Consider the following 106,664-nt stretch of genomic DNA (forward strand, 5'->3'; position numbering starts at 1 on the left):
CACGCAGGAGACCCGGTGTATACAGACCACCCAGAAGCAATTTATCTCTGCTACTGCAGAAAGCCCGGTGCGCGCTATTAGGTCTGGAGAGAGGGAGAGAGGCATGCCACGGCGTATGAGAATTGATGCCAAGGTCTACAGAGCGGCTCCCCGAAGAAATATAACCGGGATGCAGAAGTACATCGGTGAACTCGCTCCAGTGGAAGCCTGGTCCCGAAACCCTTTTGATTCCCAGCCAAGCCACCGACCGGGTGTCGGGGTGAGCAAACAGCAAAAAAACAAAAAAGATGTGCGGATTTGGGAGCAAGTGACAAGTCCACTCGTGCTTGTGACAAGCAGGTTTAGGAGTGCGGCCTCAGCTCAAGGTTGCCAACTGCCAGGCAGAGCCTGGAGGTCTCCTGGCATCGTAGCTGGTCTGCGGACTACGGAGATCGGACTAAGGTTGCCGATCCCTGCCCCCCAAATAAAAATGCCACCCCAGTTGCTTCTCTCAAGGTTTAACGGGTGTCATGTCTAAGTGGGCCCATCGTGCAGCCCACAAGCCTCTTATTGTCTTCATGGCAGCCTCTAGGAGGGACCTGGGGATCCGTCAGAATTACAGCAACTAAAGAGATCAGTTTCCCCCGGAGGAAGTGGCTGCTTCGGAAGATGGACTCCATAGCACAGGGATTCCCAACCTGGTCTCCCTGTAGTCCTGGGGCTACTCTTGCCTCAAACTGCTCCTTTGTCTCCCCCCTCAGGCCTCCTTTGGTATGGCAGATGACATCACTTCCAGCCCAGTTCCGGGGCTCTTCTACGCCTGAAAAATATTTCAGGGGCTTCTCCACGGTCCAAATGTTGAAAAAGGCCGCCATAACATTAAACTCCCTCCCTGCCCCAATTCCCAGCCCCCTCCTAGCTCCACCCCAAAAGATATTTCCCTATCTCAAGCTGGCAATGCTAACATGCCTTCCTGCAGGAGTCGCCGGGAATGACAGATTCCCCAGCCTTCCCAAACCAGGAGAACTACAATCCCCATCATGCTTTGCCGTCACCTCGGCTTCTGAGCATGCCCTGCCAGCTGTTGCCAGCCAGCTGCCTCTGTGATAATGAAGGTGGCCAGCTGTGCAGACGCAAACAGGCTGCAAATGCGGCTTGTTTAATCCGCCAACAAAATCACCAGTGGGAGCAGATGGGCCTCTTGGGTGGGGAGGAGAGAATGGTAGAGATGACCGGATTAGTTTGGTTGTTGAATGACTTGTTGGTGAGAACCACTGGGGATGGGATGGGGATGCCAGGCTCCAGGTGAGACCCAGGGATCCCCTGGAATGACAGCTCCTCTCCAGGCTGTATAGGTCACCACCCCCTTCTGCCACTCTGTCAGTTCCCCAGAAAGGTCCCAAAAGGCAGCTTCTGTTCTTTCCCCCTTCAATGTTATGTAATGTTCCATGTAAGTTATAATGTTCTGTGTAAACCGCCCAGAGCTGCGAAGAAATGGGCGGTATAGAAATCTAAATAAATAAATAACAAATAAATGTTTAACATAAACAATTTCAGCTTCTTCCTTTGGCCTTGAGAATAGGCCAGTTTGACATATCAGCATCGGCAATATTTCAAGAACTAGCCAAGTACAAGCTGGGCCTTCTGATTAAGAAAACTGTTCTCCTTGCTGAGCAAACGTGAAAGAGATTTATCACCCCTCACCCCATCAGAGCCGGGAGTGGGCTGGATTTTGGGTGTGTCTCAAGGGAGTGCAATGCTACGGGGTCCACCCTTCCAAAGCATCAATTTCTCCAGGGGAACTGATCTCTGCTTGCTGCAGATGAGCTACAGTTCCAGGCCATCCCCAGGCCCTACCTGGGGATTGGCATCCTAGGCCCCAGCCTGATACAGGGGAGATTCCCCGCAGAGAGAGAAATTAACCCTCCGGTGCAAAAATGGCTGCGAACTCCGATTCATTGCGTCTCGCTTTGATCTTGACTTCATTAGTCGGCTGCCTTCACTTTGTAGCATAATTAATACTTTCCCGATCAAAGACCCGTCATAAGCAAAGAGTGAGCTGATCTTGGGGGTGTTTTTCAGACGTGTGTGTCTAGTTGGGAATGAGCTGTAGGGCTTGGCCTGCGTGAGTAGCAGGAAGGCCTTGCATCTCTTTAGGGTAACCAGACATGTCAGCCCCATAAGGCCCGAAGGGAAAGGCCGTGAGTCCGTGGAAGAGCCTCTGCTTGACATGCAGAAGGTCTCCGGTTCAATCCCCAGCATCTCCAACTAAAATGACCAGGTCATAGGCGATGGGAAATACCTTGCCTTGAGTCCCTAGATAGATTACTATTCTGATCCAGTAGGTTCTTCTGAGCTTCTTAGGAAGGTCTCAGCTTCTGTGCCCTGTTTTGGCCCTCCAGAAGAATTAGTTGTCCTCTGTGTGAGCCAAGCTGCTGGACTAGGTGGACCACTGATCTGATACAGCAGGGCTCTCCTGGTGTTCTTAGGAAGGCCTCATATGAGGGCCATGTTGTTGGGCTCTTCTTGTGTTCTGACATACATAATCAACATTTGGTTGGTGTCATTTGTAAGGTTGCCCTCTCCAGGTTGGGAAATAACATGGAGATTTTGGGAGTGGACCCTCAAGACTGCAATGGGATATAATGTCATAGTGTCCACCTTCCAAAGTGGCCATTTTCTCCCAGTGAACTAATCTCTGTTGCCTACACATTAGCTGTAATTCCAGGAGATCTCCAGCTGCCACCTGGAGGTTGTAGACCAAACAACAAATGGAACACGGACCGTGTATTAAGCAAACCACTTCAGAACGGGCCATGTAAAATAAATGAAGTAACTATATATGCATGTTCAATACCATATTTATGGTATTGCACTGTAGCCATTAACAACAGACAGTAAATATAATAACCAATGTAACTCCCCCAAGACAAAGTGAAAGTCACTACCAGATAACAATTTCCATGAAAACGAAAAGGAGAGAGACACACAACAAAAGGGAGAGACACAACAAAGAGCACAACACATTAACAATACATATATATCACATGAAAACACTATAAAGACTATATTCCTTTTCTCTTCTAAGACTTAGCAGGGGGAAGAAATATATTCACCACCTGGAAGTTTGGCAACAGAAGTCATTTTTCTTTTCCAAAAATAATCCTTTGCCTCCCAACCAGAAAGCCTGTTCTTTCCTATAGATGAACAAATCTTCCTAAATGCTGTTTCTTTTAATGTTTGTTTTATATTCCTAGCGCTAGTTCCGCTCTCTGAGTTTTGTTCTGGAGGATCTGTGTGGACACATTCCAAGGAGTGCCCTGTGCAATTTGGTATGTCATATATATGGATAAAATAGGTATAACGTATCATCCTGACAAACATACAAACCACATTGAAAAAAGCATATGTTTTAGGGGGGAAGGGAAATACGGAATCACAATTTTTTTGGGGGGGGGATAGAGCGTCACGGTTTTTATGGGGAAGGGAATATAGAGAATCACAGTTTGGGGAAATACAGAATCACTCGTTTCATGGGGGGAGGGAAAAACAGAGAATCTCAGGATTGGGGGGAATATTTGTTGTTAGCCGCCACGAACTGTCAGGCCGGGAGTGGCAGCCTATAATTAATTAATCAACTGGTTAATTGATTAACCCATTAACGAATTAAATAAATATAGAACGACAGGTTTTCTGGGGAAGGGAAAATAGATCATCGCATGTTTGATTCGCACTGGGGGAGAAGGTAATTCAAAAGGAGGACTTCCCAAGCAAAAGCAGCCGGGATGAGAAATTGAAAATTACCCCCGTTTCTTGCAGACTTTCTCCTGTTTTTCCTTCTCTTCCTTTTTTTCCCCTCCCTTCCCGGGATGTTCCTGCCAAGATCCCAGCTGCTGTGGCAAATCTAAGGCCTTAGTGACAAGCTGCAAACATATATCTTCCCCTGCTGGGGTATTTGTGCTTTCCTCAGACATTCAAACAGCTCCCCGGTCACAATCACAGTTTGATCTACGTTATAATTGCGGGGATCGATCAGGTTCAGGGGTGGGGGGAGAAGGCGGGGAAGGCTTCCTCCAGGCTTACGAGGCCCTTGAAGTGACAGAGAGGGAGGGGTAGCTGTGGAGGAGGAGAGGCAGGAGCAAAATGAGTCTCTGTGATTCTCAGAAGCTGCGGAGATCGCCGGGAGCCGGGGTCCCCAAGGACTAATGCTTCTTCAAGGCTAGGAATGCGTAAAAAGAGGAGCACAGAAGGGGAGGCAGCTCTGGAATTTGGGTCCCTGGGGGAAACTGAGCCACACTGGATTTCGGTCCAAAGCCACATTTGAAAAAAACAAAAAAAAACACTTCTCTCTGCAGCAAAATTTTCTATGTGGGTCAGCCTGAAAGAGTGTTTTCGCATCTTGCCAAGCTGCTATTTGGAATCGCCACACGCACACGCTCCCCCCCTCCCTTTCCCGCTAGTCTTTTCCTGAGGATACGAGCAGCATCTGTGCAGGAGAAACAGGCTGGGGCCTACATTGGTGAAATCTCCCCCAAAAGCCCGGGCTATGCTGTCTGCATCCCAATGTTCGTCAGACGAAAACAGGTGTATGTACGTGTGCGGGGTTTGACAGCCTGGAGTCCCAGGCGGTGTGGGGAAGAGCGCATAGGGTTTTAAAAAAAAAAATTAAGAAAAACACAACCATTTCTGTGAAGTCTGAGCAACGGCAGGCCCAAAGCCGAGGCCTTTTAGAGCCTTCCAGAAGCCACGTCGCTTGTAAATTTAGATGTCCCCGTCACGTCTCTTTCCTAAGGTGTCACGTGAAGACAATTCCCTGGCATTTCCCGCAGACATCTAACATGACTGACTTTTAGAAAAATACCTCTCTTGTTGTCTCTCTTTCTCCCGCTCTCTTTGTTCACCCATCTCCTGCTTTTTTATGACAGATTTTCCTCCTTCTGTTTTCGATATTGATTTTTTTTTTCTTTTTAAACTTCACAAGCCACCTTGATTTCAAGTCTGAGGAGAGGGACGGTGGCAGCTCCATCAAAAGTAAATCAATCCCCCCCCCTGCACACACGCATAAATGCACCACCCAGCAGAATTGATTTCTCTAGCCCAGAGATCAGTTGTGATTTCGGGAAATCCCCAGGGATGCTGCCGACCCATCCGGGAGCTCCGCAGCCCGATCCTCTGGATTCTACAAATTAGTTGTTATTTATGAACAAGATTCCCTGTTTGCCTTTCTGCCCAAGGAGAGCCCCCAAGGCTGCTTAACATTTTAAAAATATCATAAAAACAGAGCATAAAAAAGCATGAAAACCAAAACTAAAACACCAATTAAAAGGAAATACAAATAATAACAAAAAGGAGCAAACAATGTTTTTTTTTTTTAAAGGAGTTCATCAAGGGAACTCTAGATAAGGGGTAGTCAACCTGTGGTTTTCCAGATGTCCATGGACTACAATTCCCATGAGCCCCTGCCAGCAAACGCTGGCAGGGCTCATGGGAATTGTAGTCTATGGACATCTGGAGGACCACAGGTTGACTATCCCTGCTCTAGATGATACAAAGATCTTTACTTACTGGCTGCAGACTGTCTCACTGGGAGAGAAGACGCCATACTTCAGGTGCCACCAACAAGAAGGCCTGTCTCTTTCAGGTTAACACCCGCCTAATGAGACAAACCAAAAATGCTTCAGCATCATAAACCTCAAGGAAGTGGGGATGACTCCTTGAAAGAACAGGTAGGCGAGCCATCGATTCTTATTCCCAGCCGTCCTACAGGGCTTTGGCTCAAAACATTTGATCATCACAACAACCCTGTGGGGCAGGTCAGGCTTCATTGAGACCGTGATCTCCAACGTGGCGCCCACACGTGCGCTTCCACACGCCCACTTGTTTTCTCCTCCAAAATACCTCTTCTTCAACTGAACCAATCAGCGCATAGGAGGAGACTACATGAAAAATATCAGGACCTAACTATGCTAAATAGATATCTCCTCCGATGCCCCCTGCAGGACATTCCACACATTTTGTTCCATCAGGCATGCTGTAGATGTTGCGTATTCTAACTTGGGGATTCCAGCTTAGAGAAAATGGATATTTTGGAGGGAGAATTCTAACCCACTGAGATCTCTGTCCTCCCCAAGCTCCATCCCCAAATCAAAGTTTCCCAACCTGGATCTAGCAGCCAGGCCTCCGTTATCACCCACCAGCGGTCAGAGGGGACCTAGCAACATTAGCTACAGTAGTCATGCTGCTAAAGTGGGGCCGTTCCTTGTCGGCCCTCTTCCAAAACCGTCCCCATTGCTCTTCCCCTTGGCTGACCTCAAGCTGACCCAGGTAAGCGGTGGCCATTTTTAATTAAGGATATATGGAGGCGCTAGGGCGCCTTTTCGGAAATGGCACTCAGCCGGGGCCATTGCATGCTGAGTACTGCAGGCTGCAAGAGCACCAGCTGGCCACACACGAAAGATCGCTCAGACTTTCCTGCTTCTCAGCTGCGGAAGAAATCGGACGGAGCCATTGCAAAGGACTCTCTGTGTCGCCCAGCAGCAGATGAAAGGGGCAGATGAAGGAAGGAAGGAAGGAAGGAAGGAAGGAAGGAAGGAAGGAAGGAAGGAAGGAAGGAAGGAAGGAAGGGAGGGAGGGAGGAAGGAAGGAAGGAAGGAAGGGAGGGAGGGAGGGAGGGAGGGAGGGAGGAAGGAAGGAAGGAAGGAAGGAAGGAAGGAAGGAAGGAAGGAAGGAAGGAAGGAAGGAAGGAAGGAAGGAAGGAGAATAGGACTCAGGGCTAATGGAAGGAAGGAAGGAAGGAAGGAAGGAAGGAAGGAAGGAAGGAAGGAAGGAAGGGAGGGAGGGAGGAAGGATAATAAGGCTCAGGGTTAAGGAAGGAAGGAAGGAAGGAAGGAAGGAAGGAAGGAAGGAAGGAAGGAAGGAAGGAAGGAAGGAAGGAAGGAAGGAAGGAGACTCAGGTTTAAGGGAGGAAGGATAATAAGGCTCAGGGTTAAGGAAGGAAGGAAGGAAGGAAGGATTGGACAGACAGACAAATGATAAAAGACCAACAGAAATAAAGATGATGGGTGAATGGATAGACAGGCAAAAATATAGAAGATAAACAGACTGACAGATTCCCCCTGGATCCACCAGCAGAATATACACCATGTGGATTATTCAGTAAAAGTGGGTTTTGAAATGACCTAAATCATTTACTGGATTTGGGAGCTCCAGATTACTTTGAATCTCATTTCCGGTAGGTTTCGGAATGCCCTGCGGGTCCATTCCCAGAGCTGCACCTTGGCCCACATGACGTCACGGTCTTTCTCATCCCCTACTATTTGATCCTTTGAACAGAAAATGTGAAGGATTGAACGGAGACCTGCTGTGCCCTTCCACTGAAACCATACCCCCTTTCCCAAGGAGACAGCTTCCAAAAACGGGCCACCCGCTCTCTCCCAGCTATCGTGGTCCGTTCCGAAATAATGTCAAATGCTACAAAACAAAATACTGTCAAACGCTTGCTCCTGTTGCCCTCTGATCTCTCTGCAGAAGCAAGAGGTCAAGCCCCCCCTCCTGGAAGGGGGCAGCTCTTGACGGCGTGACACCGGTGTCCTTCCCCTCCTCCCCCCTAGTCCCAGTGCTCAACTGGCCTAGATCAAACCATCCGCACCAATCCGAGGCCTGGAAAATCACCGTTTTCATTTCAGACCAGAGAACTCTCATCCATCTGGCTGCGGTATTTATAGCTTCCCCCGGCATCGTTGCACAGTTCCAAAATAAAATCACAGAAAGGGGGAGGGCGCGGGAGCCAATTTCAGATGGCTGGGGCAGAGCTGCCCACCCACCCCGTTGAACGTTTTAGCCCTTTTCTTTCTCCCCCCCCCCACAGTTTGCTTTCATGGGGGACTCTGCTCACAATCTCAGCAGCCAGACTCCCGGAAGGGCCTGGAGATCCCCCGTTATGATGACTGGTTAGTTCCCCTGGACAAAAAGGCCAACTTGGAAGGTGGACTCTATTGGTTTTATACCCTATTGCAGTCCCTCTCCTCCCCCAAACCTGCCCACCCCACAAAATCTCCAGATATTTCCCCACCCAAAGGTGGCAAGCCTAATCCATATTTCTCAAGACCCCTGCAGGACGTACTGTGGACTGGGGTCACCTAAAAAGGCCATCGGTCAGAGTCGAAATAAGAGAAATAGAGGAGGAAAACTAGTTGACTCTGTAGAGCTTCCACCTTAGCTAACAGCGGATTCCCTCCCAAGGGACAGGGAGGAATTCGGTTTGACCAGCCACAGGGCAAACAGGGACCACCTGAATTGCAAGATTGTTGTGTGAAATACTTGAAATTCCATGGAGTGTTAAGACTGCCATTGCACCAGGGTTTGCGTGTGTGGAAGCAATCCTGGAGATTTCAGATGGGGGAGGAGCCTGAGAGGGGTGGAGTTTGGGTGGAAGGGCCTGGGGAGGGTGAATTGCCATTGACTCCGCCCTTCAAAGTAGCCATTTTCTCCAAGGGAGCTGTTCTTAACTGTCTGGAGATTGATTATGATAACGGTAGATCTCTAGGTTCTACCTGGAGGATGGCAACCTTGGTCAATCCCCCATGCATTGTGTTTTCACGGCGTTTTATGACTCTTTGCGCTAATGCATCTGCGATTGCATCCAATTTGTGCACAGAAGAAACCCAGGTCTGACTGGTTTAACTAATGACTCTTTCATTGCTCTTTTAATGTTATTTTAATCTCTTTTATTTAATTATTATGTTGCTAACCACCACAAGCTGGGTTGCTGGAAGGGCCAGTAATAATGAAGAAGAAGAAGAAGAAGAAGAACAAGAAGAAGAAGAAGAACAAGGAGGAGGAGGAGGAGGAGGAGGAGGAGGAGGAGGAGGAGGAGGAGGAGGAGGAGGAGGAGAAGGAGAAGGAGAAGGAGAAGGAGGAGGAGAAGGAGGAGAAGGAGGAGAAGGAGAAGAAGAAGAAGAAGAAGAAGAAGAAGAAGAAGAAGAGTGTGTACATTCCCACCCTAGAGCACTCTTTTCTTCTTGTCACTCCCTGATTTGTCTGTGCCCACGTGCCTCTCAAACACACTGCACAAAAAAGAATCTCCGTGCAACATGAACACAATTTCGGGAGTGCGCAATGTTTGCCCAACATACACATGCGCATCAAGGCAGGCAAAAGGGAGGTAAAGGAAAACAGCAGCAAACGCTATCCCAAATTTAGAAGCTACCCCATGAAATATCCCCAACTCCCTATTGGTTTCTTCAAGCCGGTTCTAATCCGCCACTGGAGAGTCCCGTCTCTTGGTGGTTCATCATTAAATAAATACCTCAGTTCCCTCTTTGGCTTTTGGGACATCGAGATCCAGGCAGCTGCGGGGATTTGCAGAGAATTTGAGAAACATCCTTATCCCTGGCATCTTTTCATGCAAAGAAAGCCAGTTGTGGGAAGCCTGCTCACCACTTCCTAGCGCAGGGGAAGAGCTGCGCGTGAAACTGTATTTTTAACACAGACACCATATGTCTCCCCCATGTTCTGTCCTTTCAGAGCCGCTTTGAACCGCCCACTTCTGGGGGACACGGATGACACGTGAGTAATGCCCACTCGCGGATACTAGAGCTGCGCATCTCCCATCTTCAGTTTCCTTCCCCCCCTCAAAAACAAAACAAAACAGCTCACCTGCCTGCACTCTGTTACTCGGCCTGAAATCCAGCCCACACTGGAGCCGGAATACCTCTGAGCTTTCTCTTCGCGAGCCATCGAAAGCGGCCTTGAAATAAATAAAGTCTCGTTCTCTCCAGCTGCAGCTTTTCAGGGTCTGGGGCAGAGAAGTCCTCCCAGAGGCGCATTAAATCAGAGATCGCCAACGTGGTGCCCACAGGTGCATGGGCACCTGTCAAGACTTTCTTCAGCACCAGGTTTTAGTAAGTGGGTGGGGGCTGGCAGGGCTATTACCCAGCAGGACCTCTGATGGGCCACGTACAGTGTATTTTCTTTCACTTTCAAAACATTTCCCGGGTGCTGAGAAAGTTCTCGGTGGGCACCCAGTCGAATGTGGAGATCTTCAGCCAGGTGGTGTGAATTACGTTGCAGGGCAGCCAAGGATTATGTTTGCTCAGGGAACACAACAAGAAGAGAGCCAAGGGTTTATTTATCAAGGACGCCGGGCCTGATCCAAGGCACCTCTCCTCAAAAGTAATCCCATTGGAGCTCTGCGGGATTTACTCTCCGGTAAGCGCACCAGGGTTATCGGTCTCCACCCAGCCGCGTTCTTCTGACATCGCCGTGTCTCCGAGGCCCGAATTCTGATCCCGGTGCCGCCACCAGATCATTCCAGGACACGGTGACAGCACAAACGAAATCACAGCTTGCCGCTGAAGACTTTTGGAAAACGGCTCTAAAAATAGCTCCCGGGTTTTGGAAAGGGAGGTTATTTGAAAGGAATATGATTCTCTCTTGTAAGTAAGCCAAGAGGTTTTTTCTTTCTTTTCTTTTTTGATAGATGCGTGGCACCATAATCACGTCACCCGGCCCTTCTCCGGAACAAAATGTTACTCTTCTCAGAGAGAAGATAATACGGGAGTTCTTTTTTTTGTTTTGTTTTGTTTTGACGCTGCCTTGAAATCCTCAGCCTTTTGAAAGAACACTTCTTCATTCATGTCTAAGTAGCCTGCGCCAACAATAGATTAATTCTTCATCTCCCCCTCCCGCCCTCCAAGGGGGATTCATGGTTCTCCCAGGGACGTTGTGAGGAGTGACCCAGCGTTTCACCCTCCCAACAATCTTGTCAAGTACGCCAGGCTCAGAAAAGCTGGGTGTATCTGTGCGCACGCTATATCCTGCTTTTTATTATTCAAAGGAGTCTCTGAGCAGATGACAATGGCCTTCCCCTTCCTCTCTCCACAACAGGCCCCCTCTGAGGCAGGTGGGGCTGAGAGTAACTTAGAGTCGCCTTCCCTTCCTCTCCCCACAACAGGCACCTTGTGAGGCAGGCGGGGCTGAGAGAGCTCTCCTAGAATTGTGACTGGCACAAGGTCACCTGGCACGCCCCATGTGTCTCAAGGCAGCCTACAAACCAACCTGGGGGCATAAAAAGCAACATGAATGTCAGCCTGAAATGGCATCCCGAAAACAGCCCTTGGCCTAGAAGCAGAAGATCTCCTTCCATCACCATGCAGCTCAGGTGTTCCTCCACAGAGCTCATCTAACTTAAGACGCACTTATGCAGCCAAAGGCTCTGTCAGGGGCAGCGATGCCCTGTATGACTGTTGCTTGGGGGGCGGGGGGCAACAGTGGGAGGGCTTCTGGAGATCTGGCCCTGCTGGTGAGCCTCCTGATGGCCCCTGGGTTTTGGCCACTGAGTGACATAGAATGTTGGACTGGATGGGCCACTAGCCTGACCCAACATGGCTTCTCTTATGTTCTCATATCTGGGGCAGGAATGCTATGTATTTTTGGTGCTTGGGGGGGCAACATTGGGAGGGCTTGGTGCTGGATTGGTGGATCTTCTGATGGCATCTGGATTTGAGCGACTGTGTAGCACAGATGGGCCTTTGGCCTGATCCAACATGGCTTCTCTTACATTCTTATGTAGGTGTTGGGTCAGTAATGCTCTGTCTTCTTGTTGCTTGCAAGGGGAGGCAATCGTGGGAGGTCTCCTGGAGTTCTGGCCCTTCTGGTGGACCTCCTGATGGCCCCTGGGTTTTGGCCACTGTGTGCCACAGAGCGTTGGACTGGAGGGGCCACTGGCCCTCTCTTGTGTCCTGATGGTCCTGTGTAGCTGTCCAAGGTACTTGCAGACATTTCAGCTCTCCCGCCTCCGACGCCATCATAAAATTCTGATTTGGCTGAGGGACACCCTGATGAAATTTGCCCGTTTCCTGTAGAAAGCCAACGTCTGTGCAGCTTCCCAACAAATCTGACTTATTCAATGCAAGGGGGAACAAATATTTGTTGTTCGGGACGTCTCCGCTGACACCTCCGCCGATGAAGGGAGCTCACAAATGTCACAGAGGCAGGGAGAGACGCAAAGAAAAATCTCATAAAAATGTCTTTCCTTTCCAAGATCGTTTGGCGGGAAGATGCAAAGATGGTTGCTTTCCGCAGGAAATGGGCAAATTTAATAAGGGCGTCTGTCAGCGCATCCTGTGATTCTGTGATGTAGGTGGTGGCAGCTGAGACGGAAATTGCCGCAAGTACCTTGGACAGCTACATAACGTAAGATGGGCCATGCTGCATCAAGCCAATGGCCTATCTACTCCGACACTCTGTGTCAAACAGTGGCCAAATCCCAGGTGCCATCTGGAGCCGCATCAGGGGGGTCAGAACTCCCACCACAGCCCCCGAAAAACCAAGAATGCAGAGCATTGCTCCCCCAGGCATAAGGACATAACAGAAGCCCTGTTGGGTCAAGACAGTGGTCCATCTAGTCCCACGTTCTGTGCCACACAATGGCCTGGTCAGTGGCCAAAGGACACCAGGCCGACCAAGAACGTGGTGGTCAGACACGATCAATATGGACGCTGGCCAGAGCATTGCACAACTAAAAAAAGCGGGGCAAGAGAGCAAAATACGTGGAGACAGCTGAGCCATATGGTTGCTGGTTCCATGTGGGGAATGCGTAGAGATTCAGGGGGTGGAGCCTGAGGAGGGCGGGGCTTGGGGAGAGGAGGGACTTCAACGCTGTAAAGCTCCCTGTCCTAAGCAGCCATTTTCTCCGGGTGCGCTGACTAACCTTGTAACCTGAAATCTTCAGCCTACCACCGTAGGTTGCCAACCTTACCCAGGCAATGCCACCAAAGCAGTAGATTTCTCCCCACACGATAGAGCTGTTTGCTTCCAACTCTGTGCACACCGACGGATCCAAATTAAGGAATTCGTCTCATGCGCGCCGGCTCTCTCCTCCTCCCCCCTCGCCCAGCCCGGAATTCACTCAGCACTGCTTCATCAGCCGGGCATTGGGAGGCCGGTCACATCGCCCGCTCGGATCAATACTTTGTTCTACGGGCTCTCCTCCAACACCCCTCTGAGCAGAGGCAGGGGGAAGACTGCGGAATGCATTTCAGATCAGGCCGGTGCCCATTAAGGCCTGCTGGTTTGGTTGGGGGAAAGAATGCAGTCCTCATTCTCTGCCTTTTCTTTGGGGGGACGTTGAGAGCACACGCAGTCCAGATTGCACGTCTTTAAACAGCTTGCAGCGCTCCGCGGTGCGGAGGAATTCTAGGCTTGGCTTTTCAACTGGCGACTTTAAAAAAAAAAGAGGGGGGGAGAATGAGAAGCTCTTCGAAGCTCAAGGTAATAAGGTAACAAAGCAGCAGGGCCAGGTAACCTTTTGGGGGAAGAATCCCGGCCGAGCTAATGGTGAGGCATAGACCGGGTGGGTGCCTGGGGCCGAGCTTTAAAACCCTTCCGAAAAAGGTAAACATTTCTGTGGGAAGTTAAGGGCCCTCTCCGAGGACGAAAGCGTTCATAGCTGCGTGTTGCTCAACTTCTTCGTTGCCTCCCAAATCTCTGTGCGGTAAGACTAGAAAGGGCTTTCAAAATCCTAACAAGCAAGGTAGGAGCAGAGATAAACCATCAGGTGGTTAAAGCCAGCACTGGAATAGTAATGGGCTGACAGCTCTGGCTCAATCCAAAGACGTTTGTATTTTTGCAAGCGTTCCACGTGAACGCTCAAAACTTTTCCTGGCGTGAATGTTTGACCAGACTCTTGAAAATGCTTGGGTGTCATACGGGAACATTTAGTTTGAGTCTTCTTTTCCTGCCTGCCTTTCTCCTGTGAAATACAGGGATTAACTAAAAAATGAAAACTCAAACTCTACCCCAGGCATCCCCCACAAATGCTCGAAATCCCTTGGCGGGTGAACCAAAGACTCAAAAAAATGCTCCAGGTGCTATGTAGGAACAGTTCATTTAAGACTTCTTTTTCTCCTGAGTAGGACTTGAGGCTTCTGGCAGTGAAAACTAAAAAAATAACAACTCAAACCTTACTCCGGACAACCCCCACGAATGCTCGAAATTCCTCAATATGTGAATATTTGACCCGACACCCAAAAATGCTCTGGTTGTTTATACGGAAACAGTTCATATAACATTTCTTTTGCTGCCCACCTTTCTTCTGTGTAGGACTTAAAGGCCTCTGACAGCAACAACTAAAAGATAAAAAAGCAAACCATGTACCAGGCATCCCCCTTGAACACTTGAATTTCCTCAATGCCTGAAGATTCAACTGGACACTCAAAAACGCTTCAAGAAATAGTTCATTTAGGGCTTTTCTGCCTATCTTTCTCCTGAAAAGGACTTAAGGCCTCTGGCAGTGAGTCACTAAAAGCCAATTTCTGGCCTAGGCACCCCCCATGATCACTCAAAGTTGTGAATATGTGGGAGGAAATACCAGCCACTTCTGGTTCATGCTCACCCTTAGCTAGCGAACCCATATGAGAGCATTTATTTTCTCAGCTGGAGGCTACTCCGTTTCCAAAAATGTTGCTCATCCTTGTAAGCTTCTCAGCAGCATGGACGCAATCTGTGCTCACCCCAAAATGTAGCTAAATGGTTGTGTTCGCTTCATACCAAGAAGTCGATTCTACGTGCGGCTGTAACTGGGACATTTCTTTGCGTGGGGTCACGCTGGAAAGACCTCGGAGACACATGAGGCCTGCTGGGTGACCGTGGGCCAGTTACAGTTCTCTCAGGGCTCTCTCAGCCTCACCTACCTCACAGGTGTCTATTGGAGGGAGAGGAAGGGAAGTTGATTGTAAAGCCACTCTGAGACTCCTTTGGGTAGTAAAAAGTGGGGCATAAAAACCAACTCTATTCTTCCTCCTAAATGATATAATCATGAGCCTAAATGATACAATCATAGATTATATAGCCTCGCTATATAATCTGCCCTAAAAATCACAAGCACTGACCAAATCACCTGCTTGTGATTTTTTGACTCAATCTTATAGGGAGGCTAAGCCATGAGGTCTGATCACACTTTTAACACATGTATTTTCATACATTTAATATTTTGTTCATTTCTCTCCACATTGCACTTCTAATATCAGGCCACAACCTGATACCTGTTACCCTTCTTTTTGGTTTCTTTCAGCCCAAAAGCTGCACAGCAGAGCAGGTATTTGAACCTGGGTCTCTAGGTCAGTCCTCCAAGTCATCGGAGGACAACTGGAAACTAAATCATCTGGCGGGACTTAAAGCATTTGCATTTGAGGAATCGGCTCAGAAACTTGGTTTTCATCTGGAAAACCGCGAGTGACAAGACGGTGGGTTACAGGGAGTACGAACAGCTTCCCGGCAACTCAGATTTTGACGGCCTGTCACGTCCCGCTGCTCCGCCATGGAAAATTCAAGTGACGTGCGCCGTTTCTTCCACCTTGTCAAACATACCATCGGGTGACACCGTCCACCTCCTCACCTTCCGATGTCCACACCGTTCCGTTCTGGACACGAAAACACGGCCTCCCTCTTTGACTCAAAAAAGTGGGGTAGATGAGGCGCTAGTAACCAGAAAGAGTGTTTTCTTTTTTTAAGAAGCCGCCGTCGGAACAGAACGTCCGTCTCTCCAGTCCAACGAGAGTCTCCAGCTTCAAAGCACAGGGAAGAGTTTTTCAAAGTAGCCTTAATTTCATCAGCGGTGCAGGGGGCGGGCGGGCAGGCGGGGGGGGGGGAAGCCATTAACATCCTACTCAAGGCGGCCTTGAAATATTCATCGGCGAGATACTTTATGCAAAATTGCCGCGGCCTCTTAAAAGGCGAGACAAAATCCCGCATCGGCTTTTAAATCCTTCGGCTCTGTCACTCACCTCCGGAACGTCGGGAGGGAGGGAGAGTGGAGGGGCAGAAGGGATACAGCGGCATTAGGATGCAGGATCAATGTACAAGTAGAGTTATTCCTCTTCTCCCCCGAAAAAATATGTGCTATTCAAAATCAGGAGGTTTTTGTGTCACCGTTGAGGTTAGTTCAGGTTTGGAGAAACCCCCAAAGTGGCATGATTGTGCAGCAGAAGAGGGTTGGGAAGCAGAGCTGTGGACACGCCCACCCAGGCCCCCTATCCTTCCTGCCCCCTCCAGGCCCATCACTGGCCATTTGGGAGAGGGGTGACATGACTATGTATGATATCACTCGATAAATGTTCAGCAAATTTAAAATATATATTAAAAATTAATTAACTCCCACCCATTCAGGAAACCCTTCCAGGCCTGTCAAGAAACTCCAGGGTTTCATGAAACCCTGGTTGAGAAAACCTGGCTTATACCCAGAATAAATCTTTCTTGGTCCTAAAGGTGCCGCTGGATTCAACCGTGGTTCTGCTGCTTCCAACCAACTCAGCTGCCCGCCTGAGTCTGTCTTATCTTTAATTCTGTTTTCATGGGCTTCATCGCAAACCGCCCTGAGCTGGCCTGGCTGGGAGGGGCGGTCGATACATTCAAATATAAATAAACAAAACTCGGTGGACCGAAGTTCTGATACAATATCAGGCAGCTTCATGCGTATGTGTAAGAAAGTGTATGTGTGGGGGCGGTTGTTGTTGAGAAAGAAAGGATGGTAGAACCAGGGGTGGATGTTCTCTCTAGACTTCTAGAACCCCCATTTCTCTCTAGACCCCAGACTTCTAGAACCTCCAGTTCTCTCTAGACCCCAGACTTCTAGAACCCCCATTTCTCTCTAGACCCCAGACTTCTAGAACCCCCATTTCTCTCTAGACCCCAGACTTCTAGAACCCCCAGTTCTCTCTAGACCCCAGACTTCTAGAACCCCCAGTTCTCTCTAGACCCCAGACTTCTAGAACCCCCAGTTCTCTCTAGACCCCAGACTTCTAGAACCCCCAGTTCTCTCTAGACCCCAGACTTCTAGAACCTCCAGTTCTCTCTAGACCCCAGACTTCAAGAACCCCCAGTTCTCTCTAGACCCCAGACTTCTAGAACCTCATGTTCTCTCTAGACCCCAGACTTCTAGAACCCCCAGTTCTCTCTAGACCCCAGACTTCTAGAACCCCCAGTTCTCTCTAGACTTCTCAAACGCATCACGAAAACCACCGCCAAAGCTTCTGATGCTCTTGCACCACCAAGTCTGGCCTTCTAATTCCAGGGAGATGCCCCCTTTGCAGTTACTGTGCTGTTCTTCTGGCTGCTTCTCCTGGTGGAGAAACGCACACGCCTGTCTGCTCCACTACCTTCTGGGTTCCTTTGCAGTCATTTCCATGGAAACAAAAAAACACCGCAGGAGTAGGGAAAGGGGGGGGGGGAGAGAAAGGTACGCGCTCAAAAGATAAACCTTTCAGAACCTCCGTCTCCCCCCTGGACAGTTTTCCACACGTTCGGGGGTTGACTGTGCTTGCAGGATCTGAAAGTTTAAGCAGGCTGGCTGGCTCGGATAAGGAGCGAAAGGAGAGCGGACAGAGCCGCTTGCTCTAATCCAGCCGCAAGTTTTGGGTGCACCGTCGAGGATTTAAGGGGAGCAAGAGGTCAGCAACCTTCGGAAGTGCCAGGCCAAGCCAATCGCGCGAGGAGCTGGGTAGGTAGAGAACGCAACGCCAAGAGGGGCAACAGAGAAGAATTAAGCCAAGACATCCTATACTGAGTCAGCACTGTCTACCGTGGAGAGCCTCTGATCTGGAGACCTGGGTTTGGTTCTCCCCCTCCTCCACCTAGAGCCACCTGGGTGACCTTGGGCCGCCCCCAGTTCTCCCAGAGCTCTCTCAGTCTCGATTCACGGTGGACTCCTGGCAAACTCTGCAGGGCTTTCCAGGCAAGAGAGAAGGTGAAGTGGTCGGCCATTGTCTGCAGCCCTGGACTTCCTTGCTGGTTGCCCATCTAGATGTTGGCTATGGCCAACCTTGCTTGGCTTCTGAGCTCCGATCAGGCTAGCCTGGCCCATCCCGGTCAAGGCAAGGGACACTCAGAGTTGGTTCTCCATTGCCTGCCTCTATGTAGCAACCTCGGACTTCCTCGGGGGTCTCCCATTCAAATGCTCACCAGGGCCGACCCTGCTTAGCTTCCGAGATCTGATGAGGCCCGGCTAGGTGGGGCAGCTAAGGACATAAAGAGGGGGGAGATGTGCTGATCCTTCTGGAAAAACCAGAAGCTCACAGCCTGCAGTCCAGATCTGCATTCGCCTTGACGTCACAATGGCCTTCAAGCCTCCAGAATACGAAACGTCCGCCTCTAACAAGCAAAGGAACAGGGGAGAGTAGCAGACCCAAAGCGCTACCTTGACTCATTAAGGAGAGCAAGCATCAGCACCAAGGAAGGCCAGTCTGCCAAGGCTGCAAGCTATTTCCTGGTCCTTGACAGCTATCTTTGAGATCAGGCAAGTGAGCATCGTGTTTTCTGTTTATTTATAGCGCTCGCGGCCCCGGGTTGACTTTTCTGGTAGTGCTAACCAGCTTTCCTTGGGGAGTCCGGTTTTGCCGCCTAAGCAAATCCTGGACACCCTTTTCTTGCCCTCTGCCTTCGTCGTGTCATAATTTCTAATGATCCCCCTGCAAAACTTCTGGGTGGCCAAAGCCTGCCGAGTAAGAAATTGGACGGGGAAGGAAGAGCATCCCATGCCGGCAGGAATGAGCAGGTCTGTCCCAGAGGAACTGGGGGTCACTTTCTAAAGATGCAGAGCAAAGCTCCAGGGGGGGGGGGGAAGAACATAAGAGAAGCCATGTTGGATTAGGCCAATGGCCGATTCGATCCGACACTCTGTGTCCAAACACAGCAGCCATCAGGAAGTTCACCAACGGGGCCAGAACTCCAGAATCCCCCCCCCCACACACACACACACACACACACACACTGTTGCCCCCCAAGTGCCAAGAAGACAGAGCATCACTACCCCAGACATAGAAGCTAGACCAAACCAACAGCCCTTCCACTCCAACACTCTGTGTCACATGGTCGCCAAAACTCTGGTGCCATTAGGGGGTCCGGCAGCTGGGTCAGAATTCCAGAAACCTGCCCAGTGTCCCGTCCCCCCTAGCAACAAACACACACAGCATCACCCCCCCGACTCACCCACCCACCCACCCACCCACCCAGTGAAAGGGTCCATCTATCCCTCTGGCTCATAGCCCCTCATAGACTTCCACTTCCTACCTTTCTCCAGTTCCCTCTTGAAGTTTGTGGTTATTCCCTCTTCTTGCAGCGGGGAGTTTCCCCACGTTAATTGCTCTTTGGGCAGAGAGAAGCTTCCTCTTATCCGGTTTAACCCTGCCGCTCCTTCATTCCATGGCGTGCCCACAAGTTCTTGAATTGTGAGGAAGGGAGTAAAGCACTTCTTTCTCTGTCCCAAACCTCAGGCCATGTCATATCTCCAGGCCTGGAAGAGAAGGGTGGGGAAGCCGCCAGAGCCGGCCTGCAGGGAGCATGCAAAGCGTCACCAAGATCAATAGCCAGAAAACAAACACTCTGGAGCCAAGCCCAAGAAGAGGGTCCGTAGTCAAGGGAGGGAAGACAAAGGTTCCAGAGCAGGGTCTGGGAGCACAGGCCCAAGAAGAAAGCAGCTGCCAGCACTGTGGGCTTTTGCCTCTCTGCTCTCTTAAGCCCCAATCACAGCTAATCCTGCACAGCTGCCTCAGTCTTTGGAGTGGATTCTGCAAAGCACCACAGAGACTGGTTCTGCCTCCTGCAGAGGGATCCTGCACCTGTCCTGCAACGCCAAGCACTGTTTCCTATGCATTGCTCAGAGGCTCTGCCCCTGAGCCAGGGTCCCAGATCAAGGACTTTCCCATCCCCTCCTGCCTGGTCCTTTAACTGGAGATGCCGGGGATTGAACCTGGGACCTTCTGCCTGCCAAGCAGAGGCTCTGCCCCTGAGCCAGGGTCCCAGATCAAGGACTTTCCCATCCCCTCCTGCCTGGTCCTTTAACTGGAGATGCCGGGGATTGAACCTGGGACCTTCTGGATGCCGAGTGGATGCTCTGCCCCTGAGCCACTGCCCCACCCTCAATGGACTTCCCAAAAGCCTTCACTCCCTTTTAGCTCCAGAGTATAACGTTTTCCTCTCTGACTCAGCCTCTTCCACAGCTGCTCGGCATCTGCTTTCCGTCACGCCCGCCCTTGTTCTCTTTTTTTCTTACCTGTGGATTTGCTTTCTCTTCCTTGGTCTGTTTGTTTCTTCCCGCTGTTTCATTAACTAATTTCATAAAGCTTTCCGCGATCCGCTCTGCCGATGGATTTTTCATTGCTCTTCCAGCGCCGTCCTAGAAACAGCTACTCCGGTTTAAGTTTCTTGAAATCAATGGCCTTACGCTGGAGTCGCTCTGCAGGGGAGGGCCCCCGAGCAGCTGGTGCCCTTTTGGGAGGGATTCCATCTTACAATGAACTTCATCGATTGTATTTTTTTAATAGGAAAGTTTGAGTCTCCACCTCCTGCCGAAGCAGAGGCAGCCGGCTGAAGGACGAGGAGAAAACTAGAGGGAAGGAAGCTTCAGAGACCCTGGGAAAATGGGATGACCGTCGTGGAGCAGGTGGCTCAAGATCGGGTCTTTCTGAGCCATGCATAAAGCTTCCATCTCCATCTCCAAGTCATAATGTCTGAGATCTCTGGCACATCTAGCAGAGTTGGCCCAGTCAACAGAAGTGTGATCCTTTCATAAGAGTTTTGCTGTTTAATATAGAGTAGAGACAGCTTGGTGTGGTTGTTAGGAGTGCGGACTTCTAATCTGGCAAGCCGGGTTTGATTCTGCGCTCCCCCACATGCAACCAGCTGGGTGACCTTTGACTCTCCACAGAACTGATAAAGCTGTTCTGACCAAGCTCTCTCAGGGCTCTCTCAGCCTCACCTCCCTCACAGGGTGTCTGTTGTGGGGAGAGGAAAGGGAAGGCGAATGTAAGCCGCTTTGAGACTCCTTCGGGTAGAGAAAAGCGGCATATAAGAACCAACTCTTCTTCTTCTTCTGCTTCTTCTTCTTCTTTCTTCTTCTGCTTCTTCTTCTTCTTCATCATCTTCTTCTGCTTCTTCTTCATCTTCTTCTTCTGCTTCTTCTTCTTCTGCTGCTTCTTCTTCTTCTTCTTCTTCTTCTTCTTCTAAGCACAAGACATCTTATATTGTTGACATTACAATATAGGGTTACATTAGCCAATGTTAGAAACGTAGTCCTGAGACCAGTAAATAAATCTCCCAAGAAGGATATTGCAAAAGATGGGACCATCCTGGTCGAGGCAGCCTCGAGGTCGGCCACCTCTTTGGAATTGTAAACAGCTTTGGTCATGGCGGCAAAGCGGCCTCTAAACACATCAAATTATGAACAAAACAGATCCAGGCCAGGCCAGTCCCGCGCCCTTCTTTGAGCATCCCCATCTCTGCACAACGGGCCAGAAAACCGGCTCCCAGAATGCCACGGGGTGGGAGAGGATCCGCGGCCCGGCATTTATTGACTCGGCCCTGCTAATGAGGGAAGGCAACGCTCCGGCTGCTGACGATAAATATGTTTGGCAGCCGTGGACAGGTCAGCGTGGGGGTGGAGAGGATGGCTCCGGGCAGTGTGTTAAAAAAGGAAAGTCCCGAGGAGGGGGTAGGAAGGAGCTTGTTTGGAGGCGAGCGGGGATCAAAAGGTGGAGGCGCCGAGCGGTTCGGGAAACTTCCACGGCAGCTCTGCAGATGGACCCGGAAAAGTCTGAGAGTGCCAGAAATCTCTATGGCCTTCACCCACCCGCAGAAACACGTAACCGCTCTTTCCAGTGGGGTGCTTTTCTGAGTTTGGTGGCTGTCTTATAGGGTTGCCAACTCTAGGATGAGAAATTCCTGGAGGTTTCGGGAGGTTTTGCGTATTTAAACTCTGCCAGAAGTTTTTGGGCACCAATGGGGTGCTAAGAAGGGGGGTGGGGAAGAGAGAGAAAATTCCGTGTGTATTTTCCATGCAACTGGGAGCTGCCCAGCTGTCTACTTTGGTTCCCTTCTTCTGAGAGCAAGACCTCTCTGCAGAGCAGTAATTGGCTGGCTGAGATTCGGCACTGACTCATCCCGACAGCTGCCACCATGTTGGTCCTACAATTCCCAGTTCGTGTTCCGGGGAACTGGGAATGGGCCTCGATGCTTGGCCCCCTTCCCCTTTTCTCTGTCGCACCTGCTGTACCTGGAGGCTTAGCTGCCTCTTCCTGGATTGTGCGTCTCCCTTCGCTCTGTGTGGTCGTGGGGTCGGGCAGGGATCGCCCCGTGTCATTACGTTTCCTAGTAATTGACATTTCTCCTAACAACTTTGGGCTTCTGCCTCTCTCCGTTGGCACGGCGCGTTCATTTGGACATAGGAAGCGGCTTTGTGTAGAGCCAGATCTTGGCCTACCCGGGTCAATATTTGGTTCACAAATGGGCAGCAGCTTGCCAGGGTCACAGGTGGAGGTCTTTCTCGTCAGCTCTGGCACAAACCTTTCAAACGGGAGATCAAACTTGGATCCGTCTGCATGCAATATGTGCTTCTGTTGAGCTCCAGACCCTCCCTTAACAAACATGCCGTATAATTTGATCTGGCCAAGTCATTACTGCCTGCTCTTATTGACAGTGGCTCTCCAGGGCCCCAGATCAAGGCCTTTCCCATCCCCTCCTGCCTGGTCCTTTAACTGGAGATGCTGGGGACTGAACCTGGGACCTCCTGCAGGCCAAGCAGAGGTTCTGCCCCTGAGCCAGGGTCCCAGATCAAGGCCTTCCCCATCCCCTCCTGCCTGGTCCTTTCAACTGGAGATGCTGGGGATTGAACCTGGGACCTTCTGCCTGCCAAGCAGATGCTGTAGCACTAAGCCAGGATTCCCGATCAAGGTCATTTTAGTCCGCTTTGACCTTGGCATTTTTTTTTTAATCCTAATTTTATTGGGTTAGTTTTCTATGCCAGGGAAGGATTTCTGATTCTGAAAAAAAAAAAAACAAGAAGAGAATTGGATTCTTGAGAATAGCAAGAAACTTTGTGAATAAGAGAGGAGTAACGTAGGCCTAACAGTCTAACCGACTAACGCTCTGGAGGGAAAGCCGGCAGTATGCTCAGAGGAGCAGGAAGTCTCCAAGGACACAGGAGGAGATTGTTTGAAAAATATCAAGAAATTCCTAATCTAAATCTCTCCCTCTCAGTTCAGAATGCTCTGCGCTCAGCAAAAAGCTCACTGAAATAAGGTCGGCCTCGCCCGGTACACCGACCCTGACCAGAGGTGGTGCGATTTGTACCTCTCTTGCAGGGTGTTAAGGCTGCCAGCCTCCAGGTGGGACCTGTGAACCCCCCAGGAACTGCAGCTCCCGCCCAGATGACAGCCGTCAGTTTAGTGCTTTTGGCTTCTCCGGCTTGCTTTGATCTAGAACCTCCTGGTTTGCCTTTTTCCGGCTGAAGGTGATTCAAAGGCAGAACGTGTCAATGCAACAGGCAGGGTGTCCTCCACCGGCTCCCTTTCAAGAGGCAGCTGGCCACTGTGCAGGACCGAGAAGGGCGGAAGAAATCCAATTAGCGGGACGTCTCCTTGAGCAGGGTCACCGGGCGCCTCTTCTCCCCCTCTGATTGATATTCTTCCCGCAGAGGTCATGCGAAGGATCAGGTCACTGCAGCCGCCCGACAAAGGGACCTTCGTTCTTGGCTGTGAGATCTGCCGCTGTGCTCCTCCGGCACACAGTTTGCCAACAATGGTCCAGAAATTCAAGAAGAGGCAGAGAGAGGCTCAGATGCCTGCTAATGTCTTCCGGAAGCTCATGGGTACATGTGGACACCTGCTTTAACCCTGGGCATGATTGCCTGAGATTTTCCTCCTGCATTTGAGTGATCCGCAGCAAGCTCTCGCACCCTGGCCTCCAAACCGGACCCTAAATTCATTAACGGTTTCTGTTTTTGTGTGCAAAAGACGTTTCAGAACAAGAGGGCTTATAGTTCTGGGTGGATTTTTAGAGAAGAGGAGAAGGGCTGGGGTTTTGTACCCTGCTTTTGACTACCCAAGAGAGTCTCAAAGCGGCTTACAATCATCTTCCCTTCCTCTCCGCATAACAGATACGCTGTGAGGGAGGCGGGTCTGAGAGAACTCTTGGAGAACTGTAAGTGGGACAAGGTCCCCCAGCAGGCTTCAGGTGTCTCAAGGTAGCTTGCAATCACCTTCCATTCCTCTCCACACAGTGGTCACCCTATGGAACAGGTGAGGCTGAGAGAGCCCTGAGAGAACTGAGACTAGCCCAAGGTCACCCAGCTGGCTGCATGTGGAGGAGCGGGGAATCAAACCTGGCTCTCCAGATTAGAGGCCGGGTCCAAATCCCCACTCTCAGAGCACTCACCTCACAAGGAAAGGAGAGGAAAGACAGGCGATCGTAAGCCGCTTTGAGACTCCTTTGGGTAGAGAAAGTTGGACAACGAAGAAAGCAGATAGGAAGGCCCCTAAGTTAAAAAAAACGGTAGCATGAGTGAATGCCTTCTCCTTCCTGTGTATCAAGGCTCCTTCTGTTATCCGACCTGAGATGGACGGAAAAGCAAACTATTATATAGTCCCTTCATTCAGATGGTTATTTCAGAACGTATGATGAAGGGGGTGGGGTGGGAAAATAAATGTCCGTAATGCTGAATGGCAGGTCTAAACCCTCATTCAGCTCCTCTTTTCCCCCAATTATATTCTCCGCGGCATCTGTTTGGCTTTCTTGCAAATGAGCTCAGGACTGTTAGTAGGAGCAGCTCCGGATTAGCGGGCTTAGCTTGGCACCCAAAAACTGTGACGCCTGGCAAAAGCTGCAGCTTCTTTCCCCTCGACACTATCTCCATGGACTCCCAAACTGACCGTCACTCCCTGGCCAGCCCTTAAATTCTTAAGAAGCCAGCTTGGCGTTGTGGTGAACAGCCACGGCTTCAAATCTGCCCAGCCAGGTTTGATTCCCTGCTCCTCCACGTGCAGCCGGCTGGGCGACCTTGGGCCAGGCAGAAGTTCTCTTAGAGCTCTCTTGGCCCCACCTACCTCGCAGGGTGTCTGTTTTGGGGAGAGGAAGGGGAAGGGGATTGTCAGCCACTTCGGGTAGTGAAAAGTGGGGTATAGAAAAAGAGCTATTCTCTCTCTCTCTCTCTCTTCCTCCATTCATTAATCACTTTATTTCATTAATTGGTACCCTTTGCCTCCGATAGGGACCCAAAACGACTTACCTTCACGACAACCAATTTCTCTCCCAGGCAATCCAGGATTTCGCCCCCGGAACATTTGCTAGTCCCTCCCACTCTGCTCTCGAGCATTTATTAGCACCACAAGAAGCCTCTGAGCATGTTCAGAGCGCCCTGTGCAACCACTACAGAAAAACCTAAATAACAGTGGGGTTAGGGAGAAGACTTTCCCTTAAACAGGCATTTAGACCTATGTTTTCGTTTTTTTGTCAAAAACTAAGCGTTTCCCCGCCCCGGGTCATTACCAGGATCCCACCTCCTGCCTAATTAAGTGTATTTTTCTCTCCCTAATTGTCAAACAGGGCCTGGCACCGGATTCTTTGCTCTATTTGCACAGCCTAAGCCCCATTCTTACGGTGATCCCTGCCTACACGGCACTTCTCACTCCCGGGTGATTAATAGGACTTCTCCAGTAAAAACAATTAAGGCCATTAAGACCTTTTAATATTTGCTCTTCTTACTCCCTGCCTGCTTCATTTCATAGTTCAGTGCAAGTTCTGTGTGTGTGTGTGTGTGTGTGTGTGTGTGTGTGTGTTTCTTTCCCAGGCAAGGAATTAATAAGCCCAGCAGAAGCCATATATTGATTTTGGACTCAGGGGGTTTCCCAGGGTCGGGAGCAGAGTGACGAAGCAGGAAGAGAGGGCCACCCCCTCCGCGATTGGTAGGAGGAGACCTGGAGACTTTGGGGGTGGAGCCTGAAGAAGGCGGAGTTTGGGCAGGGGAGGGGAGGGGCTTCAAGGGATTATAATGCTTTAGAGGCAGCAGTGGGTGAGCTGGAAGCCCCCTCCTCCTTGGCTCTTTCCGGCATGCTCTTCGCAAGGGAGCCTGGTTGATGGAGCTCTTTAAGGGCACTTGGAGGGACCCCTGTTTTCACTGTGGGGGGCCTCCTCCACCGCACAGTCTGGCTGTTCCCACCCCAGTTGTGCTCTGTTAGGGCCTGTGAATCAGTTTGGTGTCGTGGTTAGGAGTGCGGACTTCTAATCTTGCAAGCCGGGTTCGGTTCCCCACTCCCCCACGTGCAGCCAGCTGGGTGACCTTGGGCTCGCCACGGCACTGATAAAGCTGTTCAGACCAAGCAGTGATATCAGGGCTTTCTCAGCCTCACCCACCTCACAGGGCGTCTGTTGTGGGGAGAGGAAAGGGAAGGCGACTGTAAGCTGCTTAGAGCCTCCTTTGGGTAGAGAAAAGCAGCATCTAAGAAGCAACTCTTCTTCTGCTTCTCCTTCTAAACTGGCTCTGCCTTCAGCAAACGTGGCCCCTCGGACAGGTCATTGGACCAAGCTGCACTGCAAGCACAAAGCCCGGGCGACTGCTGCAGAAGGGGACCGCCGGCTGAAGCTGCGACAACAGAATGCCTCTTCATCGATTCTTCCTCGGGTGGCCACTTCTAGCCTTCAATAAACCCAACGCTTCCAGCTGGGAGTTTCTGAGGCTGTGCAGAGCTCGGTTCTTCTTTGCTAGAAAACAAAAACAGCCTCTCGGTGCAAAACCCACCTAATTATATTGCCAAGTGCTTCTTTCCTCCCCTCCCTTTTGTGATGGAAATGTTCCCTTGTTGATTCCGAGACAGGCTAAGCAGGGAGTGAAGGAGTAGGGAGTACATCTTGCCAGCTGTTTAACAGCTTTGCAAGGAATTGGTTTTTCCCTTTCCCCGGTTGAACTGCCCTATAAAGATTCAGCGTAGGGGGGGCCAGCTCTCGGTAGGGAAATACGTGGAGCCGGGGAAGGGTGGAGCCTCGGGAGGGCGGGGCTGGGGAAGGGGCGGGTCCTCAACTTGACACCAAAGCAGCCATTTTCTCCAGGGGAACTGATCTCGGTTATCTGGAGAGCGGCCATAATAGCAGGACTATCTCCCCTCTCTTCTTTGCGTGGTTCCTGAGGCCCCTCCCCTTTGCAAACCCCGCCCTCCCCAGGCTCCACCCACCCCCAAATCTCCAGGTATTTCCCAACCCAAAGCTGGCAACCGGACCGATGAGGCCTGCGTGAAGCAGGAAGGGGAGGCAATCTTCCGGAGCCGTAGCGACTCAGAGGCACGGCGCTTCTCATGCTGGAGATTTCATTTAGCTGTCATGCCTAATGGCCTTTGATGGACCTCCCCTCCGTGAATATACCTAATCCCCCCCCCTCCCCTGTTTTAAAAGCCCTCTAAAACTAATGGCTGTAGCCCGATCTTGTGACAGCAGAGTGCAGAACTGAATTATGCATGGCGTGGAGGGAGGCTTCCAAAATCCTCGGCGTTTTGGGATCCAACCGGATGGCATCATGGGAGCCGTGAGAGGGACACACACACTGCATGTTGTCGTTTCTTTGAAGGCATCAGGGGGACGGACGCCTTGGTCCTGCTCACTCTGCGGAGGAGAAGAGTTCCGCTGCCCCCCTGTGATGCTCTGAGTTCAAATCAGGTGTTATTTCAAGGAGAGGGGACCTCTGTGGGTTCCACTGACCGTTTCCTGGTGACCGTTTGCTGTTTAGACCCCCCCAAAAGCACTTTTTTCCCCAAACCAGATAAACAATCCTGGCTTTTCTTGTCTTCACTGGAGCCAGAAGTGCTTTGGACACATCGGTTTTATTTCTGGGGGAAACTGGGAGACTTGTAGGGTGGAGCCTGTAGGGGGAGGAGCTAGGGGAGTTAGCAGGGCCTCAATGGTTTATAATGCCACAGAGGCGGCCATTTTCTCCAGGGAAACTGATCTGTCGCCAGAAGATCAGTTGGAATTCCAGGAGATCTCCAGGCCCCACCTGGAGGTTGGCAATCCCAAAGGAGCACCCATTCATCGACAGCTGCCTCCATCGGAGGAGGATCCTTGACTTTGTAGCCTCAGGATTTTGTTGAGCCTCCTGCCATTTTGCCATCGGGCCCAACCAGTTGCGGCAGCCATTTTGACGGGTTGCTCCCAACCGTGGCAGCCATTTTGTTACAGGTCCCGCCGCTCTCTGTTCTCAACCTTACCAGATGTTGGACACATCTGGAGCTCCCCAACCACCGCACCACACCACACCAGTCAATCGTCTAGCTCTGGTAACAATCCAAGGAGATATATTGTTTTCCAGACTTATGAAATTCTCCCTTGGCCGCTTTCCTTTGCGGGAACGTTGGACAGAATATTAACAGGAAAATTCAGGTAGGAAAGAGGAAATACACAAGGATAAAAATCTGGGAACAGATGGCAGGAACAGATTTCAGAGCTCTAACCAGGATAATCTTCACCGGGAAAGGAATGTACTTGCTTACGCCTCCCTCATGATGTATTCTCCACAGGTCTCACCCAGCTGATGGGATTCAAAGTGCTTCTGGGCAAAACAGGTAGCCCTTCTCAATTCCTGCATTCCCCCACCACACGCATCTTTCACGGATTATCTTCCCGGGGGAAGGAAACATGCAGACGTATGGAAAAGGGACTGATGTCTAAGTCGGAGGGCACGCAGGAAGAAATTACTCTGCAAATAATTGCCTTTCATTAGAAGTGATGTCTTCACCAGTGCCTGGGGAATGACAGAGCATTGTGGGGGGGACGGGACAAAAAAGCCCACCTTTTAGCACACTCCACTGCCAAAATGTCATAATTCGTCACGAGCCAGGTCACGAACTTAAATCTGTCACGAATATAGCTGATTCGTGCCTCCCCGAACCCAGGCTGGAGGGGTCGCTTCCCCCGAACGCTTCCTGGACTTTTCGTCCCGTTAGTTCGGGCTATTTAAAACCTACATTTCGCTTCCCTCTTTTTGGAATAATAAATAATGACTGGGAGACCTCCAGCCGTCCCCTGGAAGCTGGCAACCCTAGCTCCGCAGTACCTGTAAAAACTCTCCTCCAACGCCATATTTCGAATGGATTCGTTTTCTTCCTGTCGTCTCATGTCACTGCCCAACTTTCACGCCCTTACATAGTCATGGGGAATACTCCCGCATGGATCAACTCTGTCTTGGGAGCCCGTGACACATCCTTGCGCTTAAGGATCTATTAAAAGCCTAACGAAATGTGACATCTGACAAAAAGGTCTCTGGATCCCGGAGGTTTCTGCAACGTCAGTTCAACCGTGCAATCCTCAAACAAGCTGCACCCGTCTAGCCTCACTGACTCCAAGGAGCCTAGCTCTGCTTCGGCTCGTGCAGCATGGCCGCCACCCTGCCGCTGCTTCTTTGGCCCCCCGTCGGCGGTCACATGGGGAAGATCCACCGCGCCAGCATGCAGCTAAGAGGGTAGCTTTCTTGGCAACGCTTCTGATTTGGCTGGCAGAATCCGGTCGGTCTGACTGGGAGGTGACGATGCTGCCTTGGCAGGGGCTGTATTGTAAAATTTAAAAACATCACAGTAGGAAAACATCTGATGCATACCCTTATGTGCAAGCTCCTGATGTCTTCATGCGCAGGTTTTGGTGGGCAAATATGAGCATTTTGAGGGATTTTTGTGGGACTGTTTTGGGTAAAACATCCCAGGCGACCTCCTTCTCTCCATCCCTAGAAATGGCTGTTTTTCGATCTGTCAGGCAATGTACACGGTGGTGGCTCTTCTTTGTACTGACCCAGGCAAGGATGCTTCTGACGTTTCCCACTTCCTGATTTCCCGGTGGCTTCTGAAGTCTCAAACTGTTTCCGACACGGAATCGACGTGCAAGGAAACATCCGCCGCTCCCTCTGCAGAGTTTATCTCCCGAACTCCTGCCCACCTGTATTTTGCACAATCCCCAATTTCTCCATCCCTCAGGATCTTAACCAGGTTACTCCGATGTGCACAGGCACATAAACAAACCAACGCTGAAAACAAAGGACAACCCTCCTTGCTGCCTTATGTTTTAAACGCGGGGGGCGACAAGGAAAGGGGCTTGGATTTTACAGATTCCGACCCAGGGTCATGAGTGTTGGTCTGGCGAAGGATATACAGTGTCACGTATATATTGGGCTGCCGATGAGGTAAATTGAGTTCGATTTGCTGCCACCGCCCGTAATCCAATGCCCTCAAAGTGTTGACGAGCAGGAGCAAAAACAGGGGGTGAATTGGCACGCCAGACGCCTTTCTCCAAAGCGTTTTCCTCCTCAGCTAGAGTCTGTGACAGCTTTCAGATCAACAAAGGTGGCAGTTCTCCGCGGCTGATGAGCAACTCCAACCCATCCCCTCGGAGCGAGGCCTGGACAATCCTTGTTGTGAAAACCCTACGAGATGGTTATGAATTGGACACAACTCAGTGGCAAAAAGAGACACAAATGAAAATGTGCCATTCGTATCTTGCAGGCCCTTTGAATTTAAGAGACCAAAATTAAATTTGAAGAGGCTCTTTGTTGTTCTCAACTCACTCTGACCGGATTCACTTTACTTTGGTGGAGAGAAGGAACCGAGTCATCTTTGAGCTAATTGGGGTGTTGTTATTTTTGGTGATTCAAGCCCCTTTGAGACACAAGAGGCCCGGTGTCAGTCACAGTTCTCTCAGAGCTCTCAGCCTCTTGCGGTGACTGGTGTGGGGAGAGGAAGGGTAGGCGACTGTAAGCCACTTTGAGAGTCTTTACAGTACAGAAAAGCATTAAAGACCTACTCTTCTTCTTCTGAATTAATATACATGTACTGAAAATGCTTAATATATGTTGAAATTGACTCTTTGCCTTCATAACTGGAGTCCAGGTTATGGGTCCCAAATAATTACTCAGTTTTGGAGAGGACACTTAGATTAAAACAAGCAAACATTTTCCCCACGCACATTCTAAGTTTCAAAATGGAACAATAGTACCTCAGCTTCATTTAAAAAAACCCAATCCTCTCTGTTTTCTATTTCATATCAGCAAGGATACCATGTTCCCCAACGGGTCTTGTCAGCTGTTCTAAGCGTAGGCTGAGCCCAAGTATTAGATCCAGGTAACAATTTATTTTTTTCTGTGTCAACCGTCGGGGTCTCCTGGAGACCAATTAAATCAAATGTCTCAAGTAACCCATAAAAATATCCCCACTTTTTAAAAAGTGTGAATTGCAGCCTGCAATGGGGCGATCCAAAAAGGAGGCACTGGTGACTCTCCAGAGGTTTTGGCAGAAGAGCACGCAGCAGCGGAGGGGATCGCCCAACCCTATTCAGAGAGGGCTTGCGGTAGAATAATCTCTTAATAAAATGTGAACTGCTATCCATCAAAGCAGGGTATCTGAAAGAGTCAGGGCTGAAGAGCACAGGTACGCCGGCTGGAGAAGTAATTATGGTCACCCAAGGTGCATAAAATGTGACCTGCGTGGCAGAGGTGAAATGCCTGTTAAAAGGAGAAGAGCTGTGTTTCTTTTGTACCCTGCTTTGACGACCCGAAGGAGTCTCAACGCAGCTGACAATCGCTTTCCCTTCCTGTCCCCACAACAGACACCTGGGAAGTAAGTGGGATTGAGCGAGCTCTAAGAGAACTGGCCCAAAGTCACCCAGCAGGCCTCATGTATCTCAAAGGGGCTTACAATCGCCTTTCTTTCCTCTCCTCACAATAGACACCCTGTGACGTAGGCAGGACTGAGAGAGCTCTGCAAGAACAGTGGCTGGTGTAGTTTTTACACTAACATATGACACACTGTTTTTGCCAAAATAAAATCAAAGCAGAAGCACTCACCAATGATCTTTGTAAGCATGCTATTCATAGAATCATAGAATCACAGAATCATAGAGTTGGAAGGGACCTCCTGGGTCATCTAGTCCAACCCCCTGCACTATGCAAGACACTCACAACCCTATCGCTCATCCACTGTCACCTGCCACCCCCTTAAGCCTTCACAGAATTAGCCTCTCTGTCAGATGGCTCTCCAGCCTCTATTTTAAAATTTCCAAAGATGGAGAACCCACCACCTCCCAAAAAAGACAATTCATCCTCTTTCTTGTACAACCTACGTAAACGTATCTTTCCGAAAGAAGCATTAATTCAGACTGAATGGACGGAACGGTTGGTCAGGTCTCTCTTGCAGGTGTACAAAGTGTGTTTCTCTCCCACTGCCTCTCCCCAAACCCTACACTCCTCAGGATCCTTCCCCAAATCTCCTGGAATTTCCCAACCTGCTGTTGGCAACCCAGATAGCAAGCTGGAACTCCCAAGGTATGTTTGAGGGCACCGAAACACTGAATCGCAAGAGGGGGAACGTAACTACCTCAGACCACCGGAAATAAATAAGGGCTGGGCAAAGATTTGGCTTGGCGATGAATAACAGAGACGAAGAAAGGTTCTGAAAAACAGGAGAATGAAAAGGCCGGCCCTTCCTCTGTTTCTGTTTCTCCGAGGCTGGCGAGCTGTCCCCGCGATCTAAAGTACATTTATCGATTTCATAATGCTTTTAAGGAGTGCCATTATTACAGCGCACTGGAGCCATTGATTCTAATCCAGGGCAGCTCAGCAGAGATTTTAAAAAAGTCAAAAATTCCAGGCCGCTTCGGAGAGTCCATCTGGGATTCCCCCATGTTGGTTTGTTTTAAAATAACCTTCGGACGCTGCGGCCGCCGCTGCAGAATGCTGCTCTGAAAATTCTCTCCTTTGTTATCCTTCCCGAAGCCGCGCTTTGATCGGCCCGCAACCCCTCCAGGGGGTAAAGATTCATTTGCCGCGTCAAGGGGAGAGTGTCAGGCCATAGCTGGGGTGGTGTTGACGTAATGCAGGGGTCTCCAACACGGTGCCCACGGGGGGGGGGGGTCACCATGGTGCCCACCATTATTTCTCCCGGGGCCCATCCAGCTTTCCAGAAAGTGGGCAGAGTGTTGATAAATCAGGGCTTCCTCTCCCAATGAAAGGGTTTCCCACAGCTCCAGAAACTAGAAGGTGAGAAAAATGAGGCAGGGCCCAGTTTTCTTGAGCGTGTGGTTGCATTACATCCTCATGCCTTCCTTCCTTTCTTTTTCATCTCCACTTTCTGCTGATTAATTCTCCCTGCTCCAGCTTTCCTTCCTTTATTCTCATACCTCTTCTTTTGCAATTCATTCCAAATTCCCCCCCCCCAAAAAAAGGAGACACTGCATTTGGTTCTGCCTTCTGTGGCAGCCATTTTGGGGCTGGCTCCGCCTCTTTTGGCAGCCATCTTGGGATGGTAGTCACCACCTGTTCTCAAAATTCCAAAGAGGCCTGCAGGGGCCAGAGTGGTGTAGAGAATTAATAGCAGCTTAATATCCCCCCCCCCAATCACGCGCAGCCAGCTGGATGAGCTTGGACCAATAACAGTTCTCTCAGAGCTCTCTCAGGCCTACCTACTTCACAGGGTGTCTGTTATAGGGAGAGGAAGGGAAGGCGATTGCAAGCCGCTTTGAGACTCCTTCGGGTAGTGAAAAGCGGAGTATAAAAACACAACACTCTCGGTTGTGACTTGAATCCCCGATCAGGATCTGAGATAGACGGGTTAAAAAATCTCCACTCCGCCTTGGATCACTCATGCACGCACTGTCCGCATGGCCTCCCTCACTGGGCTGTTGTGAAGACCGTATGGGGAAGGAGGGACATCCATATATGCTATCCTAATGAGGCCTGGAGACCAGTCAGGAATTTTAACAGTGAAAGAGGATTGCTCCTGTCCAAGCCCTGCCAGACATTTCCTCCCCTGAGAAGATGCAAATGAGAACTGAAGAGTGGATAGGAAAAGAGTGATTTGAATTTCCAATCACCACAAAAGAAAGTTCCGGCACTAAGGTTTGCACACACAAAGAAAGCCTTAAAATATTTAGCGGGAAGCACAATTAAAAACTTGACCTTTTCACAGCGATTCAAGTCCCTGGGCTGGCTTTTCAAAGGAGTTCAGTCACCAAAGGATTACTCTGAGTAGTTGAAAGCACTTTTATTGATCTGTCATTAACATGAGAATGGGGGGTGGGGGGGTGACACATTTTAAATTGGTACTCTCCCCCCCCCCCGCCCCCACCCCCCAAAAAACCCTTTTCAAGCATTCATCTGAATCAATTTTCTCACCGCCTTAAGATAACAACATCAGAAGAGCCCTGCTGAATCAGGCCAGTGGTCCATCTAGTCCAGCCTCCTGTATCACACAAGGGCCAACCAGTTCCTCTGAAGGACCAGCCACAGGGCATAGAGGCCAAGGCCTTCCTAAGAACATCAGAAGAGCCCTGCTGGGTCAGACCAGGGGTCCATCCAGTCCAGCCTCCTGTCTCATGCAGCAGCCAACCAGTTCCTCTGGAGAGCCAACAACAGGGCACAGGTGCCAGGGGATTGAACCTGGCACCTTCTGCCTGCCAAGCAGAGGCTCTGCCCCTGAGCCAGGGTCCCTTCCCCATCCCCTCCTGCCTGGCCCTTTCAACTGGGGATGCCGGGGATTGAACCTGGGACCTTCTGCCTGCCAAGCAGAGGCTCTGCCCCTATGCCACAGCTCCTCTCTAATACCCACACCAGTTCATATGCACATAGCCTGCCCAAGAGCACTATCTGGACCTGTGCGCAGAAGTATAATACTTCCACCCACCCGCCCACGCCGCAAACCTCTCGGATCATTTGACAGGCTTAACTAGCTCCTTGATTCAGCTCAGATCAATGGTCCATCCAGAGCAATACGAGTTGATAGCATGGCACAAACAGCCCACTTTTCCCCGACTCCAATCATTAGAATATCAAAGGCGAACGAAACCCAGGCCCATGTATCATCATTAGCCAAGTTTTAACAGCCTCCATGACTAGCGAAGCAAGGAAAGGAAGGCGTGGGGACAGAGGTTCAAACAGCAGGGTCAAGAGGACGGTGCTTACGCAATCCACTGTGAAAAGCCAAGTTAGCAGGGGCCGAGGTTGCTCCCACGGCCTGCACGGAGCTGACCTCCGGTCCGTCTGCCTGGCAACTTAGCCTTCGAGGCTTCAAGGCACAAACAAGTTTTTACCTTTGGTTGCCATCTCCAGATTGGGGAACACCTAGCGATTTGGGGTGGGTAAAGGTAGAGAAGAGCGGGGTTTCGGAAGGGGGGAGGGTTTCAATGGGGTGTCAAGTCAGAGAATCCAACCCAACTTGGGACCTGGGGAATCCCCCAGTTTTACATCTCATCTCCATACTAAAGAGATTAGGGGGAATGGTTGCTGGGGGTGGGGTGGGGAGAGAGCCGTTATCCTCCGCTGAAATCCTGGCCTGCTCAAATCCCACCCACTCCCAGCTCCACCCCCAAATTCGCCAATCCGGAGCTGGCAACCTTTCCAAAGGGGACGCTGTCTTCAGGCAAACTGGTTTCTGCTGTCAGGAGATCTCCAGATACCCCCCAGGAGGTTGGCACCTCCCGTTTTTACCCCTCAGGGGTCCTAATGGAGCTTCCCCTCTGAGCAGGCTGGGGCGGCACCTGGGGACCACCAAGCCAATCAAGATCAGTTCCCCTGCAAGAAAACGACTATTTCGGAGGGTGAGGGTCTGCGGGGTTGTACCCTGCTGAGGCCCCTCCCCAAACCCTGCCCATGGCCCACCTCACATGCTCTTCCCAACCCTCTAAGGAAGGCTTCCAAAATTCTCCTTCTCCGTGTTTGTCATCTGGATTCTGAATCTCTGGCAGGGTGTGAGTTGAACCGGCACATTAGTGATTGTCCCGTGTTGTCCTTATTTACAACAGTACAATACAAAAACCTTCAATGGCATCCAAAATATAAAGCAGTATACAAATTAATTCCCGATTCTGTACAAGGCGTGTGTGGTTTGGTGAAGCTTTTACTTCCTCCGTTTCTTTTCATCTCCTCTCCATTACTGGTGTCTGACCCTTGGGGAGATGCCCTCTAGCGTTTTCATGGCAGACTCAATACGGGGTGGTTTGCCAGGGCCTTCCCCAGTCATTACCGTCTACCCCCCAGCAAGCTGGGTACTCATTTTACCGACCTCAGAAGGATGGGAGGCCGAGTCAACCTTGAGCCGGCTGCTGGGATCGAACTCCCAGCCTCATGGGCAGAGCTTTCAGACTGCATGTCTGCTGCCTTACCACTCTGTCCGCCTAGTTCCAGGTTCAGTCGTAGGTGGCTTTCCCCACCGATCGGCACGGGCGTCCCTAAAATGTCACCCATTCTCCACCGGGCGATGGACACAAAAGTCTCCAAAATAGAACGGGGCAGCAGTAACTTAGCGCTGGAAACACAGGGCTCCTGCAAGCTGCAAGAGGCCCAATGAATCAGATTCAAACCAATAATCATAAATAAACATTGGAGAGAAAGGTAGAGAAAAAAATGAGAGAGAGAGAGAGAGAGAGAGAGAGATGGTGAAGGGCAGCCATAAAATGCCCAATTCAGGGTGATTAATCAGCCAGCAGCTCCGAGTCCCCCATCTGAATCCTCGGCCTACACAACAGAATAATAAAGATCAAATTTATTCTCTGCTCCTAAAACGCTCCAAGAGGAAGCGTCTTGTCCTTGCCAGACATCAGCAGAGTCGGGGCTCGGTGTGGTGCTTAGGCTAGATCCCTCAAAGTAGAAACAAACAAGCTCTTCAAACGCTCTCCAAGGTCCATCAGACATGGAGCCAGTTGACGCCAAGGGTCCCTCCCAAGGCCTCCGAGGAGGCTCCCTCCTCCTTTCGGGGCCCTTTCAAGTCAGGTGCCTTGCACAGTTGCCTCGCTTTGCCTCGGAGGTGCTGGAAAGCGCAAGAGCTGCAGTGCGCATGAGTCAAAGGGATGTCCTGCAGGGGGCATCAGAGGAGCTGTGCATTTAGCATAGTTAGGATAGGCATTTTCTCAAATACTCTCCTCTAGCATTCCGGTTGGCTCCTCTGGAATGCCAGATTAGAAGTCTGCACTCCTAACCACTACACCAAACTGGCTCTCCGGGAGAGGTCCCTCAGTGGAGTATAATGTTATGCAGTCCACCCTCTGAAGCAGCCATTTTTCCCCAGGGGAATTTGTCTCTGTCACCTGGAGGTGAGCTATGATTCCAGGAGATCTCCAGGTCCCGCCTGGAGACTGGCATCCCCATCTGTACCTCCAAGTACGAACCAGGGCCAACTCTGCTCAGCTTCCAAAATCTGGCTCGATCCACCTTGACTGCACCATCTGGGTCACGATTGACCGAAAAAGAGTATTTCCTCAAAGGAAATGCATTATACGGGGACCCTTTGCAGGGGTTGTTCGTTCCTTTGCTTGCTTCATTTCGGGGAACTTGGGAACCGTCCTGTGAGCCTTGAAGGAACGTCTTTGCCCGGCCCGTTTTCAGCTGAAGTTACTGGGGACTGACAGCCGGAGCAGGCAGCCAGGAACATACAATTACGGAGAACTTGCAGAATATTGTGGAGCGTCAGCAGAAATATTTCACCCATATTCCGCCGCTGCGCTCAGGGCCAAATTGGTGACACGCAAAGGCGTGCATTTAAACAACCCTGGCAGCTTCTGACGCTAATGCAAAGCAATATCCTGGACAGGGCTGGCTGTCAAATCCTAAGTGACAGGCAGGAAGGGGACGCTTAACCCTGTCTCTGCCATTGCAAGGAGCTTTGAGAGCCAGTTTGCTGTTGTGGTTAGGAGTGCGGACTTCTAATCTGGCATGCCAGGTTCGATTCCCCACTCCCCCACATGCAACCAGCTGGGTGACCTTGGGCTCATCACAGCACTGATAAAACTGTTCTGACCGAGCAGTGATATCAGCTCTCTCTCAGCCTCACCCACCCCACAGGGTGTCTGTTGTGGGGAGATGAAAGGGAAGGTGACTTTGAGCCTCCTTAGGGTAGGGAAAAGTGGCATATAAGAACCAACTCTTCCTCCTCTTCCTCTTCCTCTTCCTCTTCCTCTTCCTCTTCCTCTTCCTCTTCCTCTTCCTCTTCCTCTTCCTCTTCCTCTTCTTCTTCTTCTTCTTCTTCTTCTTCTTCTTCTTCTTCTTCTTCTTCTTCTTTTTCTTCTTCTTCTTCTTCTAGTGTGTCCAGTCTAATACTCAATGCTGGTGTCCTCGGATTGTGCCCTTGAGTGCCCACTGACGCTTTTCCTGGCACCTGCCAAGTGTTTTTAAAAGTTGGACAGGGACAGGTAGGGCTTTTGTCCTGCAAGTCTTCTGACCGGCCCGTCGCCTGCCTGTACGGAACAATTCTGGACTTCCAGGGCTGTCTCCCGTCCCCGGGCTAACCCCGCTCCACTCCTGAGATCTCATGAGACCAGCCGAGCCTGGTCCGACCACCCAAGTCCGACCACATAAACCTCTACTCGGTCATTATCCACCAGGCAAGCTGTAGGCTGCGCAGACATTCTCCGCCGAGCCTACCTCACAAGGATGTTGTGAGGATAAACTTGGAGAGCAGAGGGAATATCTGGAGATTCTGTGGGGTGGAAACTGAGGGGGGGCTGCAGAGGGCAGGAACATCAATGGGGTGAAAAGATGTAGAGTCCATCTTCCAAAGCAGCTGCTTTCTCCAGGGGACCTGATCCTGGTCACCTGGGAATTGACCAAGATGGGTTGCAAGAGTCCTGGAACACCTGAAAGATGCTGGCAGGGGAGACACTCTGTGCTCACTTCTTCACATGCAGCTAGATGCCGAGTCCGTCTGTCCTTCTATAAGAAATCGCTCCACTCGCCAAGACAGACTCACAATCTAGCAGTGGAAAAGAGCCTGAATCCAGGAGCGCCTTGAAGACTGACTGAATCGGTGGCTTTCCTGAGTCCCTGCTGGCTTCTTCAGGTATTACGCTAGTCTCCAAGGCGCTGCTGGACTCGCTTCTGCTGCCGGGAGACCGCTTGTCATCCCAGGAGATCTCCCGCTCTCCCCTGGAGGTTAGCAACCTATCCCGGGAGCCTTCGGCGGGCAAGGGGATAGAGGATGTCTCGGCGTTACAGAGGCAGGATTTGGGGGCCGCTGATGTGCCGCCTCCCCGGACCGCTTCCCACCCACCTCCACCCCGCTCCTGCCTGCGGCGCACGGCCCTTTTAAACGACGCCCCCTCGCCCCCACCCCCGCGAGCGCGCTCCGGCCCGTCCTTCCCGGCTCCCAGCCCCTTCCTTGATAAAGCCCACCATCCCCGCAGCTTTAAGCCGGCGCAGACGCCGGCCTGGGAAGCTGCGGAACTCGCCGCGCGCTCGGGGACGGGGCTCTGCCGGGAGGGCCGCGGCGGCGCGCGGCGGCGCGTGCACGAGAGCGCGCCCCCGCCTCCTTCCCTTCCCTTCCTTTCTCTCCCCTCCCCTGCTGAGCCACCCAGCGGCTCCGGGAGGGCAGAAGCGCCGGGCTTGGCTGCCTGCCTGCCTGCCTGCGCAGTCCCGCTGGGCCGGGAGCGCCGCACACCCCGGAGCTCCTCGCCTGGCGCTCCCCTCTCGCCTGGCGCTCCCGCTGGCGGCCACGCAGCGCTGGCGCGGGGGCTGGGAAGGAGCCGGGGGCGCTGCTCGCTCTCGGCCGCCTTGGCTCCGCCTCTCCAGCTGCCGGGAGGGGGTGGGCACCGGGAGGGGAGCCCCCCAACTCTCCCTCCCTCCCTCCCTCCCTCTCTCCCTCCCGCGCCTGGGTCCCGAGGCAGCCGTGCGCAGCCCCGTTCTTGCCCGGCTGCTCGTCGCCTTGGGCAGCCGCTGAGCTAGCCGCCGCCGGGAGAGAGAAGGGTTGGGGGGGATAGGACCGTGACTGCGACGTCGCCGCCGCCGTCGTCATCCTCCTCCTCCTCCTCCTCCGCCGTCCCCTTCTCCGGCTGCAGCCATGGCACCTGTGGACCGCCGCCGCCGCCGCCGCGCACGGCTCCCCCGGCGGGGCAGGAGCGCCCTGACGCTCTGCAGAGGGGCCCGCGGCGGAGCCCTGCACTGATCCCGCGCCCCCCACGCCCTCCTGGCGCGCCTCCATCCCGGGGAAGCGAGGCTCGGGATGCCCCCGGCCGGGATTTGAGACGATCCGGGGGGCGCAGCGCCCGGATTTGGCTTCGGGCTGGATTATCTCCCTCCCCCCCATGGCTGGGCACCCCTGTCCGGACTCATGCAGCCCCACAGATGAGTGGGAAGCGAAGGGCTGGCGACGTCCTGAGGCGCAGGCGGGAGGGGTCTTCTCGGGACCCGGCAGCGGATCGGGGCTCGGCGGTGGCCGGAGGGGGACCTGAGGCGCTCCCCTGCTAGTAAGTGGGCTCTCTTCTGTCTTCCCGGAGGGTGGGGGGGGGGCTGGTGGGGGAATAAGACGCCCCGAATCGACCCCTGGAGGGGTTGGCGGGCTGCCTCCAGGGCCCCCCAAAGGGCTGGCACCCAGAGCTGCGGGGAGCGTGAAGTTGAGTGAAGGGAGAGCTGGGACGGGCGCAGATGCCGAGGCGTTCTGTGTGGGTCGCGGTCGGCACGGCTCCCTGTGATCCTGCCCAAACGGGCATCCCTTGGGGACGAACGTGGGACTGGAGTGGGAAGGGGGGAGGGGAGTTTTTGGATGGATCGCAGAGACAGGGGACCCTTCTCCGAAAGCGGGGCTCCCTGGGTGCGGGGAAAACCTCTGCTCCGGGAGACCCCAAATTGGGCACATCCAGGGGGGAAGGGGGGCTCCTGATGGGACATGCCCAGTGACTCCCTCTTTCTCCCCCCCCCTCTCTTTCTGTGCAGGAGACGGCGTGGCATCCTTGGGGGCTTCCAGCATCTCATCGGTGCCCCCCCTTTCCCTCCCCCCCCCCATTGGGTGGTCCTCGCAAGGTCGATTTCTCCATACCAAACTTGGATCGGTCCGGCTGCCTTGCATAACCGGATGGCCGGAGTGGGGCTGGAGCCGCCTGGTCCCGTGGGGCAGCCCTCTGCGGAAGAGGTGCGGGGGCAGCGGTGAGGAGGCAAACCGGGTGCCGCTCCCCCCCCCCACCCACGCACATCCGCCCACCCACCCGAGACGCACGGAACCGGGATCTGCGGGGGATTCTCTTCTCCTCCTGAGGGACGTGGACTGCCGTGGAAAGCCTGTGGAGATGAACCAAAGTGGCACAGACTGGCATTTCCCTGGCAGTTCAGAGTAGGCCCCTGTGGGGCACACGTCACCCATAACCCCCCCCACGGCTGGTTGTGTCTGGCCATCCTTTGCGGTGAGGGGATGGCCCGTGTCCTCGTGCCCCTGTGAGAGTCAGTGCGAGAGAGGGCCGGCTTGGTTCTGGATTCGAATCCCACGCCATGTCTCCCCCTCCGATGCCCTGATCCAGCTCGGGCAGAGTTGGGGGGCAGAAAGAGAGAGAGCGAGCGAGCAAAAGCTGGCAAGCGAGTGTGTGGCGGCTCAGGCTTTCTGGGGCAGGGGGCGCGTTAAGATGTGGAGATCTCCCCAGCTGAGAGGGGCTCCGCGGAGGCAACGTCAGAGTGGGCGAACGCAGAATGCGCCACGCGACCCGGCCCCCCTGCCCCGGCACCCTGTGAAGGATGAACTCCCGGGGCTTGCGGGATAAGCAGCCCACCGACCACGCGACCGACGGCAGCGTCAGCGAAAGAGAGCGCATCAGGGGGCGCATGAAAATGGTCATCGGGCAGCTGGAAGGGATCCTACAGGAACTGAAGGACGTGGCCAAGGAGCTGAGGGAAGTAAGTAGCCCTCGGAATGAGACTGGGGGGGGAGATGGGGGGAGGCAGAGAAGCCAAAAACAGGGTAAAGAGGCTGGTGGGGCTCTGGGGAGATGCGGTTGCACGGGCATCGGGGGGCTGAGTTCGTAAGAAGCTGTCGTCGGATCTGCCCAAGTGAATGCGGAGAGTTCACATGTTTTGCCAGATGGTTTTATGTGTTTTCACGATGCCCGGTTCCCCTTGCCTTCGGTGGAAAGGCCTCTCTGACGTTATCACGCTTAAGGGCGCTGAATCACGGGGCTTGTAGTCTTTGGGAGGCCTTGGTGTCGGTGCATGTCTCTCTTGCTCGCAGTCGCGCTGCATCTGGGGTGTATAGTCTTTGAGCTGCGCCAACTTCTTCTGCCGAGCTTGTTGCCTTAATCGCCTGTACCGCATAACCTGAGAATCGGGGAGTGGGGTGGGGTGGGGTGGGGGGGAGTATACTTCAGATTTTTACTAGAGAGCAGCTCTTGAGGCACCTGGCAGCGCTAAGCAAACTGTTGAAACTCCACCCCATCGAACGAGATTTAGATCGAGAGGCGTTGAAATAAATGCGTGAAGCATTGGCAGGATGAGAGCAACCATTAAACCAGGAAATATAACCGTGGAGGTGCAGCAGCCGGGCTGGATTTATCAAACGCTTACCGAAAAGAGCCTTTTTGGAATGAAAGTATATTTCGTGGCACGTTACAGAGCTGGGGGGCAGTCTGCCTCGAGGCCTGGGTGCTGCGAACAAAAAGGCCCTGTCCCTTGAGATTTGGAGAGCAGGTTTGGTTGGAAACGTCCTTAAAATGCCGCCGACCCTCAGCTGTAATACTGTTGGGCTCCGGAATGTAGATGGACAGGTGACCTCTAGGCCTTGGAAACCCACGTGGGCCAATCCTTCCAGTGGAGACAGCAGAGCTTTCCGAATAGAAATCAGACGCTTCAGAGCGATGAGACCCGTTGTGTCTTCTGTTTTCTTCTTTGGGGGCTGAATGTGGAGGGGAGGGTTGATCTACTGGGGAGAATCCCAGCGTTGACGTGGCGTCCCCCGGAAAAGCAGCTGGGTTTTGTCTTTGCGGCCTCTTGGGGTGGGCTGCCTCCGACCCTGCGTCTCCCCGGGCCTTGGTTCGAGTCGCAAAGCCCAGTTGGACAGTGGAGAAGGACAGTCTGTGCCTTCTGGGCTGCAGCACAGAATGGCAATCTTCTTGTGGACCCGTCAGCCGTTCAGTCGTACGAAGAACCAGGGCACGTTCGGTGGGAGCTCTCCACGGGCTCATGCGCTTCGGCGGCTCACACAGCTGCCAAAGAACCGATGGGAGCTTTGCTTCAGGAGCACAGCGGTGGCGATTCTGACTGGCCGCTAGGGTTGCCACCCCCCAGGTTAGGCCTGGAGATCCCCGGGCACTGCAATCGGTCGCCGAACAATAGGGGTCAGTTCCCCTGGAGAAAATGGCCGCTTTGGAGGGTGGGCATTGTGGCGTTAGATCCTCTTGAGCTCCCTCTCTTCCCAGTACGGCCTCCCAGAGATCCTTGGCCAAGAAACTGCATTTAGGCCTTCCAGGCTGTGAGTCTCATGCTTTGAGACTGAGCTACAGGCCTGCTAAAGAAGCGGATCCTTCAAGCTGACGTGGTCCTGAAATAATATTGTACGGCAGTAGTCAGGGGTCTCCACAAAAGATGTTTCCCCTCTGGGCCGCTGTTGGCCAACCTCCACAATGGTCAGAACCAACGAGCCCCTCTTCCTCTTGGGGGCAGTTGTGTGGTTTTGGCAGTCCCACAGGGGTGGCCGATAGCTGAATTTGTGTTGGGTTTTCCTTTAGAATATCCAGCCTCCTCTAGGTGTTGAATGGGGCAGAGTCAGGTCCAGCGGGACCACGGGGCACGAGGACGTCTCTGGTGCCGCGGTTGGAATGTCAGACTCGGGAGAGCTGGGTTCGAATCCCCACTCCGCCCCAATGTTCCTCGGGTGACTTTTCGAGCCCCTTCGGCCCCACAAAACTCCTTCCCAGGTACACCCCCGAGCCATTTTGACGGGTCAGTTTCACTTCTCCCCTGCTTCCAAATTGTTCCCACTAAGTTTGGCCTTTTCGATTTATTTATTACATATTTACATACCGCCCTCTCCGCAGGCTCTACACCCCACCCCCAGCCGCACGATGAATCTAACCTCCCCCGTCTTCCCTCCTCCTCTGCTTCTATGCTTCCTCCCTCGTGTAGCTGCTCTCACTACCAAATCCGAATTCAGCTCTGAATCATAGCATTCGAGGAAGCGCCTCCAGATCTGGCGAAGCGTGGAGATGGGTGTGCTTTTTTTAACCCCCTCAAAAGAGCGCCTTTGAAAAAAAGATCTCCACGTACGGCGCCAGAGTCACCGCCCCCTGCTTTTGTTTGCTGCAAGAAACGTTGAAAGGGAAGCATGTTCACACAGGGGCGCATGGTCGGGGCATGTCGCTGCCCCTTGACTTGCTGTTGCCACAGTCCCTGTCGCCAGGCACAGAGGTGGCAGGACAGACACCCCCAAGGTCTTCAGACCCCCTCAGAACTGGCCTAGGCAAGCAAGTAGCTACAATCGCTAGGATGATTTATTGATATAGATATTTATACCCTGTTCTTATGAAATCATCGACCTCTCTGGCCTGTTGTTGGCTGCCCAGAAGAACTGGTTGGCCGCTGTGTGAGACAGGAGGCTGGACAAGATGGACCATTGGTCTGACCCAGCAGGGCTCTTCTGAGGAAGACCTCTGCCTTGCTGTGGACTGAAGGCCCCTGTGGGTGGCCCATCCAGAGGAACTGCTTGGCCACTGTGTGAGAGAGGGTGCTGGGCTGGATGGACTCCCACTGGCCTGATCCAGCAGGGCTCTTCCAATGCTCTTATTGCTCTCTGGGAGGGTCACTAGTAGAACCAATCGGATAATATCCGTGATTCATTAGAACGTCTCCCAAAGTCTCTCTGTGGATTATCTCTATAGCCTTGTAGGATGAACTAGGATGCACTTATAAACCCAGGCATTTCCCTTGCCTTCTGGTTGACAGAAGCAGAGATATGTCGCTAATTATTGTGCATAAATGGAACGCAGGCCTTTTTCTTCCACCTCCAGTGGAGCAAGCCTGGCTTTGAGAGGTGTGGGGTTTTTTTAGCCATTCAGACACTGATTTCAGTCACCTCTCACGGCCCCTCCCTTCTCTCGCCCTCCCAGAATTCTGGCAGAGACGGGTTAGTGACGGCACAAGCAGCAGCCAGTTGGCACTATGCGTGGCCGTCTACAAACGGGTGGAAACGTTTGCCTGTGGGCTCAGTTCTTGGGCGTGGAACTGGATGGGTGTAAAGAGTATGGAGAGTGTCCTTCCACACCTGCTCTAATAGTGTGCATGTTTATTACTTATTTAAGTACACTCTCTCATCCAACCTGGTGGACATGGTTCTCACCTCCTCCTCCTTCACAATAACCCTGTGAGGTAGGTTATTCTGCAAGAGAGTGCGACTGGCCCAGGATCACCCAAAACCACTTCAGTGGCAGCTGAGAATCCTGATCCTCACTGCACAATGCTCAGGTGGTAGTGGTGGTGGTTACCCAGAGAGATATGTTGATAAACCCCCCCCCCAGGAAGTGGCACCCAGCCCGAAAGAGGGCGGGCCACTTCAATGATCTCCAGGTGATCAAGATCAAATCCCTGGGAGAAAATGGCTGGACTAGATCACCCAGGACGTCCCGTCCAACTCTATGATTCTACGATCCATTTGCTCCTCTATTGATTGGTTGATTGATTGTATGGCATGTGCGTAGTACAGCCAGGACATCTGAGCATCATCTGGCAGCCAAGCAAGGGACCTTTGGAGGTGGCTTACCATCCCCTGCCTCTGTGTCATGACCCCTAGTGTTCCTTGGAGGAACTACCCCCCAAATCCTCAGAGGTCTCCCATCCAATTACTAGCCAGGATCATCCCCACTTAGCTTCTGAGATCTGACAGGATCGGGTTTTGGTATTCACCTCCAAGGAAGCGTTTTTCAGCCGGATTTACCCGCCCATAAAATCGGTGTTGTCTGTATATATAACGAAAGGCATACATCGCGCGTATAAATCTCCCGCGAAAACCGCACAGAGAGCTACGTGTACATTAGGAACAAATGTATAAACCTGACGATAAACAAAAAAGGAACTCTGCGCATTTCCTTTCCATTAAAAGCTTCTGGGAAGTCAGATCTACGGATGTATAATTTACTGCAGGCGTCTCCAACCTTTTTGGGCTTGCAGGCCCCTCTGGGGTTTTGACACAGGGGGCTGAGCCATTCGACATTTCAGGCAGCAACCCTGCCAATCAAGAAGAAGAGGAGGAAGAGTTGGTTCTTCTATGCCGCTTTTCTCTACCCGAAGGAGTCTCAAAGTGGCTTCCAGTCGCCTTCCCTTTCCTCTCCCCACAACAGACACCCTGTGAGGGAGGTGAGGCTGAGAGGGCCCTGATATCACTGCTCGGTCAGAACAGCTTTCTCAGTGCTGTAGTGAGCCCAAGGTCACCCAGATGCCTGCATGTTGGGGAGCAGGGAATCAAACCCGGCTCACCAGATTAGAAGTCCGCACTCCTAACCACTACACAAAGCTGGGTCTTATCAGATGCCTTGCTGGGGAAAAGCTCCACCTTACCCCACCTACTTTCTACAAGAGATTGGTGGGTGTCAGGGACGTTGTTGGTGCACTGCCATGGTGCACTTCCTTCCTTCCTTCCTTCCTTCCTTCCTTCCTTCCTTCCTTCCTTCCTTCCTTCCTTCCTTCCTTCCTTCCTTCCTTCCTTCCTTCCTTCCCTTAGCCCTGAGTCCTATTCTCCTTGCTTCCGTCCTTCCTCTCTCTTTCTTTTCCTCTTTTCCTTACCCTCTTCTCCTCTTTCTCTCTCCCTCTCCCTCCCTCCCCCTTTCTGTTATTGCTTTTGCCTTGTTAAACAGTCCCCTGGGCACCTGTTCACAGGGGAGTGAGGGAGCGCGTCAAGGAAGGTGGAAAATTATTGCTGTCGGTTCCCTCTGCCAGCCCTTTTCCTTGGGAGAGGGTTTGAGGCCTGTGAATGAAACATGTAGTCAGAGACCTGGAAATCAGCCCCGATATTTATGGCCGTGGAAGCAGCTGCCCACACACGGTGCCTGCAAGAACTGACCGTGGGCCGTAAATTACCTCTGAGGCCTGCCGCTGGTTTGGTCCGTGGCCTCCCAAGTGCAAATCAAAGCCGAAGAGAGAGCTTTCCCCCCTTCCAACTACCACAAGCAGCAGAAATAGGAGCCATAAAACAGAGGCCAGAAGAGCCCCGATTCCGTTTTCCCGGACGATCTTTTGAGCACATTCTCAGTACATGTTCCTCCTCCTCCCGTATCATGCTCACAATAACCCTGCAAGGCTTGAGTGATGTTGGGCCATCAGACTAGGGATGCCAGCATCTAGGGAGGACCTGGGGATCCCCTGGAATTCCAGCTCATCTCCAGACTACAGAGATTGGCTCCCCTGGAGGACATGGATGCTTTGGAGGGGTCATTGTACTCCAATGAGGTCCCTCCCCTCTCCAATTCCCTTTTAGCTGAAGATGCTGGGTATTGAACTGGGGACCTTTTGCAAGCTGGGGCTTTACCACTGAGCCTAGATCTCAAGAGGAGGTTTTTGGGATCTAGGCTCTTTTAATTGGGGATGCCTGGGATTGAACCTGGGACCTTCTTCATGCAAAGCAGATGCTCTACCACTGAGACACAGCCTTTCTTCTGCAAACTCCATCTACCATGGGGTTAATTTTCAGCAACAAAGCCCTGGGTGGAATTCAGGGGGCTTCTTATTTATATTCTCAAGGTTATTGTTGCCGATTAAGCATTTGTCACCATTGATCTTTAGTGCCAAGTCCTGCCCATGGCCTTACCTGGGGAAAGTCTCCCTTCCTCCCGTCACAAGTTTTATAATGCAGCTGTATAACTTCATAGTGATTCTGGTTACTTACATTGTATATAAGCTCCGCAGAATACCACAGTGGGTAGGTGAAGCCTTTGGCCGTCTCCCAGTATCAGTCCGTGCTCTGAACCACTATCAGAGAAGGGGATTTGACAGATTCCTGCAAGAACATAAGAGCATAAGAGAAGCCATGTTGGATGAGGCCAAGGGCCCATCCAGTCCAACACTCTGTGCTACACAGTCGCTCAAATCCAGGTGCCATCAGAAGATCCACCAATCCAGCACCAAGCCCTCCCAATGTTGCCCCCACAAGCACCAAAAATACATAGCATCACCGTCCCAGACATGAGGACATAAGAGAAGCCATATTAGCTGAAGCCAATGGCCCGTCCAGTCCAACATTCTATGTCACACAGTGGCCAAAACCCAGGGGCCATCAGGAGGTCCACCAGCAGGGCCAGAACTCCAGGAGCCCTCCCAGGATTGCCTCCCCTCGCAAGCACCAAGATGACAGAGCATTACTGCCCCAGCTCTTACATAAGAACATAAGAGAAGCCATGTTGGATCAGGCCAAAGGCCCATCCAGTCCAACACTCTGTGCTACACAGTCGCTCAGATCCAGGTGCCATCAGAAGATCCACCAATCCAGCACCAAGCCCTCCCAGTGTTGCCCCCCAAGCACCAAAAAATACATAGGATCGCCGTCCCAGACATGAGAACATAAGAGAAGCCATATTAGCTGAAGCCAATGGCCCATCCAGTCCAACATTCTGTGTCACTCAGTGGCCAAAACCCAGGGGCCATCAGGAGGTCCAGCAGCAGGGCCAGAACTCCATAAGCCCCTCCCACTGTTTATTTTTATTTATTTCCTTAGGTTTTTAGGCCGCCCCTCTCCAAAAAGGTCTCAGGGCGGCTTACAGCATAATAATTTTACAATAAAAGCTTTACAATCTTAAAATTCAACTAAACCTGTTGAGCACCAAGCAGAGGGTCTGCCTTTGAGCGTGGCCCTGGGTTGAAGCCAAAGGCTCCTTTTTTTCCACCCGCTCTTGAGATTTTCGAGGAAGGCAATCTAATAAACACTTGTGCTTCAGAGTCAACGTTACATATAGAACTGTCACAAAGCAACGCAATTCTTCCCAGGGGTGTTTTATTAACCCCGCCTTGCTGGTCCAATTTGTCACTTTATTAAGGTGCCTCTCCGGAAAGCGCATTGCCCAGAACTGCGATGTTTCGACACCTTTCGGAGCGCCTGCAGTGCCTTAATTTCATTTAGCACAGGTAAGAAATGGCTCTCCCCCGCCCTTTGACAAACATATCCATCTGCGGCTTCCCCCGTGCTCAAGGCCGTCCCCCGTAGCAAGTGGGGGTGGTGGGTGGGAGTGAAAGATGGCCATGAAGGTTGGAACTGAAAACGACCCAGCCGCTATTTGTTATTTCCTTTCCACGCGGGATATTTGTCGATATTTTCTTTTTTTAAAGGTGCGGAACACAGAGCGCGATTCTTTGAGGGTTTGGGGAGAGCCTCCCATGCGATGGGAACGGGAAGAGAAGGAGCCAAGTGAGGCATAGAATATAGCCTAGGGGGAGGAAATGGACTAGAACAGGTATCAATTAAGTCAAATGGGAGGTCATGCGGAAGAGGTCAGGCGAACGGGATCTTTTCCCAACCCCATTTAACCTCTCCGCTGTTCTCCTTCTGCTGAACAAAATTCGAGACCAGCGAAACGTTCCCCAGGCGATACTCCTCGGTGAGTCTTGTAGCTGATGGAGTGAGTTTTGACCCACAAAAGTTATTCCTCGGGAAAACGCCGCTGGCCTTTAAGGGGTGGTGAGACACGGGGTTTATCCGGCTGCCGCAGACTAACACGGCCGCCCATCTAAAACGATAATTATGTTTTTTCTTGAAAGACTGCGCAGGGAAACAAGTATGCCGTGACAAATCCTAGATGTTACTGAAGGACTCAATTCTAGTGCAGTAATAAGGGCTTGTGTGTCAACTGGAGGTCAATATTAAGCTGAGCGAGAAGGAAAATATCTTGCCTTCAATATCTTTAATATCTCCCGGTACCGATTAAACACAACCAAGGCTAGTATCCTAGGTATAAACGAGTGCTTGCTGGGGGATGGGGGAGAGAGCAGATTTTCCAGATGGAGAATTTTCTCTCCATTTTTTCTTTACCCGGCTAGGAGTTCTCCCTAGAGCTCCATCTCAGTTTCTCTGGAAGAATTATCGGCCTTTGCGCTGTCATTGGCAGGAAGCTTTTCCGTGTGGACGGGCTGATTGAGGAGGCAAAGTCGGTTCTGATTCAAGGACCGTGCAATGTCTCGTGCAAAAGGCCGCGGTTAAATCTAGACTTGTTCATTGCAGAGGCACCAGTGTTGCAAGCTCCTTCATGTTTCCGGGGTTCTTGTGTGTGTGTGTGTGTTTTTAACACACATTCTGGTCTTCCTTCCTTTCTTCCAGTTTAGCTTGTTCTAAAATTAAATCCGACACTGAGACATGTGGCTGTGCACACTGACAAATCACCGCAAAGCCAAACGGTCGTGATGAGACCATAAATACAACAGCATTATGATGCTTTGGAAGGGAGCGCTCTATTGATGCACACAAGGCAGGGAAACATTGCACCCCAAACAAGGGCCCAGAGTCTTGTGCAATAACTGTGATACAAGATTACTTTGTTTGCTGTGTTTTATCAGGGGTACACATTAGGGAGGTAGAGGAAGGAAGAAGTCACAAAGGCAAGGAAAGCAGCAGAAGTGCTGTAGCTTAGTGGTAGAGACTCAGGTCCCAGGTTCAATTCCCAGCTTCTCCAGTTAAAGGATCAGGCAGGAGGGGATGGGAAAGACCTTGTTCTGAGATCCTGACTCAGTAGTAGAGGGTCTGCTTGGCATAAAGAAGGTCCCAAGTCTAGTTCCCAGCATCTCTTTTTACAAGGACCAGGTAGTAAGTGATGGGAAAGCCCTTGAGGGTCCCAGGTTCAATCCCCGGCATCTCCAGTGAAAGGACCAGGCAGGAGGGGATGGGAAAGACCTTGAACGTGCCCTGGCTCAGTGGTAGAGCATCCGCTTGACATGCAGAAGGTCTCCAGTTCAATCCCTGGCATCTCCAGTTAGAAGATGGCATCTGGAACCAAGTGCAGAATGGGTAGGGTTGCCAGGTCTGGGTTGGGAAACACCTGAAGATTTTGGGGAGATGGGTATGGGGACGGGAGGCACCTTAGCTGGGTTTAACACCAGAGAGTCCACCTCTGAAGCAGGGACTGTTCTCCATCCCAAATAACCTCTGTGGCCTGGAGATCCATTGTCATCCCAGGAGATCTCCGGACACTCCCTGGAGGGTGGCAACCATCAGGATGAGCCAGCCCCATCCATGTGTAGCCTCAAAATGCTTATGGGTGGCGTTTTTTTTTTTTAAAGACTTCCACAAAAGACAACAGATTTGCAGAAACAGGGAGGTTAAAGGAGAAGGAAGCAAGCTTTCCTCCTCTCCTCCCTCCCTTCCTCTGCATGTGATGCGTTCGTTCGTTCCCCTGGTCCAAAACAGCAGAAGGAAAGAAGAGCGACTGTCTGCCAATGAGTCTCTTCCACAGCCCCATTGCCCTAGAGACTGGGGGGGGGGGGGGATTGTCTAGCAACGCAGAGAGCTGGGCTCTGTGCCAAATGGCACACATCATCCGGCGTGTCCGCGGAGGCTGCTCCGGATCCCTTGCCAAGCGGCTCGTGTCGTCCTGGGGGCTTGCTGAGATTAAAAGTAAATCTTCATTAAAATCAAATTATATATCTATATATATGGATATATGGATGTCGACTGAGGCCTCAAGGAACTTAGCAAATTGCAGTGACACTGGAGACAGAATAGCCGAAACACCTTTTTCGTGTATCCCCCCCAGAATTGGGAGGGGGGGTCTCAGCCAGGTGGCCCCCAGAAGTGCTTTGCCAGGCTGTGGAATGGAGGTGCAGTTCTTTTGGTGTCTTTGACTGTCTCTTTAAAGGGGGGGGGTCAGGCTTCTTTTTCCAGAGGTTGCCATGGCAATCGGAGTGACCATGGCATCGTGCTGGAGGCAAATATCAAATCTTTTGAACTGTGTGATTTATATTCCTAGTATTCACCAAATGCCTTAAAAGACATCCCCTTAATTGACTCTTTCCTCAGAAGTCAGGTCAAATTAATTAACGATGTGCCAAGGTCCCAATAATTTGTGTGTGCATGCGTGTGTGTGTATGTGGAGAGTCACGCACATGGTAAGTAGATAGGTAGGCAGGCAGACAGGTAGGTTGGTTGGTTGCTACTTGTCGCTGCAAAAGAACAGATGGATGGATGGATGGACAGACGGACGGATGAGTAGATGGTAGATGGATGGACGGACGGACGGATGAGTAGATGGGTGGATGGATGGACGGACGGATGGATGAGTAGATGGGTAGATGGATGGATGGATGGATGGATGGATATGTAGATGGGTAGATGGTTGGATGGATGGATGGATGGATGAGTAGATGGGTAGATGGTTGGATGGATGGATGGATGGATGGATGGATGGATGGATGGATGAATGGATGGATGGATGGATGAGTAGATGGGTAGATGGTTGGATGGATGGATGCGTAGATGGATGGATGGATGATAAGTCACACACATAAACTGGTCAAGGCAAGTGATTAACAGAGGTGGCTTGCCGTGGCTTGCCTCTGCATAGCAATTCTGTACGTCCTTGGTGGTCTCTCCTTCACAAACTAACCAGAGTTGACCCTGCTTTGCTTCTGAGATCTTATGAGATTGGACTAGCCTGGGCCGTCCAGGTGAAGGTAAAAGACATAATAGGTGTTTTTTTCCATTGCCTGCCTCGGCGTAGCAACTCTGCACTGCCTTGATGGTCTCCCCAATTACTAACCAGGGCTGGCCCTGCTACACCCCCCTCCCAGAAGATGACTGAGAAAGAGTGACTGGCCCACAGTCCCCCGACAGAGTTGAGATTTGAATCTGGCTCTTCCCCCATCCTACTTCAACCTCCCTGGCTGAATAAAATCCATAAACGGTGTTTGTTAGGCTGCAGAAGGTAGCTTGCAAACAGGGATGAATAATGCAGCAGTGAAAACGCCTTGCAACCTCTCCAGATTTACCCAGATGGCTAACAAACAGCGCTTTGAGGATTGACAGGCTCAGTAAAGCATGGGATGCTGTCCCCTATGATTCACGCAAGACCCCCTGGGAAACGGAGGGAAATAACAACCTAGAGAGTAGAACACAGATCAGTCCCGCTCGGTGTCCGACTCCCCAATTATTCGTTCCCTCTCTGCAAAAAAACAGTTCACCCACTTTCCCCGTTCTGCCGCGCATTTCAAGGGCTAATGCACCAGTCGGCGTGATAAATACCTTAACCATCCTGTAATCAATAGATGATGAGTAGAAATTGCTTGGGGGTGGTGGGGAGCGGCTAGAGAGGAGGGCTATTATTCTAATAGCAGTTTATTGAGGTCCTGTGTAAATGATTTGAAACGGGTCTTAACGGATGGTTATACCGCAAATGATCTAACGCCTGGGCTGGCCTTAGACAAGGGAAGGTAATAAGTCGGTACCTGCCGCGGACACTGCTGACCTCCTGGATCCTCTTGTTCATCGGAGAAAGTGGTCCAATGCATTGGGGAGAAATTGTTTACTGCTCTCTTGTTGCTGTCTTCTAGGACAGGAGTAGTCAACCTGTGGTCCTCCAGATGTCCGTGGACTACAATTCCCATGAGCCCCCTGCCAGCATTTGCAAACACTGGCAGGGGCTCATGGTAATTGTAGTCCATGGACATCTGGAGGAACACAGGTTGACTACCCCTGCTCTACAGAATCTGGTTGGCCACTGTGTGAGACAGGATGCTGGACTGGATGGACCCCTGGCCACTGGAGGATGATGCAAAAAGCCATAAATCAAGATCTTTCCCATCCCCTCCTGCCTGGTCCTTTAACTGGAGATGCCGGGGATTGAACCTGGGACCATCTGCCTCCCAAGCAGAGGCTCTGCCCCTGAGCCAGGGTCCCAGATCAAGGCCTTCCCCATCCCCTCCTGCCTGGTCCTTTCACTGGAGATGCCGGGGATTGAACCTGGGACCTCCTGCCTGCCAAGCAGAGGCTCTGCCCCTGAGCCAGGGTCCCAGATCAAGGCCTTCCCCATCCCTTCCTGCCTGGTCCTTCAACTGGAGATGCCAGGGATTGAACCTGGAACCCCACCGAGCCTATTACTGGGTGCATCATTCACTCATGGAATTTCCCATGCAAGAAGTTCCAGGCAGCAGAGGATGGGAAAGTGCCTGAGGCCCTGGAGAACTGCTGCCTGTCTGAATAGATGACACTGAACCTGATGGACCACAGGTCTAATTCTGGAATAGGCAGCTTCACATGAGATCAGGGATCCATTCGCCAGGAGAAAACGGCTCTTTGGAGGACAAGCTCTCTTCCATTACGCCCTCCTTAGGTCCCAAGCCCTGCCCCCCACCCCCAAAGATCTCCAGGAATTTCCCAAGCCCAATTTTGCAGGGTTTTTTAAAAACTGCGGCATCTGCAGCTGGTCCGTGCGGGATGTTGGCAGGTTCCCCCTAGCAGGGAACTTTGAAACGAACGGGTCAATGGGAGCCGATTGGCAGCACGGCCGCCCGCCAAGCAGCTTCCAAGGCTGCTAACCCTTCAATCAGTCAAGCCGCCGGCGTTGGGCTTGATTTGTTTTGCTGGTAATATCAGGCGCCTTGGCTGGGAAGCCAAAAAACGCTACACTCTCTCTCTCTCCCCTCTGTCATGGGGGAGCCGGGAATGAGAAGATAATGGACAGGCCCTCTCGCTCGCTCGCTACAAGAGATAACTTCCTCCTTCGCTTAGCTTCGGCAGTAATTGAAACATAATTAACACGAGGGACTAATTAGCCGGCTGCGGTGGCGGCACCAACCCTCGCGTTCCCTGCTCAGTGCTCCGAAGGGCCTCCCCCACCCACACCCCACCCCACCCAGGATCTGTTGATTGCATATTAAAAGCGCGGTTCGTTTCCATCTGTCCACACCTCGATTTGGCAGGTATTGTTGACATTGGTGGAAGATTGCCTTTTCCCGTCTCCATGTTTTGTGGGGACGTGCCTCTCTTCGGGTGGATATCGCCGCCAGCTTTAGGGTGACCCGTTGAGTTATCAGGGCCCTATACCCCCCAACAGGGCTTTACGCTCTGCGGTTGATAACTTACTGGTTGTTCCTGGTCCCAGGAAAGCGCGTCTAGCCTCAACCAGGGTTAGGGCCTTTTCGGTCCGGGCCCCAACCTGGTGGAATGAGCTCCCGGGTGAGCTACGGGCCCTGCAGGAGCATTTGGCATTCCGCAGGGCCTGCAAAACGGTACTCTTCCGCCAGGTTTATGGTTGAGGATGGGGTCAGCGAGGTCAACCTCCTTCCTCACATTGTGAGATATGAGGAGATCAAGCTCTCCCATGCCACTTTCACCTCTGTGGCTCTCCTAACTTAATCTGAAAACTGTTGGAATGAGGAACAAGTCTTCAAAATATTTGAGGAACAGTGAGACTCATGTGGGTTGGAAAAGAGAAAATGGAATCAAATATTGGTTCTGTCTCTGATAGGGGATGGGGATTTTGAAGAGCTTGTGGAGCAGAGGTTAAGAACCTTTCATGGTGGGAGAAGCCATGCCTCAGTGGGAAAGACCTTGATCAGGGACCCTGGGTCAGTGGTAGAACATCTGCTTGGCATGCAGAAGGTCTCAGATTCAATCCCCGGCATCTCCAACTAAGGGGACAAAGCAGAAAGTGATGGGAAAGACCTTGATTGGGGACCCTGGGTCAGTGGTAGAACATCTGCTTGGCATGCAGAAGGTCTCAGGTTCAATCCCCGGCATCTCCACCTAAGGGGACAAGGCAGAAAGTGATGGGAAAGGCCTTGATCTGGGACCCTGGGTCAGTGGTAGAACATCTGCTTGGCATGCAGAAGGTCCCAGCTTCAATCCCCCGCATCTCCACCGAAAAGGACCATGCAGTAGGTGATGGCAAAGACCTTGATTGGGACAGAAGGTTCCAGGTTCAATCCCTGGCATCTGCTGCTCAAAAGAGGTGATGTGAAAGACCTCCACCTAAAACCTTGCAGAACTGCTCTCAATCTGAGGGGACAACATTGATGTTGGATTGGTAGTCTGATTCAGGAGAAAGCAGCTTCACAAGTAACTGAGCTACTCCAGCCTGTGCTTTTGGCTATATTGTGCCTGAGCAGCTGAATATCTTTGGCTGACGTGATCTCCCCTCCTGATCGGTTGGGCTGCCCCGGCATTTCAGCACCTTGTAGATGGGATCGCTTTAATGGGACATAATTAGGAAGATTTCCAGGGGAGTTGATAAGGCCTTGGGCACAATGGCCAACTTCTGTGTCTTTCCAGGAGCCTTCTTGGAATCACTCCATTCCTCAAAATCATGCTTGGGTGGTGAGACGGCTGCCAGAAGGTGGTAGGCAAGGGACAGTTGTGAATTGGTCGTCCCTGCTGTTTCCACCCCAAAAGCCCTACTTTGATGAGGCTTACCCCCCCTCCCACGAATTGTCTTTGTAGTTCTTTGTACTTGTAGAGGGCCAGCAGGGTACAAAAAAAAAACAGCTCTTCTGCTCCTGCTGTTGACGCTTCTTTTTTCTTGGCATTCCCTTTTGTTTCCCCCAAACCAATTTCTTCCCCCTGTAAAGGGTATGCCTTTTTCAGCTCGTTTGCATCGGTGATTCGGCACATTGTGCACATAAACGGTGCTCACTGCATATGCAAATACTTTGTCGGTTGTATTAAAGACTGTGATGCGTGACACACAATGCCGGCAGATCCGCAAAAGCAAAAGGCAGAAGCCATCCGGTGCTGCATCCTGCCTCACACGGTGGCCCACCAGATCCTGTAGAGCAGGGGTAGTCAACCTGTGGTCCTCCAGATGTCCATAGACATAGATGTCCATAGGGAGGACCATGTGGTCCTCCAGATGTCCATAGACATAGATGTCCATAGGGATGTCCATAGATGTCCATAGACTACAATTACCATGAGCCCCTGCCAGCGTTTGCTGGCAAGGGCTCATGTGAATTGTAGTCCATGAACATCTGGAGGACCACAGGTTGACTACCCCTGCTGTAGAGGGCCAACAACAGGGCAAAGAGGCCGAGTCCTTCTGAAGTTGAGCTCTAGAGGTTCCAACTTGTTGACCATCCCTGGCCCTAGGGATGCCTCGAACAGGGCCAGGGCCTTTTCAGTCCTGGCCCCTACCTGGTGGAATGTGCTCCTGGAGGAGCTGCAGGCCCTCGGAGAGCTTCCTGCCTTCCGGAGGGCCTGCGAAATGAAGCTCTTCCGCCAAGTTTATGGTCAAGGCCAAGGCTAGAGCAAGGGGCATGGGTCCCCTCTTCCCATTGGCGTCTGAACATCTTTGCACTGAACATCTGATTCCCCCCATGCTGCCTTCGTAAGGTATTGTCTTGAGGGGGACAATGGTTTTGCCATCTGTTGAAGTTGAATTGTCGAATGTAGATATCGGGGGTTTAATGGAATTGTACAGGGATTTTATTGTATGGGTCTTGTGTAACCCGCCACAAGCCGGTCTCCGAGAGGGGTGGGCTAGAAATCCAATAAATAAATAAAGTTGCCGCCTGGCCCCGGGATTCAGAGGACAAATGCCTGTGGTGAGCACCTCACAGGTCTTTCTGAATCCTTCTGTGTGACGGAAACGGAGAACAAAAGGTGGTGCTCGAACGGCTGTGAACGAAGAAGCATCTTTATCCACTGCCTCTCTAGCAAAAGGACACTCTGTTTCCTCTTCATTCAATAGACTCTTCGGGGACATGCCGTAGCCAAGACGAGGACGGCGCTGGTGTCTGAGAAAGGACGGGGAAGTGGGGCTTGCATCAGGCCTGCTCGAATCGCTTTCAGTGGAATTGAAAAGTACTTAACCCTGCCTGGCTCTCAGCCAAGTTGGCACGCACCTGAGAACAGGCGGGCAGAGGGAGGGCTCTGCGCATCTCCTCCACCCAACTGAGCCTTTCCACAGGGAGCCGATTCCAGCAGTTCTGATCGTTTCAATGAATCCAGAAGGAACTGCGTTCCTGTTTCCACGGAGAGGCCTCCTCCAAACGCCCTGACCTAGCGGGCCCAGGCTGGCCCGGCCTCATCCGATCTTGGGAGCGAATTAGGGTCGGCCCTAGATCAGTCTTGGGATGGGAGACCACCAAGGAAGTCCTGAAGGCATGCAATGGGAAACCAGGTCATGGAATCCTAGAGTTGGAAGGTACCTCATGGGTCATCTAGTCCAACCCCCTGCGCTATGCCTGGACAACTTCAAAACCTTCACTGGCATATGAAAGGTCGAGTTTACAATTCAACCAATGGGTAGTAGTAACAATTACATAGATCAGGCTTTTGACTGTGGAGGGGCCCCTTTCCAGGCTTTGAGGAGCCCCGGAAGTGGCCACGCCTCCCTGCCATCCTTCCGGAAGTGACATCATCACCCGTGTTAATAGGCGAGGAGGCCTGCGGGAGGAGCCCGTCCTGGTTCTCAGCCTCTCTTCTCCTCCTTATTAAAGAAAATTCAGAATTCTTCATGGCCCTGGAAAACGTCCCCTCTCCGCCGTTCTCTCTGTTCTCCACTCCTGTCTCCATGTTTTCATTGCCATGCTGAGGAGAAAAGTCTTGGTTGTCACCCTGGATAAGTAAAGACCATGCTGGTGGGTGGTCGTTCAATTCCAGAGAGCACGACGGGGGCGCTCTTATTGTTTCCTTAGCGTTCTTTTCCCGTTCTGCTCAGCTGCGAAATATGCCCGGTAGAACTCTCCATCCCTGCAAATGTCTCTGGGTGATCTAGTCTATCAACCTAAATGGATCTTACATCAGTTTCGCTGTCAACGCTACCCTCAGGAAACTCTAGGAATGGTAAGATTGCTTTCTTTTAAGTCACTGGTGAGCATCTTTGCTGTAAATATTCCCGCCCCTTTGCAGAACTGCAAATCTTATGAGTTCCTTCAGAAGAAGTCAAAGCACAGGATTCGAACCTGCTGTGTCAGAATGCACAAATATTCTGAAGGTCTAGGTCTGCAAGACCCCTCGGTAGAGGCAGAGGTCCCCAGCCACCAAGCCCCTCCTCCTACTGCTGATTAGCCAGCCAATGAGAAGACTTATCACGAGGGGCCCAGGCGACGTTACTGGCAATGTGATGACATCACTTCCGGCTTGCACCGGAAGTGACATCATCCCATCAGTGCCGTACGTGTGACACCCTGGTATTCGGGCAAAATCTCCTTGGTAGAATTCATATTTCCCTCCAAAACAATGACATCACTTCCGGTACATACCGGAAGTGATGTCACTGGGACCTCTCTCTTGTCCGCGGCTCTTAATCACTACACCAAGCTGGAGAGCTCTCCCAAAGAACTGGACCACCAGGGAAAATGGTGGAAAATCCTTAAAGTGCATTAGGGGAATCTGGTTTTAAAGTACTCACACAGTTACCGTTTCAGCTATGTTGGTCTGCAGTAGAAGCGTTCAGTCCACAACCAGTAATCCCTTAGAGGCTAATCAGTTTTCGAGGGTATAAGCTTTTGAGAGTCTACACTTCCTTTGTCCGATGTTCTCTGGAACTGCAAGGTGGGGCTGGATTTGAATCTAACCGCCCCGCAATTACAGTGCTCTTTATCACCAGGATGCCGGACCGTTGACAACACAAATGAGTAGTCTTTTCTATCAACTGGCCAGCTATTTAGTTCCCCCGCCTTCGTGTTCTTTTTAACGGCAGATCTATTGATGGTTTCATTGTTGTTCAATTGGTTAGCTCTTAAAGAGGCTCTGGCTTTTAAAGCAAGATGCACGGAAGCCGGGTCAGTCTGTGGCCACTTGCCGAAACGGCGAAAGAGAACCTCAACACATCTCGAGGCGGTAAATCTCTGCAAAAGGCTTTGAGGAGGCAGCCACCGGTCCTTGGATTCAGGGCCCTGTTTGTTGGCCCCCATTTGACAGCTGTGCAAAACAGGATGCTGGACTAGATGGTCCATGGGACTGATCCAGCAGGGATCATCTTCTGTGCTTGAAGCCTGACAGGGCACCCAAAATTCCACGGGTGACGTGTTCCTTGCGAACGTTCCAACTGTCCTGGCGGGTGACAAATGCAACGCAAAGAGATGGGAACACGATCCAGGTATGCTTCATCTCTTTCTCTCTCTGTGGAAACGAGAAGAGCACGCCTGGAGCCCAGCCCAATTGGCAAACGTCGGATATCTCAAAAAAAGGATTCCATGTCTTCTAATTCATCCAAAGGATTCTTTGCAGAGCCGGCCAGTTGCAGCCTGATGTCGTATTGACAGTTTCATTATGGCCCGTTTTTCCCCGCTTTGCTTCTGCTTGTGACTTTGTCAACAGTCCCAGAGGCTGAAATTTATTTTTTTTTAAAGTCCAGGACTGACCCTGAGTGACGCACTATTCGGCAGTGTCCACACACTGAGATTAATTTAGAACAGGGATGGTACATGCAGCATGTGGGTGGGTGGGTGGGCATGTAAGAGATGACATAGGTTATAAGGTAGATTAGATAGATGGATGGACAAACGAATACGTAGGTGTTTGGGTAAGAGATGACATAGGTTAAAAAGTAGCTTGAACGGATGGGTGGGTGGGCGAAAGACGGATACATGGATGGATGGACAGAAGGGATACATTGATAGAGAATGGGTGGGTAGATGAGTGGATGGGCGGCTGGGTGGACAAGTAGAAGATTACACAGGTTAGGAGTCTGAGGGAGGGAGGGAGAAAGGGAGGGGCAGGCGGGTGGATGATGGATGAATGGCTAAGGAAGTTCTAATAGGTTAGAAGCCAGATTGAATGGATGGGTAGGTGAGTGGGTGAATGGACAAATGCACAGATGGATGGACAGAGGGATACATTGACAGATGGTGGATGGATGGGTGGGTGGATGGACGGATGGATAGGAGATTACATGGGTTAGAAGTTAAATTGGATGGATGGATAGATAGATGGATGGATGGATACACAGACAGACACACACAGAGAGACAGAAAGGTAGATTTTTATTAGAACAGATTGATCCAAAGATTAAAACAGCAATGTTTTTGGGTACCTGCCGTCATGCGTGTCGTTCCCGGCACATTGCTAATAGCTCTTCTCTACCTGCTGCACCGCTGCATTCACTTGCGCTGCGGTGTCCTGCCCTGTGCTGGGTTGCTGCTTATTCTATAATAAGCACCGCCAGATCCGTTGTGAAATATCCTGCGGGGCGTGTTTGTAAACTGCACCAACCGTTTGCTCTTAAGCATATTTCATTTCACCAAGGATGTGGTTGAACTTATTACAGGGTAGCGGTGACACAGAAGCATTTCCTCCGCGGATTTGGGGGGTGTAGGTTAAGGAGGGATGGGAGGAAAGCCAGGCAGGTCTGGCAGCTCTACTCCTCTGCAGGTGGCTCTGTGGGTCCGTAGGTGTGTGCATTTGGGTTAGGGTTGCAAGCAGACCGACATGGCGACCCCCTGGGTGCTACTGGACTAGAACCGAGCTCTTCCTGTTGGAAATCTCGGGGCCAGAAAGCAACAATTAAAGGGAGACGAGAGATTCTTGTGGGAGTCTTGCTAGAAGGTCCGTTTTTCGGTGGGTCACTGCTTATCGTTGGGGGCAATCCTACCTGCCTGTACCTTCGTACTTTCCTTTTCCATCAGCTTCTCCTAGGCTCGGTGATTCTAGCCCAGGGCATGAGTGGAGGGGGGGGGGAGGCTTCCAAAGACAGATTCAGTCCCTTCGTTCCTATCTTGCTTGGCTGACTGTACTGCTATTAACCAGCGCAATTAGCTTTTAATGCCGCTTTATAAATTGAAGGAATAGACCGCCAGTTCGGCATCCGATTGGCGCTAAGAGCTGCTGCAAAAGTTCAGGCTGCGTTGCAACCCACCCATGCGGCATCGTGTTTAAGGGTGCTGGACTAGTATCTGGGAGGCCTGGGTTCGAATCCCCGCTTGAGCCATGGCGTCTTTAACTTTCCCCTCGCACAATTGGCTTTTCCAGCTTGTCTTCTCGGCTTGGTGGTGGGAGCCAGCTTGGGGTTGTGGTGAAGAGAGGCGGACTGTGATCTGGAGAACTGGGTTTGATTCCCCCCTCCTCCCCCACATGCAGCCAGGTGGGTGACTTTGGGCCAATTCCAGTTCTCTCTGAGCTCTCTCAGCTCCACTACCTCCCAGAGTGCCTATTGTGGGGAGAGGAAGGAAAGATATTGTAAGCCGCTTTGAGACTCTTTTCGGTAGTAAAAAACAGGGTACAAAACAGCAGTTCGTTCTCTCTGTCTGTCTGTCTGTCTGTCTGTCTGTCTGTCTGTCTGTCTCCCCCTACCTCTCAAAATATAACCAAAGCACAATAGCTTCTATTCAGCTATTTAAAATTTGGTTTGATCTAGGACTCACAGGCTTGTCTTTCCGATCCACATTTCCCATAAACCTCTTCTCCAGCACCACTAATGAACTGAAATTATTAATGTTGCCCTTTTACATTTCTTGCCAGTCACCTTACAAAATACTTTCAGGGCCTTATCGGGTTCTGGCATCCCAGAATCCAGCTTCCCTTTGGTTCTGCTTCTTTGGGTGACCCTTCCGAAAAGCCTGTTTTGCTTTCTAATAGCTTCTCTGTTGCCCCTTTAGCAATGCAAATCTTTCCTGTCCTTCCCAGTTTTAATTGGGATCTATAGCCTCATTGTCCAGTGTGGCATTTGAAAACCTCTTTCGTGGGTCTAGCAGTGTTTTCCCCCCTTCTTCCCTCTTTACTAACAACCCTCTTTGCTCCAGCCAACGTCCCCATTTGGCGACAAGCCGTCCCTTATGAAGTTTAATGTTGCGTGGAAGGGCAAGCATAATTTTTCGGGAGCTGCATTTGTGTCACAGCTTGAATCTCGCAGGACTGAACTCTCTGTGGCCCCATCTTCTCATTGCCCCTCTTTCTCGATTAGACTTGCCAGCTCTGAGTAGGGAAATATCTGCAGACTTTGAGGGCAGAGCCAAACGTGGGAGGGATTAGAAGAAGGAGGAGGAGGAGGAGGAGAAGAGGAGAAGGAGAAGGAGAAGACGGAGAAGAAGAAGGAGAAGGAGAAGGAGAAGGAGAAGGAGAAGAGAAGAAGGAGAAGACGGAGAAGACGGAGAAGACGGAGAAGAAGAAGAAGAAGAAGAAGAAGAAGAAGGAGAAGGAGAAGGAGAAGGAGAAGAAGAAGAAGAAGAAGAAGAAGAAGAAGAAGAAGAAGAAGAAGAAGAAGAAGAAGAAGAAGAAGAAGAAGAGAAGAAGGAGAAGAAGAAGAAGACGGAGAAGGTGATGGTGGGGGTGGTGGTGGTTCTTATATGCCGCTTTTCTCTACCCGAAGGAGTCTCAAAGCGGCTTCCAATCACCTTCCCTTTCCTCTCCCCACAACAGACACCCTGTGAGGTGGTTGAGGCTGAGAGAGCCCTGATAATACTGCCCGGTCAGAACAGCTTGATCAGTGCTGTGATGAGCCCAAGGTCACTCAGCTGGCTGCATGTGGGGGAGCGGGGAATCAACCCCAGCTCTCCATCCTATCCAGAGCCAACCCTGCTTAGCTTCTGAGATCTGGTGAGCCTGGGCCTTGAGGTCAGAGTAAACAGCATACAGAAGTGGTGATCCTTTGCCTGCCTCTGTGTAGCAACCCTGGTCTTCTTTGGTTGTCTCCGATCCAAGCGCTAGCCGGAGCTGACCCCGCATTGCTTCTGAGATCTGCCAGGCCGGGCCCTCCAGGTCAGGTCCACGTGTCCTTAGAGCGTACTATGAGTCCACTTTGGCGCTAAGCAGCCTGCACGCCCTTCTCTCTGAGCTGACAGCTTGCTTGCGGGATTTTCTTCCCCCCGCTGGCCTCGTCCCCCAATAATGTCACGTCCGTGTGCAAACAGGACAGGCCTGTTGGTCAAAACGCAGCAGCAAAAGGCCTCTTTTATCCGGCATCCAGTCTCCTGCCTCCGAAGTCTTTGTGATGCCGTCACTTGAGGTCAGCCCCAGATCTCTCCAGGGGAAACAGGCCCTGTTCTTGTTCCAGAGCTCCCTCCCGTTCTGACTCATTGCCCGGCCAGTGAGCCGATTTGCCGTCTTACGTTAATGCAGATCAGCCCCCCGCCTGCCCCCCGTTTGCGTGCTCCCGAGCTGCTTCTAATCCTCTCTAATCGCTTCTGAATTGGCCAGAGCCTTCGCATCTCACACGCCCTGACCCTGCAGGGTGGATCTTCTCGGCCAGGCGAGCAGGATGGGCTGCAACGTACACAAACAAGCCCACGAAGCTGTTGATTCACATGGTCACGTGTGTGTGTTCCAGCCTTAGGGGAAGAGCTGCCAGATCCGGATTGGGGAAACATGAAGATTTGGGAGGTGGAGCCTGCAGAGTGCGGGGTTGGGAGGAGAGGGGAGGAGGGGAGGAGAGGGGAGCTCCCCCTTGCTTCCAGTGGGGCACGATGCCATGCAGTGCCCCTTCCAAGCAGCCATTTTCTCTGGGGGAACTTGAGTCCGGGGATGAGCCACACTCCCAGGGAAGCTGGAGGAGATCCCTTCCTTCTCCAAATTCTATCCACCCTAGTCATCGCCTCTCAAATCTCCAGCTCAGAATTGACAAGGCTACTTGGAGCCATCTCTACCCCTACGCAAGTCCCTGTCCCAAGGGTTCCCCAACCTTTCTGAGCCTGTGAGCCTGCTTGGAATTCCAACACAGCATGCTGAGCATCACCACAAAATGGCTGCTGCAAAATGGCTGCCGTAGGAGGTGGCACCAGCTACAAAATGGCTCCTGCGTATTTCTTTCAGGCGCACATTAAGGATCCTCATGCTGGGGAAATGAAAGAGACAGGAATGAGAATGCAGTTGTGAGTTCCTGCATTGTGCAGTGGCTTGGAGACAGTTCTGTTGACACTGATGAACTCCTAGAAATTAGGCAGGATCAGGTGGACGTGGAATGGACAGGAGCCTCATATCGTAGATTAAAGTAAAATGTGCAGAAAGCAAGATAAGGCAACGGAAATGAGTCCTTGTTTACCTCACTTGGAAGTCCCTGTTTCTTGTGGGGAGGGGTCTGTTCCATGTGTGCTTTGCTCCTTTTAAGGGTCGCTTTGACATTACACGGGTTTATGTCCGGCATATCTCCTTGCGGATTTAAACTCTGAGTTTTAATGCCGGAAATAAACCAATGTAATATCAAATCGGCCTCTAGAGGGCGTGGAAAATATGTGGGAAAATGAGAATGTGGAAAAGCCTGGGTTCATTGCAACATGACCTTTTGTGGGATGCAGCTGAAGTGCTTCCACAGGACATCTGGACTGCTGTTGTTAGAACTAGCAAAAAGCTGGGTGTGTGAGGATAGGATCCAGAACAACTCATTGGTCCTACCAACAACTCATTGGTCCTACCCCCTTAATAGTCACATGGCTGACTAAAGAAAACCTCCATGTTCAGAGGTTCAGATCTGTGGTGGGGCGACGTTAAGCCAGAGATTGTCAGGAAGCTGTGCCACCCCCATGCAGCACCTGCCATTCCAGGCCGAAAGCTGCCGTATCATCTCAAGGGAAGCAGGGGCCATGCGTGTAACAGAGACCTCAGGCCACCCAGCAACCAGCATTACTAGAGATCACTGGAGCCAGCACTTCCCCCCCACACACACAATGTTAACAACAGTTTAATTATTACTGCGTTCAAGACTTGGTGCTAAAACGTTCGATAATCAATCGATCAGAACGAGTGAGAAGATAAAGATCTCTCTTCAGCAGCTGCAGAATACAGGCGTCTGCCAAAACTCAACACCAGGCAGCAGCCCTGGAGGTTCAAGCATGATACATCTTATAATAGAGAGAATCCTAGAGTTGGAAGGGGCCACAGAGGCCATCTAGTCCCACCCCCTGCTTAATGCAGGATCAATCTAAAGCATCTAGGATAAGTATCTGTCCAACTGCTGCTTGAAGACTGCTAGTGAGAGGGAACTCACCACCTCCTTAGGTAGTCGATTCCACTATTGAATTAATCTGACTATGAAAATTTTTATTCCTGATATCCAGCCGGTATTATTCTACATGTATCAACCCGGTCCAGTCCCCCAAAATCCTCCGGTATCCATCCTCCAAAGATTATTATAGTGTCATGCACAACACATTTGGTGGCGGCAGGGGGGGGGGGTGCCAATGTGGCATTTGTGGGTGAGTATTTTATTGCTATAACAATCCTAACATTGAAAAGTTCATACATCAAGGTCTGTTTTCTCATATTCTTGCATCTTATTGATAAAAAAGCAGGCGCTCAGCCACACCGATACTGCTGTCAACAAAACAGAAGTCAAGATAGAATCATAGATCACATAGTGGGAAGGGGCCTCCTGGGTCATCTAGTCCAACCCCCTGCACTATGCAGGACACTCACATCCCAATCGCTCATCCACTGTCAACTGCCACCCCCTTGAGCCTTCACAGAATCAGCCTCTCTGTCAGATGGCTATCCAGCCTCTGTTTAAAAATCTCTAAAGATGGAGAACCCACCACCTTCCTAGTAAGCCTGTTCCACTGAGAAACTGCTCTGTCATGAACTTCTTCTGGAGGTTTAGACGGAATTTCTTTTGAATTAATTTCATCCCATTGTTTCTGGTCCGTCCCTCCGTGGATTTATAGTGCTTCTTCCTCCTCCCTATTAAATGCTTCAAGACTTAACTTTTAGGGAAGAAGTCCATCCTTGTGTTCTTGCTCAGTCTGTTGCCACAACACAGATATAGACAAGGATGTAACAATAGTGGAATGACTGCAGAAGAACCGTGTAAGAGCGCGTACGTGTATCGCTAATTCTGCAAATCAATCGATAAACCACAGACTACAAATCAGTTGATATACTACAGGCCTGCCGGGAGGGGCGGCACATAAATCTAAATAATAAATAGATTAAATTAAATTCATATAGATGGTTTTTGCATGCTAAATGCCGAAGCACGCGATCGTTTGTTGTCACAGAGTTATGAATGCGATGCATCTTGCTTAATTCCCGAACGAAAGTGTTTGAAAGAGTGGGCAAGCACGAGCCATTTGCAAAACGATTTCGAACAAATCCTGAACGTCTGAAAGAAAGCGAGTCGTCCTTCCCTCGCTGCCCCAAGTGTTCTGGAATTATTCTTGCCGTTCGGAATCAAACGGCAACTCCAGCAGGGGAATAATCACCCATCGCTCGCCGTAATGCGTTAGGATATGAGTCATCGTGGGATATATTATCATTTTATTATTTGGGTAAATACAGATGGGATATTAAGGGGCCGAGAGGCAATTCAGCACAAAGGGATTAGAGCTGGTCAACCTTCATCTATCTTTCAGCGCAAGAATTCTATCGACATAGGAGTGCCCTTCCAGTCTCCTTATCCTGTGATATGTACTGGATGGATGGACAAGGTCAGGAAAGCAGCAACAGAGAATTATCACACACACACACACACACACCCCTTCCTTCATCTGTGGTTACTCACAGAGGAGCGGGAGACATAATTGGATCTTGGGGACAAAGAGGGAACTTGGCAGTGGCTGAAAATGGGGGCAGCGGCGGAGCTTTTGGGGTGGGGGGGGGGAAATACATGAGAACTGCAAGGTAAGCGAAATTCCACAGCTGAGATCCACTGCCTACATTAAGCACAATTTCGCTGGTCCACTTTGCCTGGCTGGTCCACTTTGCCTTTAAAGAAAGGATGAAAATCGAATCAAGTAAAATAAGCGATGTGAATTGGGGGGGGGGGAGCTGGGTTTCTAGGCCAACAGCGTTAGTGTGTCATGTGCTGAGTTTCATGTTGGATTTTATTGGAATTGTGGCTTAACGACGGAGATTGCATGGCTACGTTGTTAGTGGCCCCGAGCACCAATTTGAAGGACGAGGTGAGATGAAAATCTAACAAAATGAAATAAATGAACAGCTGATCTTGTATTCAAAGAGCTTCTTACAAGGGTCACCAGGGTGTAGTGGTCAGAATACGAAACTGGAGAGGAAGGGGAAGGCGACTGTAAGCCACTTTGAGCCTCCTTCGGGTAGGAAAAGCGGCATATAAGAACCAACTCTTCTCCTTCTTCCTTCTTCCTTCTTCCTTCTTCCTTCTTCTTCTTCTTCTTCTTCTTCTTCTTCCTCTAGTGGGCAGGGGGACATACAACCCTAGTGGAATCTCTGTCACTATGCCCTGCTCAGTCCCTGCCCCTCCTCAGCTCCACACCTAAGGTCTCCAGGTATTTCCCAACCCAGAATGGGCAACCCTAGCTGAAGTCCTGTCCCGTAGAATCCACCCCTGGAAGTAGCCATTTTCTCCAGGGGAACCAGTCTCTGCGTCTGGAGATTGATGTCATTCCGGGGGGTGGCCAGCACCCATTTCGAGGCCAGCAGTCCTGTTTTAGCATCCTGCAGTCAGAATAACCGAAGGTTACGTTTCCTGAAGACGTGAGCAGTGACTCGGGGAAACTACTCCCGTGCCACAGATTTTGTTAGCCTTTGCAGTCTTACTGGACTCTTTTTCTGCTGCAAAGTTTGTGTGTGTGTGTGTGTGTGTGTGTGTTTGTCTCTGTTTGTGTGTGTGTGTGTGTGTGTGTGTGTGTGTTAACCAGGATTTTCCATATTGTTAAATCATGTCCCCATTTGGCAAGCTGCCAGACTGCAGACTGAACATTTGAATAATCGTTAACAAGGCGGAAACAGTTGTCCGGGAAGTATATCTTCTGCCTCCATCCTGGAGACGGATCTGGCCAGGGGAACAAAGGATTCCAATGAAATGAGAAGATGTAGAAGGAAGCCCCGATGCCAACTGATGTGCCTTTTGGGAGCTCTGCTTCTAGTGGAGCAAAGTCTGAGCCAGGAAATGCAGGGGTAGAGCCTGGGGAAGGGCAGGTTTTGGAAATACCAGGGGTTTGGGGGATGGAGCCTGGGGACGGACTTTGGGTGAATAATGGGAGATTTGGGGCAGAGCTTGGGAAATACCAGGGCAGTTGGGGGTGGAGCCTGGGGGCGGAGTTTGGCTGAATAACGGGAGATTTGGGGCGGGGTTTGGGAAATACTAGGGGGTTGGGGGTGGAGCCTGGGGGCGGAGTTTGGGTGAATAACGGGAGATTTGGGGCAGAGTTTGGGAAATACCAGGAATTTGGGGCATGGAGCCTGGGGACAGGGTTTGGGGAAATAACAGGAGATTTGGAGGTAGAGTCTGGGGAAGGCGAAGTTTGAGGAGAGAAGGGACCATGCCATGGAGTCCCCCCTCTGAAGCAGGCATTTTTTCCAGGAAAAAATGGTTCTTGGCCCTCTGGAGACCAGTAATACCAGTGGGAGAGTGCCAGGCTCCACAGCGAGTCTGGCAAACCTGCTTGTGTCTCATTCTTGGCCATCGGAAGCGATTTCCAGCTTGTCATCAGTTCCACGAGATTTAATTACCTGATTTTGGAAGGGCTTACTGTTTGCTTATTGAGAAAATAGTAAAGCGAAGCACGATAAAAACATAAAGCTGTAGGGAAAGTCATTAAAAATAACAAGCTGCTTAAAAAAAACAACATTAAAATCCAGCCAGGGTCTAAAAACAGCATAAAACCTTTTACATCTCAGACGAGGGTTGCCAGATTCAGATTGAAAAATTCCCTAGTGCCTAGGGGGGTGAGGAAGGAGAGGGACCTCATCAGGACGCCATGTCTGTTTGCTGCCTGCCTGGAGGTCAGTAACCCCAGCCTCCTTCAGGCTCCTGGCTAAAAGACTAATAAAAAAAACAATTTAGCCCCAAATTAGGAGAGCTTTTCTGTTTCCTAAATTGAATTCTATACCAGCTCTAGAAATGAGCGGTCATTATAAGAAGGTCACAAACCCTACCCTATGCAGAGAAGCCATGCTTATGTGCTGCTATGGCAATTAATAGACTGGGAAACTGTTTATTGGAATGACCCTTTTTTCTATAACATGAGAGCCGTGTGGATTTGGTCCTGCTCAATTTATGTCCTCATTAGATTTGAGTCCAGTTTTGAGACCATCAAGAGTTTCCGGGTATAAGCATCTGACAGTCCAGGCTCCCTTCGTCAGATGTAGCAGAGTAGAAATGACTTGGGTGACTGTGCAGCATTTTTACAAGTCCTATAACTCTTCAAAAGCTCTAGGGTTGAATAATAGAGACAGATGCTGAGATTTGACATTATAATAATGTCACTCATTGGGTGATTTTCGGTAGTAATTGTTGGGTGTCTCAAAGCAGCTTACCATCACCTTCCTTTCCTCTCTTCACAATAGTCACCTTGTGAGGGTGGGGCTGAGAGAGTCCTGGGAGGACTGTGACTGGCTGAAGGTCACCCAGCAGGCTTCATGTGTCTCAAAGTGGCTGGCGATCACCTTCCCTTCCTCTCCCCGTAACAGAGTCCGTGTGAGGCAGGTGGGGGGTGAGAGAGTTCTGAGAGAACTGTAACTGGCCCAAGGTCACCCAGCTGGCTCCATGTGGAGGAGAAGCAGCGGGGTCAAATCTGGTTTTCCAGTTTAGAGACTGCATCTCTTAGCCATGACAGCAAGCTGGACAAGTGGGAGAGGTGTGCGGGTGAAGTTCAGGGCCAATAGGCCCGACCAGCTGCCCCACTTACCCACACATGGATTCCAGCTCTGCTTGAGCCCCCGCACCTGATGTCAGCCTCGGGTTGGGAAAGAAACAGGCTCTCGCAAACTTCACATGCTGTGATGAAAATGGCTTTTGATAACCGAGCTGTTTAATCAATAGACGCCACCGAGTTGCTATCTTCATTATTGTCTAAACAGCCCGGGAATGCAAAGATAAAATCAAGAGAAGGCTCTTTAGCATTCAGCTCGAACAGCGGGCGAAGGTTGGCCGCTAACTCACCAAAAACACTCCCTGATGGTCCGGACAAGGGTCTAATGCCCGTCGCTGGGCATTCATGTCTCCCCGGATCACCTCCTGTTCCCCCGGGACATTTGAAAGAGACGTGGCCAGCAATTTCGGAGTGGACGGCTGTCTCCTCCTTCCTCCTGGGCATCTGGCATTCGCTGGCGTCCTCTCTAATCAATGCAAGGTAAATCAGATAATCGCAGAATTGATTTTTTTCCTCCTTTTCTCAGTATGGGATCGGAGGCTCAGGAGGACAGGTATGATTTGCCCCGCACTTAAGTGCATATAAAGCAGTGAGCTTAGGGTTGCCAACCTCCAGGTGGGGCCTGGAAATAGCCTTGAGTCTGTAGAGAACAGTTCCTGGGGGGGGGGAGAGATGCTTTGGAGGCCAGACTATGGCAGCCATTCTCAAGCAGGGTTACTCCAGAGCCCTGAGGGTTTATTCCAGTTGGGGAGGGTTAAGTGCCAACCTCCTGGTGGTGCCTGGAGATCACTCAAGGTTATAAGTGATCTCCAAATCACTGTGATCCGCCACGAGCCTACGGGAGTGGCGGGAAATAAATCTAAATAATAATAATAATAATAATCTCCAAATCACACAGATTACTTACCATGTGGAGAATTGCAGCCTTGCACAGTGGGCTTTATGACAACGGAGATGAAGACTTCCGCGTTTTGCTCAGGCAAGGGACTGCACATCCAAAAAGGAAACTAACTTCTTATTTAGTAAGCGTTTTATTTTATGAGTGATGCCATGAGCAAACATGTGACTTCCGGGGGTATAGCATGGTGGCGTGGCCAGCTGGCATCTGGGTTTATTTGAAGCATGAAGAATATTTCCGGGGTTACTCCAGGGTCAAAAGGTTTAAAAGGGCTGCGCTTTGGCATCACACCCCCGATATCCTGCCTGCTCTCCCCAGGCTCCAGAACCCAAACCCAGAAATGGCAGCCCTGTCCCCCACCCTCCCACAATCCAGCTCCGGTTTATACAGATGGGCCAACCAGAAGTCAATCAGAAACCAGGCAGGAAAGATCCGCCGTTTCCGAAATCAGCAAAGAATCCCTCCCCGAAAGCCCGTTGGTACGAGATGATAATGCCATTTGTAGCGGCTTTCTTATGCCCACGAGCTAGCTTGGAAGCCAATTTGGTATGCGATGTGGGATAATAAAATGAAATCAAATTACAGGAGTGGAGTGTTTCGCTGGCGAAATCGGTTGCTTTGCTGGGGTTGGTTTTTTTAAAGGCGAAAATGGATTCTGTTTGCCGAAGGCAGAGGCGAATCTGCCCCGAACCGGTGGTTTGAAGCAGGTCGTTTATCAAAAACGTGTTGTGAGTGCGCCTCTGTAGCACCAGTGAAGAGGCCCTCTGCGGCCGCTCGGAAAATTCTGGAGTGGGGAATCAAAGGCTCCACACCTGGCCTTCCTGCAAGCGCAGCCTTCACTGACCCAAGAAGTCCCGTGAATGACATCTGCAGAATTAAATGCTTGTTATTCATTCCCCCCCTTAGAAGGACTTAAAAATAGCACACAGGCCTCTTCAGCGCATGTGCGCGCGCACACAGAAAAAATAATGAAATTTAATGTAAACCGATAACCTACTTGCATGGATCGTCAAGTGTCAGTCGAAATATTCGCCACTTGGAGAGGGAAATGCTCAACAGGCAAACTGAAAAGGAAGGTATAGAGTTGCGTGGCTCCACGGGGGGCCTAAAGATTTCCCAGCATTCCAGTCAATTTCCAGACCACCCTGATTAGTTCCCCTGGAGAAGCTGGCTGCTTTGGAAGAGTCTTGAACTGTTTCCGCAGCTGTGGAAAACGCCCTAATATTCCACGAAGGAACATTCCTTTCACGCAAAAATCAGGCTCTTAAGGAGCGGATCGGAATGTTTTCCCTGCGGGCTGCACGGTTTGAGAATCCTCGGAAAGCGCAATTTCTCCCTCTTCCAGTGAGGAAGCTCCGGATTCGAGTCTCCTTCCTCCTCCATTCCCACTTCAAGTGACGCCATATCAACTCCGACCCGTAATCTGCCTCTCCTCCCCCCCCTCCCCCCAGCCCGCCGTAGTTTCCTTTGCATTTTGGTCATGATCGCGTTACAACACGAATTCGCTATAACAATACTGCGCACCTTCTGGGGGACGATCCAAATAGTTGGAAGTCAAAAAGGAGGACTCCACATCCCTCCCGCCTCTCCTGTGCCCCCCTCCAGCATCTTAAACGCAGCATCTTAAATCGTAAAGGTATAACGGGCCACTTTGTAACTTTCATGCAGAAAACCGTTGTGTAATGGCGGTCTATGTGTTTGGTGATTGAGTGCATATGAACACAAGATGATGATGATATCTGTTCAGTCGTGTTCGACCCTCAGAGATTCTATAGGAAAGTCTTCGCCATGTGTCCCTGTCTCTGACTGCTTCTTTTAATTGGTTCGTGGTCATCCCTGTATCGGCTTTGATCGTGTCGAGCTGGCAGATACTTTGGCAACCACGTTTCTTTTTGCCGCTGACCATGCTGAGCGTTAATGATTTTTCTAGCGCGTTTGATCGTACGATGTGTCCAAAGTAAGTGAGCCTCAGCCATAATATCTTGCCTTCTAATGACATCGTTGGTTGGCTCCTCTCTAAAACTATCTCGTTGGTAACTTTGGCTGTCCATGGTCAACACAAGAGCCCCTCTTTGATTGGGTGATCCAAGTGCCATGGGAATCAAGGAACCAAGTTGTTTTTTAAAAATTAATTTTCGATTGTGTTATGGCGCGAGTGCGTTATTGCACATGCTTAGGCAAAAAAAAAAATGGGCATTCCCCATTTCTTTAGGGATACTGTCACCTGGAGATGACCTGTAATTATGGGGGATTCCCAGGTCCCACCTGGAGGCTGGCATCTCTACTGTAGAACTAGACAGATTTGGGGTCCCCAATAATCACTCTTGCCTGGCTTTCCGGAGTCCTATCTTGCAGAGTGTGTGTAAGGGGTGAGTCCAAGCATTATAAAATATGTTCCAACAAAGCTCTCTACATCTTTTGTTTCAAGCACAGTACATCCCAGGGAAGAAGAAAGCTGAACGCGCTCCCAGGAGAACCAGTGTTCCAAGCTGTTGTCCTTTGGCACATCAGTGACCTCCACAAAAGGAGCGAGATGCATTAAATTTGCTGATTGTACACGGTGCAGACAGGTGGCGGAGAATGTTGAATACAGAGATGTCAGGAAGCTGGCGATATTTTACCGGTTTGGGGGCCCTGCTTCCTATGTGAGAGGAATTTAAAGGGGGCAGGAAGAAGAGAGAGAAGAAAAAGGAAGAGGGGGAGGAGGAAGAAGGCCAAGGAAAAGAAAAAGGCAAAGGCGAAGAAGACAAAGAAGAATGGATGGATGGATGGATGGATGGATGGATGGATGGGTAGATGCATGCATGGATGGAGAGAGAGAGAGAGAGAGAGAGAGAGATCTCCTGAAAGGTTGAAGGGACCCTACCAGGTTCTGACTGCAGGTGATGAGAGAGACAGACAGACAGAGAGAGACAGAGATGGTAGAGTCCTGAAAGGCTGTTCCAGATTCAGTCTGCAGGCAATGGAAGGAAGGAAGGAAGGAAGGAAGGAAGGAAGGAAGGAAGGAAGGAAGGAAGGAAGGAAGGAAGGAAGGAAGGAAGGAAGGAAGGAAGGAAGGAAGGAAGGAAGGAAGGAAGGAAGGAAGGAAGGAAGGAAGGAAGGAAGGATAAATGGATAGGCAGTCAGGCAAGAATTTCCCAATGTGATTCTTGTGGACACCATGTTACCTTCCTGTGTGATACACACAAACTTTTCAGAGGGTGGGCAGGGTCATTGTAAGGCAGGGATTGTTATTGGGTGCTCTCATTCATATGAAGAGGTTTTCCACTATAGGATGAAAAGGACTGATAAACATCGGGGTTTTCCTTAGTGTGGTTCCATTGCTCCTTCAGGATTTCCTTCTTCCCAGGAGGTATAAGGAGGGAGGTATTCCACTGGGCTCCGCCTCTTGAGGCAGCCATTTGGACTCTAGCTCCGCCTCCAGTGGCAGCCATGTTGAGATGGTGCTCACCTCCTCCTCTCAAGATTCCAAAGCTGCCCACAGGCTGGAAAAGGTTGGAATTCCTGATAGAGAGATATATTTCACGTATTCGCTCTCCTTCACGCTGCTACTGATCTGGAATTGTATTATGCATGTCAGGCGAGCCGGATGGGATGTAGATGTGAAGATTACTTTTCCCCGCCGTACAGGTGCTTGTTCACAAAGGTCTCTCTTTAACCCGATACCCTCTGCCGGCAACAAGGTTATGAATTTTCATTCCCAGTCATGCCTCCCTCAAGTTGCCGTGCAGACTTAATTTGAGCGGACAAGGACAATAGGACACGACTGTCCTTTCAAAGGCGAGCCCGGGAATTAAAATTCATAACTTTGTGGGAAGCAAAAGGTGATGGCTGGAAAAATCAATTTTAGCCAGGCCCTGGGTTGTTACAACTGCCCGCTCCCTTGCCCCCTGCTAACATCTTTGGCAGCTAAGCTAACTAAATAAAAACAAACCATATCGGCGTTATCCTGTGCAGAGTTGCTCCGCTACTGGGAGTTATTTTTTATTTATCATACAGAACGTGTGCAGCATAGCTAGGAAATCTGATTGTCTGGCTGCCAGGCAAGGAACATTCAGAGGAGGTTTTGCTGTTTCCTGCCTCTGTGTCATGACCCCTTTCCCATCCCTTCCAGGGCCATCGTTGGCCATTTGGGGGGGGGGGGGGAGGTTGATGTGACCATATATGGTCATATCACCTGATAAATGTTTATCGGTATATATAAACTCCACCCATTTGGGAAACCCTTCCAGAGTCATCAAGTAGTTTACAGGAGTATCTGTTTTATGTCAGTGTGGCCTTGATCTGTGGATTTAAGTATTTGCAGATTGGGCCACTGTTATAGGCGAACAGGATAAATGCAACCTGCGCATGAGCAACACGTCTCCTAAGTGCATGAATCTATTGCATGAGCATCTGTGCTGCAGAATGCTCTCTCTCTCTCTCTCTCTCTCTCTCTCTCTCTCTCTGACTGTAAAAGTTCATGCATAAACATGCGCTCCTTTGCGCAATTCCCCTCCAATTTATGGAGTGCATCTGTACTCAAAGCTTCTCCACCAAGACAAAAGCAGTCCTTCACTTCAGCTCGTTTGAAATGCTGATTCGGGAAGTTTTCCCCCCTGCTGCATGGGGAAGATCGGAGTCATTAACAGCTCTCTCTCTCTCTCTCTCTCTCTCTCTGGCGAGCGTGCAGAAACCATCAAAGGGCAGCTCTGGCCCATTAGAAGGATTTGCCCATCTCTTCCCACCCCTCTGCATCTTACCCCTTTGTGCGAGCCAGGCCGCTTTCCCATCTCCTTCCCTGTTTGCAAGCCAGCCTGAGACTTCTGTCACTCGTCTATGAGAGAAGATCAATAAATTTCTGATGCGTGGTGTTTAGAGGTGCAACGGGGGGTTGCTGGGTGGTCTCTGTGATGCCTGAGTGATTGCTGAGCCTTGAGAGAGACCAGAAGGACAGCAGGGCCAGAATTAACAATACGAGAAGCAATCTCAGAGGCAGAGTGGGTGTCATGGTTACAGCAGCTGGCAAAGGCTTGTACCGTGAAGTTTACTGGATGACCATTGTCTGGGCCCAGTCCCTTGGGGTATCATACCCCACAGGGTTGTTGTCAACAGAGTGGCAGCCTCCAATCTGGAGAACCAGGTTTGATGCCCCACTTGTCCTCCACATTCATCCAGCTGAGTGACTATCTTTAGGCCAGTCACGGTTTCTCCAGGGGAGCTGATTTCTGTCACATGGAGACCTGTGATTCTGGGAGATCTCCGACCGTCCTCCGGAGACTATTCCAGCTCTGCCTGCCGGCCTCCTTGAGTTCTCCAGCAGTGTTGCCCAGCGCACGGAGCACCGTGCGCAGGAAGCATGAATATTTATTAAGCAAACAAGATGTGTAAGGACATAAGTAGGCATCCATTATTCAACGTGACAAGGGCCGCTAAACGCCGCCAGGTTCTGAGACCTACCGCGTCAACTCCCAACTTGGACGGAAGTCTTGACTCCTCGATAGATTATGTGTCCAGTGCTGGCCGAGGCCCCACAGTCAGCGCACTCCCCCTACCTAGTCTGTTTTTCCCCCTCCGCTGAGTTCAGGGAGGCATATGTGCTTCTCCTAGGCTTGCCACCCATTCGGGGTGGGCCTCCTGCCCACTTTCAGGCTGCATCATTCCCCCCCTAACTCACCAAAAGAGAAGAATGCCAGAATTAACACAATGCAGCTACATGACGTAGACCCACTCTGCACACATTAGATAATGCGCTTTCAATGCGCTTTGGAAGTAGATTATCCTGTTCTGCACAGGGAAATCCAGCTGCAAAAGCGCACTGAAAGTGCACTATCCAAGTGACATAGGCCGGTCAGGGATGTTTGGAAGGCAAAACTCTGTTAAGAAGCTAATTCTACCATAGAGTTTTCACACAAAAGCCAGGGTTGTCCCCTGATGTCCCCAGTATGCGTTCATCACTTCCAAGTTGGGTAGCCATATTGCATTAATTTCCAGCATCTTCCCTGCTCCCTACCAGGGAAGAAAGGGGATCTGATAACCATCTTCAAGTATTTAAAAGGCTGCCATGTAGAGGATGGAGCAGAGTTGTTCTCTCTTGCCCCAGAGGGATGGACAAATGGGATGAAATTAATTCAAAAGAAATTCCGTCTCAACCTCCGGAAGTAGTTCCTGACAGTTAGAGCGGTTCCTCGGTGGAACAGGCTTCCTCGGGAGGTGGTGGGTTCTCCATCTTTGGAGATTTTTAAACAGAGGCTGGAGAGCCATCTGACGGAGAGCCTGATTCTGTGAAGGCTCAAGGGGGTGGCCGGTTACATTGGATGAGCGATAGTGTGGTGAGTGTCCTGCACAGTGCAGGGGGTTGGACTAGATGACCCAGGAGGCCCCTTCCAACTCTAGGATTCTATATGCCACAAAATCTACCTTCCAAATCAGCCATTTTCTCCATTTTCTATGATTCTATGATTCTACCCCCCACGAGCAGCTCTGAGGACCTGGCCACCCTAGAGCGTCCCTTTCCCACTTTTTATCCTCACAACGATCCTGCACGGTAGGCTACGTTTAGGGCTGCCAATCCCAAGTTGGGATATGCTTGGAGAATTGGTGGTGGAGCCTGGGAAGGGCAGGGTTGGGGCTTCGGCAGGGTCTAATGCTCCTGAGCATCGTATGGGAGACTGGTGCGTCTCTTTTATACTCTTTTTAACAAACTGAAAACTGGCTGCAGTCTAGGCTGAACCTGCCGTGGAGCCAATTTGCTGAGTAGGATTGGGCCTTCTGCTTTGATAAGAAAAGGAACCGAGGCCAGGGTGGGGGAGGTAACATTTGAGGGTGGGGAGCTGGATCTAAATTCTGAATAGCACCGCGGCCAGCCTGAATTAGACTCTCGGAAGGACGGTCGAACTCGCAAGAAAAGCTCATTAAATCGGAAAGTAAAAATACTATCGGCTGTTAAAGCATCCGTGCTGGTCAGCAAGAGAGCCGGAGGAAGGGAAGGGAGAGAAGATGAAAGAATTATTGATGCCGGTGAGCGGCAGGGAAGGTTTAAAGCAACGTGATGTTAAAAAAAATAATTATCCCTCTGCGTTTGGGGCTGGATGCTGTGTTGTGCTCTTGACACCATAGTCGGTCTTGGGAGGGAGAGGGATGGCTTAGACTGGGCCGCAGCAAACAAGCTAAAGACTCGCTAAACAGGGACTGTCGGTATTTAGGTGGGTTGTTTTTTCACTGCGGTGTTTCCAGGCTTTCATCAAGGATTGTTGAAGCACTCCATGCTTGGTTAGTTTTACTAGGACCTGTTCTGCACTTGTTGGATAATGCAGTTTCAATGTGCTTTTGCAGCTGGATTGTCCTGTGCAGAACAGGAAAATCTGCTTCCAAAGTGCATTGGGAGCACATTATCTAACGTGTGCGGAATGGGCCTAGGTCAACCCTCCGAGATTTCACCAGGATTTCACCAGGATCGGCCTGGATGGGCCATTGGCCGGATCCAACATGGCTTCACTGTTGCTCTCATGTCCGAGGCAATGATGCTCAGTCTTCTTGGTGTTTGGGGAACCATAGTGGGTGGGCTTCTGGCCCCGCAGGTGGGCCTCCTGATGGCCCCTGGGTTTGGGGCACTGTGTGACACAAACTATTAGACTGGATGTGCCATTGGCGTGAGCCAACATGGTTTCTCTTATGTTCTTGTTTCTGGGGCAGTGAAGCTATTTATTCTTGGTGCTGAGGGGGGCATGGTGAAAGGGCTTCTGGTGTTCTGGCCCCGCTGGTGGACCTCCTGATGACCCCTGGGTTTTGACCACAGTATTGGCCTGGAGGGGCCATTGGCAAGATCCAATGTGGATTCTCTTACATTCTTATGTCTGGGGCAGGGATGCTCTGTCTTCTTGGTGCTTAAGGGTGACAGTGGGAGGTCTTCTGGAGTTCTTTCCCTGCTGGTGGACCTCCTGATGGCCCCTCGGTTTTGGCCACTGTATGACACAGAGCGGATTGGATCAACTCCTCTCCTGATCCAACAGGGCTTCTCTTACGTTCTTTTGAAGTAGGCAGTACCAAGGGAGATGGGCCATCGGGTCAGATTCATCGGAAGGCAACCGGTATATGTTCGGAGGTTACCCTCAACAGGCGGCTCGCAGTTTGGCTCTTTTTCACAGGGTTTTTCTTTTTAAAAAATGACTCCATGCTGTAGAATTTTTGTCAGCTTTTTCACACTTGATGCCTTCTCCGTTTTCAATGCTATTCTCTGCGGGCGACTGCCGATCGCTCCCAGCCACCTTCGGCATCAAAGGTGGAGAGAGGAATCAATTTTTTTTTTCCAAGTCGATAAATAAAACAGGGACCTCCGCCAAGAAACACGGCCCTTCCTCGACAAACAAAGACAGCTGCTTGGCGCCATCGCAGTGCAGATGTCTCATTTATACTAACCGTGGGAGCAAAGCATGGGCTGAAGGAAGCACAGTTTAAGCAGGGTTGAGATCCTACTTTTGAGCAGTATTGGGTTTTCTAGTGGCGCAGAGACAAGTGACCGATGGAGATGGTCTCTCATCAGCGGTAGACCGGCATTAGCATGAAGGGAGAGGCCGCGTCTGCTCCTGGCAGCAGATTCCCCTGGCTCCAGCATAGCTGATGTCCACTGCTGAACTACTCTGTGAAATTCTTTTCCTGATACCTGACTGGTAACATTCTACATGTAGTCTAAAGCCTTTAATGCAGCGCCTATCCTCTGCTGCCTTTCCCTCCCATCTTCCGAGTGACAACCTTTCAGATATTTCAAGAGAGCCATCCTGGCTCCTTTCAACCTCTTCTTCTCCAAGCTGAACATTCCCAAGTCCTTCAGCCTTTCCTCACAGGCCTTTCTCCCTGATCATCATCAAAATCTTTCCCTCATCTGTGACCTGGGTGTAGTCTGCACTGGGCTTTTTACCCACTCCCAGATTGAATGAATCCCTGCAGTCTACACTGAATTTGATTTCCATTTTGATTTGGGGTGCTTTATATTTTCCCTCTGCAACATGCATGATTGATTCGTGGTGACCTTACTTTATCCCACAATATCCTGGAGTGGATATAAGCCTCGATAGTTGAAAAAACGCCATGAGTAAATGTGCAGATTTTTGCTTTTTTCGAATTAACTCACTGCTCTGTGCCTGGGAGCAAAGCAGTCTTCCCTGATTGGCCAGGGCGTCAGTTCAAAGACTTCCTGGTTCCCGGTTGCAAGGCTTCTCTTAAAGTGACTGCACTCCAGAAGCCCTAACTTCTCTCAGCAGATATTTGCCTCTTGGATTTATCCCCCCCCCCCAATTCAAGAAAAGAAAGAGACTCCTGCTGCAATTGGCGCCCTTCCCCATTCTGAGCTTCCCCAATCAAATGCAGAACACTTTCGGTTTCAATGGGTGGGGTGGGGGAAATAGAGGATGACTCGAGTTCAGATCAATCTGAATTCAGCAGGATCCATAACAGGAAAAACAAAGTAAATGCAGAATCAACCCTGGTCTCTTTAACTGGAGATTTCGGGGATTGAACCTGGGACTTTCTGCATGCCAAGCAGATGCTCTGAGCCACAGCCCCTCCCTAATGGATCTGAACATCTAGTTAAGCATTCTGTCTCACACCAGTTGCCTTTTGAGGGCCAGCAGAGAGGCCAAGGTCTCCTGCTCAGGCTGCTTCCTGGCATGGGGATTTAGATGCTGATTGCCCTATAGCCTATAGCGATGGTGACTAGTAGCCACTGATGGATATTTTCTCCATGCATCTGCGGCACCCTCTTTTAAAGCCGCCTGCTTGATGCCATTAATTAGGAGAGAGGATTTTGTGCTCCTGAGAGCCGACGCCGGCATCAGAAGAGTTCCATCTCTGGCAACCGGAAGAAATTGTACAAATATTAAAGGTAATTGTACAAATATTAAAGCCAGCAGTCACAGAAGAGTTGCGGGATGTCAGGGTTTGATAGCCAGCCATGGTGACAATAAAGGGAAGGACGGAGGGGGGGGGGGGGGAAATGAATCCGTTTCAAAGTTTTCCAGTCTTTTTGCCTGGAACAGTTTAAAAGAAGATCTCCATCTGGGCCCTTTTAAAAGGCAGCCAGTTATTATGATCGTCGGGGCTTTAATTTTTAAACACCTTCTTTTGTTCACGTCGACAAACCAGCAGTTGCACAATGTGCAATGCAAACCGCTATTTCACTTTTGCACAATAAAGTCCGCTTTTCCCTGTTAACTTTATATAACTGAACACAATGGCTTGCAAGGGCGTTCCACGAGAGCCCTTGCAGGCAGTAAATAAAACTCCAGGCACAAAGGTCATGACTGAAGTGCTAGAGCAATGGGTGGATAAACTCTCCAGAGGCCCGTGGACTACAGTTCCCATGAGCCCCTGCCAGCATGTTGCCCATGGACCTCTGGAGAGCCACAGTTTGGACATCCTTGTGCTCAAAGCTATGCCCAATTCACTGCTGAAGCAAAGTCCGTCGCTCCAGGGGAGATTATCTCCCGCCTTGCTGTTCCTGAGCCAGTGATACCTCCCTAGTTAACACCCTGCAGTCTCTGGGGCTGGATTCTCATCATGGGAGGAGGGCTAAATCTTGTTCAGCGGTGATCTTTCTGCTCTGACTATGGGAGCCCCCTCTCCCTCCTTTTAATCGCATTGCTTATTAGAGCACAGGAAATTAAATCCCGGCCAGCTGTTTACACTCTGCCATTTGTCTTACAGCAGGGGCAGGAGGGTCAACACAGCATATTTCAGAACAGAACAAAACCAAGCCACAACAACAGCAAAACACCCTGCACCTGTTGCAACCGTGTAAGTGCAGTAAGCCGGGGGTCCCCGATACGCCATCCCCCAGAGATTTTGCAGGTCGGCAGGGTGTGGTGGGCTTCCTGCTCAACAGGGCTGCTGATTGGCTGTGTAGATGAAAAAGCATCTTGCCCAACAGAGCTTCTGCCTGAAATGGTATTTCATTTCAATTGAGTTATTTCTAGACTGCCGTTCTCACTTGGACTCAAGATGGAATGTTCAGTAATCAATGGAATAAGATCAGGTTCGTTGAAGTAACCCGAAATCTAAAACAGAGGACTGAAGCAAAGCGCAGAATTGGTCACATGGAGCTGACTTATACCGACCCCTCGAGATCAGTATTGCCTACTCAGGCTGGCAGCAGCTCTCCAAGGTCTCAGACTGAGTTCTCTCACACCACCTCCCGCCTGGTCCTTTTTAAAGTGGAGATGCCTGGGATTGAACCGGGGACCTTTTGCATGCCAAACGTTGAGCCAGGGTCTCAGGCCAAGAACTTTCCTATCATCTACTGCCTGGTCTCTTTGACTGGAGATGCTGGGGATTGAACCTAGGATCCTCTGCATGCCAGATGGATGCTCTGCCACTGAGCCAGGGCCCTTCATAGGATCCTAGTTCCAGAAATGTTGAAGAGTTACTGTTAAGAGTTATATTTATATATATATATATATAACCTCATTCTCTGACATTTAGTGACTCTGCTTCCTGCCACACTGGCTCTCAAGAACATGGTTTTGAGACTGCCATGGGATAGTTTAGTCATTCTTCATATTAAAGCTACTTTAGGCTCCTTCCCATTCAGTGGTGCCAGAAACACCCCAAGAACAGTGGCTCAGTAGCAGCTTTGGTCCAAGAAAGAGCGCAGTCATCCAAATGCCTTCTCAGCACCCTGGACAGCTCCTGGGTGCTCTGCAATAGTGCCTTTGAATGCAGCTCTATCTCAGTATGGTGGCTCACAAGTCCAAAATTATTTGATATGGTGACCCATGTTTTTTTTGGACCCCTTGGCAAAGTATGGCCTCAGCACCCATCTGGTTCTTCATTCAGTTTTGTACAGTGGCTAAGCAGATCTTTTTTGAGGAAACCAGATATCACAAAGAAGAAGCAGAGTCTAGGAAACTCTCTCCACTAACCATCAGGACATGAATTCACTAGATCTACATGTATATGCAGGGAAATAAAAACAAAATAAGAGCATAAGGGAAGCCATGTTGGTTCAGGCCAATGGCCCATCCAGTCCAACACTCTGGGTCCCACAGTGGCTGTGATTTGGGGGATATGGAGGCAAGAAGGAGGGCTGTGTTCCATGCTATTGCAGTGGCATCATGCGCCTTGACAGCTGCGCGAGAGACCCTCTAACTCGCCGCGCATTGAAAAGAATGTCCCCTGCAGCTTGTGAAAATGGTCCTGAAAATCCACACCACAAAAAACACAGGACAGATTCAAAACAGAACCTGCAATCCCCTGTCTGAAACAAAGCAATCCCGGTGATTTTTTTGACTCCTGATGCCCAGACCTGAAACTGTAATGAGATTTTTTCTCAGTGCTTACCCCTCATGTTCATCAGCAATGCCACGGGGGATTTCCAATGCATCAGCCTAAACAGCTGTGTAATATTTCCATGATGGCAATTAGACTGAGTGAGCTAGACAGTTGTGAATAGTAGCCTGGCGTTGGGCAGGGGTTTGGTGCTCAGTCCTGCGTCTTTCCACTTGGCTTGCCCTCCCCGGCATCTGCAGTGACAGAGCACAAACTTCAGTTCCCACATGACTTCCCTGAATGCAAGCATGTGTGTGATGTGCTGACATGTTGCTTTCAACTTATGGTGACCCTATGAGTTAATGACGCCCAAAACGTTGTATTGCCAACAGCCCACCAAACTGATGGCCGCAGTTTCCTTGATGGGGTCAGTCCATCTCAGATGACTTTCCTACCAAGCGTCAACAATGGCAATGGGGGGAGCCAGATTTCACCATCTGAAATCTGTTTATATCTTCCACTCTGCCCAGGACTAAGAGTAATAAAGAGCAGTCTATGTTTGGGGAAGGACCACAGCTCAGTGGAAGAGTCTCTGCTTGGCATGCAGGTTCAATCCCCGGCATCTCCAGTTAAAGGACCAGGCAGGAGGGGATGGGGAAGGCCTTGATCTGGGACCCTGGCTCAGGGGCAGAGCCTCTGCTTGGCAGGCAGAAGGTCCCAGGTTCAATCCCCGGCATCCCCAGTTAAAGGACCAGGCAGGAGGGGATGGGGAAGGCCTTGATCTGGGACCCTGGCTCAGGGGCAGAGCCTCTGCTTGGCAGGCAGGAGGTCCCAGGTTCAATCCCCGGCATCTCCCGTTAAAGGACAAGGCAGGAGGGGATGGGGAAGGCCTTGATCTGGGACCCTGGCTCAGGGGCAGAGCCTCTGCTTGGCAGGCAGGAGGTCCCAGGTTCAATCCCCGGCATCTCCAGTTAAAGGACCAGGCAGGAGGGGATGGGGAAGGCCTTGATCTGGGACCCTGGCTCAGGGGCAGAGCCTCTGCTTGGCAGGCAGAAGGTCCCAGGTTCAATCCCCGGCATCTCCAGTGAAAGGACCAGGCAGGAGGGGATGGGGAAGGCCTTGATCTGGGACCCTGGCTCAGGGGCAGAGCCTCTGCTTGGCAGGCAGAAGGTCCCAGGTTCAATCCCCGGCATCCCCAGTTAAAGGACCAGGCAGGAGTGGATTGGGAAGACCCTGGAGAGTCACTGCCAGTAGACAATACTTATGTTGACAGACCAATGGACTGATTCAGTATAAGGCAACCATGTCCAGAAAACATTTCCGTCTCCACTGAGAGGGAGAAGAATAAAACCTTATCTTGCTACTAGACACACTGAAGATTCCAGCTCAGAGTTTGCAACTCCTGGAAAGCTTCAGTGCATGCATTTTGATGTAAATAAATGAGCTTCTAAAATTAAATAATGCACAAACAGCATCCTAGAATTACAGAGCGTAAAGATTTCTGCTCCTTTAGCCTACACTGCCCTCTGTTTCTCATTCTGCCTCAAATAATTCACCTAGTGTTGAATTTATTTTTGACTTCTCCAACTCAGACCCTAAACATGGCCCTTCTCTCTTATTGTTTGAAGATCAAAAAGAACTCCCAAATGCACCAAAGTAGGAAATCATGATGGTGCCTCTCAAGTGATTCACTGGTAGATTGGGATGCAAGATACTGGTTGAATCAAAATGCTCAACAAAACAGCCCACCCAAACAATGGAAGACCCAGGTATTATGCAATATGGCCCAACCCTAAGGATACTAAGCAGTATGGCCCAGTGGAAGACCAAGGTAATAAACAAGGACCTAGCATTCCAGTTAAGGACACAGTACTAAGCAGTATGGTATAACCCACCAGGTGAAGACCAAAGCAATAAACAATTGAAGACCAAGGCACTAAGCAATATGGCCCAGCCATCCAGTTGAAGACCGGGGTACTAAATAATATGGTACAACCCTCCAGTTGAACACCAAGTTACTAAACAATATGTCCTGGCCCATCAGTTGAAGACCAAGGCACTAAGCAATATGGTTCTTATGAAGACCAAGGTACTAAGCAATATGGCCCATCCAGTTGAAGGCCAAGGTGCTAAGCAATATGGCCCAACCCAGCTGTGGTATCCAAAGTACTAAATACAACAGCTATGTAGCTTGGGTGGAGTTACCCAGTCTCCAGAAAGCTGATATTTGTCACAGGTCTAATGAGCAGATCAGCTCGGCTGATAGAACCTTCCAGCCTTTTAGAGTTTTTTCCAGGCTAATAACGTGCTCCATTATATTATTTGATTTAAATTCCCTTTGATTGTCTGTTCAATTAATTGCATACCCCTACACTGCACATTAGAGCAAAAATTCATCAATTACATCTCCCATGCTCATCTCCTCTTTTACGCAGCAATGCAAATATTTTTTTAAAAAAATATGAAATGAACTATTAGAAGCCAGTTACCATATGTTAGAAAAGCTATTAAGAGCCAGATGCATTTTGGGTTTTTTTTTTAAAGATTCACTCCTGGGATGAAGAGGCATTATCCACAAATGCACTGGGCTTTTATGAATTTTTTTTTAAACACTATATAAGGCACATTTTCAATCACATTTGCTTCATGCACCAGGCTTGCGCTGTTGGCTTTGCTCTTTTATTATTCCTCGTCTCTGTGGCACTGCCCTGAGATTCACGGCATCAAAAAGGAGCGCTCCATGATGCTCGGACTGAAAGCGTGCTCTCTGTCTCCTTCCCTTTTAAAGGAGATGAGATATTTGAAAGAATTCTTCACAGTCCAGATGAATTTGCTCTGGGTGCATTTGAAGATGTGGCTGAAAAGCCATCTCCCTTTTTGAAAAGCCACCCGGGCCATTTGACTTTGCCGTAGAATGTCTCCATCTACTGAGCATCGGGGGTAATGCGGCCGCGAGCCACTCTAGGAGCCCGTACTTGGTAGGGGGTTGCGTCCCACCCTCCTCCTAGGAACACGAAAGGGAATTTCAACTGCAAGCGGGGATTCTCCCAAGGATACTCCCATTCGGAAATGGACGGATGTGTCATGGTTTCTCCATGATACATTCCATCTTGGGTTTTAGGTCATGGCCTTCAGGACGAGAAACCATGTATGAACACATGAAGGTACCTTATACTGAATTGTAACCTTGATCCATCATGGGCAATACTGTCTACTCTCCAGGGTTGCAGGCAGAGGCCTGGTCCCTTTTAACTGGAGATGCCAGGGATTGAACCTGGGACTTTCTGTACACCGAGCTAATGCTCTATCACTAAGTCATGGCCCCTCCCTCATACACTGCATGCATGAATGGCCATGTTTAATCTCAAGAATGCCCAGAAGGATGGCATGTCCTAGGAAAGGCTAAAGTCAGAAATATTCATTGATTGATTTATTCATGTAATTATCACATTTATAGAAGAAGAGCTGGTTTTTATATCTCATCTTTCACTACCTGAATCTCAAAGCAGCTTACAATTGTCTTCCCTTCCTCTCCCCACAACAGACACTCTGTGAGGTAGTGGAGCTGAGAGAGCTCTGACAGGTCTGCTCTGTGAGAACAGCACCATCAGGACTGTGACTAGCCCAAGGTCACCCAGATGGCTGCATGCGGAGGAGCTCACCAAATCCGGCTCACTTGACTAAAAGCTGGCGCTCTTAACCACTACACCAAGCTCCACAAGGCACCTCTCCGTTTGCAAAAGCAGTTTACGAAGCTCTTGTCGAAACTAAATCGATAAGCAATACATTGATCAATATAATCCCCAAAGCCCCACCCCTAGCCACACAGGGGGTTAGAAAAAAGGCAAGCTCCCCCTGTTCCCAGGAAAAAAAACACACCCAGGTGCCTATTACATCACCCCTGCAAGAGTGACCCAAGGCCAGCCGCACCAATAAGGTCCAAGTGCAATCCCTCCCGTCAAGAATGCAAACTGACAGTAGCACTGCACAGAGAGATTTGCAGCCAAAGCAAGCAAAAGAGACAGCTCTAATGAGGTAGACTTTCCGAGCCATTGACAGTGAACAGACTTCCCCTCCCACCCTTTCAGTTGACAGCACAGCGACAGCTGTGATTATGGATTATTGATACATCCTTGGGACTTGATTAATGATCATACGTTATGGCCCTGGGAGGAGGACGACAAACAGTCAGATCAGACATTCAGATGCTCTCCGGGGTTTCGGGCCGAGATCTTTCTCACCACTGAATGCCTGGTCCATTTTGAGACGCCGAAGATTGAACTGCAGAGGTGTTTCCACTGAACCATAGTCCCTCCCGGAACTGGAAGGACATCTAGCCAAGGCAGGAGGCAGGCCAGGCAGGCTGGTGGGGGTGTTGGTGGGCCGGAAGGACAGCCCAAGCAGGAGAGGTAAATATGTTTTGAATACTGTGCATTGTTTTTAAGTAGCCTTGATTCTAGGCTTATGTGTGAAGGTTTGTAAACATTGCCTTTTATTTTTATCGCTATGTAAAGTCCTGAAGAAGGCTATATGATATTGATATTAGGGCTCTCTCAGCCTCTGTGGGAGAGGAAGGGGAAGGCGAACGTAAGCCGCTTTGAGACTCCTTCTGGTAGAGAAAAGTGGCATATATGAACCAGCTCTTCTTCTTCTTCAGTAATATCAGGGCTTTCTCAGCCTCACCCACCTCACAGGGTGTCTGTTGTGGGGAGAGGAAAGGGAAGGCGACTGTAAGCCGCTTTGAGACTCCTTCAGGTAGAGAAAAGGGGCATATAAGAACCAACTCTTCTTCTTCTTCTTCTTCTTCTTCTTCTTCTTCTTTCTTCTTTCTTCTTTCTTCTTTCTTCTTTCTTCTTTCTTCTTTCTTCTTTCTTCTTCTTTCTTCTTTCTTCTTTCTTCTTCTTTCTTCTTCTTCTTCTTGGTGCGAAGCAGTATCGTGTTCAAAACCCACATTTCTGTCTACAGCCGATGCTGAGCGAGGGCAGTTCTAAATCTCAGGAAGGGTCAAAAAGCAGATTGCCGCCAATGTGAAGTGCAGAGATTGAAATGAAATGGAAGTTTGATACGGTGTCAGGTCATGCGCTCCAGGGCGAACAGAAAATCTGTTTTAAAAAATCGTTACTCTCAAAATGATCACCAAATGAAGGTGCTTTACATGGAAATGTGGCCAGGTAGGTGCCCTGCAGACAAATTGATAAGTGAGGGGCGGATAACTTTGCCCTTTTCCCCTTCTTCTTGGCGTTCTCCTTCTCTCTGGGCTCTCATCTCCGCCTAATACCGCAATGGGATACTTATCTCAGACCTCACCGCTGCGATGTTATTACGGATAGGGCCCAGCAAATGGACACATCCGTAAAGGAGCTAACAGATGGATGGGCAAGCTCAAGGCCGGGTGATTGGGGTGCGGGAACTGAGGGCTGCAGAATTGACAATTAAATTTAGGGTAGCGCTAAGGAAACCGTTTTAACTCTCGGATGGGCAGGATTCTGGAATAAGCCTGTCGGGGACGGTTGGCTTGTTCAGAGCTCTGCTTGTGTCATTATGGGCGTAATGTTTAAGCCGTCGTGCTGCAGCACCAAGGTTTGTAGAAATGGTTTCGGAGTGGCAAAATCAGCGGTGAGTGGGGGGACAGTTTTATGATGCCACAGGGGCAGGCAATCAGCAACTGATGCAGACATTGTGCTCCAAATTGGCAGGAACTCACCCCCCCTCCCCAAGTTGAGGTCACATGTGTGAAAGTAATATGGGGGGGCATACTTTCCAGATTTTATTATTATAATTTATTGAATGTCATTTGATGTTACCCTCCCAGAGCCTATGGAGAAGGGTGGACTATAAGATTATTATTATTATTATTATTATTATTATTATTATTATTATTATTAACCATTGCTTTGGCACGATCTTCCCTGTAGGTGACTGAAAGCTGAGGCAGCCATTTTGTGTCTGGCTCCTCCTCCCAGGGCAGCCATCTTGTGTCTGGCTCCTCCTCCCAGGGCAGCCATCTTGTGGCTGTACTTACCCCATTGTAAACCTGCCTTCAGGTTGCCTGCATTGTAAAGCTGCCAACCCAAAAGAGTTGGGCCCCCACCAGCTTAGATTTTCAGGTTCTTACGAAAGAGCAGCTCGGAGGAAAGGAGGAAGATGGCGCAGCTGAGCTCCGAAGCACTACCTTGATCTTTATTCTCTTTCTCCTCAGGTGGTGAGCCAGATCGACAAGCTGACTTCGGACTTCGAGTTCGACCTGGAGCCGGACGACTGGACGACAGCCACCGTGAGCAGCACGTCCAGTAGCGAGAAAGGCGGGGGCATGTTTGACCTGGGCCACCTCGATTTCATGACCTCGGACATCCTTTCTGACAGCTGGGAGTTCTGCTCCTTCCTAGAAGCCTCCACTCCCTCAGACTCCGGCGATGGCTCTGAGCAGCAACTACCGGGGCGCCAACCTGACTACCGGCTGATGAACGGCGGGGTACTCATCCCCAATGGGCCCCGGGTAGAGACCCCAGACTCATCCAGCGAGGAGGCCTTCAGCGCCGCACCGAGCCACAAAACCCAGCACCAGAGGACGCCGGGCACCAGGGACCGGGTGCGGTTTAGCGACAAAGTCCTCTACCACGCTTTGTGTTGCGACGACGAAGACGCGGACAGCGGGCCCCCTCCGGAGGAGACTCCGGAGGAGTCCAGAGAACTCGCACACAAAGCCGCGCCTGTCGCCAAGACCACACCGCGGCGGTCGCCTCACCTCAGCAGCGCTCAACAACGGAAGCTGACGCGCAACAGCAGCACCCAAACGGTGTCGGACAAAAGCACGCAGACGGCGTTGCCCTACGTTTCGGCCAAGCAGAAAATCAAGGGCAAAAACTGAGGGCGGGGCAGGGCGGGGGAGGGGAGGGGAAAGCTGCAGAATATATATATATATAAATATATATATAAATATATATATTTAAGTCAATAAATTATTATAACGATGATTCAAAAGAGAAAAAAAAAACACGACCGGATATCATCGTGAGCTACCTAGCCGCCGTTTCGAGACTCAGGGAATTTCGTCTGTTTTTATTCTATGTCTTTTTCTTTGTCCAGCTCAATAAATGTGATGCCAACCCGAAATGCAGGAACATTTCCCCTTCCCAACCAAGACCCAGGGCCTTTCTTTCCTGAAAAGGAAAAAACGGCCGCTAAAGGCCACACACGGGTCTCTCGGCATGGCGCGAATGAAACAGAAATGGGCCCCTCCTAAAGGATTTGGGGAAATAGGGCTTACCTCAAGGGCAGGTGATAGGCCAGTGGGGAGTTAGAATCACCAGCTTAATGTGGTTATTCCAGTGTGGAGCCACCGACCGTTGATTTGTATTTGTTTATTTATTATATTTGTATACCGCCCTTCCTCGAAGGCTCACGGCGGTTCGCATAATACAGAACAGAAACAATACAGATAACTTATTTTTCAGGGAGCGGGAGGTGAGGGCTTCCTCTATGACTTAGATTTGACCCTGGCAATTGCTTGAGTGTTTACTTCTTCCAAAGTACCACCGTTCTACCTCTCCATCCACAGAAGGAACCAGAACGTATCTGAGGAGATTGAGCTTTCGCCATCCCTGTAGCTGCATCTGGATTACATACTCTCGTTGACATTGTGGAAAGCCAGGAAGGTTATTAGCTTCCTCGCTTACTCCAATATAGTCTCCCGTACGAACCGGCTTCACACTGAATCGGGTCCTTGGTCCTTCAAGGTCAGCTAGCCAGAGTCTCGGGTCAAGGCTTCTCCCATCACTTCCTTCAGGGTCCCTTTTAACTGGCATTGATGCGATGACATTAAATCCACCCTCTTCTTCCAGGGTGAGGAGAGGATCTGTGGGATGGCATTTTTAGCTCTCTCTGGTCTTGGGCTGGCCAGAATTGCTTGCTCGAGGATATTTTGGGAAGAGGGAAGAGGAACCAAACAACAACCAAACTCTCTCCATTCATTTTTACCTGTGGAGCTCTGCATGGGAAGCTCTGGAGAGGGTCCAAACCCGCTCCCCACTTCACCAGTCCTCTCCCCCAGTGTCACCAGTCTCCCTGGCCACTGGTGCAGTATGGGGGGTAGGGAGGCCAACTCCAGGCTGGGAAATTTCTGGAGATTTGGGAATGGAGCCTGGGAAGGGCAGGGACTTCAGTGGGTACAAGGCCAATACAATCCACCCTCCAAACCAGGCGTAACATGCAGGGAAATTGATCTCCGTAGTCCAGAGGTGAGCTGTAATTCCAGGAGACACCCCAAGTCCCGAATTTCCCAATCTGCAGTTATCTGCCCTAAATACAGGGGAGCTCTCGGCCCGTCCTGCAGGCGGGGAACCCTAAATATAACCCTGAATGCATCACTTGATAGCAGACCAAAAGTTTAAAAAGAGAGGGAGGGGTGAGACGGTTAGCAGCGGTCACAACAAGAAAGCGAGGCCGAATCTTGAAATAAGGAACAATCCCGGAAAACGAAAGAATGTCCTTTCGAATAAGGGACAGCTGGCAGCTGTCTTTGAAGCCGGCCTGCCAGAAAGCCCTGCCAGGTGGCAGAGGAGGGGAGAATCCAATGAGGCTGATTGAAAAGCAGTCAGGTAGAAACCTGAAATGAAGTCACAGCGATTCTCAAGAGCCCTTTTGTGATTTTTCGACCCTGTGCTCTCCACAACCTTTGCAGCTCTTGCAAAAAGCTTAGGAGGAATGGCTGGTTTTTAGAGGGATTTTTACAGGGGGGAAATTGGACAGGGAATATTTTGCCAAGGGATGCGGCTCCCGAAATGAACTGGGACGAGAACGGAAGTCTCCTGGATGGGTTGAAGGGCCGATATGTAGGCAGGCTTTCCGTGCCCTGACCTGGATGGCCCAGGGTCACCTGACCTTGTCAGACCTTGGAAGCTAAGCAGGGTCGGCCCTGGTTAGTCCTTTTATGGGACACCAGCAGGGAAGTACAGGGTTGCTTTGCAGAGGCAGGCAATGGCCAACCACCTCTGTCCATCTCTTGCCTTGGAAACCCTACAGGGTCACCCCAAGAAGCTAAGCAGGATCAGCCCTGGTTTGAACCTGGATGGGAGGCCACCTAAAGGCGTCCAAGGTCGTTAGGTGGAGGCAAACTACCTCTGAACATCTCTGGCCTTGGAAACCCTACAGAGGAGGTACTTGACTGGCAAAGACTGCTCTGTCCAGCGAACACACAGCTGCCTCCAGGTTGACCGCGGAAGAGTTCGTCCTCCATGCAGGACTGTCACGTTATCAGAACCGTGGAGCTCTGTGCACGCGTTTCTGAGCTGCTTCACAGCCCCTGTCTCCCTGAATGCCGCAGCTCCCGTGCAAGCCACCTCTGCATCTCCGGCAGGCTACCTGGCTGCTTCTGGCAAATCTGCCTCGTACTGACCTACTTGAAGGCATGATTAATAGGGAGAGAAGGGAGCCCCGATGCCTCGTTATGCCGGGTGCCAGAACGGCACTAGCAATCCATCCTCCAGCTCTCCAAGTGGCCCATGAGCAGGGCCTGCCTCCCCTCTGTGCAAAATGCCACATTGCAACGGTCCAACTGGGATGGGATCAGAGCACGGATGCTCTAACCACTAGGCAACCGTTGTTCTCGACTCAGACCCCCAAAGAGGAGAGGCCTGGCAAGTTTCCAGTGAAGCAAAGCCAACCTGACAGGTCCTGTCGGATGGGGAAGGGAGGGTATTTTGTTTTTAATGCCACAGCTGTTTCTACCCAGGCTCCAAACAAACAACATGTCAAAAGTAGCCGTTTCAAGGCAGGCCAGCTTGTCAGGGCAACAAATTGAGGGAGATTCTCTCCCCTCCTGAGCACTTTGCAAAAGAGCTCTTGGCAGCAGCGTTCAGCGGATCAAAAATGTCAATGGAGACAAGGAGAGACCTTGGGGAGGGGGGTAGCTGTTTTCCTCACCACCTTAGAGTGGAAAGGAGATGCATTGCACTAATGTGGGACTCTGCTAATGAGGAGGAGGAAGCATCCCCTTCCATCGCAATCCCATTAGGGTTTGTGTGAAAACCTAACTCAATTCAGTTCTCAGCATAAAACAGAACTAGTAACAGACTTTGGGTCAGTCTGTCAGTCAGACAGACAGATAGATTTTACTAGAATAGGTTCAGACGTATCCGTTCATCCATAAGGTAACAGAGATCTCTAAAACCAAACAGCTCAGAAAACAAAAAAAGGTAGCTTAACTGTCTAACACAATGAGCCTTGCGTCAGACGGCACAATGTGGCCATCATGAAAATGCAGGGCTCATTTCAAGCCGTCTGCAGGCCACTAGCCCAAGCTGGACTCTTATCTTCAGGTTTTTAGGCCAGTTATGGTTTTGGCCTACCTGAGGCAGGGGATGGAGACTGAGCCAATCAGAACACGCACCAGCTAGAACCCTCTAGAAAAATGACCTCACTGCTCTCGTTCTCCCCCTCCCATCCTGCAGCTCCCCAGTTCTCACAGAGAGCCAATTAGCCCATTTCACACTTTGTCCTTGAAGACAATAAGAGGCCTGTGGGTTACAAGGGTCCAATTAGAAATGCCTGCAAGATGGAAACAGTTCGTCATGACACCCGTTAACCCTTGGGAGGTGGAATCAAGGGTGCTTAGCCGGATAGCATGAGACGAATAAAAACCAAGCAGGTATGAAGCTTGAAGTCCTAGGCAGAATGTGCAATTATAATGGGTGACAGAATACCTGCTTGGCATGTAAAAAAAAGAAGAGTTGGTTTTTATAACATGCTTTTCACTACCAGAAGGCGTCCCAAACCAGCTGACAATCATTTTCCCTTCCTCTCCATACAACAGGCTCCATGTGAGGTAGGTGAGCCTGACAGAGCCCTGATGTTACTGCCCCGTGAGAACAGTTCTATCAAAACTGTGACTAGCTCAAGGTCGTTCAGCTGGCTGCATGTGGGGAAGCAGGGAATCAGACCTGGCTTGCCAGATTAGAAGCCGCTGCTCTTAACTACTAGACCAAGGTACCCAAGTTCAATCCCTGGCATCTCCAGTTGAAGGATCTTAAAGAGCAGGAGTTGAGATAAACTAGGCGTCCCTGACCTTTCTGAGCCCGTGGGCACCTTTGGAACTCTGACACAGCATGGTGGAAGCAGCCACAAAATGGCGACCTCAGGAGGCGGAGCCATCTACAAAATGATTGTCACGGCACAGCTCCAGTCACATGGAAGATCTTTGTGCTACAGTGGCATTAAAAAAAAAAACCTGCACAGCCAATCAAATCTCCGATAGCCAATGAGAAGCCTTGCTGGGTGAAAGAAGAAGAAGAAGAAGAAGAAGAAGAAGAAGAAGAAGAAGAAGAAGAAGAAGAAGAAGAAGAAGAAGAAGAAGAAGAAGAAGAAGAAGAAGAGTTGGTTCTTATATGCCGCTTTTCCCTACCCAAAGGAGGCTCAAAGCGGCTTACAGTCACCTTCCCATACCTCTCCCCACCTGCCCCGTGCCCACCCACACCATGGTCATCTATGTTTGGGAGCCAGGACGCTTTCACAGCTGTGACATCCCAAAATTAAGTCTTTGCCTGGTCTGCCCGCCCCAGAACGTCTTGAGTGCTCTGCTTAATGGAGAGGCGAAAGTCGTTATAGACTCAGTAATGGAGAAAATTAACTTTATTAGGGCGAAATCTCTCCTCGAGCATTGATTGCCCGATCCAGCACGGCCTCTCCAGACCAGCTCCTTCAAGACGACATTCATTGGCTTAGCAGAAGTATCTCATTCCTTCACTTCCGCACAGGGATGCGTCTGTAGGGAACAAGAGCTGAATACCTAATGGAAGAGAAAGCTTTCCCAGGCCGAACTGGCTTTCCCCACAACAGATCCGGGCTCCTGAGTTAGGGCCAAACCCATCTGTCACGTAACAGAGAAGCAGGGTACTTTGGAGATAAGGCCGAGTCATTCTTTCCGCGCTCTCACAGTCTGTTTTGAAATCACCTCTGCCGTTCCCCACGTGCCGCGGAGGCAGAGCAAAGCCCAAAAGTGGGGTTGACTTTGTTACAAAACCCGAATGCTTGATTTCAATATTTCTCTGCTCCTGAAAGGATTGCGAATATTAACATAGCGCGACACGTAACGCGCAGATTTATAGCATATGGCCAAAAGTCATTACAAGGATTTCGTATATTATTCTTCTTGGTTTGTTTTCGTTCGCTTGCTTGTTGCTGTCAGGTAGCGGATGATTTATGGGAAACTTCCTGGTTTTTCGAGGCAAAAGTCGCTCAGAGGAGGTTTGCCCGTCGACTGCTTCTGTGTAACAGCCCTGCACTTCCTTGAGGGGTCTTCCATCCAAAACCAACCAGGGCTGACCCTACCTAGCTTTTGAGATAGGACAAAATCAGGCTATCCCAGGCCATTTAGATCAGGGCAGTAATTAAGCCCCATTAAGTCACAACTGACTTACGGAGACCCATGGGAGTTTCAACACAAGAGGCATTCAAAGATGGTTGGCCATTGCCTACTTCTGTGTAGAGACCCTGGACTTCCTTGGTGGTCTCCCATCCAACTGTTCACCAGGGTTGACCCTGCTTAGCTTCTGAAAGCTGATGAGATCAGGCCAGCCTGAGCTATCAAGGTCAAGGCAAAACATGTTCAGAGGTGGTTTCCCGTTGCCTGACTCAACAAAGCAATCCTGGACTTCTTTGGTGGTCTCTCATCTAAGTATTAACCATGGCTGAGCCTACTTAGCCTCTGAGATTGGACAAGATCAGGCTGGATGGAGCCTGGGCCGCAAGGGAGTGGCGGGCAATAAATCGAACAATAATAATAATAAAAATAATAATAATCAAATGTTGGCAAATTTTCAGAAACAATCCAATCTTGGGGTTTGCTTTCAATGACTCTTACTGCAATGGGATTTTGCAAATAGAAGATAGTTGACCACAGGGCAGTAGTAAAATATGTTCAGAGCACAGGCACTAACACAGGTTAGGAGGGGGGGACCCCTCTGGAGCGCCCGCAAACCCCGGAAATCCCCAAACTAGACTCTTAACAGGCTGTCGCTTCTCCAACCATCCAAAACACACTTCAAATAATCCTTTTCTCTTAATATAATTGTACTTACAAGAAAAATTTAATGACAGTGGCATTTATTACTGGGTCTTTTCCTTATTCTGGTGCCTGTATGTCTACAGTACAGTTCACATGGGTCTGGCCCAAACCTCAGAAGTTAAGCAGGGTCAATCCAGGTGAGTTTTTGGGTGGGATACCTCCGAGGACGGAGGTGGTAGGCAATGACTAACCCACTCCAAAAGTCCCTTGGCTGCCTGCCGGACAACCTACAGATCTCCTGGCTAAACTTCATCTACGCCATGCAATAAATAAATAATAACATAGCTGAATAATAACATAGGTGAAAGATCCCGGCATCTCTCCAGCGACCACCTGGAGGCTGAAAAGAGTAGGAACATGAAGGCCCGGATGGCATGATATTTATAGAAGAAGAAAGGGGGGGAACCCTTAAACAAGCCCCCGAAAGGGTGAAACATATAGATTTTTTAAAAAAAAACCAAGCTAAAATGAAATCATAATTTGTGCATACCCCTACGGCATACCCCGGCGTGCAATTTGTTGATACGCTACAGCCTCCGGCGTAGGAAACTGAGAGCTCCAAAGCGTTTCCACATTTCACAGCCCCGGGAGACACTTTTTAACATATGCCTGCTTCGTTCCAAAAGTTCTGGGAGTCGTCCGAGGCTAGTATTTCCCATTCGAGCCAGCGTTCTTCCTTTAATTATTCTCTGGGGGGGGTGTTTCTCCCTCCTCCCTCAGCCACAGAAATTGAGAACAGACTGACAGACCTGGCAAGGACAGAAAATTCATGACTCCGGCGTGCATGCCGGGAGGATAAATCTCGCCTCCTCTCCTCTCCAGCTACCTTATCAGAAAGTACATCAGAGGGATGTGCCGGCCTCCTCTGAACAAGCACAGAATGTGATGAGAAAATGCAGCGGACAATTCCCAGGTAGGGAGAAAGGATGGGGAAGATGCTGGAGGAGAAGGGCTGTCCAGGCACCAGGAGGGGGAGGGAAATTAAATGCCTTTCGCCGGGTTTTATGGCTTTAAACTGCAGGCTGATGAGCGGAAATCAGCAGGTGAAACTACTTTCCACTGGAGCGATGATAAACATCACGGCTTGTGATGGCTGCGCATTGCCGTTCGGGGCACAGCAAATGCGTTCTCTCGGAAAGTTGGCTCCCCTAGTAGGTCTAACTCGCACCAGAAAGTCCCCGCTTTGGCCAATCAGGCTCTTGTTGCAGGGCATGTGCCGAAAGGGCCACACACTCCTGCTGCACCTTTCTGCAATCGACCTCCAAGAAGGAGCGTTCGTCACGGCGCATGAGGCGCGAGGTCTCGGAATGTGAGAATCTGTGGCTCATCGGGAAATGCTTCCACCACAACAGGGGCGGCGGCGGAATGGAAAATGTCACATTGTGACAAACGGAAAAGCGTGCACGGACTCTGTTTTGCGAGAGGGGGTCCCACACGTCCTCTTTGCGCATGGGGTCTACGCAAGTGTGCATTTGGGGGTCGAACGTTGTCTTCCCTCAAGCCGCTTTGCCGAAATCTGCAGCATTTCAGTTTTGGGCAGAGCGAGCCTAGCCACACAAGAGTCATCAGTGGATTCATCGTGCTCACTGACCCCACGCAGCCTTGGCATTTATATATGTATGTTATGCCGGTCCGAAATGAAAATATGCACATGTTTTTCCTAATCATGCTGCTCAGTAACTCAAAGTGCAGCAAGAGACACTCAGAAGTGCTTAGAGTACTGAATTCCTCTCAAGAAAACCTAGGTTTGGATCTGCGCTTAGGATACGCAGATCATGGGGGATGCTAGCCTAGCCATCCTCCCTCGGCCTTATCTACCTTACAGGGTTTTATGAGGGGTTTATAATCCCCTGCCCTGACCTGGATAGTATGGGGAAAGCTCAATCGCATCGAATCTCAGAAACTAAACCTGGTTGACCCAGGCTCGTATTTGGATGGGAGGCCTCTGAGGATTTGGGTGGTAGTTCCTCCAAGGAACACTAGGGGTCAGGATACAGAGGCAGGCAATGGCAAAACACCTCCAAACATCCTTTGCCTGGTTGCCAGACAATCCTCGGAGCTTGTGGCTACACTACGCACACTCTACAATCAATCAATCAATCAATCAATCAATCAAACCCACTCTGAACACCATGGTTACAAAGATTAAAGAGCAGACACTCCACTTGAGAAACTGAGCAGCAGCTTCCAGCCAGAGCAGACAATACTCACACAGGATAGACCAAGGGTCTGGCTCAGTATGAGGCAGCTTTGTGTGCACACGAGCGTTCACAAACTCAGTTGTCGCTCCCAGCTGCAAGATTTCAGGGAGGCGCTAGCTTTCTTTGCCCGAGTGCTGCTGCCAGTCAGAGCAAGCAATTCTCAGCTACCCGGATCACCATTCCTCCCTAAAAATGGGAGTTGCCATTTCCCTTGACTTTATTTACCCCAGGTTTATGGGAGCTTTCCTTACATTGATCGTAAAGGTTAATAAACACCCTTAGAGCCGCCTGGATTTATTGGAGAGCATGAAAGAAAGCTCATGCCGTTGTAAATTTCTTCTTAATAGAAACATGGGGAAAGGATGCCGGAGGAACAGTTAATCAAGGCTTGGGGACTTCCTTTCTAATCTCCCCTCCCTTTCATTGCCTTCCTATCCCAAGGTGAACAGCGAGAGAGAGAGAGAGAGAGAGAGAGAGAGAGAGAGAGAGAGAGAGAGAGAGAGAGAGAGCTTGAATCAGGGAATTTTTGAGCAAAAAAGCAATTGCATTTTGGCTGCAGCAGGTATGTATTGAGAAGCAGAGCATCAAGAAGATATAAACGGATGCAAAGGAAACGCAACCTGCATAGCTGGGCATCTGCCAAGACCCTGGGTGAAGGCCCTCTTCATGTTGGAATATGCAAGGTCTACAGCATGCATGATTCAACAGCATATGAAGAATAGCCTACAGGGGGCAGTGGAGGAGATGCGTATTTAGCATAGTTAGATCAGGGACTTCCTGATATTTTTTCAAATAATCAGATAATTTTTTCCAATAATCCAATATTGTTTTCAAATAGTTGTCAGAGACTTTTATGCGGTCCATACTTTTATCCAGTCCCCTCTGGGAACTGACCGCGTTTGTAGCTGCCGATCTTCCTCACATGGTTAGGTTAAAATGGGGAAGGGAGAACCATGGATGCCATTCTAAGGACATAGGTGGAAAGGCGGGGTAAAGACCTTCTAAACAATCTGCATACCTGGGACCTTGTGCATGCAAAGCAGGTATCCTACCATTCAGTCAAGGTCTCTAATACTGGTCCTTCATATAACTTATGATCTGATCTTTCAAACTGGAGATGCCAGGGATTGAACCTGGGACCTTCTGCATGCAAATTAGATGTTCTACCACTCAGTCATTGTCTCTAGTAGAGGTTTTGCACATCCTCTGTGACTAGATCTTTTCAGATGGAGACAGCGAGGATTGAACCAGGGACCATCGGCATGCCAAGCAGATGCTTTGGCACTGAGCCACAGTCCGTCCCTAAAGTTTTGGCCTAGGTATAATAATGCCAAGAAATGCAACTTCAGTGACTTCAACATGTTGGATTCCATTGCAGAGAAAGCCTCAGGCAGGCCATAAACAGGAGCATTAAAGATACCCTTGGAATGGAGTGTAAAATACTTCTTTATTGACTCATGGTCCTGGCAGATTCATGCTGGGACTGCATAGAGAAAGGGCCCCGGAAGCTATAGTGACAGCAACTCCCATCAAGGGCCTCATTCCATTTCTCTGTTCGTAATTCCAGTGCTGTCTCTTACAGCTTTGTTGCTGTTTTTTTTCCAGACAGGTAATTTAAGTTTCAGGTTTCAAAGTTGGGGAAGGCTGAGTGGAAAAGACTCTGCTTTGCATGCCCAAGGTCCCAGGTTCAATCCTCGGCGTCTCCGGTTAAAGGACCAGGCAGGAGGGGATGGGAAAGATCACTACTGGAGACCCTGGCTGAGTGGTAGAACATCTGCTTGGCATGCAGAAGGTCGCAGGTTCAATCTATGGTATCTTCAGTTGGAAAGACCGGGTTGTAGGGGATGTGAAAGACTTCTACTGAAGACCCTGGCTGAGTGGTAGACCATCTGCTTGGTGTGCAGAAGGTCCCAGGTTCAGTCCCCAGCATCTCCATATAAAATGAACTAGATAGGAGATGATGTGAAAGATCTTAGCCTGAGATACTGGAGAGCTGCTGCCAGTTGAGTAGACATTATTGACCTCTGGTGGACCAATGGTCTGATTCAGCATAAGGCAGGTTCATGTGTTCAGCTCCATCGTGCCCTAGGGTTTTAAGGAAGGAGATGGACAGAGGAGGTCTGCCATTGCCTTGGTGGTCTCCCATTCAAGAAATTACCAGGGGTGACCCTGCTTAGCTCTTGAAATCGGATGAGATCAACCTAGCCTGGGCCATCTGGGTCAGGACAGAAACAAACAGAGTTGGTTGGCCATTGTCTTTGCGTAGCATCCCTGGACTTTCTTGGTGGCCTCCCATCTAAATACTCACAGGGGCCAACCCAGCTTAGCTTCCAAGATCTGATGACACTGAGATAGCTTGGGTCATCCAGGGCCTATTCTGCATGTCTTAGATAATACGCTTTCAATGCAATTTAGAAGTAGACTTCCCGTTTCCGCACGGGAAAATCCAGCTGCCAAAAGCACATGGAACATACCTTATCCAATATATGTGAAATGGGCCCAAGTCAGAGCTGAATATAGAGGTCGTCTTTGATCGCCTTGGCTAGTAGCCTTTGATGGGCCTTGAATCTGTCTGGCTGCCCCGTTTAAAGCCATCTGCCTGAGTAGCCGTCACTCTGTGTCCTCCGGCAGTAAAATCCCATCATTTAATTATGCATTGAGCAAAGAAAGATTTCCGTTTGTTTGTCCTGAATCTATCAACCGGGTCCCTCTGCGTTCTGGCATTATAGGGGAGGGAGAAAATGTCCTGAATCTATCAGTTTGGTCTATTCTCTCCCCCCCCCCCCCCCCAGTATTATAGGGGAGGGAGAAACGTCTTGCATACGGGCATTCAGCCCTGTGCCGGCACAGATCCCATTCGATTTCACGGCTGCTCTGATTCATCCAAAAAATTGGGGGGGGGGGGAACAATGCCTTCTGGGCACCTGGGCAGCTGTTATTTCCCCAACTGAAACGGTGAAATTGGGTAACGAAATTGGAGCTACATCAAGACGGATAGCTGTGCTAGCCAGTCTGCAGCAGTAGAAAGGTGTAAGAGTCCTGTAGCGCCTTAAAGAGTGACAAAATTTTCTCACGGGGTGGGGATCTTTCGTGAGCTATGGAATCTGTGAACAGCAAGTATCTTGTGAGGCGTTCTTTCTCCTTTCTTCTGTAAAAGGCTGCCAAAAACACCACTGAACGATCATCAGAACTCCTCCAGGGTTCATGGGCTTGAAAAGATTTGGGACCCCCCAGTACCATAGCATGAGGCTCTTGTTTTTAAAGAAAACCAGCTGGCTCCACCTCCTGCGGCAGCCATTTTGTGGCTGGGCCCACCATGCTGTGTCCAACTTCCACCTGCAGGCTCAGGAAGGTTGGGGACCGCTGATCTAGCATCTTGCCACGTCCTTTAAATAACTATATAGCTCTAAGGACTATCTTTGAGTCAGTGGGCTGTCCTATCTCTAAACCATGACCTCAAAGGGGAGGGGGGAGTTCTATCTGGCTGACTTAAAAATTACAAGTTTAATGGGTCAGGCAAAAATTCAATTATACACCAAGAACCGAGATTGGGACAAGCCGGCTAATGATGCTACAACGAGATGAAGCAATAACTTTGCTACGGACAGGGCTTTGGCTTGCTGTCTCGTCCGAAAGACGTGTGGTGGTAATTGCAGTCTATGTGGTTTATGAGCCACTCAGGATGCTAAAACTGGATTACTCGAATGCTGGAGATAAATCATTGGGGGCTACCTTGGCGGTGGACAGGTGTGTCCTCTTTTTTTTGGGGGGGGGAGTCTGAGAAGAGTAAAGTTTGGGGAGGGACTTCAGTGGGCCATCAAATATTTAAAAGGCTGCCATATAGAGGATGGAACAGAGTTGTTCTCTCTTGGCCTTTAGGGACAGACCAGAGCCAATGGGATGAAATTAATGCAAAAGAAATTCCGTCTGAACCTCCGGAAGAAGTGCTTGACAGTCAGAGTGATTCCTCAGTGGAACAGGCTTCCTAGGGAGGTCGTGGATTCTCCATCTTTGGAAATCTTTAAACAGAGGCTGGAGAGCCATCTGACGGAGAGGCTGATTCTGTGAAGGCTCAAGGGGGTGGCAAGTGACAGTGGATAACCGATAGGGTTGTGAGTGTCCTGCATAGTGCCGGGGGTTGGACTAGATGACCCATGAGGTCCCTTCCAACTCCATGATTCTATGATTCTATGATGCTATATGCCACAATATCCACCTTCTAAGCAGTTATTTTCTTCAGGGGAACTAATTTCTGTCACTTGGCTCTACCACTGAGCCAGGATCCCAGACCAAGGTCTTTCCCATCACCTACTGCCTCTTGACTGGAGATGCTGTGGGTTGAATTGGGGACCTTCTGCATGCAAAGGAGATGTTCTGTCCCTGAAACACAGCCATATCTCTGGGGTGTGAGGACAGTGGCCATTTGCCAAAAAAAGGGACAGTTCCCTGAGACCAAAGCCTCAGGAGCGAACACCTGCAGGGATTAGTTGCACAGAGCGTTAATTGGCCTCTTGGTTTGGTTTCTCACTTAGAAGTACGACTCCTCTTCCAGCCCTCCAGGGGACATGAAGCAAGAGAAATGAATCAATTCAGGCAGGCAAGAGACTGTCAGAATGTGATGTTCTTATTAACATCAGTAATCCAAAAAAAAACAAAAAACACCACCCCCAAAAAACCAAATTAAAACAGAGTGCAAACCGGCAGTGAAATGAGAAGGCAAACGAAAAATGGATTAAAGGAGGTAAGAACTTTAAATCAATTTAAATATTAATTTTCACAATTGCAAAGTAACTGCGGCGAAAGGGGGAAAAAATCCTTGTTCTACTCCCCCACCCCTTTTTTTTTCTCGCTCTAGGCTTCAATCCTCCAGGTTGAAATCAGAAGGATTTATTTTTGTTCTTTCTTCCTAATATCAATAAGAAAAATAATTATTTTGCAAGACGTTTTTTTTTCCCCATCTCTCGGATGATAAGGCGTTCTGCATTTAATTGGAACACAAAAGAATCTGTTTTGTTACTTCACCGAGCTCATCTTGTTTCGGGGGGCCACACAAGTTCGATGGGATGTTGAAAGAAGCGATGTGATTAAGAGAAAGTTTCTGAACAGCGGGGTTTCCGGACTCCGGGTGGAGATCTCAGGGACTGAACCTTGAACGCTGCAACAACAGAGCTCAGTTCCGCTGGAGAAAATGGAGGGTGGGGTCCATGGAATTATATCCTGAAGAGATCTCCAGGTGCCACCTGGAGATTGGCAACCTTGGGTCCTTCAGAACCCAAATAATGTGTTTCCACTGTATGAACTAAAGGGTGAGACAAGTTTTCACTCTGCCCTCCAAAAGCAAGTTATAGAATTTCTAGATCAGGAAGTCAGAGCAAGAACAAAATGGCTGCCGGGTAGTGAGATTAGTCACAAAATGGCTGCCGGGGGAACGGCGTCCAAAACGTGGGGAGAATAAGAAGCCCCAACTCTTTCCTCTGTTCCCAGGGCCCATTCTAAAGCATTGGTTTACGAATGTATTAAGGCTGACTAATATGCTAATGTAAACATAAAGCAGCCCAAAATCTAAATGCCACCCATAAATTACAACCATCGGAGAGCTAGAAGGAACCGAAAGGTCGTCTCAATTCAACCTGGCGGCAGCGTGGCACAACCATCCATCAGCACCACCTTGACAAAGCAACATGTACAACTCACACCAGTGTGGGCAACTAGGAGCAAAGGGAATGCACAAATAGGGAAACCCAGATTCCCACTGAAGCCGGAAGAAACCCTACTTTGACACGGCTCCCCTCACTTTGGGGGCTCCAGAAAGTAGGGGGAAATCCCCCCCAAAACAGCCACTTTTGCAGCAATGCTTACCACCCTGACCCTTTCACTGGGAGATGCCAGGGATTGAACCTGAGACCTTCTAGATGTGAAGCCAATTCCTAACCACTAAGCCACAACCTCACCCACATTCATGCTTGAGTTCCATACATGTCATGGCCATCTATCGTTGGGAGAAAGAAAGATTTAGCGTCCGGGATGTCTGCCTTGGCCTCGTTGCAAATTAATTCTTGGCCTGGTCCCCCACCCAGAATGTGTTGAGAGTGCAGCTTAATTGGGGTAGTGATTCCCAACCTTCACCACACCCCAAATCTGTTGGCAACCCTGTTTGGCTTCCTATGCACACAAACTCCTTCTCCTTCTTTAGGAGCATACGAAATCAGGTCCAGAGATGATTTTTCTGTTCCTCCAGACCCTTCCGAGTTAATCTGAGCGCTCACCTTCGGAAAGGTTAAGCACTGGAGAGGAAAAAAGCCAGCCTCGCCTTTCCACCAAAGACCAGAAACTAGAAAAAGCAGGGCAGGGAGGCCAACCGGCTTGCCTTTATTTATTCATGCATGTTTGTTTACCGAGGGAGCTGGTAGGCGATGCAGTGCTGTGATTTTCAAATATTATTCCAGGGAAGCCTGGGGGCTGTTATGATTTTATGCCTCGGAAGGGTGATTTCCACGTGTGCAGTGCTTTCAAGAGCACACACGGCCGGTCCCTGCTCTGAAGGTTGCCAGCTCCGGGTATGGAAATAACTGGAGATTTGAGGGTGGGGTTTAAGGAGGGGAGGGAACTCAGTTGGGTAGAACGCCATGCAGGCTGCCTTCTGAAGCAGCCATTTTTCCCAAGAAAATGCAAATAAATATTTTCAATAAATAATCAATAAACCACTTAAGAAGAGCTGGCTTTTATACCCTGCTTTTCTCTACCTTTGGGAGTCTCAAATCAGCTTATAATAGCCTTCCCTTCCTCTCCCCACAACAGGCACCTTGTGAGATAGGTGGGGCTGAGAGAGCTCTGAGAAAACTGCCTAGCCCAAGGTCACCCAGCAGGCTTCATGCCTCTCAAAGGGGCTTAAAGTGGTCTTCCCTTCCTCTCCCCACAATAGACACCTTGTGAGGTAGGAGGAGCTAAGAGAACTCTAAGAAAACTGACTGGCCCAAGGTCACACAGCAGGGGCTTACAAGGGGGCTTACAATTGCCTTCCATTCCTCTCCCCACAACAGATGCCCTATGAGGCAGGTGGGGCTGAGAGAGCTCTGAGAGAGCTGTGACTGGCCCAAGGTCACCCAGCAGGCTTCATGTGTCTCAAAACAGCTTACAATGATTTTTCCTTTCCTCTCCCCACAACAGGAGCGGGCGGGGGACGACTAAAATCATACCTCCGAAGTGGTGCATAGAAGGCCATAGACCCAAGTTGAAGGGCTAATCCTGCGTTGAGCAGGGGGTTGGACTAGATGGCCTGTATGGCCCCTTCCAACTCTATGATTCTATGATTCTCTGATTCTCTGATTCTCTGATTCTCTGATTCTATGATTCTATGATTCTATGATTCTATGATTCTATGATTCTATGATTCTATGATTCTATGATTCTATGATTCTATGAGCAGGGGGTTGGACTAGATGGCCTGCATGGCCCCTTCCAACTCTATGATTCTCTGATTCTCTGATTCTATGATTCTATGATTCTACGATTCTATGATTCTATGATTCTATGATTCTATGATCAGGGGGTTGGACTAGATGGCCTGCATGGCCCCTTCCAACTCTATGATTCTCTGATTCTCTGATTCTATGAGCAGGGGGTTGGACTAGATGGCCTGCATGGCCCCTTCCAACTCTATGATTCTCGGATTCTATGATTCTAAGTCACGACTCAACCACAAAGTTCCTCGTGAACTTTCCCTCGGAAGACTCTGCCGCAGCACCGAGCAGCTGACCTTAAACAAATGGCAGGGAGTTTTTCTGTGCATTTCCTTGTCAAAGGAATAAGTTCAGCTCCGCCCAGGCGTCACCTGAATCTTAGCACCTTCTCCACTTAGCCCACCTTCCATCAGTCACATCCTTCCGCCCCGTCCCTCCCCAACCCTGCATTGCCACTCCGAAGTACATGGTCTCCCTTCCAACTCTTTTCGCAATTCCTGTTGTATTTTCTCCCGAGGCCTTTCTGGTGATTAAAAATCCCAAGCTTTGAGTAGATCAATAACAAAAAGGCCAGGAGTGTGTATGTGTGTGTGTGTGTGTGTATATATATATATATAAAACACCAGTTCTCAGCTTACCCGACGGCCAGTAGAAAAGCAGACATCGTCATGGGGTTTCTTCTGGGTTTTCTCCTTTTTTCCTCCATTTGTTTTTCTGCTTCAATAGAAAAGGTAAGAAGGGGGAAATAAGACGTGAGAATCCCAGTGGCGCTTATCTTGCCGAGAGAGCCGAGACCATTTTGTTCTGCTTGGCTTGGGATTCTGATTCACGGCGTTAAATGAAGGAGAAAGAGCTCGCTGGTCTCCCAAAAGCTGGGCGGGGAGGGGAGTAATGCAACTCCACT

At 50.3% G+C, this 106,664-nt stretch overlaps 1 protein-coding gene and 1 long non-coding RNA gene across 2 annotated transcripts in view; one reads left to right on the forward strand and one right to left on the reverse strand.

Moving 5' to 3' along the window:
* Positions 1 to 19,419, reverse strand: part of LOC143827763 (uncharacterized) — a 129,867-nt gene extending 110,448 nt beyond the window's left edge. The window contains exons 1-2 of the long non-coding RNA XR_013227405.1: positions 19,045 to 19,419; positions 5,545 to 5,632 (exon numbers count right to left, since the gene is read on the reverse strand). This is a non-coding gene — a long non-coding RNA (uncharacterized LOC143827763). The remainder of the gene's footprint in view (positions 1 to 5,544; positions 5,633 to 19,044) is intronic.
* Positions 19,420 to 39,104: 19,685 nt separating this feature from the next.
* Positions 39,105 to 89,909, forward strand: INSYN1 (inhibitory synaptic factor 1). The gene is made up of 3 exons (XM_077317821.1): positions 39,105 to 39,996; positions 40,463 to 41,410; positions 89,239 to 89,909. Exons 2-3 carry the CDS (start codon positions 41,252 to 41,254, stop codon positions 89,905 to 89,907), a joined length of 828 nt encoding a protein of 275 aa, XP_077173936.1. The 5' UTR covers positions 39,105 to 39,996; positions 40,463 to 41,251; the 3' UTR covers positions 89,908 to 89,909.
* The last annotated feature ends 16,755 nt before the right edge of the window (positions 89,910 to 106,664 follow it).

Source organism: Paroedura picta, chromosome 18 (genome assembly GCF_049243985.1).
Source record: "Paroedura picta isolate Pp20150507F chromosome 18, Ppicta_v3.0, whole genome shotgun sequence".
Lineage (NCBI taxonomy): Eukaryota > Metazoa > Chordata > Lepidosauria > Squamata > Gekkonidae > Paroedura > Paroedura picta.

What these genes read in the sequence shown, in the direction of transcription:
- INSYN1 (XM_077317821.1), top strand. Translation starts at nt 41,252, where the DNA reads ATGAACTCCCGGGGCTTGCGGGATAAGCAGCCCACCGACCACGCGACC. An exon ending in TGGCCAAGGAGCTGAGGGAA is followed by an intron (nt 41,411 to 89,238) that starts GTAAGTAGCCCT and finishes CTTTCTCCTCAG; the next exon opens with GTGGTGAGCCAGATCGACAA.